The sequence below is a fragment of the Chanodichthys erythropterus genome, chromosome 2 (assembly GCF_024489055.1).
Source record: "Chanodichthys erythropterus isolate Z2021 chromosome 2, ASM2448905v1, whole genome shotgun sequence".
In the NCBI taxonomy this organism is placed as follows: Eukaryota; Metazoa; Chordata; class Actinopteri; order Cypriniformes; family Xenocyprididae; genus Chanodichthys; species Chanodichthys erythropterus.
The window spans coordinates 40,468,435-40,612,613 of NC_090222.1; the positions used below are offsets into that span (position 1 = coordinate 40,468,435).

The 144,179-nt window shown below is 39.6% G+C and overlaps 3 protein-coding genes across 3 annotated transcripts; all 3 read left to right on the forward strand.

Moving 5' to 3' along the window:
• Positions 1-15,260: 15,260 nt before the first annotated feature.
• On the forward strand, positions 15,261-20,984 carry eomesb (eomesodermin homolog b). Its single transcript, XM_067398106.1, has 7 exons — positions 15,261-15,584; positions 17,061-17,646; positions 18,547-18,701; positions 18,787-18,908; positions 19,306-19,464; positions 19,542-19,603; positions 19,676-20,984. The coding sequence occupies exons 2-7, from the start codon at positions 17,150-17,152 to the stop codon at positions 20,403-20,405; spliced, it is 1,725 nt and encodes a 574-aa protein (XP_067254207.1). The 5' UTR covers positions 15,261-15,584; positions 17,061-17,149; the 3' UTR covers positions 20,406-20,984.
• Positions 20,985-26,710: 5,726 nt separating this feature from the next.
• LOC137029677 (CD48 antigen-like) lies at positions 26,711-29,577 on the forward strand. Its single transcript, XM_067399327.1, has 5 exons — positions 26,711-26,720; positions 28,405-28,696; positions 28,950-29,272; positions 29,343-29,480; positions 29,567-29,577. The coding sequence occupies exons 1-5, from the start codon at positions 26,711-26,713 to the stop codon at positions 29,575-29,577; spliced, it is 774 nt and encodes a 257-aa protein (XP_067255428.1).
• A 29,859-nt stretch (positions 29,578-59,436) lies between these two features.
• LOC137029687 (uncharacterized) lies at positions 59,437-110,003 on the forward strand. Its single transcript, XM_067399339.1, has 9 exons — positions 59,437-59,897; positions 74,851-75,035; positions 76,006-76,317; positions 76,515-76,764; positions 99,732-99,751; positions 108,501-108,815; positions 108,979-109,260; positions 109,497-109,788; positions 109,853-110,003. Exons 1-9 carry the CDS (start codon positions 59,437-59,439, stop codon positions 110,001-110,003), a joined length of 2,268 nt encoding a protein of 755 aa, XP_067255440.1.
• Positions 110,004-144,179: the final 34,176 nt, after the last annotated feature.

Here is a 144,179-nt window from a genome sequence, read left to right on the forward strand (position 1 = left end):
GATACTCTTGAAATGTTACTTTTTAATGTTTTGAAACTAGTTACATTTAAAAAATGTTGCAAACATTGAATGTTACTTTTGAAATGTTTCTTTTTAATGTTTTGAAACAAGCAGTTATATCTAAAAATGTTGCAAACATTGAACATTACTTTTGAAATGTTACTTTTGAGCATTTGAAACGAGTAGTTACATTTAAAAATGTTGCAAACATTGAACATTACTTTTGAAATGTTACTTTTGAGCATTTGAAACGAGTAGTTACATTTAAAAATGTTGCAAACATTGAACATTACTCTTGAAATGTTACTTTTGAATGTTTTGAAACAAGTTGTTACATTTATCAATAGCAAAAAAGATGAGAATAAAAACAGTTTAAAAAAAACAACAAAAAACAGTAACACTTCGCAAGGTTCCATTTGTTAATCAACATTAATAAATACTGTAAGAAATGTATTGCTCATTATCAATGTTAGTTAAAGCATTATAACTAATGGGAATTTATTGAAAAGTGTTACCAAACAAACAGATATTATCAGTCTAAAATACCAGATGGAACTTGGTCAAATTATTCATATTCAGTCTTTTGAATATCAAATGCTAAAACCCAATAATGAGCATAAAACATACAAGTGTTTTAATAAAACATGTGCTTGGTTATGAACTTGTCTTGCTGAAACAGAAATGACAGTAATGTTAATATGACATCCATTTTCTCCGCAAAATGTCAAAAAGATACAAAGACTCCCGGGTTTGTGCTTGAGGCCACTCACCGAAATAATTATGAGCTCCATAAAAGCCCCTCCGTAAAAAAGTGGCAGAAGCCACCAGGAGAAAAGGATCGAACAAAATTACTTTCTCTGCCTGTGCTTTATGTGCTTTAATAAGAGCCGGCGTCAGATGGCCTTCTTCAGCAGGAGCCTGAGCTCGTCCATTCAGACGCTGTGTTTTCTGTATTCATTAAGAGAGAAAGATCTGCTCTCGGCCCCACATATCACAGTTCTCCTTCATTACATGCTGCAGCTCACATGTGTTAAAAAGACGAGGATGAGGAGCAGAGGTAGAGGAGGAAGGACGCCGGCTGCTTTGAATGGGATCGTGCACACGAGACAGACGCTCTCAGAATCCATTCTGCTCTGGGCTCTTATATAGTTCTTTATTTATTTCTCTCTTACATACACGTCCTGCGCTCTTCTCAGAGAGGTTAATTACTGCACGGAGAAGTTCGGACCTGCTGAGCAGAAACGCTTCGGTCCGACGGCTGCTGGCAGACAAAAGGCAGAATGCAAAGGTCTGAGGAGAACAAAAGACACATGGCTCTAATGAAGGCCGTGAGGTGGAAAAACCATTTGCTTTCATATTTTGGTCAAATGTGCTTGATGATGTTTAGATGACAGCTGAAAGACACATCAGCTAACAAAAATATGAAAACACCATTTCTGAATGTTCTCTGAAGGTGCAGGTTTTTTTAAAAAAAGGTTTGTTCTTGGTTATGTGAACGTTAGGGAAAACATTAAGGGAACATTCTGTTTTATCACTTCGCAAACATTGCTTTTTAAATAAAACATTTGAAACTAGTAAGTAGTAACTATTGAGTTAGTAACATCCAATCAAAATGTTTTGCAAACATTGACCATTACTTTTTAAAGTTTGAAACAAGTAGTTACATTTAAAAATGCCACAAACATTGAACGTTACTTTTGAAATGTTACTTTTGAACATTTTGAAACAAGTATTTACATTTAAAAATCTTGCAGACATTGAACGTTACTTTTGTAATGTTACTTTTGAACATTCTGAAACAAGTAGTTACATTTAAAAATGCCACAAACATTGAACGTCACTTTTGAAATGTTACTTTTGAACATTCTGAAACAAGTATTTACATTTAAAAATGTTGCAAACATTGAACGTTGCTTTTGAAATGTTACTTTTGAACATTCTGAAACAATTATTTACATTTAAAAATTTTGCAAACATTGAACGTTACTTTTGAAATGTTACTTTTGAACATTCTGAAACAAGTAGTTACATTTAAAAATGTTGCAAACATTGAACGTTACTTTTGAAATGTTACTTTTGAACATTCTGAAACAAGTAGTTACATTTAAAAATCTTGCAAACATTGAACGTTACTTTTGAAATGTTACTTTTGAACATTCTGAAACAAGTAGTTACATTTAAAATGCCACAAACATTGAATGTTACTTTTGAAATGTTACTTTTGAATATTCTGAAACAAGTAGTTACATTTAAAAATCTTGCAAACATTGAACGTTACTTTTGAAATGTTACTTTTGAACATTCTGAAACAAGTAGTTACATTTAAAATGCCACAAACATTGAATGTTACTTTTGAAATGTTACTTTTGAACATTCTGAAACAAGTAGTTACATTTAAAATGCCACAAACAATGAATGTTACTTTTGAAATGTTACTTTTGAACATTCTGAAACAAGTAGTTACATTTAAAAATGCCACAAACATTGAACATTACTTTTGAAATGTTACTTTTGAACATTCTGAAACAATTATTTACATTTAAAAAGCTTGCAAACATTGAACGTTACTTTTGAAATGTTACTTTTGAATATTCTGAAACAAGTAGTTACATGTAAAAATCTTGCAAACATTGAACGTTACTTTTGAAATGTTACTTTTGAACATTCTGAAACAAGTAGTTACATTTAAAAATCTTGCAAACATTGAACGTTACTTTTGAAATGTTACTTTTGAACATTCTGAAACAAGTAGTTACATTTAAAAATGCCACAAACATTGAATGTTACTTTTGAAATGTTACTTTTGAACATTCTGAAACAAGTAGTTACATTTAAAAATCTTGCAAACATTGAACGTTACTTTTGAAATGTTACTTTTGAACATTCTGAAACAAGTAGTTACATTTAAAAATCTTGCAAACATTGAACGTTACTTTTGAAATGTTACTTTTGAACATTCTGAAACAAGTAGTTACATTTAAAAATGCCACAAACATTGAATGTTACTTTTGAAATGTTACTTTTGAACATTCTGAAACAAGTAGTTACATTTAAAAATCTTGCAGACATTGAACGTTACTTTTGAAATGTTACTTTTGAACATTCTGAAACAAGTAGTTACATTTAAAAATCTTGCAAACATTGAATGTTACTTTTGAAATGTTACTTTTGAACATTCTGAAACAAGTAGTTACATTTAAAAATCTTGCAAACATTGAACGTTACTTTTGAAATGTTACTTTTGAACATTCTGAAACAAGTAGTTACATTTAAAAATGCCACAAACATTGAATGTTACTTTTGAAATGTTACTTTTGAACATTCTGAAACAAGTAGTTACATTTAAAAATCTTGCAGACATTGAACGTTACTTTTGAAATGTTACTTTTGAACATTCTGAAACAAGTAGTTACATTTAAAAATCTTGCAAACATTGAATGTTACTTTTGAAATGTTACTTTTGAACATTCTGAAACAAGTAGTTACATTTAAAAATGTCCAACTAAAACGTTTCATTAAACGTGTTTTTGTGCTAACATTTTGAGAACATTATTAAAGACCAGATAACTTTGAACGAACCTTCTATTAACGTTAATGGAAGAACGTTTGTTCATAACTTTGAGAGAGCGTTCTGAGAATGTTCCCTGAGCTGTGCGTTCATCTCTACGTGTGTTAATGATCACAACCCACAAAAACACACTACTTTTGCAGACCATTTCAGATCATTTTAACATCTGAAAAGGCTTAAAATAATCATTGCTGGGTAAGTTTCTCTAAAAAAGTAATTACTAGCTACTAATTACTATACTACATCTTCAACAGTGTAATTAGATTGCTGTAAAAAGAATTGCATTACTTATTACTAATTACTTTCCAAATCAACCTCAACCAATTGAACAACACAAGTTCATGTTGACACATTAACAAATGGAACCTTATTGTAAAGTGTAACCAGATAATAATCAATGTTCACCATCATGTCTTTCCAAACCTGTACAACTTACATTTTTATGGATAAATTTTCAAATCCACAGAAAAAAAATAACATCCAGGTTTGGACACACAATGGAATGAGAATATAATGTTGGTTTTTGGGTGAAATGTTCCTGTAAATCTCTGTTTTCCTCTTTAATCCCAGGCTTAAGGCAGGAAAACTGCACTTTTACCCTCAATTCTCTCTTTACTGTCACTTTGTATCGCGTAAGATATCGCACCAGGCAGTTAAATGTAATGAGGCGAGTCTCTCCAGAAGAACCCAGTGGTTTTGACAGACCTGAGCACATACAGAAACAGAAGCGAGTGGTTGAATCTGCCTCGAGGACGACGAGCAGCATGACCCTCCACATGTGAACGTGTTCACACATCTGCAAGAAAGCACAGAGAAGATGAAAAGTTTCACCATTCATTAGATTTTTATTGAAAAGTAAAAATAAAAACACTATTTTAACATAACATTGAATAACGAAACAGATCTGACAACTTTACGCAACACAAATCAATGCTTAACTGATTCACAGTGACTCCACACCTCACAGAGAACGTTCTGGCAAGGTTCTCCCAAAGTTAAGAACAAACGGTGGCAGTGATTTTGTAAAGCGATTAAACAAGCCTATAGTATAGTGGAAAAATGAAAGCTGATATCTAATCAAAAGTCAACGCAATGCGTTCTTCCATAACAGTATAAATCAAGGAAAAATAATAATGCATTCTGAAATGATTAGACAAGCAGTCGCAGACTATACAAATGATTGAACTTTTGATGAAGTGAAGATGATGCTGTCAGGGAAACTGATGTACTAGTCACGCTTGATATTTGATTCCTGATGCATTTCTGCGCTGCACCTACAGAAATCGGATTAATTACCTCTGGCTTAAGTTTGTGAAGATAAAGAGCTTACAAAATACCTCTGGGAAAGTGATTAACCTCAGAAACAATAAATCAATCAATGACTCAAATGAAGCTCAAATATTCACCAGTGGGAAGTGCGCTGGAATGATAATAAATCAACGAACTCGCGCTAAATTGTTTTTCACAAAGTGACACGAGATTCCCGCTGGAATTGCAGAAAATGCCCCGCCCCCTTTTTTCAGTGAGTTTGCTGATGTACTGAATACTGCACAATATAACCCATATGCTGTGTATTATATCTTTGGGAATTATATATGGCATATATTATGCAACTAGCATGCAATCCTATGTTACGCTACGCGTGTTTGTACCGAGCCACGCGTCTTTCAGTCCTGCATGCAGCATTGCACGTGCATGTCCGCGTGCACAATTAAATTTGAAACTCCGATAGGCCATAGGATGGGACAGTACCCATATACTATAGATATACTTTGATGTTACAAATGCATGTGAAAAAAAACTGCTGGGGGGAAATTGCCGACACTAAACGACCTACAAAGTGCTTCAAAATAACACAGGCTAGAAACCTGCAGTTTTAGGAGCTGTTTACATTTCAGAGTTTTCAACTGTTTTGGCCGTTCATTTACACGGCAAACTGAAAACGCAAACGGGTTTCAAAGTAAACATTTTTGAAAACGATAGCTATAGTCTCTGTGTAAACTACAAAACCACGAATCTGTGAAAACGGTGATGTCTTGCACACGCGTATTACGTGTTTAGTCTATCCGCCTTATTTTTCAAATGAGAAAATAAGGTGTTTTCTGTGAATGTGCGAGAATTCTGATTTATTAGCCGCTATAGGGGAATAAAGAGAAGAATATCAAAGTGCAGTAAACTGTGAAAATAATGTGATAGGCATGCGTAAGAGAATGCATATAGTCTTTCTTTACAAAGTGACATCGCCATCTACTTGTCTGGCATGAGTAATACAGCATTTTTAGTCGTTTGCACAGATCCGTTTTGATAACGTTGTCAACTGTACAAAGAATAAACTTTTCCATTTTTAGTAAATGGCTTGCCCTCCTGTCAGGTGGTCAGATTTGGGTACGTTTACACGACAATGATGTATTAAAAATGTAAATGTAAATTTTTTTTTTCATACAGACAACATAGTCAAAATGATCCCATTTACAAGGATCCACAAAAAAGATTAAAAACACTGTATTATGTATGCCAGACAAGCAGTTAGCGATGTCACTTTGTAAAGGAAACTAAGTGCCTATAGACTGAACATGTAATACACATGCGCATGACTTCACCGTTTTTACAAATTTAACTTTTTGTAGTTTGAAAGCCACATTTGCACGTTGAACCCGTTTTGAAACGTTTGCGTTTTCAGACCCCCAAAACGCTGTTGTCGTTTCAATGAACTGCCAAAACACATAAAAGGTTTTCAGGTTTTAGATTAAAATGGTGTCAAAAGGCCTTTCAAGTATTTAAAAAAAAATACTTTTTTTTTTTTTTGTTTGTTTTTTTTTTACGTATGCTATAGAAAGTATACTTGGAAAGTATACTTCATTTGACTCGTACACGTACACAGGCGTTCGACGCAGTCGCTCTCGCCATGAGTTACAACTCATGTAAACCTCTTTCATGCTAGAGTTGTATTTTCTAACCTCTTCACACAATCTCTCGTCTATATAGGCCTCCACTGTTGCTGTAGCTTGCATGTGTTCTGCTCCGTTCTGTTTGTGCAGTTTTTCTACGACTACCTTGTGAATCGACGCCCCCAGAGGCACGATTGCCACTTTGTGGATAAACTAATTACTGCAAAAAAATTACACGCGCAGGTATGCATGGTTACAAAACTCTGGTGGTGCACGTACTTTCTGATTCGCAATATATTTTATTAACAAAATATATTTTTATCCGTAACCGTGAATGTCCACTTCAGCTGCAAAAAACTCCGCTCAGTGCCGATGTAAAAAACATCTTTTGTCTCGTCACATTCATTTATGAATGAAATGTTAGCGTATTTTCAATTCAAAATGGAGAAATTCCATAAAAAAGTTGAGTAGTTTGCATCACTGTATGTTACCGTGACTCGTTAAACAGTTTTTAGCTACTTATATATCACCCCGCATGCACTCTTTCACTGTAAAAACTAAAAGCGTCGCGTTGGAATTCACACTCGTCTCCAGTGAAAAGTAAGCCCCGCCTTCTTTAATCTGATTGGCCATTATTTTGACATTGACGAGCGCTGTTAGACTGCTGCAAATGTAACTTTTTAGTCAGCGCCGATAGCCTAGTGGTCAGAGTTCAATTCCAGTCTCGAGGTCCTTTGCCCCCTCTCTACGCCCAATGCTCTCTACTGTCCTCTCCAAATAAAGGCACAAAAAGCCCATAAATATAACTAAAAAACTATTAATAAATAACTGTCTGTCATCATAACAACAATCAGAGCGGTGCGTAATGTAGAGTAGCATTGAAAAATATCAAATATTGGGACAATTTTTCCAATAATTGGTATGGAAATGCCCTCGTTTTTTGCTTGACATTTGCATAAAGTCGAGAACTTTCTCCGGTCTGCTGTCAATCCCACAATTCACCGCACAAGCGTGAAGCAAAAACCTTTTGCTCTGCTTCATTCCAGTGTACAAACAACGTAACGGTGGCAAATATTTGTGGACAAAATCCAGTCGTTCCAATAGGAATCCGTTCCGGAGTTTTACGTGAGTGCGAAAAAATTCGAAGCACAGATTTCGCTCAGATTCAAGTGGGTTATGTGAATTTGAAACAGAAAGCTGCTTGGTTTGAAAGCGTATTCATACACAAGCTTCTATACTAATGTGACCACACATTAAATCTTGACAGCAAGAGAGTCTCCGTTAAACGAGCTGGTCAGGAGGTATTTCATCCTCCAAGAGTCCTTATTTAATTAGACAAAGCATTTGGGAATACGCAGATAAAATGGGAAATGGTCCCTCTTACATAAGTCAATTAGTATCTTTAACAGCGTTGTTATATTCTTTACAAGTGGATGTATTCATTGGTTTGCTTTAGAGGGGCGTCATGTACAAAATGATGCTAACAGGATCTAATTAGCAGATGCAAATGAGGAAAGCCGGAATATTCGCAGAGAAGCAGAAGAGAGGCTCGGTGGGAAAGCTGGAACGCTTCGGCTTACCAACGGCCCCCACGCTGGGGACCAAATGTGATGGTCCGCTCCTGCTGTTGTTCTTTACATGAGACAGGAGCAGACCATAAATATAGACGTGGGGGGCGAAAAGGGAGGGTCAAAAAGGGGCTTGACCTTCTGGCGTCCAAATACTCACCCAATTTTCTATCCCTCAGTCTGTCGATTTCACATCGCAGTCTGGAAGCGTTCATCCCTGTATCGACGTCTGTAGGATTTCTTTCGGTTGCTGTTGGTTGGCGGGAAAATGATGCAAACAAACTGCTAAAGAGAAGGAAGAGCATAATCTGAATTGCATTTTGAGCATCATATTGCCGTGTATCTGGCAGCACTCGGCGCTCGGCCCTTCTGCTCGCGCAAAACCACCCTGCCAAGACATTGGTGCCGAGGTCACGGGCTCTTTCCCCCCGCCTGGAAACTACAGGGAAGAGTGGCATCATGACAGAAAGGACCCTTTAGACGTGTCAAAAAGAAAGCGCAGGGGAAGCGAGTATTTGAGCAAACTCCCCACTGTCTGCTGCCCTTAACGCTCTGGCAGCGAGTTCAGCCGTCCTGACGGGGCTCGCGGTTCGTGTCTGAAGCTGCTCACGCCGCATTCAAGATATACACTTGATCGGTTCAGCGTTCGCTGGGAATCGAACCCTCAAACTGTCGCGAGCACCACGCTCTGCCACGGGCAGTGTGCATGAAAAAGTGATGCTCCTCCTCAGTGCTTCTGTCTTGTTTTCCAGCACAAACATGAATGACTGAAGATATTACGTATTAAAATGATCTTGTTTTCCCTTTGGATTGAGTGTATTTCTCTGAGCCTGCAGATATTTGTTCTTGTTTTAGGCACAAACTCAACAACAACAACAAAAACAAGACTTTATTTTATAATTTTTCTTTGTGTCTTCATTTAATCCTCTGGTGCTGCTTTTGTGTCGGTCAAAAATGACAGAATTGGTTTTTTGTTTTTATTTCAATGAAATGATTGGACTGTATTTTAGTTCGATAATGATTTTTATTTAATAATTAGAATTTCTGGGGAATTTTATGGTGCTAAAATATATTTATGCTGTAGTTATAATCAATTTATTCACATTTTGAGCATGTTTTTAACAAACAAACATACACACACAGATACATACACACACACACACAATTATAAACACACACTTATAAACACACACTCTCTCACACACACACACACACACACTCACACACAAGCAAACAGCTCAGGTCACACACACTTACACACACACACACTTATAAACACACACTCTCACACACACACACACACACACACTTATACACACACTCACACACAAGCAAACAGCTTAGGTCACACACACTTACACACACACACACTTATAAACACACACTCTCACACACACACACACACACACACTTATACACACACTCACACACAAGCAAACAGCTTAGGTCACACACACTTACACACACACACACTTATAAACACACACTCTCACACACACACACACACACACACTTATACACACACTCACACACAAGCAAACAGCTTAGGTCACACACACTTACACACACACACACTTATAAACACACACTCTCACACACACACACACACACACACACACTTATACACACACTCTCTCTCACACACACACACTTATACACACACTCACACACAAGCAAACAGCTTAGGTCACACACACTTACACACACACACACACACTTATAAACACACACTCTCACACACATACACACACACACTTATAAACACACACTCTCTCTCTCTCACACACACACACACACACAAGCAAACAGCTCAGGACACACACACACTCACTCTCTCTCACACACACAAACACACACACACACATACAAGCACACACACACAAACAGCTCAGGTCACACACACACACTTATAAAAACACACTCTCTCTCTCACACACACACACAAACACACACACACAAACACACACGCTGTCTCTCTCTCACACACACAAAGCAAACACACAAATCCGTCTCCCATTCGTTTCCGATGAACAACACAAATAATCAAATGTGTGTGTGAACTGATCAAAACTGACGGAAGAGAATCTTCAGATGTTAAAGGAAGAAACAAATCCTGACGGATCAATCTGGAACTCTTCACACTCAGGTCTCCCCTGAACTAATAATGGACAGTATATTTTCACAGCATGTGTTAATGAACATGTCCACGTTCATGTTAGCTGACGGTGTGACTGCTGTATATAACAGACACATCTCCAGCACCAATGAGACGCCGCAGAGGAGACACCACAAACACACACAGGCCCGAGCGTTTCCCCTCTAAAGGGTAAATGATGAATGACGAAGTGTTGCTGGGGCAGATGATCACAGCTCACTCATATGAGTCTGTGTTTCTCATAGCAGGAGCGTCTGTGGGAGTGCGAAGGCTTTTCTCTGAGAATATATTGACAAGCACAAGCGAAACAACCGTTAACAAATCACAACAGGAGTGACGGGGCAGGATCGAATCTGAAAGCAGAGATGCTTTCTCAAGGGTTTGACACCTCCCACATCCATCTTCAGCAGAGATTTCCCCTGATCTGACTGACTGACTTCACTTCAGAACGAAGCTTTCGATCAGAGCCGACCCTGACGTCACAGCAGAGACTCGGACGTTTGGAAATGCCACTTCTGATGTGAATTTTCCAAATACAGCAGGGCTTCTTCTTCTCTCGACGCGAGCACAAGCTCCCGCTGAAGCCTTCATGGGAAACTAGAAGAGACGCGACAAACCTCACAAACGTGTAAGACGATCAGATTGAGGTTTGTGATCAGATGCCAGCTGGGTCTGAGCCCGACTCTCACAGATGTGTGTTCAAAGCCTTCTGAGAGCTTCAGTGGAAACGAACCCACAGACGCTGGTCAACACCTGAGGAGACACACGCCTGTGTCTGACTGCAGCAGGTGAGGTGACAGTCTGAGCTGAGCTGGTGGTCTAACACACACACACACACACACACACACACACTACACACACACACACATGCCAACACACAAACACACACACACACACACACACACTCTTATGCACACTTATACACACACATTCATAAACCTATATACACACACACACACACATGCCAACACACAAACACACACACACACACACATATAAACACACACCTATACACACATATGCAAACCCACACACTCTCACACACACACACACACACACACACACTCTCTCTCTCTTATACACTTATACACTCACACACACCCACTTATACACACACATTCAAACACACACACTTATACACACACACTCATGCAAACACACAAATATATACACAAATAAATATGCAAACACACTCTCACACGCAAACACATATATACATACACACACATGCCAACACAAAAATATACACAAACACACACATGTGCAAACCCACTCACACACACACACACACACACACTCTCTCTCACACACACACACACACACACACACTCTCTCTCACACACACACACACACACACTCTCTCTCACACACACACAAACACATTTATACACTCTCACACATTCTCTACCTCTCTCTCTCTCACACATACACACACACACACACACACACTTATACACACACACTTATACACAATCTCATGCAAACACACAAATATACACACACATATATACAAACACACACATTCTCTCTCTCTCTCTCTCTCACACACACACACACTCTTATACACACTTATACACACATACACACACACACACTTATACACAATCTCATGCAAACACACAAATATACACACACATATATACAAACACACACATTCTCTCTCTCTCTCTCTCTCTCACACATACACACACACACACACACTTATACACACACACTTATACACAATCTCATGCAAACACACAAATATACACACACATATATATACAAACACACACATTCTCTCTCTCTCTCTCTCACACACACACACACTTATACACACACACTTATACACACACACTTATACACAATCTCATGCAAACACACAAATATACACACACATATATATACAAACACACACATTCTCTCTCTCTCTCTCTCACACACACACACACTTATACACACACACTTATACACAATCTCATGCAAACACACAAATATACACACACACATATATACAAACACACACATTCTCTCTCTCTCTCTCTCTCACACACACACACACTCTTATACACACTTATACACACATACACACACACACACTTATACACAATCTCATGCAAACACACAAATATACACACACATATATACAAACACACACATTCTCTCTCTCTCTCTCTCTCTCACACATACACACACACACACACTTATACACACACACTTATACACAATCTCATGCAAACACACAAATATACACACACATATATGCAAACACACACATTCTCTCTCTCTCTCTCTCTCTCACACACACACACACACACTCTTATACACACTTATACACACATACACACACACACACTTATACACAATCTCATGCAAACACACAAATAAACACACACATATATACAAACACACTCTCACACACAAACACATATTTATAAACTCACACATTCTCACACACACACTTATACACATACACACTTATACACACAAACACATATATATATATATATATATACACACTCACACTCTCTCACACACACATAAACAGCTCAGGTCACACAGGCACACAAACACTGTAAAATATACATTTTTTCAAAGTTGTAAATAAAACAGATGTTTTTTTTTTTTCAAGAAAATATTACAGTATTTCTACTTTAAAATCTGCTTTCACACAAAATCCTCACTTGTCACTCAATTTCTGAAGCCTGAACTCGCACACCGAATCTGCAGATCCACACACTGATTCATGGCCTTCGACTCAATTTCCTCATTTCAATCTTGCTTTCGTGTTTACTGTGAATTTTTCAATTACTTTCAGAAATGTACAGAGGAGCTCATGAAAGAAGAGCGTTAGGTTTTGAATAACTGATATATCCAAAAATAGAATATTACAAAGGTGTTTGCAACATGAGACGAATGATTGCTTTTGAGACGCGTTTGTGATATTTCGAATGCAATGTTTCATTTGGCAAGAGATGTGAGGCGTTTTGCTTTTTGTGTGTGCAGTTCTTGGATTTGTGTGTAAAGTTTTGGAAAAAAGATGCAAATGTGTGCAATCCGTTGAAAAAGACTGTAATGTGTAGTTTTCTGTAAGAAGTGTTGAGTGTGTCTCTCAGCACATGTCAAGGTGTTCCGTCATTTTGACACATTGTTTCCAGCTCAGACTCTCATGTGGAGGCGTTTCACCGCAGAACTCAATAAACAACAGCAAATTCACTTCCATACACACTGAACAAACTTATTTGAAAGCAGGAGGTAAATCTCTGCATCTTACAAACTTGAAAAGTGTCTTTTTTATGTCCTGTTGGACACATAGTAAAAATTTTTAAGGATGGAGAACAGAACCAACCAACTACTTGAAATTTTAGAGCCACAGTTTGTGATTTTACTTGAAATCGATGAAAAGTAGATAATTTTAGATTTATGGACACAATCTGCATTTTTGCTGTCCGGTCAAATTATTCAAATATAACTTTTCGGATATAGACTACAGAAATAATGTCATGTCAACAGCCTGTATGTACAATCAAACACTGTGTTTATATTCAGTTGATGAACAGAATCACACATGTTCACTAAATCCTGCACTTCTTTTACAAGTTTGAATGGATTCAGGGTTAAAGGAGATTATTAGCAATCAAACGTGTGATAAATTGATGATGAAGAAGCCAAATCAGTCTGTCAGACCATAAACACAAGTTTCACAAAATTTCCTTCATATAAAATGTTGAAAATCATAACATTAATGGACTACTAAAAGACTAAAGATTTAATGATGGGAGGTCTCATGATGTGACACATGTTTTCATTCTGAATCACAGTGACTGTAATATTGGGCTTCTAAAGAACTTTAAATCATTATCTACTGCATCCAGTTCATTCACAATGAACTTTGGCACAAAAAGTGCTTTGCTTTTACTAATTGCATTTTTAGAAACTTGAGACTTGATTTTGTGTCACACTCCAGTGTGGTTGTCACCCGCACAAAACCAGATTCACCTCCAACTTTCTAGGCATAAATAGTGTCAGAAAAGTCATTATCTTTTTCATTATCTTTGTGAAGGCAGAAAAGAAACTACAGATGCATTTTGTGATTCTCATTTCTGGACTGTAAGTTAAACTGCGGCTTGGTTAACATAAGCAAACGCTTCAAATCTATCATCGTCTCTGACATCACGTACAGTACGGCTGAAATAAAGCTTCCACAAGGGTGTTTTCTCAGTGATGCCGCAGAAGATGTCACAATGAAAACCATTAAAAAGCCTATTATACATTGTAAAAAAAACAACCCAAGTTGGGTTGAAAATGGACAAACCCAGCAGTTGGGTTAAATGTTTGCACAACGCAGTTTTATTTCACCCAAATATTGTTTAAGAATTACTGTATGTCTGGCTTAAAATGAACCCAAAATAGGTTGGGAATTAAAAATCAGACACATAATTACTAGAGACAACCATAATAATGAAAAGGTGAAGCAATTTAATAAATGTTTAATTCATTATTAATTTAACTTATTAATAAATGTTAATTTATTAAACATATTGATAAATATTAATTTCCAACATACTTTGGGTTTATTTTAAACAAGCAATACAGTAATTTTTATACATAGTTGAGTTAAATAAAACTACCCAGCAGGCTGGGCAAACATTTACCCAACTGCTGGGTCAAAACTACCCAACCGTTGGGTTAAAACCACCCAATCGCTGGGTTTGTCCAACTTGGGTTGTTTTTAACTCAGAATTTTTTAGTGTGTAGACTTATATTTGGCAGAATTTAAACAGTAAAACAATTACGAAGCCCAAGCAAATTCACAAACCATCAAACATGTAAATGATCATACAAAATATCAGCACATATATGTTTCACCCAAGAGATTAGCAATTAATAAATTCAGTAAAATTACAACATGTAGCCACAACACATGTGACAACTTGCCCCCAAAATACTCTATTTTTGTTATACAATCATTCTTGTCTTAATGTATGTCGATGTGTTTTTGAGTTTGCTTGATCCTCTCAAAATATGGTGATATCAAAACGTTTTTGGAGTATAAAAACTACAAATATATATATATATATAATAATTTAAAGCAGCATTGGATGTTTGAAATCATAAAATGCTAGAGAAAATGGTTACTGAAACAGAGCTAGTAGAAGTGAATTAAACGGCATGAACTCTCAGTAGGGGGCGCTATGGAGCCGCATCAATAAATCCAGCAGCATCACAGGTGCCTTCAGTCAGTCGGTCAGTCGTTCATTCATTCAGTCAGTCGGTCGGTCGGGTTTTACCCTTCATTCCGCTTCAGACCCTCATGAGCCTCAATCATCCGGACCGGCCGAACTCTCTTTCTCTTTTTATCGCTTTCGGTCTCAATGAAAGAGCGTTTTCGACCTCAATCTGTGGAGAAAATGGAGATGAAACTGGTGAGTTATTGATTTTGTATTTAACGAGTGATGCTTGATGTTATTTCGGATATACGCAAGAAGCTTCGTTGTTGTTTTTTCTACCGTAACTCAATGTCAGTCAACTTTAACCTCTCTGAACGCAATAATGCATTGACCTCCAGATGAGTTTGTTAAATTTTAGAAAAATATTTAGTAACATATGATTAAATTGTTATAAATATTACCTACTGAACCCGGACAGTCATTGTTGAAGCCTCGTTGAACATTATATGAAAAATAAAACCTACAAAATTAGAAAACATTCACATTTTACACACACACACACACACACACACAAAATCTTTGCAAGGTTTTAGATGTTAGTTTAGACATGGTTAAATATACTAACTTAAGAATATTCTTAAAAATGACCCGCAAAAAACTTATTTTTCCTCTGATGCATAAAGAATCGCAAATGATATTAACGCGTCATTCAAAAATAGGCCTAAAAACAAAACAATACAAAATTGTCTTAACACAAATGTGTGCATTTTGCAGACTATTTATGTAATCATGTTTAATGTAAGACTTATTTTTTAAAGATATAAAACTATATAGCCCTTAACCGTTTTTGTTCAAAAAACAAATTAAGAATTAATGCTAAGAATCGAAAACATTAAGTTTATGTTCGCGTGACGCAAATAAAGTCTAGATTGTGTAGGCTAAACATGGACAATGAATTATAAAATGCCCAAGTTATGCGTTATGAAGGAACGTTTACATTTAATCATTGTTGTCCATCGTTTGTTGCTCTTTAAATATGTTATTATTGATATAAGGAGCTATGTGTCTGAAATAAAGTGGCTATAAACTAAAGAAAAGTCAAGTTTAAACATGTATATGATTAGAAACTCTTTATTATTTGTTATTTGATTAAATCCAACATAGGAGAAGATTTGAGCTGGAGAATAACATGAACAGAGCTGTAAATATAAAGCGATGACTAACAGTTGGTCTTAGATAATAATAGCGACGAGAACACAACATATTTAATTAAAATGCTGTTAAACTATTTATTTATAAATACAACTAAATGATATCTACACATATTAGAAAATAAAATAAGCCTAATGGAAAATATGAAATGTACTATAGCCTTTTACGAACGAATATAATATTGCAAATAAACTTCGCAAAGTAAATAGGCTAATACGTTTAATTTGTTCGCTAATATACGATGAAAACAAATAAGCGTCCATTTAAATAAAAACATTTTATTTTAGGGTATTAGCTAATTGCCATGGAGGATTGTTTACTTTTTAGATTCATAAAAGCAAAAACTTTCACTTTGTTTTTCATGTAGCGGTGACTGAAATGCTGTCAAAAACCGAATCATTTAAAACCAAAGCGATCAACTCTATAGAATCAATGTGTAGATGTACGTTTATAATAAGTTAACATATTATATTATTGTTAAATTTATTGACATATACACATTCATTCTGTCGTTCGCAGTGATGCTGAGGCACGTCAGTGCGCGACATTAACACCAGGCGATCGAATTATCAAACTTCAAGATTCGGATCAACGGAGTTTGTCCGAACATGCCCGGAGAAGGATCCGGTTCTGCGCTGGACGACGGGAAAGTTTCACCGATCATTTGTGAAGATGAACTCATGAGCAGCGGCCGCTACATACTCGACGGGCTCGGATCCAATCGATATTTCATGATGGGCTCAACGCAGCAAACGCAGGAAAGTTCGAGTCCGTGTTCCTTGTTTCCGTACACGGGCCAAACGGGAGGCGTGTACGCCGGTTCGGATGGATCGCGGTACGCAGCATCGCTGCACTACGGCTCTGTGCTGCCGTCCGCGGGCTTCTGTCAGTCACTGTGTGCAGGACGCGGCGAGTTCAGCACGAGCTATCAGTTTGGACACGGTTCTGGAAACGCCTACCACTCGTATCAAGGCTCCGGGTCCGGCATCGGCTCCATGGCTCTTCCCGGAGCGGGACTCCGAGCTCAGGTGTATCTCTGCAACCGGCCGCTTTGGCTCAAATTCCACCGGCACCAAACAGAAATGATCATCACCAAACAGGGCAGGTGAGGGTAACATTTAGTGTGGATTGGGGGCATTTTGAGACAATAGATGTTCTGTAATAATGGTCCGCTCTTTAAAAAAATTATAAAGGTTCTTATATTGGCATCGATGGGTCCACAAAACCTTATTAAAATGTTCTTCACAGTAAAGAAAAACATTGTTCTTTTATTATCTGATCACTGAAAGGTTCTTTGGGGAAACAGAAAAGGTTTTTCGGAACCTTTAATTTTAAGTATGAATTAAACAAATCGATCTAGCCTATTTAAAAATGTTTTATTTAAATAGTCTAATATGAACGCTTTAAAGTATAGGCAAAAATCACAACAACAGCTTTCAAATGAACAGATGTTTCAAATGTGTTTGCAGATAGTTTCAGTATTGGATCACACGTATTTTGAACTAACGAGATCGATCGCGATTAGCGAACAGTAGAATTGTCATAAAAATTATTTATCGATTTGTATATAGCTAATATATGGCAAAAAGTATGCTAGTTTTTTATTTAAAAAAAAATTTAGCTACCAGAAATAGGGGCTCCAAAAGACAATTCTGGTCGAATTAAACTTCTTTTTTGAAGTGTTCCTCAAATAGAAGTTGCAATACTTTTGCATTTATGCATTTATCGCTTTAAGCAACTTAAGAGGAACAAAGCAGAGCCAACAATCGTACTGCACAATAACAGGTTTATTAGACAACTAGATTGGGAAACCAGCTAGAGAAATTAAGAAATGCATTTATTTATTTTAAATTTAATGAGTGCATTGTCTTAAGAGTGTGATGTGGTTTAAGTTCTTTAAAAACGTTTAAAGCTGTAGCTATAAACCGCAATTTAATAAATAATTCAGAATATATCTGAAGAATAATTTGTGTTCGTTCTTTGATTTGTTTTAATTCCTGCACAGGCGGATGTTCCCATTTCTAAGTTTCAATATTACCGGCTTGAGCCTGACGACGCATTACAATGTGTTTGTGGAGATTGTTTTAGCGGATCCAAACCACTGGAGATTCCAGGGCGGGAAGTGGGTCACCTGCGGGAAAGCCGACAATAACATGCAAGGTATGGAAGAAACTAAAAATAATACGCACTATTATTATTATTATTAGGCATATTATTATGCTGTTCTTTTCTATTATTATTTTAGGGAATAAGATTTACATCCACCCCGAATCGCCGAATACAGGCGCTCATTGGATGAGACAAGAAATTTCTTTCGGTAAACTGAAGCTAACAAACAACAAGGGAGCAAATGCCAATACTGCACAGGTAAATAATGCACATATTTATTTATTTTAAGAGTAGAACAATTAGTTGTTTAGATTGTTTTTGGGGCCTGTTTTGTGTTAAAATTAAATAAAGGGATATATTGCTTTTATTTTTAACATCCTATCAACCAATCTGATTTGAGTGACAAGTGTATAGTTTATAGTATAGTCAAGTTTGGTGCTTTAGTGTTATTCACCTATCATTTCCCTCTGATTTTAGGGATAAGTTATAGAGTTCTGTTTAGGTGTAGGAATTGCTTTAGGGCTAAACATTTGGACAGAAATGTTGTTCCAGATTGAACGTCTTGGCAAAATCATGGTGATCCACCATTAAATATATAATTCATTTATGTGAAAATAACGTGGCGTTAATAGTCTGATTTGTATCTCCAAATCAGATGATTGTCCTTCAGTCTCTACACAAGTACCAGCCGAGGCTTCACATCGTTGAAGTTTCCGACGACGGGACTGAAAGCACAGGACGAGACTCTAAGACTCAGATCTTCACCTTCCCTGAGAACCAGTTCATTGCTGTTACAGCTTATCAAAACACTGATGTACAAGCCTTTCTTTTAGAGCATGAATAAAGATGTGTGGACTCAGTTATTGACCTTCACTTCTGTTGTTCTTCCAGATCACTCAACTCAAGATCGACCACAATCCTTTCGCAAAAGGCTTCAGAGATAACTATGATTCGTGAGTATGTGCATCACTGATGTTTCACCAAAAACTACTCGCACTTAATACTAACATGCATTGGAATTTCAGGATGTACACACTTCCGGAGCGTGAAAGACTGACGCCGTCGCCGGCGGACTCACCACGGACACAACAGATCGTACCGAGCGCACGCTACGCCATGCAGCCGTTTCTTCAGGATCAGTTTGTCAGCAATCGTCTGTACAGCAGCGAACGGACTGTGCCGCAGACCAACAGCATGCTTTCTCCTCCGGCGGACGATGCTGCCGCCACACAGCGCTGGCTGGTCACTTCAGTGCAGCAAACCAGCGGCAGCAAGCTGGAGCTGACGGCGTACGAGGGCGATTATTCCAGCTCCTTGTTACCTTACAGCTTCAAATCCTTACCTCTGCAGAGCGCACACTCGCTGGGCTACTATCCAGACGCCGCCTTCGCATCCGTGACTGCCGGATGGAGTTCAAGAGGCTCCTACCCGAGGAAAGTGACATCTGGCTTGCCGTGGTCACCCAGGCCGAGTCCCACGGACTTCACTGATGAACACCTGCCTGACAAGGACAAATCTCGGGAGGAAAGCACATTCAGTCAGAGCTGGATGGAGGGCACAGCATCTTTGAAGCCTTCGGACTCTACAGAACCGAGCATTTACTCGGTCGTGTGCAAAAGGAGGCGGATTTCCCACAGCGAGTCTGGGACAGAAAACTCTCCCACGGTCAAGTGTGAAGTGTCGGAAAACTTCAACAAGGACAGTTCCTCCAGCTCCAAGGCTATCGGCTGTTACGCGTTCTATGCCAGCAGCTAGAGAGTCTGTTTTAAAGCTCCTCTGATTTGGATCAGGAGCGTTCGAATTTATCAATTTGATCCTTTTGTAATTTATTAAAATCTCACCCTAAAGCAAATTGTTTCTGTGCACGTCCAAAGTCAGATATGTCATTTTGAAAATGCTGTTATGTGTATTAAACGACTGTTTTGGATTGGTATATTCTTAAAAAACATTTTCTTTTAAATGTACACTCTTAAAAATAAAGGTTCTTAACTGGTATTGATGGTTCCCTGAAGAACCAACATCCATGCAATCTTTCCATTGCACAAAAGAGGCTTTAGATTATTAAAATGTTCTTCACACTAAGAAAAAATGGTGCTTTTAAGAACTGATCACTGAAAGGTTCTTTTTGAGGAAATAAAAATGATTCTTCGATGGCATTACTGTGAAAACCCTCTTTCGTAACCTTTGTTTTTAGGAGTGTACAGAATTAATTGAATAATTCAGACATTATATGGGTGTGAAAAAGTATTCAAAAATTGAGCAGAGCTTTGAAAACTGGTGCATTTTTCACAGCTGTAAAACAAATTGAAAGAATAAATTGAAATGCAAAAATTATGCACAAATCAATAACTCAAACTAATCTGTAACTGAATAATCAGTAACATTTTTGAGTTTGGAACCTAATGAAGATCATGAAACATCTGATATGGTGATTATTACATGTCATTAACATGAGTCCAGGAATAAATTCCACATTAAAGTTCTACATGTAGTGAGTATATGAAGAACTGCAAAGAAAATATTGAGGACACTGACCTCTAGCGTCAGAACGAAGTAGTGAAGCCTGAAGAATATCTGATCGATTTGGTTTGTTGATAGTTTTGTAGAAAAATAACTGTCAGTAAACATAAGCTACTAGAAAAGGTAGCTGTTCAATGAAAATCTTAATCATTATTTTTTTTTAAATCTGCCAGATCATAAATTAATGAGATTCTGTTGCTCAGAAAAATTCATTAGATTCGGGAATTCCTCTATTGGATTAAAAAGAAAAGAAATGTCTAGTTTAAACTAGATTGGTAGATAAATTATCTTCGTGTTCTCAAGTCGATATCGGATGGTTTGGCAGATTTAAAGGATTAGTTAACTTTAAAATAAAAAAATACCTCATGATTTACTCACCCTACTATTAACACGTTATAAAGTAAAAAAAATAAAATAATAAAAAAAAAAGTTTCTGCCAGACCGCCTTCCATATTCAGCTTCGAAAAAAAGCGTAAGTGACGTCGCGTCTGTTACACCGTTGCTGCGTCCCAATTCGCCAACTTATACTACGCCCTAAAAGTATGTACTGTTTTTGTGAAGAAAAAGAACGTATTTTGAGTATATACAAGCTTTGGGACATAATATTCGTCATAATTGCACCTTTAACGGACGTTCTGTCGTTTCGTTATGCAACTGTAACTGTTTAAACTAACCTTTCAATCATCTTGTCACAATTAAACACTTGTAACACTTTTTAATCCTCATCCACAGCGCATATTAGCCGCTGATATTGCCATAGAAAATAGTGGACTGACAACTCGCTTTTAGCCTAAAATGGTGGAAACGCAGGGCTGCTGCTGCTGGGCGCCGGTGGTTCAATGGAACGTTCTATTGAGTGTCGCTTGTTGTTAGTGTATTCTATGCTGTAAGGCAAGCCTGCAACCTTTAGCCAAAAAAAACGTTATGCTAATGCTAACTGGCGGTACGGGTGGTACTCATTGGCGGCAGGGAGGAGTTTTGAATGGCGACATGCTAGGCTGAGAGCTGCCGCACGTGATTAAGTTAGCCGTTGCTTTCTCCAATGATAAGAGCCAAGGTACAGACCCTCCTCCCTAGACCTACAGGGTATGCATCGACATCACTTTCCCGCCGGAACGCGCTCCCTCAGCTGGGCTGAGTGGCAAAAGAACCTGCTGCATGACTGGATTTAATAGAGGAAATTAAAAAATATATATACAATAGATATTGACATGCAGCCACGAGTTTCCTGACATTTATGTGCCTGATTTCGACACGGGGGAAATACATAAAGCAAATCTGCCTGTGAATATTTTATGTAACTACAATATAGGTTTAAATCCGAGTAATCACTTATATCAATGTTATATATTGTCATATTGTCCAGCCCTAAAACGTGTATAGTCTTTGTCAGTGTTTATTTAAAAACACCCAGTCAGTCGCAAAGCTCTTTCCCGTTTTGGAAGTGTTTTCCGTGTTTTTCGCGGCATTCACGCTGAAAACCAATGCTGCCGCTCAGTCTTTTTGTCGCGTAACCGCAGTCATAACGGCCGACGGTGACGTCACGTGCATACCCTCTATAATAATACGATCTCTGACGGATCTGCACTTCGGATTCTAACCGGGAAAAGTAAACCATCCGGGTATCATTGGAATACTTATTATTTTAACATACTACGATTTGGGACACACACTAATTCTAATTTCGAATACTAAGGACGGATAGTATGCGAATTGAGACACAGCACATATCTACACCAGACGCGAGCGGCGCACTAAAAGACTATAGAAACCATTATAATCAAATGTACAGAGCTACCGCAAAAACGGAAGTCGAGAGACAATATTATTTGATGTCGGTGCGCTTGTTTCTCTGGCGCATAAGGTCGAACCCATTTTAATCAGTGATATTTGCTGCGTCCCAATTGACCCTTCACCAGGAGTTTGATTGACAGGCGATCTAACAATCATAACGCCGAATCTGCCATTTTGTCTGACAAAGCAGTCATGGGGGATATACTGCATTCACACCACTTCGTATTTACTGGAATCTTGAGATGACAACACATGACATTAAATTCGGAGCGGTTTATGTCCTTGGACTGGGAATTATGCGTTTCTATGGCACAACTATCAACACCTAAATGAATCTACAGCGGTCAGGTGGTACAGTGGTCATGTGGTACATGTGGGAGCTTTAACAGCCTGGAGCTGAACACACTCAAAACAGTGGAGATGATTGTGGACTTCAGGAGAAACACAGGCAAACATTATACATGTTATTATTTGGCTTTTGAGTCAAATGGGCGCTGCAGTGGTTTTTCCTTTTGTTTTATCCGTTCAAACATCAGTGTTTCTGGTTTGATCTGTCGGTGGATAAACAGCGTCTGCTGGATGTTTGTGGTTGATGCTCGTGTCAGCAGTTTGTGGCTGAAGCGTTTCTTCATTTTCTCTCCTGCTAATAAGATCACAATCTTCCACTCCACACAAAACATCTTTACACTGAAATAAAGTGAATCCATCAACAGTCAAATAAGAGTCACGGGTCAAATATGATTGAGGGCCATTTCTGTCCCCAGGACATTTTATATATAAATATGCATGAAAAGGAACTCTACAATATATTTTATTATTAAGCAAAGTGTCCTAAACATTAATCTAACTGCAAATTAAAAATATATGATTTAAAACATTATTAAAAACTACTGAGAATACTAAAAAATAGCATTTGTTACATGTCCCCGCTATCTAAACTTTATCATGAAATATAAGCATTAAAATCTTTCAGAAATCCTGTTATTTTTGCATTGTTGTGTTACTCCATATACAATCTAAGCAAAAATAAATTTCATAAGAAATCCATAATATGTTATATAAAATACACATTTTAGTTGTTTTCACTCAGCCCTGTTACCCTCAAACATTTCCCTCTCTAAAACACTTGGAACATCCCACAAGACACATTTTCAACAGGAAGTTGCATCATCTGGATCTTATGCAGGCCATAAGAAGACCAATAGTAAATCCTCTCATTTTAATTTCTGTACATTTGATCAAATTGTTACTATAAATGAGAGGGTAAATCTCAACGTACTGTCCTGTTACCTAAATTATTTCTTAGATGTTATTTGTTTATTTTAAAAATATTAACTTTAGGTAAGTCACTAGTATTTGCTCAGTGTCCTCATGCTATTAGCATGTACGCCATGTGGCCATATGTCATGTATTTGATAATTTTTTAAAAACTTAACTTAAAAACTCAATCCTATTACTTTCAGTCCTGTTACTCATATGAAAAATAACAGGAGTGAGTTAAGAGTAACAGGAGTGAGTAGAATCCTCTGTTTTGTTGATTTAATTGTGTGAATATTAGTTGATATAATATTATTCATCTGTATCATGAGTTTTACAGTTGGAATTACTTACAGTAAATTGTAGATTTTTAGGATTATTTTTAAAGTGTGAATGCCATACATTGCAGGGAGCCAGTCCACCACGACGTGACTTAATCTTTTTGTCTTTGTCTTTTTTATCTTTTGTAGAAGATGGAGAGAACTTATACTTTGCAGTTGCCAGAAACACACACCCATGGCATGCTGCAAGGAAAGGAGTGAAACACACCCACAACCCTCTCTTTTCCCCCTTTTTTGTCTTTCCTTCCCTCCCTCTCCCCCCTCTCTTTTCCTCGCTCTGCTTCTTTCTCTTTCCACCTCCTTCACTGTGAAGCACACAGAACATCCCTTCAGCACAGAAATCTCACACACACACGGCCATATACACACACATATGGACACTCAGTCCTGTTACCCAGGGTTCATTCCTATTACTAAATAAAGTTAAACCACTGTTTTTATCAGTTTTGTTTCATCCATCATTTATACAATTGTTAAATAATTTAAATTATTTTAAAATATATAAACTTGAGGCTTTTGTTTTCTTTTAAATGAGAAAAGTGTTTTGTGTTTTTTTATTTAAATACACCTTGCCTTAATATAAAGTGATTTTTTGTTTAATTATTTGAACACAGAACCAACCATTTCTTCAAAATAAACACTTTCTTGGGGTGAATAAAGGAATTAACTCACATGCTTTTAAACATGATTTTTAAATGGCACGTGAGTTTTGGTAACAGGACTGAGAAAACATGTATCCATCTTCTGCTTTGAACCTTGTAAAAAATGAAATAAAGTTGCCTGAGATTGACCAATACACATTTTGAACAGTTAAATGTGTGTAGTATTAAATTCAGTGTTGAAAAAAGATAAACAAATAAAGTGTAATTTTGAAGAGTTACAACAAGCAAATGTCATTCGGTGAAATGGCCCTTGACAGATCACAGCACTAAATAACACACCAGTAGATTCAGATTCATCTAGTCCAATATTTCACTCTTCTGCTGTTAGTTTCATTCAGGCCCAGAATTAATTTGAAAATGTAAAATCAGCAAAAGCTTGTTGATTTTCGTGATGTTAAAGCAGATGAACGTGTGAACGGAAACTGAGGATGGAGGAGGATTCAAACACACCCTGATAAATATCACAGTTCAGTGTGTTTCAGATCAATCTGAGGGTTTTCAGACATTTTAAGAGTTACTATCGTGGGCTTTTCAGTGAACCGATGAAGAAAATGTTCCTCAAGTTAGTTTTGCTCTGTTTGTGGCGTCTGGATGGTGAGTTTTAAATGTGTTTTTATGGCTTCAGTTGTTTCTGTTCTGGTACTATGTGATCAATTACTGGTTAAATTAGAGAAGATTAACATTCACTGTTAGTGTCAGCGACGGTGGCTGTAGTGAAGTGCACGACTCAGGAAATAACTCAAAGAACTTTACTCTAATTATCCACACAGGAGAAACAATATCCCACATAAGAGTATAGAGAAGAAAGACATAAATATGACAGCCACAGATGGGGAAAAAAATAAGATTTTGAACTAGCAAATATACGGACAGTCATAACATGCAGGAACAAAATAGTAGGCTAAAATGTGCGCACAATTTACTATTTCATTCCCTCGATTTATAAACCATGCGCATGATTTAATTTTTTTTTTCTTGCATGTCATGTGCAGGGCTCCGTACAAACAGGTTAAATTTGTTCTTTTCTCATTTTTGAGCGGAATAGTGAAGAGAGGAATAAAAATGAAGAAAATATCATGACACTGACTAATATTTTTTCTATCATAGCAGAAGCTGATGTAAAGAAAATGTTTCAAAAATGCACAATACACACAAGAGTCCTGGGCCAGATAATACACTGAATAACATTATAAATGCAACACTTTTGTTTTTGCCACCATTTTTCATGAGCTGAACTCAAAGATCGAAGACTTTTTCTATGTACACAAAGGCCTATTTCTCTCCTGAGAAGATTTCAGACAGTTTGTGCAGAAATTCTTTGGTTATGCAAACCGTTTGTTGCAGCAGCTGTCCGGGTGGCTGGTCTCAGACCATCTTGGAGGTGTAGATGCTGGATGTGGAGGTCCTGGGCTGGTGTGGTTACACGAGGTCTGTGGTTCTGAGGCCGGTTTAATGTACAGCCAAATTCTCTGAAACGCCTTTGGAGATGGCTTATGGTAGAGAAATGAACATTCAATTCACGGGCAACAGCTCTGGTGGACATTCCTGCAGTCAGCATGCCAATTGCACGACATCTGTGGCATTGTGCTGTGTGATAAAACTGACCATTTTAGAGTGGCCAGCCTAAGGCACACCTGTGCAATAATCATGCTCATGAAAAATGGAGGCAAAAACAAAAGCGTTGCGTTTATAATTTTGCTCAGTGTATTTGTGGTTATGTCTTAAAAACCTGTGCTGAGCAATTATCTACAGTTTTTGCTTTGTTGTCTAGTAACCAGGTAAGAAATTGAATAAAGAAAAAGTAATCAAAAAGTAAAATAACATTGGATAATCTTCATTGTAAAAATTAAATATAGATTAATCAATTAAAGTTACAGAAGTTAATCATTCAAGAGCAGTAAGTGATGTTTTCTTTGTCTTTTGTTGTTTGATTAACATTAACAACATAGAGAGCGGCACGTTTATTCGGCTACTGTCCCTTTAAGACATGACGAACGCACGCATTCTTCCTGAACTGTGTTTACTTTAATACTCACCAAGATGGGCATTGTTTCTGAGTGTATTTGACCATTAATAAACTGAGAAAAAGAGCTTGTTTTGAAAAAGAGCTTGTTTTGTAAAAGAGCGAAATCTGCGGGAATGAATAGAATTATCCCGCTCCGAAATTTAAACCCGGTCACACCAACACCTCTGGTGCTCTTCGGTCACTTTTGACCAAAAGATTTTCTCTTTTGAATTATTAAAAATCACAGCCACAATGCTGAAAAAAGTACACAGCAGTAAAGGGACACTCTAGTCTAAAACATCGAGAGTGTGATACAGACACACACACACACCTGTGAACCACTGTCTGAAACACAGAGCAAAGTTTTGAGAATATGTGAAATCCATTCAATAATTCAGTCATTATGCAGCAAAATCTCACAGCAGTGAAGGAGTGACACTCTAAAACATCAAGAGTGAAATAAACACCCATTCACACACACACACACACACACACACACACACACACACACACACACACATTATACACACACTTATGAACTGTGCATTTGAAAGTACAGGCTTGTTCCAATTCGCATCGTTCTGAGATTTTTTTTGCAGGAGATTTGTGTCAAAAGCATAAAAAGTAAAATAATAATAAATTTTAAAAAAGTCACCTGGCATTTTTAATGAATTCTAAATAAAAAAATGGGTAACAAAATGCTTCTTGCGTTCTCTTATTAACACAATGTTTAGGTTTGACTGTAATCATAATGCAAAAATGAACACTTAAAATCACTATTTCTTACAAAAACATATCTAAAACTTGATAAGAAATAGTGTTTGAGAATGTCTAAATATATATTCATATCTTCAACCTAAAAAAAAAATATGTAGTAAATATGCCCAAAAACAACTAGTGAATTCACAAGCCTCTCCAGAGAGCTGTACAAGTATCTAGTGGTTACACCATGATATTACACATTTTTCTTTCTATACTCTCACCAGATGGCGCTAATCTGACTTTAAAAAAAAATCATTTTAAAGGCCTAGACTCTATTTTAATCTGAAATACTGAATTAATTTGAAAAATAGAGAAACAATTACATTTTTTTTTGTATTATTTTCAGTGAAGCTTAATCAAACTAACATCAAGTGATTTTAAAGCTTTAATCTGTGAAAAACTCTGTTCTTCAGGAGTGTTTGGTGTTAAAGTGTCAGTGAAGGAGGGAGATTCAGTCACTCTAAACTCTTCTCTTACTGAAATGAAGGATGATGATGTGATTCAGTGGAGGTTAGGAGATTATAGAAGCATTTTAATAGCTGAAATCAATGTAACGGCCGACAGATTCACTGTATATGATGATGTTCTTGATGGGAGATTCAGAGACAGACTGAAGCTGGACAATCAAACTGGATCTCTGACCATCACAAACATCACAATGAAACACACTGGAAAATATAAATATTATATCATCGCCAGTGTTCAAATCAGTCGTTGTTTTATTCATCTCATTGTCTACGGTGAGTTAAATATCAGTTTCACGTGTTTTATTTATTACAGCTAGATCTAAAGAAGTATCTTATCATGACTAATGAGTTCAAATGACTAATTTTCTCACTTTCACATGAACAGCAGGTTTATATTTAACTTTCTATTCAATAGTTTTAAATGCTCTACTTTTGATCATCTTGGTTCCTCTGGATGTTTCTAGAATCTCTTCATTCATCCTCATTTCTCTTTATTCTCTCATGTTTTCAGCTCGTCTGCCTGTTCCTGTCATCAGCAGTAACTCTTCTCAATGTTCTTCATCATCATCATCATCATCATCATCATCATGTTCATTGGTGTGTTCAGTGGTGAATGTGAGTCATGTGACTCTCTCCTGGTACAAAGGAAGCAGTTCATTGTCCAGCATCAGTGCGTCTGATCTCAGCATCAGTCTCTCTCTACCTCTGGAGGTGGAATATCAGGATAAAAACACCTACAGCTGTGTGCTGAACAATCCCATCAGCCACCAGACTCAACATCTGAACATCACTCAACTCTGTCACACATGTTCAGGTACGGCAGCGCTGATGATATTAGCGTTTATTGACTGAGCTGATCTCACTTTGATGTTTTTATTCCTCAGTCCACTGTTGTGGTCCTACTGAAGCTGTGATCCGATTGGTCCTCTCTGCTCTGGTGGGCGTGGCTACTGTCATTCTTGTGCTTTATCACATCAGATCCAGAAGAGCTGAAGGAGATCAAGCACATATTCACACATCAGGTACATGATTGATGATGACTGATTCAGCATATATTAATATTGGTGAGATTGATTCATTTATGGCTTTACATGTTCATCTTTTTCAGGAAGTGCTTAAATCTGAAGCAGAACGCTGAACTTTAAAGGTTCTTCAAGTGTGTTTTTGTCATAATAAATACTGATGATTATTTGAGCTTCTCTTTCAGTGTCAGATTTGTAAAACTCTTATTTGTAAGGCTTTATTGTTTATATTTCTCTCAGAGACACACAGATCTCACTTTACTGCTACTGCTGTATATTTGTCACGTGTATTTTACACTGTTGTTGATGATCAAATTAAAATAGCATCTTTTTAATGTGTCTGACGGAGTTGACACAAATTAAGTTCTGAAGTACATTTTTAGAAGAAAACATTTTCAGAAAAACCTGTTCATTAGCTGAGACCTTTGTCTACAAATATATCAGTTTATAATAATGTGTTATGAAATAATAAAAACTAACATCTCAAACATGTTTTGTCTCTTCTCTCAAGAATCAGTGAGATTAAGTTCAGGCTTCTATTCTTGCCATAACTCTGATATCATTTCATGATCACTACATTCACTTGCGTCTTGTGTTTTGGTTCACTAACATCCTCCTGTCAGAGTCTCTGTAACAATTGTAGTCACACATTTATTTCAATAATAACTCCAGATTCTATAGAAATGCGCTCTGTTGCAGTTATTTGTGTGCAGGGTTGGGCAAATAAAATAAAATACCAAATACCTTAATTTTTAGTGTATCAAAATAAACTACAAAATCCAGCAGCCACACCATGTATCAAAATAAACTACTGTATTTTTGTATTTTAAAAATACCAAAAAATACTTTTACAAGGGAGCATGAAATTTCATTGCAAACCCTCCATCAATTGGCCTATTTGATCGATCCCTTCACCATTACACTGACTCAGTTGATTAAGTAAACAATGTTTGATAGCACCAGCTTTTGTCTGACAGAGTCATGCAATCCGTTTGTTAAGCCGTGATGTAAAGAACGCCGTTTCCGGGTCCAAGCCTCGACTTGTTTCACTTGAGAATGCCATCGACGGCCGTTTATGAGCGCTATTTATTCATATTAAACATCAATCATTTAAAAAAATTAAACATTTTAAATACTTACAGTCTACTCAACAGTTTCCGTGCTCACAGCATCACAGATATTAATATGTTGATGATTTACAAAAGATGAATCATTGTCTGGCCATCTGGAATTTTGATATGGAGATAAAGGTTGTAATTATATATTTTTTGTAGTATTACACCACATCGTGTATGTATATTAGCACCATTTGTTGTTTTCTTGTGGTATGAGATAGAGCGTTAGGACCCGGAAGCGCTGCCGCGTGACGTCAGACTTAACAACCGGATAAATCTGACATATGCAACTAGTTAAAGGTACAATATGTACAGTAGGATTTTTGGATTAAAATATCCCAAAACCACTAGAACAATGTTATATATTTTGTTGACTTGTGTACTTACATTATCCCAAATGTTTCCAAGAATGTTTAAATACAGAGAAATATGCAATTTAACCAGGACACAGGCTGTGTCCATGTGTCGCCTATCAATGACATCATACCTGCATTGCCCTCAGTTTCCGGTTTTATTTTGTAGAATGTATCTAATATGATAAACATCGGCGCATTACCCCACATATGCTAGAACAAAAAAAGCAGAAGTGGCGACTGCAGCATAATAAAAGCTCCACTGCTCTCGAGGCGTTCGTCTCTCATTAGCAGTCTCTTCAGCGGTCTCGTTCAGCTCTAACATCACTCGCTCTGCTCTGCTTCATACTACATTAACGTTAATAATCTCGTGATTACACATGATTTCTGCCCGAGTCCCGTCCCGATTCTTTTCCACTGTCTGTAGACGTGAAAACAACACATCCCATGTTTCCACAAATCAAGGATAAGCAACTGAACAACTCTATATTTACATATTGTGGATTTAACAGATCAAATATTCACACATCCCTGTGATCTCCCAGATGAAGGTTAGTTTTAAAGTAACCAACAGTTTGCTAATGACTTATAATTGTATCCTAATTTAGTTACTTGACGTTTGGTAACGAAGGGCCTACTTTGCCTCAGCAACACTGACTCAATGACAACAACTCATTTATAAGAAGACAACTGACGGCTCCTGTATTCATAGCAACTAGTTTATAACTAATTAATCAATTGATTGTTAATCATAAATATAGGGGGCTGCTGCTCGGTGTAATAGTTTTCAAGAACATTATGTAAATTGGTAAACTATTTAGCCTAGGCTACTAAAACGAACAACAAAACTTAACATCTGTTCTGAACTCAAAAAGTCTGGGCAAACTACTGAGTAAGCACCAATCAGAGGTTGCATTTTTATGATGTCATCATGTAGACTTCTTACAAAGTACAGTATTTTAAAAATACAAAAATACAAAACACTAAAGTATTTTGATACAAAATACAAAGGCATTTTCGTCAACCCTATCATATACAAATTACAAAGTACTATTTTGTATTTGAAATACGTATTTGAAATACATGTATCATAAATACTGCCCATCCCTGTTTGTGTGCATGTTTGTTCCAAATGTCATTTGTGCTCTAGTACCAGGCCTTAGTTTCTGTGTGGAAATTTCTTGATTTTCAGATTTCTAAAGTGTGACAAAATCTCATGAGAAGAACCATGTTTTTAATGAAGGAAAGTTGAAATGCAGCTCAAACAGACCCCAAATACTCAACTTACTTTTACTTTTTATTATGCATAAAACATTCTTTATGAACTCCTACATTATACTTTAAAGGATTAGTCCACTTTTAAATAAATATTTAAATATTTATTAGTAATTTTTCCATCACATCATGGACAACAATTATATAAATGGGTATTTCACCAAGAATTCAAACTGCCACTCATGCTTAAAGTCGGCATGAAATCAGTATTGACCCTATTTACTTTGTTAGCGCATATTACTAGCCTTGTGGTGAACAATTAATCCATGCAAGTTAATACACAGAAAAAAACTGTTTGTCATGGTAATCAGAATCTGAAAGGTTACTTCCAGTCTGGAATGGCGTTCCTTCTCTGATGACGTCAGTGTGACGGCTTGGGTTGTAACGCTTAAACCACTCCCCTCCAACCGTTAGTCTGCTATGAGCGAGAGAAGGAGAGGAGGAGCGCTAAAATAAAACCATGAAACAAAACATTTACACATTTATGTTTTGAAAACGTTTACATTTCTTTAAAAATTACAAAATTTGAAATTTGAGACTTTATTTTAACCTGCTCTGTCTTGTCTGTCGACATGCTGTCAGTGTCCTCTTTGCTCCGCGATGTATTTTTCACTGCGTGAGAACATGATGTGTGGCGAGAGATCGGCGTGGCTTGTCGGACATAGCAACAGTAACTAAAGGGGGCGGGTGTTTTGCGAACGGTCAATTCTTCCTAAATAGAGATGCCGCATTCCAGGAAACCCGTAACCCGTGTTTTTCCAACCTTCTACCCGTGAAAGTGCACTGGAACAGCAGTCAAACCTGTGACTTCCAACCCGTACTAGATCGATGTACTCCCAGTTACGGGTTCTGACGTCACATAGCCCACAAAACAACAATGGCAGCCCCTACGGATGCGGTATTTATGCAAGTGCACGGTAAAATAACGTACAATAAAAGGTATAACAGCTTCTCTTGCCTTATGCGCTGTTTTCCTCCTCTTTTTCCCTCAAATAAGCAAGGAGTAAGCACATTTGGGATAGAAATAATTGTTAATGAGCATAAGCCCTGCAAGGTCCGCCATGTTGGTTTGTTTACACTTTTTACGCAGTTTGGCGTGACTTTCCTGGAACGCTATAAACGGTGCGTTCCAAACAGGATATATCGCACTCCATTCGGAGTGAAAATAATCATGGCCACCATATTGAAGGGTCGTTCCAAACCGAAGTGCTCAAAACTGGTCACTTCAAAGGGCCCTTCGGAATGAAGGATTTAGAAGGGTACAACTGATGGACACTTCGGGCCCCCATGATCCTTTGCAAGTACTTTGACGTCACATAATGGTTACAGGAGGTTAGGAGTTCGATTTTACCTATAAATATATGTTTAGAATTTTTCTATACTACTGTAATATTTATACGAGTTTGATTTGGTACGTTATTATAGTCAAAACGACATTTTACTTCAACAAAAATACTTTACAGCTGTAAAAAAGGCCACCCTTCAGAAATGGACTCTCCCAAACTCCCCCGCCTCTGTTCGTGACTTGGACTGTTCCAAAACTTTCCGGGGAGTTGGAAAACAAGATGTTATGGAGAGAGACTGCGTAGATGTGCTTGTTTATTGTAAATAATAGTTAGATTCGTCAGAAGTGTTGCAATCCAAAGATTTTGAGGATTATGTGTGTGCGTGCAACTAATTGTAAGTACATTTGCATAGTTATAATACGTTCATGATAGAGATTAAAGATCGCCATCGCGGCATTCCGCCTAAATGTTTACATTGTTAAATATGTTTGCACTTTATATTGTCACGTAAATTTCATGAGCCTCCCGTGTTATTTATATGGACAGTGTTTAATGTTATATCTTTATTATATAGTGTTGGATTGAAACGCGTTTCAGGGAACATGTACAGGCATGTCTATTTAGTGAGTCAGACGCATGCGCTGTTAACACTACATGCGCTGGGCACGCAGTACAGTATTATAATCATTTGTATAGAGTTTGTATTTGTGTAATTATATAATTCACTTTGTCTAGTTTTCTAATACCCTTTACCATGCTGATTATCGTTATAACCAGTATTCAAGTACTCACTTATAGATCTAGTACTGTTTATAGATCTGTGATTGTTTGTTTGTTTATTTATATTTTGTATATTGTTTATATTTACAGAACCACACACACAATAAATCAACTACAAGTACCCCTGGTGTGAGACGTTATGTTCTAACCGGACATCCTGTGGTCGTTCAATTACTCCGAACCAAAAAAGAGTGAACAGTAGTTTTTTTCATGGTCCTTCGAGCCGGATGAGTGAACTGCTACAGCCATGTCTTACCCAGAAAGAGAACCTCCTGCTGTGCGACCAAGGAGACGAGTTAACCCCCCAGCTTACCTTGAAGACTACGAGCTCAGTGAACCTGGTCCTCAACGACAGCAGCCACGGTCGCCTAGCTACCAGGGTGCACTGGAGGATGAACCACCACGTCGTTCTATATCCACTTCACCAGTCAGTCAAGCATCAGAGCACTCAGAATGGATATTGAATGACCAATGGGACAGCACTTCTGAAAGGCTGAGAGAGGAGAATGCTGCACTGCAACAGCAAGTAAAACAGTTACCAGAGCTTACAGCCATGTTAGAGGAGATGAAGCGGGAGAACGCAGCCTTGCAACGACAAGCTAGCCAGCTCCCTGAGATCATCTCAGCAGTCCAAGAGATGCGTCAACAGAATGCTGCGCTTTATCATGAGCTTAAAAACCTGAAATCGGACCGAAGACTTCCACCTGAGTTATCCACTGCACCAATGCCATCACAGCTCTCTCACTCTCCAGCAGCTCACATTCAGACTCCACAGCCAAGCTACCATCCAATACCAGCCCCACGCTCCAGGCTGCCACCTACCGCTAAGAGACAAATGTGCTCAGCTGGGCCAGAGGAAAGCCCAGGGCTGATTGAACATCTGAGAAACATGAACATTTCTTCCTCCTCAGATGAGAGAGCCCCCTTTACAGCACAGTATCGTGATTCACCGCAATTCAGGTATCCAGACTCTCCCCCGTATTCCCAGTCACGTCAGCTGCCTGAGTTTATGTTCCCATCACAAGACCAGAAAAGACCAGTCCATGCTGAATACACTTCAGAGCATCTCTTACCTTCATCTACCCAAGAGAAAATCTACAGAGGTCCAGCCCCTACCATCCCTTACCTGACATCTCCTGACCCTAGGGAATTTTCAAGGCTGAGAATTGCATTAGAGAACATCCTGCCTGATGACGCCACAGAACACTTCAAGTTCCAAATCCTCACAGACCATCTGAAACTGGAGGAGGCTCTCCTGGTGGCGGACTCTTATAGCAATTCAAGGTCTCCCTTCACAAACACTATGAGAGCTCTGAATAAAATGTATGGTCAACCTCACCAACTAGCTCTGCAACGAATCGCTGAGCTGATGGATGGTGCTAACATACGCAGCGGAGATGTGAAGGCCTTCAGGATGTTTGGGCTGCAGGTGCGTTCACTTGTCAGTATGTTGCAGCAGCTGGGCCACAAAGGTAGTGTAGAGCTGGAATGTGGATCACATGTATCTCGACTCTTGAGTAAGCTGCCACATGATCTCAGATCTAGTTTTAAGAGATACACTCACCCACTACAAGTTGCTATTCCCACACTGCTGGACTTTGCGGATTGGCTGGAATATGAGCTTCAGGTACAGGAAGACAGTAGCCAGTATGGTTTGCCCTCAAAGCAAGACTACCCAGCACGCATCAGAGAGGTGAGAAGAGAACCTAAGCAGCCTCGCAGACCAACTACTATTTTCCTTGGGACTGAAAAGTCACCGTCCATGCTGACGTCTTCGGTCACGTCTAAACCAGTCAGCCTACCAGTCAAAACAGAGAAGGTAAAGGCCTTTTGTCCATACTGTGACAACAACAAGCATTACTTGAATGGCTGTGATAACTTCAAGCTTCTCAGCAAAGACATGAAGATAGACTGGATAAAGACAAAGAACCGATGCTGGCGTTGTGGTCGTGGACATCAAGCAGCTAACTGCACCCTTAAGACTCTCTGCCCAACCTGCAACAAGAAGCACCTTTTGGTACTGCATGACGTTAATGGTCAAGTCAAGTCACCTCAGGAGAGTACAGCTCCTTCTAGTGCAGTTTTGTATGTTGACCGCCCAACATCTGGCAGTAAAGTGCTGCTCAAAGTGATTAAGGTTCTAATCAAGAATGGTAACAGAGCGATGGAGGCTTATGCTGTGTTGGACGATGGATCAGAGCGAACCATCATTCTGCATGATGCAGTTGAGAAATTGGCAATTGAGGGGGAGCCCGAGGACCTTGTGCTTCGCACAGTGAGACAAGATACCCAGGTCATTCACGGGGCGGCAGTAACTTTTACTGTGTCCCCAATTGTTAACCCCAGTAAGGCCTACAAGATCCGTAACGCCTTCACAGCTAAAGTACTCGGCCTGGCAGAACATACTCACCCAGTCAGTATCCTGCAAAGGAAGTTCAAGCATCTTGCTGGGCTACCACTGCAACAGCTGAACAAGGTACATCCCGTGCTTCTCATTGGCTCTGATTGCCCCCACCTTATCACACCTATACAGCCAGTCAGACTGGGGCCCCCTGGTGGTCCGACAGCAGTAAGAACACGTCTGGGACACTGCAGGGTCCAACTCAAGAATTGAGCAGTCATCTTTTCCCTGATCAGTGCTTCTTCACCTCGCTGCGGCCTGTCAATGACCTTTATGCAAACGTAGAGAGACTGTGGCAAATGGATGTTCTACCCTACCAGAGTGAAAAGGTAATCACCAGATCACGCCTAGACAAGGAGTCCATACAGCTTCTGCAAGAAAACACTGTGAGAGTGGATATTGATGGTGTTCAGAGATATGCTACTCCTCTGCTACGTATCAAGAACATGCCCTGTCTCTATGCACCTAAAGAAGCTGTCTTACCCCAGTTAAGAGGAATTGAGAAACGGCTTGACAAAGACTCTGATCTGGCTGCAGCATACAAAGAGGAGTTGGCCAAGTTAGTGCAAGCTGGGTATGTTGTCAAACTTAGTCAGGAGCAGGTGGACAGAACAAAAGAAGCCTGGTACATCCCGCACCACATGGTGCAGCATAATGGGAAGAACAGGGTGGTCTTTAACTGTTCATTCTCATACCAAGGGCACAATCTGAATGAGCTCCTATTGCCTGGTCCAACACTTGGTCCGTCCCTCCTGGCAGTCCTTCTGCGCTTCCGGGAGCACTCTGTTGCCATCAGTAGTGACATCCGTGGCATGTTCCATCAGGTACGCCTCTTGCCAAAGGATAAACCACTGCTGAGATACATTTGGAGAGACATGCAAAGAGACAGAATCCCTGATGTCTATGAATGGCAAGTGCTGCCTTTCGGGACTACTTGCAGTCCATGTTGTGCTTCGTTTGCTTTACAGAAGCATGTTCTAGATCACAGCCAGCCTGGAGAGGACACATGTTTTTCTGTGGAGAAGTCATTCTATGTTGACAATTGCCTTCAGAGCTTTGCTTCTCCTAACACGGCCAAGAACCTAGTCGACAAACTCTACAGCCTCCTAGCATCTGGGGGCTTTGAGTTACGACAGTGGGCTAGTAATGACCCTTCAGTTATCAGCCATCTGCCAGCCGATATTCAGTCTCAGAGCAGCATTCTTTGGCTACGTGAAGGTCACCAAAATGCCCAGGAATCAACTCTTGGCCTTCATTGGAAATGCCAGTCAGACACTCTCTCCTACAAACGACGCAAACCTGACTGTCAAGTGCCCACAATGAGAAGCATCTACCAGATTCTTGCTAGCCAATATGATCCCCTTGGCTACATTGTACCATTCACCACTCGAGCTAAAGTGATAGTACAAAAGTTATGGGACAAAAGGAGAGAGTGGGATGACCCGCGGCTACCTGAGGACCTATTAGCCACTTGGAAACACTGGGAGAGCGAGTTGGAAGACCTGCAGCACATCACTTTGCCCAGATGTTATTGCAGCAAGGAACTGGACTGCTCTACCAGCATTAGGCAGCTTCACATCTTTTGTGATGCCTCAGAGAAGGCCTATGGCTCTGTGGCTTACTTAAGAACAGAGAGCTCTCAAGGTAAAGTGGAGGTGGCCTTTGTAACAGCTAGGTCCCGTGTCGCCCCCAAAAAACAACAGAGCATTCCTCGTCTTGAGTTGTGTGCAGCACTCACAGGGGCGCAACTGGCTAAAGTCCTGAAAGCAGAGCTAACATTACCACTCAGTAGCATCACTCTGTGGTCTGACTCCACTACAATACTGACCTGGCTTTTATCAGATTCTTGCCGCTTTAAGGTTTTTGTGGGGACTAGAGTAGCAGAAATCCAGGACTTAACTGAATCTGATACCTGGCGCTATGTACAGTCTAGCAACAACCCAGCGGATGCCATTACAAGAGGAAAGTCTCCCTCTGATCTCACCAAAGACAGCAAATGGAACCAAGGCCCAGCTTTCCTCAGACAGACACCAGCCAGCTGGCCAGAGATGCCACCATTAGCCCATGTAACCCAAGACAGTGAGTTGAAAAGGTCAACCTTCTGTGGACTGGTAACTTCTGCTCTGTCATTACCAGATCCTCATCAATTTAGCACCTTTTCAGACTACTTAAAGGCCCTCATACAATACTCAAACAAGAAATCACCCTCGAGTGCCACTGCAGAAGACTATAAAGAAGCTGAGCTCACAGCCCTCCGTCACATCCAGATGGAATCATTCCCAGACGAGATGTTGCACTTGAAATCTGGTAAACCCATACCTAGCAATAGTCGACTGCTGTGTCTAGCCCCTGAACTGGATAACAGCACCAATCTCATTCGCGTCGGTGGTCGTCTCAGACAGATCAGTCCATTAGACGAAGATAACATCCACCCCATTGTCCTCAACCCACATCACCCACTCACCAAGCTGATTATCAAAGAATATGATGATCGTCTGCATCACCCTGGACCAGAGAGGGTGTTTTCAGAACTCAGGAGGAAATACTGGGTATTAAAAGGACGAGCAGCAGTCAGACATCATCAACGCCAATGCACTGAATGCCAGAAATGGCGAGCCAAACCTAACCCCCCCAGAATGGCAGACCTTCCACAAGCAAGGTTGAGAATTCACCAGCCAGTTTTCTATTCAACGGGGATAGATTGCTTCGGTCCCTATCTCATAAAGGTGGGACGCAGAAATGAGAAACGTTGGGGGATCCTTTTCAAGTGTATGACCACCCGTGCAGTGCATATTGATCTCCTTACAAGTCTGGACAGTGATTCATTCCTTATGGCCCTTCGCCGTTTTATTGTTCGGCGAGGCAAACCCTTTGAGATCCTTTCAGATCAAGGAACGAATTTCAAAGGTGGGGAAAGGGAACTTCGGGATGCCTTTGTAGCTCTTCAGCCTGAGATCCAGGCTCAACTCGCAAGCCAACAGATTGGTTTCGTGTTCAATCCACCCAATGCACCACATTTCGGTGGATGCTGGGAGCGGGAAATTCGATCACTGAAAACAGCCCTGCAAGTAACTCTCGGAGCCCAAACAGTAACTGAAGAAGTATTACGAACTGTTCTCATTGAAATAGAGGGTATACTGAATGCCAAGCCCATCGGCTACACATCTTCAGACATAGCCGACCCCGATCCAGTTACACCCAACATCCTGTTAATGGGGCGGCGAGACGCATCACTTCCACAAGTGACGTACCAAGATTCCGAACTCCTGAGCAGACGGAGATGGAGGCATAGTCAGCTGCTAGCTGATCACTTTTGGAAGCGATTCATCTGTAACTACCTACCTAGCCTTCAAACCAGACAGAAATGGATGTCAGAGAAGGACAATCTACGAGTAGGTGAAACTGTTATGATTGTAGACCAGCAGCTACCTCGTGCACTTTGGCCAGTTGGAAGGATTGTGCAGGTTTTCCCGGGGAAGGATAACCGGGTCAGATCAGCTGAAATTAAAGTGAAGGACAGAACTTACCTAAGGCCAGTGACCAAAATCATCAGCCTACCTCCACTGCCTGAGTGATATACCAATAACTTAACTCTTAGTAAGGCCTTTTTAATTGTTCAAATTCACATTGTGAATTTGGGGGCGGCTGTAAAAAAGGCCACCCTTCAGAAATGGACTCTCCCAAACTCCCCCGCCTCTGTTCGTGACTTGGACTGTTCCAAAACTTTCCGGGGAGTTGGAAAACAAGATGTTATGGAGAGAGACTGCGTAGATGTGCTTGTTTATTGTAAATAATAGTTAGATTCGTCAGAAGTGTTGCAATCCAAAGATTTTGAGGATTATGTGTGTGCGTGCAACTAATTGTAAGTACATTTGCATAGTTATAATACGTTCATGATAGAGATTAAAGATCACCATCGCGGCATTCCGCCTAAATGTTTACATTGTTAAATATGTTTGCACTTTATATTGTCACGTAAATTTCATGAGCCTCCCGTGTTATTTATATGGACAGTTATTAATGTTATATCTTTATTATATAGTGTTGGATTGAAACGCGTTTCAGGGAACATGTACAGGCATGTCTATTTAGTGAGTCAGACGCATGCGCTGTTAACACTACATGCGCTGGGCACGCAGTACAGTATTATAATCATTTGTATAGAGTTTGTATTTGTGTAATTATATAATTCACTTTGTCTAGTTTTCTAATACCCTTTACCATGCTGATTATCGTTATAACCAGTATTCAAGTACTCACTTATAGATCTAGTACTGTTTATAGATCTGTGATTGTTTGTTTGTTTATTTATATTTTGTATATTGTTTATATTTACAGAACCACACACACAATAAATCAACTACAAGTACCCCTGGTGTGAGACGTTATGTTCTAACCGGACATCCTGTGGTCGTTCAATTACTCCGAACCAAAAAAGAGTGAACAGTAGTTTTTTTCAACAGCTCCCTTTATCAGTCCATTCAAATGTTTCAAATACATAGACAAGACACAATATACAATATGGTGCGATAAACCAAATATAAATAAATAAACTAACGTTAAATAAAGGGCGCAGCTTGCACAATCTACTCTTCCTTGATTGTCTCGTTAAGATGACTCTGAAGTGCGTTCCAAAAAATTAGTTTTTTTGACTCCTACACCCTTCATCCCTTCGAAGCTCTCACTCCGGAGGGTAAACTCTTTGAAGGGATTAGGGCATAGGGATGAGCCCTTCCGAATGGAGCAGGGAGTGTCGTGAGTCGTGATTTGAAGTCGTGACTTACGGGCTCTGGAACGCAGCAAGAGTAAGCATCAACGTCACTTTCCCGCCGGAACGCGCTCCCTCAGCTGGACTGAGTGGCAAAACGCGAGTAAAACAAACGATTACACTAAAGGTTGGACTGGAAAGTGTTCCTTACAACTTGTCAAATAAACCTAATCTATGGATATTGACATGCAGCTAGGAATCGTGTTTCCTGACATTTATATGTGCCTGATTTCGACGCGGGGGAAACACATAAAGCAAATCTGTCTGTGAATATTTTATATAACTACAATATAGGTAGGTTTAAATCCGAGTAATCACTTATATCAATGTTATATATCGTCATATCGTCCAGCCCTAAAACTTGTATAGTTTTTTGTCAGTGTTTATTTAAAAAGACCCAGTTATGCAGAATATAAGATGGTAAATATTTGACTGATCAGTTGTCAACACAATAGATACTTTATTTATCCCGTTGGGAAATTCACAATTTCCAGCAGTATACAACTGATATAACATACAGTAATACTAGAATATAACAATAATAAATATAATTTAAAATAAAATCCTGTGCAAATAAGATTTTATACTACCTCATGTACAATGTATAATCCAGTTCAAATCAATGACAAATGTCCATCTTAAGTGGAGTTAAAAAGCCGCATGGCATGAGGAATAAACGACCTTCTCAGTCTGTCTGTGGAGCAGGGTAATGACAGCAGCCTGTCACTAAAGCTGCTCCTCTGCCTTAATATGATCGTGTGCAATGGATGCCATGGATTGTCCATGATTGTCTGCGGTTACGCCCACTGAGTGGCAAAAAGAGTGAGTGGCAGCCCATTGGTGTTCAGCGTGAATGCCTCGAAAAAAAAAAAAAACATAACACAGCCAAAACAGAAAAGAGCTTTGCTTATCAGGTCATTTAAAGCCATTAACTCTCACTCTGACTGATTCCCTTACCAGTGCGCTGACTACTGAACTAGGGAGCTGATTGAGACGCACCCAGAGATTTAGTTTAGATTTATTTCTCTTTCTGTTAACTATTCTCATCTTATTATTCAAACACACAGGAAAAACTGAGACACTGTTGTAAATAGTCTCACACTATTATAAAGATGGTGTTAATGATACTGTAGACTGAAGACATTAGTTGTTGTTCCTGTTATTGTCCTCTAGATGGCAGTAGTACCAAATATACAAGTGGATGATAGCCAACGTTACAGGGGTAGAATAAAAGAGTATTAGAGAAGCTAAGCACGTTAAATTAGAGAGCTTTAGAAATAAAGAAGCTACACGCCAGTTCATACTTAAGTTCAGTAGTTTATTTAACAAACACCACAAACATGAAGAAACATTCAGAGTGAAGCATGAAGATACTGAGGAACAAACAGGCTGGTTTCATTCTCAAAGCTGAACTCATTCATTTGATCCGTAACATTAAATCCAATATCTACTTCTGAACTGAAACAAGGAAAACCATTCATACCTGATTAGCAGTAAATATTCGATGACTCAAATCATAAGTAAGTCAGAATCTCTGGACCTCTCACACGTCTGGGGTGCTTCTCAATATCCCTCCTCGTTTCCTCGCTCCTCCGTCCTCCATCCTATGACCCGGAAGCCCATCAAGCTCAGTCATCTTGTTGAAGGACATCGCAGTTCTCTAACTGCACCGCAAGGAGGCGAGGAACGAGGAGTGAGGAAGCTTCCTGAGGAGTCATGAGCGAGGAGACACAAGTGCATCCTGAACTGAAGTGCAAGGTCTTTCTCGTCTACAAACCTGACGCACGTATATTCTCCTCCTGTCACAATAATTTAAATGTATGCTTTACTTTTACAGTTTAAATGAACTTTATAGCTCATATATTTAAACGGGGCATCTTGCTTTATTAGTATTTATTATAATTTTTTTAAATAACCAAACTTTAACAACATATGGGTAGATCCCTCGAGTGCAGCTGTTGACGCTTTGAAGTGACGCTAAAGGGAGCGAGGATATCATTTCACTTGATTCAATTCCTCCATCCTCGCATCTTATCCTTGCGTCCTTCTCTCGCATCCTGAAGGAGTGAAGCTAAGACGCGAGGAAAGGAAACGAGGATAAGAATTGAATAGCACTGGTCACGATACAGAGCTCTGAACACCAGAACACAGGCACAGGAACAGTTTCTTTCCTCAGGCAATCTCTCTCATGAACAGTTAAAGCCCCCGCTGGCAATAAACATGAGCAATACAAAACGCTATTTATCAATATATTTATTTATGTAAAGCTGCTGTCCATAACTTTTTTTGTGTTCAAAATATACAAAAAACTATATAATGAGAATGTACAACATGAATCCATTTTTCATTATGGTACAGTTATAATAAGTGTTTTATATTTTGACTATTTTAGACCGGCTGGTAGGAACCGCTGCTGAGTTTCACAGTCACTGCGTGACTCGTCATAGAAACAGAGAGAAGTAGCTCCGGCTACAATGTTCTTCCGCAAGACACATGCAGTTCTGTTTATTAACCGCTAGAGCGCCAAAAGTTATGGATTGCAGCTTTAAAGAGGATGTCTAATGCTATTTCATGTATTCTGACTTATTAACACAGTTAGAGTTGGATTCTCATGCTAAATACACTCCTTCATGGTTCATATAAGTTTGGGAAAGTTTTTCGAGCATTGCTCTGAATGACATCATAAAGGGCAGAATTCTTCTCCCGGACGTGAGCGCGCACACATCAGCCAGAGAGAGAGCAAGAGCCGCTCATCAGCACGCTTCAGTCCATTGAGAGCAGGGGCGGTTTCTTCATTAGGGCGACGCACCACCAGAGTGTGAAAGGGACAGATTTTTTTCAATCACATTCAACCAAGGTTATGCTAGCTGTCACTGCTAGGTTGTTTGTTCTGCCTCTTTCTTCTGCTATAGTCCAATCAGTGTCAAGTGGAGTACCGCCTCTATTAGTTATGGATTTTAATTAAGAAAGATAAAATAAGAGAATTAAGAAATTATTATATTAATATATTACTTGAATGTTGTCTATATAGTCAATATAAAAATATATAGCCCATTGCGCGGGTTGTTGCCACTATAGCATTCAAATGAAGTTTGTTATTATAAATTTGATAACTTCATTTAATGATAAAAAAATAGGTAAGAACATTAAATATTAAAGGCCTAGAAGAAAACATTTATCCATCCGATCTCACAGCCTTTTGAACTGATCGTGTCTTTATTAATAATAATAATATGCCTATAAATCTAAATAAAATGATGAACAAAATTAAGTTTTTGTCTAGGTTATATCATTGAATGGATTCTTGTAAATATTCTTGTAACATAACCAATTAATAATAAATAAATTATTCACGGGCACGAGGGGCTACAAATGATAACAGATCCTAATTTAGCCTATTTTCACGGAATCTAGTCCTCAAGGTTATGATTATCGACACAATCCTCGACAGAAAGGCAAAGGGGGAGGTGTTGCTGTAATTTATAGTAATATATTCAGAACAATTCAAAAGAATTTCAAATATAATTCCTTTGAAGTGATGGTGCTTTATGTAACATTATGTAAGTTGACATTTGTGTTGGCTACTGTATACAGGCCACCAGGGCACCATACTGACTTTATCAAAGAATTTGCTGAGTTTCTATCAGAGTTAGTACTGGCTGCGGATAAAGTCCTTGTTGTTGGTGATTTTAATATCCATGTAGATAATAATAAAGACGCATTTGGATTGGCATTTGCAGACATTTTAAACTCTATTGGAGTTAGACAACACGTGTCAGGACCCACTCATTGTCGTAATCATACCCTAGATCTAATACTGTCGCATGGAATAGATATTGATGCTGTTGAAATTCTACAGCAGAGCAATGATATATCAGATCATTATTTAGTCTTGTGTATAATACAATTAGCAAAGGCTACAAAACCACCACCCAGCCATAAATATGGTAAAACCATCACATCTACCACTAAAGATTGCTTTATAAATAATCTCCCCGAGCAGTTTCATCGCCTTAGTATACCTGACAACTTAGAAGAACTCGATGCTGCAACAGAAACTATTGGCTCTCTCTTTTCCAGCACATTAGATGCAGTCGCTCCTTTACGCCTAAAGAAGATTAAGGAAACTAATCCAACACCGTGGTATGATGAGCACACTCGGGCTCTAAAACGAGCTGTTAGAAAAGCTGAACGTAGTTGGAAGAAAACAAAACTAGAAGTTTTTCGCCTTTCGTGGAAAGAAAAAATTATTGAGTACAGAACGGCTATAAGAAATGCTAGATCTACTTATTTTTTAAAATCTCTTAATAGAAAACAAACATAATCCTAGGTATTTATTTGACACAGTGGCTAAATTAACTAGAAACAGAGATTCAACTGCTGATGTTTCCATAGAGCACAGCAGTAATGACTTTATGAACTTCTTTACTTGCAAGATTGATAATATTAGAGAGAAAATTAAAAACATGCAACCGTCTACAGTTTCGCTTCAGACCGTGCTTTAGTGTCCCTGAGGTAAAACTAGAATCATTCGCCGCTATAGGAGAGGAAGAATTATCTAAACTTATCAAATCATCAAAATCAACGACATGTATGTTAGACCCAATGCCGACTAAACTACTGAAAGAAATGCTTCCAGAGGTCGTAGGTCCACTTCTTGATATAATTAATTCATCTTTAACACTAGGATACGTGCCTTTAAGCAGGCTATTATTAAACCTCTTATTAAAAAACCTCAACTAGATCCGAGAGATTTAGTAAATTACAGGCCAATCTCGAATCTACCTTTTCTGTCAAAGATACTAGAAAAGGCAGTTTCAACACAACTGTGCTACTTTTTAGCAAGAAATGGAATCTGTGAGGATTTCCAGTCAGGATTTAGACCATACCATAGCACTGAGACTGCTCTCGTTAGAGTTACAAACGATCTACTCCTATCATCCGATCGTGGCTGTATTTCTCTATTAGTGTTATTAGATCTCAGTGCTGCTTTTGACACTATCGATCATAACATTCTTTTAAAAAGACTTGAAAACTATATTGGCATTAGTGGAATTGCTTTGGCATGGTTCAAATCTTACTTATCTGACCGTTATCAGTCTGTAGTAGTTAATGAAGAGATGTCGTATCGATCACAGGTTCAATATGGAGTACCACAAGGCTCAGTACTAGGACCGTTGCTTTTCACTCTGTACATGCTGCCCTTAGGAGAGATAATTAGGAAGCATGGTGCACTCTTAGCCCGGATTTTATATTTACTTAAAAATATAATTACAATATACTTAAAATATTTAAATTTGGTTGCATTACTTATAAAATATAAGTATATTCTACTAATTTGTGGGTGTATTTGAATGTGTTAATAAATGTAAGTTAAATGCACTTAAAATTATGAAGTTTTTCTCCTGGCCACGCCTCCTACACACTGGTTTGCGGCAGGTAATGATGCCATTTTGTCGTGGTGTGTGTGAATTCAAGGAGCTGTTGATGAGCAGTTGGAACATTTGTTTTGGCTGTTCTACAGACATTTTTTTCATTTACCTTATAGTTTTTCACCAAAGGAGAAAATCACAATTTTTAAGTTACCATCATCGAGGGTCAGGGTTTGTTTTATTTGAGCTCTTGACCCTTGACTTTTTAATATTACATTTTGTTTGGGCAGTTTTAACTGCATTAAAACCAACCAGACAAGCAAAGATGATCAGGTGATGTTGGTTATGTTTTCACATAATCATTATTCGATCTGAATCACTGAACTCATTTAGAGCCCAATCTCTGAGTTAGATTTACATTATTGATTACAGCAGCACTGTGATTCTACAGCGGAGGATCAACTTCTACAAACCATTTTTTTTTTTTTTTAAAGTTGTCCTTATCACAAAAAAAAACAATATATATATCTATATAATATAGAAAAATTTAAATAGTGAGAATAAAGAAAATTAAGACAATTCAGCTCATAATTTATTCATGCAGCAATGCATGATGGGAGGCATGGATGAATTTTGATTGGTGGCAAGTTAACTTGCTTAGTACATTGAACTTAAATATACTAGTTGTAATAACTACAAAGTAATTAATATTACAAAACATTTTAAGTTAAATGAACTCGAATTATGAAGTTCACATTACTTAATCATTACTTAATTTTTTTAGGGCAACCAGTTTCCTCAAATTTTTTAAGTAAATTCAACTTATCCTGGCTAACAGTGTGTTAGTTTTCACTGCTACGCTGACGATACTCAGCTCTATATTTACGGCATATGCTCTCAATGACAAATGCGGAACAGTTGGTTCATGCATTCATGACCTCAAGACTAGATTATTGTAACGCTCTACTGGGTGGTTGTTCTGCTCGGCTTTTAAACAGACTACAGTTGGTCCAAAATGCGGCAGCTAGAGTTCTTACTAGAACCAGAAAGTATGACCATATTAGCCCAGTTCTGTCAACATTACATTGGCTCCCTATTAAACATCGTATAGATTTTAAAATCTTGCTACTTGCTTATAAAGCTCTAAATGGTTTAGCTCCCCAGTACCTAAGTGAGCTCTTAATGCATTATAGTCCTTCACGTTTATTGCGATCTCAGAATTCAGGCCAGCTGATAATACCCAGAATATCAAAATCAACTGAAGGCGGCAGATCCTTTTCCTATTTAGCACCTAAACTCTGGAACAATCTTCCTAGCATTGTTCGGGAAGCAGACACACTCTGTCAGTTTAAATCTAGACTAAAAACACATCTCTTTGCTCTTGCATACACATAACACATTATCAATACATTAACATTTTTCAAATCCGTTAAAGGATTGTTACGCTGCAATAATTAGGTCGGCCGGAACCGAGAACATTTCCTATAACACTAGATATACCTGTACATCAGAATAAGAATGGCATCTACGCTAATATCTGTCTCTCTGCTTATCCTGAGGTTTGCCGGGTGCTGGATCCAGGCCGTATCCAGATCAGATGGAGAACCTGTGTCTGGACCTGACTACAACGTAGCCCAGGAGACAATGGGCCTAAAGATCCAATTCTGGCTGCATCTATAATTCAGATTTTTAATCCCCGTATCCGCTTACATATATTTATATATAATCTATTTTTAATCTCTATAATAAAAATGTGTAATTCGGATTTTGATCTCCATATCCATTTACATATATTATATATATCTTCCAAGGGGTTTTTTCCCTCCTAGGACTTTTTTCCCAGTGTTAGCACGCTGGGTTTTTCTCCTAGGGGGTTTTTTCCACCCCTGGAAGTCAGCCGACATTGGCTTAATGTAGCACCATCTTGTATATGTTACATATTACCACGCTTGTTTGTACAGCTTATTTTTAACCACTTCCCTTTTTTCTGTGCTTCTAATATGTAAAGCTGCTTTGAAACAATTACCAATTGTAAAAGCGCTATATAAATAAATTTGACTTGACTTGACTTCTCTGCCCACCCTCTACACCAACAACTGCTACGAACGGCTGTGAGAAGTCAGGAAATGCGAGAACAGGCGGCTCACAGTCTATCAGTCCCTCCAGTATCTCTTGGTGCTTGTCCGTCCACACGATTGGCATCTGAGAAGGCACTCCCCTTTTCTTTCCTTTCCACTGTCAGTTCTTTGTCTCTTTGCACTGCTCTTCGTTTGTCTCAGTTTGTTTCAGCAGGTCTTACAAGGGTCCCGCGATTCTGGAGAAATCTTTTATATACTGTCGATAGTAGCTCAACAGGCCATGACTGCTCTCAGTTGCCCAACTGTACTAGGTCTCTTCACTTTCAGGTCTGTCACAGCAGCTGTAATGGCCGGATCCTTCTTACTCCCTTCTGCAGACACAATCCTCCCAAGGTACCGCACTTCATGCTTAATTAATTTACATTTAACTTTATTCCATACTGCCTCAAGCTTTGCAAGACTTTTCTCACATCCTCTACATGATTTTGAAAGGTGTTGCTGAAAACTAATGTGTCATCCAGATAGGCAACGCAGATGTTATCCCTTAGCTCATCCAGGCACTCCTCCATGCAGCGCTGAAAAGCCAAAGGAGCATTCATCAGGCCGAAAGGTATCCGGATCCACTCAGACAAGCCCCACGTTGTTACAAAGGCTGTTAATGGTCGAGTCTCCTTGGCCATGAAGCCCTGATGACACAATTTTCCTTGGTCAAGAAGTGAAAACCAGGAGTTCCCTCCCAAACTGTCCATTATGTCTTGTACACGGGGGATGGGTTGTCGATCAGGATGAGTTTTATGGTTTAACTGTCTGTAATCGATACACAGACGTAAGATGCCATCTTTTTTCGGACGCATACAACAGGTGAGGCATATGGTGAGTTTGATTTCTGCACCCATCCTTGTGCAATGAGATCATGCAGGTAGTTTTTCATTTCTTGGTAGAGGGGTTTAGGCACTGACTGGTAAGTGTGTGCAACGGGAGTCACACTTACAAATGTCTTTCACATTAGCAATCAGTAATCAACATATATACCCAGTCAGCATGAGTGAAAGCATATATATATATATATATATATATATATATATATATATATATATATATATATATATATATATATAGACACAGTTGACTCACACATATGCCTCGACAGGTTTACAGCATCCCTCCATCACCCCGTCTCCTCACACTTCCCTGGTTACTTTCCTAACCAGAATATGGGTTCAGGCCAAATACCGAGCTCGGAGACCTCTCTTCGGACAGCACGCCAAATACGCATACTATTTACTGTCTGATTATTTGTAAGTGTGAACTCGTGAAATGCGGATAGCGGGTGAACACAGACTGAATTTTAGGCGGGAGCGGGAGCGGGTGCGTCCGGAATAATATTTTGAAAAAAAAACAGTCCTGCGCAGACCTCTAATCTGGCCGTCTGGTGCAGTTATAACAACCTGGAGCTGAACTCACTCAAAACAGTGCAGATGATAGTGGACTTCAGGAGAAACACTCCAGCATTATTCCCACTCTTCATCATGGACAGCACTGGAGTTATTCAGGTTCCTGGGCTCCACCATCTCTCAGGACCTGAAGTGGGAGTTACACATAGACTCCAGCTGAAAAAGTCCCAGCAGAGACTGTACTTCCTTCTCCAGCTGAGGAAGTTCAACCTGAAACAGTTCTACTCTGCAGTGTCGACAGAACCGGCTAATATGGGCACACTTCCTGGATCTAGTAAGAACTCAACACAGACAAACATTATACATGTGATTTACTGGCTTTGGAGTCAAAATGGACTCTGCAGTGGTTTTTCCTTTTATTTTATCTGTTCAAACATCAGAGTGACTCGTTTGATCTGTCGGTGGATAAACAGCGTCTGCTGGATGTTTGTGGTTGATGCTCGTGTCAGCAGTTTGTGGCTGAAGCATTACTTCATTATCTCTCCTGCTAATAAGATCACAATCTTCACTCCACACAAAACATCTTTACACTGAAATAAAGTGAATCCATCAACAGTCAAATAAGAGTCACAGATCAAATATGATTGACAGATCACAGCACTAAATAACACACCAGTAGATTCAGATATCTAGTCCAATATTTCACTCTTCTGCCAGAATTCATTTGAAAATGTAAAATCAGCAGAAGCTTGTTGATTTTCGTGATGTTAAAGGAGACGGATGAGTGAGCGGAAACTAACTGAGGATGGAGGAGGATTCACACACAACCAGATAAATATCACAGTTCAGTGTGTTTCAGATCAATCTGAGGGTTTTCAGACATTTAAAGAGTTACTATTGTGGGCTTTTCAGTGAACCGATGAAGAAAATGTTTCTCAAGTTAGTTTTGCTCTGTTTGTGGCGTCTGGATGGTGAGTTTCAAATGTGTTTTTATGGCTTCAGTTTAGGGATGCACGATTATGACAAATAACTGTCGATTATTCCCTTGAAACTGCGTAATTGCGATTATTAATTAAGATTATCACAGTTTACATTGAATGATATTTTGAATAGCTCTATTGTTTGAAGCAATAATCATGTTTTGATTGGTCTGCTCAAAGTTGCGCTGGATTTTCTCCTCAGCGTAAGGTCGAGAGGTCCATCTATCCCTCTTTTCCCTTTATCCCTATGTTTGTAGAGTTAGTTCGTGGAGTAAATATATAGGATGTGGTGTTGTCATGGTACTGCAATTTCTAACTTCAATATGATATCTTGAAAAGAACCGATATTCGATACCATTTTCAATACCATGGGGAAAAAAACAATGTATATACTGTCATATAGATATTTTTAATATATATATTTTTTTGTCCATCTATTGAAAGTCTAGGCAATCAAAAGTTTCTTCTGAAGATATTTATATGAGATTTTTATGCTTAATATGATAAAACTTAAGCTTTTTTCATATATATACGTTGATCAGATACCATTACAATTATCTCAAATATTTGCTGTTTTTACAATGGGGTAATTTTGTTACACACAGCACAAGGAAGCTTGATTTCAAATGGTAAATTGAATTTAAAAAAGACAAGTAAACAGTAACAAAATAAGAACAAATCAAATTACTAACAATAGCACAAATAAATACAATAGAATAAAGATAGAAATTAAATAGACTGCTTTCTTTTTTCAGGTAGGTCTAACAGTAGTAATCAGGTAAGAAATTGAATAAATAAAAAAAGTTGCGTAGCGTCTGGATATGCACATATGGTCTTATTATGGGCTTAACCCCAAAGTATACTTCGGGCATCTGAAGCACCATCCGCATTACGAAATGTTCGTCATTAGGAGGGTTTGCGGACTCCCCGTCCACGTGCAGCCCAATTGTTGTGATGGCACGAACAGTGTGTGTGCTGAAAACAGCTTATGCGAGAGTGAACTGAGTGCTTGAAAACAAAAGTCCACTAGTGCGCAGTGTATGAGGTGTCGTTTCTCTATTTACGATGCTAACTAAGCAATCAGTCGTGTCCATCGTTGCTTACCTTGCCGTGACAAATGACGTGTGATAAGAAGCGTGACACTTTCGTCGCCCCTCTTCTCGTGTGAGAAGCTACGTGACGTCTGCGCCGTGACGTCTGAAGTAAGTTTTGCCAGTTGTTATTTTGTAAATTGTCTGAAGTTCTGTAAATTAGTGTTTTTGCTTTGTTCTGAGCAAAAAGAAAACACATTTAATGCACCTCAAAATCGCTGAATATTTCTCCATTCCTAATTTTGTTTAAATATGTTGACGAAAACATGACCTTACGTACACTATTAGCCAATCAACTGACATTAAAATATGTGCTATTGCTTAACTTGAAAAAGCCTGGGCTTAATGTCCTAAAATGACAACCAGAGACAACTAATCAGGAGTGTGGAGAACAGGAGGATCATGGGATTTGGAGTCCGGGAGACAAGGGATCCGTGACAATTGTAAGCTATATACCGGAAGAAAGAAATGCACATGCAGAACAAACTGTCATAGGCTATTAGTTAAGACAGCATATAAAAATAATTATTCTTGGGATAAGCATTTCTCATATGTCAATGTACAGTAAAATTATATTGTCAGAACATGGTTAAAGAAATTTAATGGTTATAGTTCAAAAGTATAAGTATGGAAACAGATAAGCTTAAAAATAAGGAAAATAAGCTTAATATATTCCTTATCCTGTGGCTCTCTCTATTGGACAACATTTTCAGGCGAACCTCTTTCAGATGAAATGCTGATCGTTAAGAAATTGCTGTTAGCTTCCCGAGCATCAGTAACTGTATTTGGCTTCGATGAGTCTGAGACTCCCGGCCTGAGATTGTGTCCCAGACGGCAATACATTTTCGTGAATTTGTAAATATTCATGGCTTAAACAGCTGGAAAATTGACTGTACTGCAGTTGTGGATGTTTTTCCCAGGCAGGGTTATTATAGTTAACTAAGAAAAAATAAAACTAGCTATTAAACATTTATGCTAATCGAAATAAACCTGAATATAAGAAAAAAAATATTCGTTAAAAAAAACTTAAACTAAACGAAAACTAAATGTTGCCTTTGCCATTTCGTTTCCTCCCCTGACTTTCAACCGACGAGATCATTATCTTTTCATTAACCGACAAGGTAAAATAAAATTAGAATTAAACGAAATTACAATGAATACTGTGTCTGTGACCCATTAATAAAATCCCAGGGGTTTAATTAGTTTTAGCCTACATGAACAAATAGCAGAATAAACAACAGAACATGAGGATTCATCATCATCATTGGGCAGCAGCGCTTCTGAATGGAGAAATCCTATAAAAGGAATAAATATGCGCGAAATTTATTTCACCTAAATAATAAACATATTAACAAAATGAAAGGAACAATCTGTGACAAGTAAGTTATTTGAGTTTCGGTTCATTTTTGAGAAGTCCACATAAAGGAAATTCTTTTTGCTTTCTTTATTTTACAGGCATTTTTTTCTTGTAAAATAATAGGCCTATTTAACCCTTCACAGATTCGAAATGTTACATAAATGTGACCATAAATGTCTGAGTATTTTATTTTTTTCTCGCTTTTATAAGAAAATGTAAGTGATCGCGTCGGCGCCTCACGCACACACAACATTATTTATTTTTTTATGACTGAGCACTGTTCTTTATTCACTTACCCAGCAACATCACCTAAAATATAACTAAAGCTTAAATATAATAATTCAATTTATTGCATTAGACAAATCGAATGCAAGCACATGAGAACAAATAAATAAGTCTAGGCCTACTAATAATAATTAATGCAACACATCTAAAACGAGCGTGTATAACCATGCAATATATTTGTTTATTTCGTTGTGCTAACCTTAATGTTTTTTATGCTATTGCAGCACTTTTACTGTCACGAATACAGCTCCTCCGGTGCATCCTCCGGGCCACCGGAGGGAGCCCTCCCCGGAATACTGATTCACACCCATCTGGACTCCATTTCCCATAGGCCCGCATTCCTGGGACTGATTACATCACACCTGCACCATATCACACCACACTATTTAAGATGCACACACACACACAGCTACGTGAAGTCTTGATTTGCTTTTAGTAGTCATTTCTGAGCGTTTTCTTGTGGACTGATTTCTTGCTACGACTTGGATTGTTTATCTCTGCTGAACCCTCGCTGCCTACCCCGAACTCTGCCTGTTTACCGACTCTGAACTTTCTCGCCGCCTGCCTCGATCCCTGCCTGTGACACGACCCTGCATCTAGCCGCCAGCCCCGACCTTCTGCCTATCCCTGGTTACGAGATTGTCTTGCCCTTATCTGTTTACTTCTGCCTTTTAAATAAAACTGCAAATGGATCCGCACTCTCAAGACTCATTACAGAAGACTTCGCCGTCAAGCGATCCAGCAGCACTGGCCCAGATATCCACTGTGTTAACCGCTCAAGCCAGCCAGCTCGCCATGCACCATCACCAGCTCTCACGCCTTACTTCACTCACTGAGGAACTGGTGAAGACGCTTCAAGGCCTCCGGCTCAATCCGCCGGAATCCCCAGGAACGCCGGCCGCTGCAGCCACTGCAACGCCTCAGTCCCCGCCAGCCGCCCCGAATCCTCAACTGGCCCTCCCCGAGAAGTTCGACGGGACACCAAATAAATGTAAGGGGTTCCTGTTACAATGCTCTCTATACGTGAATCAACAGCCATCCATGTACCCCACAGATATAAGTCGCATTTCGTTTGTTTGCTCTCTGCTGACGGGGAAGGCTCTGGATTGGGCCACCGCCATTTGGCGAGATGACGGCCTGGCATTTCCCTCATTTGCAAATTTTCTACTACGATTCAGAGAGGTGTTTGAACACACAGAGGGGGGCCAAAGACCGGGCGATCAACTGCTTTCACTGTCTCAGGGCAAAGATACCGCGGCCGAATACACCCTGAAATTCCGCACGCTAGCCGCACAGACCAATTGGGTAGAGGACACCCTGAAACTGTTATTTCGCCGGGGCTTAACAATGGAATTACAAGCAGAATTGGCATGCCGAGATGAGGGCAGCAATCTGAACTCTTTCATAGACCTGGCGTTACACATCGACAATCTGCTGCGCACTCGTCGGCCTGGTCGCAGTCCTGGGCCCAGCAACGCAGCCCCTGAACCTATGCAGCTCCTATCCAACCCAAGGAAAGAGAAAGAAGACGCCAGCTGCACTTGTGCTTCTACTGCGGTCAATCTGGGCACATCAAGAGTAACTGTCCGGTCCGTCCACCACTTCCTAGCTCCAGAGCGGTGAGTTCTCTTCCACTCTCCAACTATTCTTGCAACTGTTTAAAAATCCCCGCTCAACTTTTTATTAAAGACCAAAGTATCACCACTCATGCTCTACTGGACTCTGGAGCGGCAGGAAATTTCATGTCTGCCACTTTTGCTAAAGAACACAACATCCCACTAACCGCCTGTCATTCCTTGTTAACAGTGGAAGCGCTAGATGGGAAGCCCATCGGAGAGGGGAGAATCACCAACATCACCCTTGAACTCAAGTTACAAATCGGTGCCCTTCATCAGGAAACCATCTGCTTCTACGTAATTCATGCACCTCAGATTTCCATCATTCTTGGTCTTCCCTGGCTTCGCTCACACAATCCACACTTGTCATGGAGAGAGGGAGAAATACTACACTGGGGTGAACACTGCCACACACGCTGTCTCCAATCAGTCTGTCTGATGCCCCTACGGTCCATGGAGATCAACACGGAGAAACCGAACATTCCCGCTGAATACTCCGACCTCGCAGTGGCTTTTAGCAAGGAAAGATCCACTGAACTACCTCCTCACAGGCCCGGTGACTGCGCCATCGATCTTCTTCCTGGTACAACACCCCCCAAAGGTCGAATCTTTCCCCTCTCTCAACCGGAAACCACAGCTATGAAAACCTACATTGAAGAAGAGCTAGCCAAGGGATTCATCCGACCATCTACGTCACCAGCGTCCGCTGGGTTCTTCTTTGTTAAAAAAAAGGACGGGGGTCTGAGGCCGTGCATCGACTACAGGGGGCTGAATGATATCACGGTAAAATTTCGCTATCCGCTTCCTCTGGTACCAGCAGCACTTGAACAGTTGAGGCAGGCCAGGTACTTCACCAAGCTAGATCTCCGGTGCGCTTATAATCTCATCCACATCCGGGAGGGGGATGAGTGGAAAACGGCCTTTTCAACAACCACTGGCCACTATGAGACCCTCGTGATGCCGTTCGGTCTGTCCAATAGTCCAGCTGTGTTCCAGTCCTATATCAACGACGTATTTAGGGATATGCTAAACCGATGGGTCGTCGTATATATTGATGACATCTTGATATACTCTAGCTCCCTTGAAGACCACATCCAGCATGTGAGAACTGTGTTACAGAGACTGATCGAGCACCAATTGTATGCCAAGGCCAAAAAATGCGAATTTCATCAGACGTCCACTGCGTTCCTGGGGTATATCATCAGCAGAGATGGGGTAGCTATGGACGACTGCAAAGTAAGGGCGGTGCTGGATTGGCCAAAACCACATACACTCAAAGAGTTGCAACGATTCCTGGGCTTTGCTAATTTCTACAAGCGATTCATCAGAAACTTCAGCTGTGTAGCTTCACCACTAACATCCATGACTAAACGCTCATCCACTTGCCTACACTGGTCCCCTGAAGCAAACAGAGCTTTTCAAGAGCTGAAAGACCGATTCACCTCTGCGCCCATCCTTCGTCACCCCGACCCAGAGCGGCCGTTCATTGTGGAGGTGGACGCCTCCAACACAGGTATTGGCGCTATTCTATCCCAACGCCAGGGCGACCCCGAGAAAATGTACCCATGCGCCTTCTTCTCTCGCAAACTATCGTCTGCTGAACAAAATTACGATGTAGGAGATCGGGAACTGCTGGCCATGAAGGCCGCCCTCGAAGAGTGGCGGCATTAGTTGGAGGGAGCGCAACACCCGTTCACCGTGTTCACGGACCATAAAAATCTGGAATACCTACGATCAGCCAAACGACTAAATCCACACCAAGCTCGTTGGGCTATGTTCTTCACTCGATTTGATTTCAAAGTCACATACCAACCCGGGTCCAAAAACACCAAAGCGGATGCATTGTCTCGTCAGAATGAGGGTCCCGAACCGAATAAAAGCGAAGAACACATCATCCCTGAATCACTCCTTCTTGCCCCCGTCCAATGGGACATCATGACAGAACTGACCCAGGCCAATGAACAGACACCTCCACCACCTGCCTGCCCGCTCAACCGCACTTACGTTCCAGTTCACCTCCGGGACAGGGTGTTACATCAGGTGCATGACTCACCCAGTTCGGGGCATCCCGGCATCACAGCCACGCTCAACCTCTTGCAGAATCGTTTCTGGTGGGAGACCATGTCCCGGGACGTCACTCAGTTCATCCATCATTGCACCGCCTGTCAAACCTCCAAGCCGACCCATCAATTACCCGCTGGACTACTTCAGCCATTACCTATCCCTCAGCGGCCCTGGTCACACATCGCCATAGACTTTATCACTGATCTCCCTTCCTCGCAGGGTAATACCACTATTCTGACAGTAATTGACCGGTTCTCCAAGGCGTGCCGACTGATACCACTCCCCAAACTGCCCACAGCTTTTGAAACTGCTGAGGTACTCTGTAATTATGTGTTCCGTCTGTTTGGCTTACCCGATGACATTGTGTCCGACAGAGGGCCCCAGTTCACCTCCCGGGTATGGGCCGCTTTCTTCAAGCAGTTAAATGTCAATATCAGTCTTACGTCAGGCTACCATCCAGAATCCAACGGCCAGACCGAACGAATGAATCAGAAACTCACTCGATTCCTTCGCACCTACTGTCATCACCAACAAACAGACTGGAGCCGTTACCTCATGTGGGCTGAATACGCGCAGAATTCCTTGCAAAAACCTTCCACTGGCATCACTCCGTTCCAATGTGTCCTGGGATACCAACCACCCTTGTTTCCATGGTCAGGCGAACCCGCAGTCAGCGCGTGGATGCAGAGAAGTGAGGAAACTTGGGACGCGGCACACCAACATCTCCAACGTGCCGTTAGGAGGCATGAAATCCAAGCCAACCGACGACGACGACCCCAACCTCGGTACGCTGAGGGTCAGTGGGTATGGCTATCCACCCAAGATCTCCGGTTGAGACTTCCATGCAGAAAACTCAGTCCCAGGTATGTCGGGCCTTTCCAAATTGTGAAACATCTCTCCAGTATCCTTTCGTTTAAACTTATCTGCTAATTACCGTGTTTCTCCCACTTTTCATGTTTCGCTGCTGAAACCCTCCGGGGACCCGCAAGGAAATCCGGAGGAGCCTCAGGAACCACAACCCCCACCGCTGCTGATAGAGGGCGAGGAGGCCTATCGTGTTCGAGAGCTGCTCGATTCAAGGCGCCGGGGCCCGAGGCTTCAATACCTGGTTGACTGGGAGGGGTACGGTCCAGAGGAGCGATCCTGGGTCAACGCGAATGATATTCTAGACCCCAACCTCTTGGAAGAGTTCCATCGGACTCATCCGGAGAGACCGGCCCCACGACCTCATGGTAGACCCCGGCGTCCGCCTCCTCACGTCTGGAGCCGCTCGCAGGGTGGGGGCTCTGTCACGAATACAGCTCCTCCGGTGCATCCTCCGGGCCACCGGAGGGAGCCCTCCCCGGAATACGGATTCACACCCATCTGGACTCCATTTCCCATAGGCCCACATTCCTGGGACTGATTACATCACACCTGCACCATATCACACCACACTATTTAAGATGCACACACACACACAGCTACGCAAAGTCTTGATTTGCTTTTAGTAGTCATTTCTGAGCGTTTTCTTGTGGACTGATTTCTTGCTACGACTTGGATTGTTTATCTCTGCTGAACCCTCGCTGCCTACCCCGAACTCTGCCTGTTTACCGACTCTGAACTTTCTCGCCGCCTGCCTCGATCCCTGCCTGTGACACGACCCTGCATCTAGCCGCCAGCCCCGACCTTCTGCCTATCCCTGGTTACGAGATTGTCTTGCCCTTATCTGTTTACTTCTGCCTTTTAAATAAAACTGCAAATGGATCCGCACTCTCAAGACTCATTACAGAAGACTTCGCCGTCAAGCGATCCAGCAGCACTGGCCCAGATATCCACTGTGTTAACCGCTCAAGCCAGCCAGCTCGCCATGCACCATCACCAGCTCTCACGCCTTACTTCACTCACTGAGGAACTGGTGAAGACGCTTCAAGGCCTCCGGCTCAATCCGCCGGAATCCCCAGGAACGCCGGCCGCTGCAGCCACTGCAACGCCTCAGTCCCCGCCAGCCGCCCCGAATCCTCGACTGGCCCTCCCCGAGAAGTTCGACGGGACACCAAATAAATGTAAGGGGTTCCTGTTACAATGCTCTCTATACGTGAATCAACAGCCATCCATGTACCCCATAGATATAAGTCGCATTTCGTTTGTTTGCTCTCTGCTGACGGGGAAGGCTCTGGATTGGGCCACCGCCATTTGGCGAGATGACGGCTGGAATGGCCGGTGTGTCCTTTAAACGGAGAAAAGTGTCCGGAGGAATGGCCAAGCTTCATTCAGAGAGACAGATTTGTAATGCTTCCTACATTTATGAACATTTACACCTTAATGAAAGCTTCCTTTGGACAAAATGAGAATAAAGCTAAAATATTATTATCAATGTTATCCACATTATCCAGACGCTAGTCCACACGTACGTTATCCAGACGCAAAGTAAAAAATATACTTTCTCAACTACCAGAGGTGTCAAATAACGAAGTAGAAATACTTCAAAACGACATTGTACTTCAACAAAAATACTTAATAATAATGTACTAAATCTAACTTGTATAGCCTAAATATTACAGTAATATAGAAAAATACTATACATACATTTATAAGTAAAATCAAACTCCGAGCCTCCTGTACCTATTCTGTGACGACAAACAACTTCACTGTGCAAAGGATCATGGGGGTCCGAAGTGTCCATCAGTTATACCCTTTGAAATCCTTCATTCCGAAGGGCCCTTTAAAGTGGCCAGTTTTGAACACTTTGGTTTGGAACGACCCTTCAGTATGGCGGCCATGATTGTTTTCACTCCGAATTGCCCGGAAAAACGCGCGCTTTTTGTTATCATAACAAAAATGGGCGTAGAATACGTGGATTTTGAGTCAGACAAAACGCTCGTTATGAACGTTTAAACAGGTAAACCAAACAGGCAGTGCAAACGTGTGTTTGAAGTGTCCATCAGGCGAAGAGAACTCTTTCCTTAAAGTTCTCAAAAGTGCATGTCGAAAGCGTGTGCTCACTCTTTAGGGCTTTGAGTCTGTTATGTTTTTGTCCGCTATAGGTTTAGGACAGTTATCATTAAACTCAACCAAAACAACATGGAATTATCGAGGATAAATTTGGCAGATGATTAATGGTAATGAATAATGGTTGATTTATAATACAGTATAATTAATATGAAATATGCATATGAAAACGTAAAACTATTATTTAAAATAGCCGTGGGGGATGACAGTGGATATACCTTTTGTAAGGAGCCAAAAAAATACTACACCACATGTATGATCATCTTGGCTATATATTACGGTGGTGTATTGCCTCATACATAATATTTTTTCCCCTCAATTATGTCGTTAAAATGACATTTTGTTGGCATATATGACGTGATTGTATAGGCTATCTTTATCTGATCAATAATAGAGAATTTATCATGCCTTTATCACTCTTCCGCACTCGAAAAAACAGAAGCAAATATAGTGTAAAATACCATTCGATGCCTGTATCGATGGCAGTGCCCACAGAGTAATGAACACAATATTGTTTTATAGGCGTAGCCTATGCAGTTTCTAATAGCCTAATAAAGCACAATTTTATTATTTAGCATTACTTAAATTCTAGAAAATAACTCGCACTTGATTATGCCACATGCACCAAGTCAGAATTAAGTTTTTGAGAGAAAAATATTATCATTGCTGTTTCAGTCGCATTTTCTTATAGGCCTATTCCAAAATAATTTAGCTAAAATACCAAATACCGGTAAACAGGCCTGGCGCTACGGATACAACAATAATGCTATATTGTCATAGACCTATTTATCAAAATAAAACTGATGAATGAAAGTGGAGACAATAGCCTACCTCAAAAAAGGTCAACATTACTTTTCCAACATTTGTGTCATTATTCTTAAAAGTAGCATAATGGAAATTATGTTTGCAGCTGTAGGTTTATTGGCCTCGATGATTCTGAGACTCCCGGTCAGAGATTGTGTCTTAGACAGGATTAAATAATTCGTGAATATTTGGAAATATTCGTGGCTTAAACAGCTGGAAAAATTCTGGTATACTGCAGTTCTGTGGATGTTTTTCCTAGACAAGGTTATTAGCCTATAGTTAACTAAAAAAACTATTCAAAACATTTATGCTAATCGAAATAAACCTGAAATATAAGAAAATATAGCCTAAATATTAAGTCAAGTCAAGTCAAATTTATTTATATAGCGCTTTTACAATTGGTAATTGTTTCAAAGCAGCTTTACATATTAGAAGCACAGAAAAAAAGGGAAGTGGTTAAAACTGTACAAACAAGCGTGGTAATATGTAACATATACAAGATGGTGCTACATTAAGCCAATGTCGGCTGACTTCCAGGGGTGGAAAAAACCCCCTAGGAGAAAAACCCAGCGTGCTAGCACTGGGAAAAAAGTCCTAGGAGGGAAAAAAACCCTTGGAAGATATATATATGTAAATGTATATGGAGATCAAAATCTGAATTGTACATTTTTATTATAGAGATTAAAAATCGATTATATATAAATATATGTAAGCGGATACGGGGATCCTGGGCTACGTTGTAGTCAGGTCCAGACGCAGGTTCTCCATCTGACCTGGATACGGCCTGGATCCAGCACCCGGCAAACCTCAGGATAAGCAGAGAGACAGATATTAGCGTAGATGCCATTCTTATTCTGATGTACAGGTATATCTAGTGTTATAGGAAATGTTCTCGGTTCCGGCCGACCTAATTATTGCAGCGTAACAATCCTTTAACGGATTTGAAAAATGTTAATGTATTGATAATGTGTTATGTGTATGCAAGAGCAAAGAGATGTGTTTTTAGTCTAGATTTAAACTGACAGAGTGTGTCTGCTTCCCGAACAATGCTAGGAAGATTGTTCCAGAGTTTAGGTGCTAAATAGGAAAAGGATCTGCCGCCTTCAGTTGATTTTGATATTCTGGGTATTATCAACTGGCCTAAATTCTGAGATCGCAATAAACGTGAAGGACTATAATGCATTAAGAGCTCACTTAGGTACTGGGGAGCTAAACCATTTAGAGCTTTATAAGTAAGTAGCAAGATTTTAAAATCTATACGATGTTTAATAGGGAGCCAATGTAATGTTGACAGAACTGGGCTAATATGGTCATACTTTCTGGTTCTAGTAAGAACTCTAGCTGCCGCATTTTGGACCAACTGTAGTTTGTTTAAAAGCCGAGCAGAACAACCACCCAGTAGAGCGTTACAGTAATCTAGTCTTGAGGTCATGAATGCATGAACCAACTGTTCCGCATTTGTCATTGAGAGCATATGTCGTAATTTAGATATATTTTTTAGATGGAAGAAGGCGGTTTTACAGATACTAGAAACATGACTTTCAAATGAAAGATTGGTATCAAAGAGCACACCCAGGTTCCTAACTGAGGACGAAGGTTTAATGGAGCACCCGTCAAGTGTTAGAGAGTATTCAAGGTTTTTTCGTGAGGAAGTTTTTGGTCCAAAGATTAGGAAATCATTTTTTTCTGAATTTAATAATAAGAAATTTCTTGTCATCCAGTTTTTAATGTCAGCTATGCATTCTGTTAGTTTTGTGAATTTGTAGGTTTCGTCAGGGCGCGAGGAAATATAGAGCTGAGTATCGTCAGCGTAGCAGTGAAAACTAACACCATGCTTCCTAATTATCTCTCCTAAGGGCAGCATGTACAGAGTGAAAAGCAACGGTCCTAATACTGAGCCTTGTGGTACCCCATATTTAACCTGTGATCGATACGACATCTCTTCATTAACTACTACAGACTGATAACGGTCAGATAGGTATGATTTGAACCATGCCAAAGCAATTCCACTAATGCCAATATAGTTTTCAAGTCTTTTTAAAAGAATGTTATGATCGATAGTGTCAAAAGCAGCACTGAGATCTAATAACACTAATAGGGAAATACAGCCACGATCGGATGATAGGAGTAGATCGTTTGTAACTCTAACGAGAGCAGTCTCAGTACTATGGTATGGTCTAAATCCTGACTGGAAATCCTCACAGATTCCATTTCTTTCTAAAAAGGAACACAGTTGTGTTGAAACTGCCTTTTCTAGTATCTTTGACAGAAAAGGTAGATTCGAGATTGGCCTGTAATTTACTAAATCTCTCGGATCTAGTTGAGGTTTTTTAATAAGAGGTTTGATAATAGCCTGCTTAAAGGTTTTTGGCACGTGTCCTAGTGTTAATGATGAATTAATTATATCAAGAAGTGGACCTACGACCTCTGGAAGCATTTCTTTCAGTAGTTTAGTCGGCATTGGGTCTAACATACATGTCGTTGATTTTGATGATTTGATAAGTTTAGATAATTCTTCCTCTCCTATAGCGGCGAATGATTCTAGTTTTACCTCAGGGACACTACAGTGCACGGTCTGAAGAGAAACTGTAGACGGTTGCATGTTTATAATTTTCTCTCTAATATTATCAATCTTGCAAGTAAAGAAGTTCATAAAGTCATTACTGCTGTGCTCTATGGAAACATCAGCAGTTGAATCTCTGTTTCTAGTTAATTTAGCCACTGTGTCAAATAAATACCTAGGATTATGTTTGTTTTCTATTAAGAGATTTGAAAAATAAGTAGATCTAGCATTTCTTATAGCCGTTCTGTACTCAATCATTTTTTCTTTCCACGAAAGGCGAAAAACTTCTAGTTTTGTTTTCTTCCAACTACGTTCAGCTTTTCTAACAGCTCGTTTTAGAGCCCGAGTGTGCTCATCATACCACGGCGTTGGATTAGTTTACTTAATCTTCTTTAGACGTAAAGGAGCGACCGCATCTAATGTGCTGGAAAAGAGAGAGCCAATAGTTTCTGTTGCAGCATCGAGTTCTTCTAAGTTGTCAGGTATACTAAGGCGATGAAACTGCTCGGGGAGATTATTTATAAAGCAATCTTTAGTGGCAGACGTGATTGTTCTACAATATTTATGGCTGGGTGGTGGTTTTGTAGCCTTGGCTAATTGTATTATACACGAGACTAAATAATGATCTGATATATCATCGCTCTGCTGTAGAATTTCAACAGCATCAATATCTATTCCATGCGACAGTATTAGATCTAGGGTATGATTGCGACAATGAGTGGGTCCTGACACGTGTTGTCTAACTCCAATAGAGTTTAAAATATCTGCAAATGCCAATCCAAATGAGTCTTTATTATTATCTACATGGATATTAAAATCACCAACAACAAGGACTTTATTCGCAGCCAGTACTGACTCTGATAGAAACTCAGCAAATTCTTTGATAAAGTCAGTATGGTGCCCTGGTGGCCTGTATACAGTAGCCAGCACAAATGTCAACTTACATAATGTTACATAAAGCACCATCACTTCAAAGGAATTATATTTGAAATTCTTTTGAATGATTCTGAATATATTACTATAAATTACAGCAACACATAACCTTCATAACCTTGAGGACTAGACTCATTTAAAATAATGTAATCGTCTGGTTTTAGCCAGGTTTCTGTCAAACACAGCAAGTCTAGTTTATTGTCTGTGATAATTTCATTTACAATAAGTGCTTTTGAAGAAATAGATCTAATATTCAGTAACCCAAGCTTTATCATTTGTTTATCTGATTTATCTGTGATTTTCATTTTTTGAACATCAATTAAATTTTTACCCTTAAAAGGTTTCGGAAGTTTTTTGTATTTACTAGTTCGAGGTACAGACACAGTCTCTATGTGATAATATCTAGGTGAAAGTGTTTCTATGTGCTGTGAATTATCTGAGTTCTGTGACGTGAGGCAGCTAGCAGACGGTCGGTTTAGCCAGTTTGTCTGCGTCCTGATCTGGGCCCTGGTTTGTCATGTTTCAGCTCTAAGACTATTTGCCAAATTTCTAGATAGAAGAGCAGCACCATCCCGGGAGGGATGAATACCATCTCTTTTCAACAGATCAGGTCTGCCCCAAAAGCTTTTCCAATTGTCTATGAAACCTATATTATTCTGCGGACACCACTTAGACAGCCAGCCATTGAGTGATGATAACCTGCTAACTATCTCATCACTCCGACGAACAGGAAGAGGGCCAGAACAAATTACTTCTGCTGACATTGAATTTGTGAGTTCACACACCTCTTTAATGTTAATTTTAGTGATCTCCGACTGGCGAAGTCGAACATCATTTGTGCCGACGTGGATAATGATTTTAGAATATTTACGTTTAGCATTAGCCAGCACTTTTAAATTTGCTTTGATGTCAGGTGCTCTGGCCCCCGGCAAACATGTGACTATGGTGGCTGGTGTCTCTATTTTCACGTTCCGTGTAATAGAATCGCCAATTACTAGGGCACTTTCAACAGGATTCTCAGTGGGTGCGTCACTGAGTGGGGAGAACCTGTTTGATGTTCTAATCGGAACGGAAGAGTGGTGTTTGTTCTTGCCACTATGCCGCCTCACAGTCACCCAGTTAGCCTGCTGCGTGGCTTCTACAACCGGAACCGAATGTGTAGTGTTTACTAGGCTAGTCGCATCCAAAGCAGTATCTAAGGCCCTTTCATTCTCACTATCCTCAATTAAAGTTTGGATGCGTGTCTCTAATTCTGAGATTCTCTCTGTCAGCCTGACAATATCCCTGCATTTATCACATGTGTAAGTCTCACTGCTGACAGAAAGAGCTAAGCTGTACATGTTGCATTTACTACACATGATAATCGTCGGACATGACTGACCGTGTGTTTGATGAACGCCGTCCGAAAAACTGCAACGCACACGGGACTCGCTGGCTGGATGTCTCGGTCGCTTGCCGGTGCCTGGGGCGAGGGTGATGTGCGGGACGCTGTACCTCGCGGTGGATCGATGAATGCCGGGCAGCAACGTCTCCACAGCTTCCCGATCTGGCGAGGACAGATCAGAATAACATACATCGGATAAATCCGCCATTCAATCGACAAGGAAGGTTGGTTTAGAGGAAAAAAAGAAAGTAGACGGTAGCTAGCAGGCTATGGCTAACACTAGGTGATTACGCTGGTGGATTGCTAGTAATAAATCGTTCCGTTTAGTAATACTATGCAATAGGTTAAGTAATCTAGTGAAAAATAAGAAAGTTATATTATGTGAATAGGAATAAAGAGAAGGATTTAGGATAATCTCCACGAAGCTCCGAGCGTAGGTCAGACAGCAGGCAGCAGCGTTGAGCAGCGTTAGTTGAAAATTATATTTTCAATATAATTTCCTTTCCCCAACGACCTTCAAACGACGCGATCCTTTCATTATCCGACAAGATTATGTTAAATTAGAATGAAACGAAATTAGAATGAGGATAAAAAAATCCCAGGGCTTTAGTTTTAGCCTAGGCTATATAGGAGAAACAACAAAAACATGAGGATTCATTGCATCATGCAGCGCTTCTGTGAACGGGGAAAAACAAGATTAAATCTTATAAAAGGAATAAACAGCCTATTCCTATAGCTAGGCATACATGAAATATATTAAACCTAAATAATTAATATATTAAGAAAATGAAAGAAAAAAACTGCGACAGGTAGACCATCTATATGATGAGTTTCGATTCATTTTTGAGAAGTTCACGGAAAGGCATTGCTTTTATTTTTCAAGCAATGTTTTATTGTGTGAGTACAAATAATAGTTACAATAATAGTTATACCTACACAGATTTGGATGGTGTTACTCTTATGACCATAAATGTCTGGGCTGGGTTTCCCGATAACGTTGTCTCTTAGTGCGCTACGAAGACTCTAAAGGTAGACCTTAACTGAAGATGTACCGTTTCTAGGCGTGTTCCCCGAACTATCCCTTAGGAGGTTGCTTAAGGTATATCTTCTTAAGTGCCACGTTACCAGGTGCTGTCCATGGTGGCGGTGCTGAATTGGTTGACATCGATGGCTCGAGAATCGATAATTCACTCTATACAGTCTCTGCTTCACTGCGTTATGTGAGAAATCAGTGTTCTTTATAAAAATAAGCACTTCAGAAGTAGAAATTGCATTTATCAGGACTCATGGTATAAAAGTAATCTAAATTGCAAACTAAATCTATATTGTAATTTATCTATATTCTGGGGGCGCGGAGCTCCCATCAGCGTGAGTTTAAGGCGATCTTTATTTAGAATAACGTTTTAATTCCTTGGAGACGCGTCATGCAGCTGACAGACATGTAGGTATCTCGTTTATATCGTTTTTTGTTTTTTTTTTTAATATTCACAAACTTGTTAACTATATCATGAATTTACGATTGTAAAATATGTGGAAGTGAATGTGTTTTGTCACGCGATGAGTTTGCACGGCAGTTAGAGCTGTCGGATAGCCTATACGAAATCTTCCCCGAAATACATAAAAGTATGTGGCCGGTGAACTGGGAGAAGAATGGAGTAAACTTTATTGTTTCATAAACAATGTGTATCTGATATGAATAAAACATATCAAATATAAAAAAAGGGTTATTGTTGCAGCTTCCGTAGACATCAGTGTAATTTGAATTTAACAGACTATAAATGTCTTTTTTATGCAGTAGCCTACTTAATTCAAATGTGTATTTAAATGTCTGAAACCTAAAATAAAGCGCGATGAGGTTAAAAACACTGAATAGTTGTGATAAAGTTACATGACTGACAAGCGCGGAGCGCGCGTCTGTCTCTGGATCAGCGCTAAAGCACATTTGAATTTAGCAGTGAATTTTTTTGCATTTTATTCTTTGCCATAATCCTAATCGAACACTGGGTGTATTACAGCTTCAGAATTATATTCGTATTGACTATAAACAGTGATAAGGTATAGCTAAGAGTGGTCCAGACCAACCTTACGAAAGTGACTTACAGAAGGTATAGGCTACTTAACTAAGAACGTTTCGGGAAACACGTATTAACGTTAAGGTACAGCTTAAGGTATAATTAAAGAACGACGTAGAGTTAAGAAGGTTTCGGGAAACCCAGCCCTGAGTATTTTAAGTTGTTTACGCTTTTATAAGAAAATTCAAATGAACGCGCGTGCGCCATATCAGTTTTACCAACTTGACATCGCAGCCTGTTTATTCTCAAAATAAAATACAGTCAACCAAATACAGAAAAAGTTCCACTGCTCATTTTAAATAGTCTGTGTACAATCAGGGCAAACATTCTTAACTACGTCATTCTTAAGTTATACCTTAAGCTGTACCTTAATGTTAATATGTGTTTCCCGAAACGTTCTTATACCTTCTGTAAGTCATACTTTCGTAAGGTCGGTCTGGGCTGGGTTTCCCAATAACGATGTATCTTAGCTCTTAAGAGCGCTTTCTAAGTGCGAGGTTACGAACGCTCGCTGCAATTCCACGTGCGTTTCCCAAAAATGCCCTTAACATGAACGCGCGAGAACGCGCTCTACGTGCTACTTAAGAGTCGCTGTCCGTTTCTCAAGTGCTGAATATTACCTTATAAAATCGTATCCTTTAACGTTTAACCTAATAATCGTCACCTGATGTGGTTTAAAATAAATAAATAAAGGTACCTTTCAAAAAGATTAAATTAATGTTCTTCTGGAGGAGGTAGAGCTAAACAAAGATGTAATTGTCAGACGATTTCTTTAAGCTATATATATATATATATATATATATATATATATATATATATATATATATATATATGAAGACTTCAGATGCAAAAGCCTATAAGTGCCGTCTGAAATGTTCTTCTAAAATTAGCATTTTTATCAAGCTTGTATGTTTAGGTTCAGTAATTTCACTTTAATGGCAATTAATAGGTCATTTTCTTTTCCATTAATGTGAAATAACTGAACATAAACATAGGCCTACAAGCTTGATAAAACTGTTCATTTTATAAGAAAATTTCAGATGGCACTTAGAGGCTTTTGCATCTGAAGTCTTCATATATATACACACACAGTCAAACCACAATTTATTCAGACACCTTGAACATTTCATTCATTATTACAAATTATTCACTATAGTTTTTTTTTTTTTAATGGTAGTAAAATATGACAAGATCTCAAATAACACTTTAGCAAAACATGGTCAGGTCAAAGTGTCTGAATAATTTTGGTTCCAAATTTGTATCAATTTTACTGGTAGTCCACTGTATGAAGAATTTTTGGGCATAATATGTCACAGTTTACTTTATTTTGTCATTCTCACTTACATAAATTAACCATAGTGTCTATATTTAACTTAAATTAATTATAGTTTATATATATATATATATATATATATATATATATATATATATATATATATATATATATATATATATATATATATATGTGTATGTATGTGTGTGTGTTTGTGTGTGAAATCAATCAAACTGTGATTCAGTGTTTTTGAAGTTAATATCTAAACTTGTTTATGTTTTAAAATTTAGTTTATAGTTATAGTTATAGTAAAGTCAGTCACTTCAGAAACACTTGGAAGAACTCCTATAGTATTTCATAGAGCTTTAGGCCATGGGTGGTAGGCCTATATAAAGCCTATATAAAGGGTATATAGGGTGACAGTAGTACAAATTATGTACTTCATCTAGCCAATTTCTACAGGTGTACAGACAATTTTTTTATTGCAGACATGTTTTATCAGCACTATTTATGACATCATGTGTATTTTTATTTTTTTATTTTCTTCCGTTTTCTTTTCATATTAAACAACAAAGAGGATTTAAGAGGAATACAGTCAAAACCTTAGTTATGTTATACACATTGCACTTGAATAAAGGTGTAATCTGCCGGTTGTCCTGTAGGTGACCTCATAACTCTGTCTTCTTACGATGCACTTAGGGCTTAACGATTACTCCTGAGCACTCGTAGATCTACGATCATTTTCAAGTGCAACTTAAGTTACGATGCTTTTGGGAAACAGACCTTAATATTAAGATCACTCGTACGATCGTTTTTACGATCAACTTAGGCTTACGATGCTTTTGGGAAACGCAGCCCTGGACCACTCTTAACTATACCTTATCACTGCTGACAGTCTATACGAATATAATTCTGAAGTTGTAATGCACCCAGTGTTCAATTAGGATAATGACAAAGAATAAAATGCAAAGATTCACTTCAAATGTGCTTTAGCTCTGATCCAGAGACAGACGCGCTCAGCTCTTGTCATATATCACAACTATATTTAGTGTTTTCAACCCCACATCAGGTTTATTTAGATTTCAGTCATTTAAATACACATATGAATGAGGCACTAGGCTATATAAAAATACTTATAGTTTGTTAAATTCAAATTCAATACACCGATGTCTATAGAAGCTGCAATAATAACCCTTTCAATTATATAATTTGACGAAGTTTTTTATTAATATCAGATACACATTGTGTATGAAACATAAGTTTACTCTATTCTTCTCCCAGTTCACCAGCCACATACTTTAAGGTATTTCGGGGAAAATTAATTAAATCCGACAGCTCTGAATTGCGGTGCAAACTCGTCGCGCGACAAAAATTCACTTCCACATATTTTACAATGGGAATATATCATAAAATGCTTGGTGTAGTTAACAAGTTTGGGAATATTTTGAATAACAAAGGAAAAACGATATAAACGAGCTACATACATATCTGCCAGCTGCATGACGTGTCTCCAAGGAATCAATACATTCTAAAATTATGTTCTAAATAACTGTCGCCTTAAACTCGCGCTGATGGGAGCTCCGCACCCCCAGAATATAAATTACAATATAGATTTAGTTTGCAATTTGGATTATTTTTATAAAATCCAATGAGTCCTGATAAATGCATTTTTTACTTCTGAAGTGCTTATTTTTATTAAGAACACTGATTTCTCACATAACATATTCAAGCAGCCCCTGTATAGAGTGAATTATCGATTCTCGAGCCATCGATGTCAACCAATTCAGCTTCAGTGCCATGGGCAGCACCTGGTAACGTCGCACTTAAGAAGGTATATCTTAAGCAACCTCCTAAGGTATAGTTCGGGGAACATGCCTGAAAAAAGTATACATTCACTTAAGGTATACTTTAGGGTCTTCGTAGCGCGCTGAGAGACAACGTTATCGGGAAATCCAGCCCAGGGCTCCGTTTCCCAAAAGCATCGTAAGCTTAAGTTGATCGTAGCTCTATTGAAACCAATGGAGCTTGGAGCTACAATCAACTTAGGCTTACGATGCTTTTGGGAAACGCTACCCAGAGCGTTTAAATAATAAATAGGCTATAGGATCCAAATAGTGCATATGGAAACACTTGGATTTATGCCAAATGGCTTTCTATTTCAGTTTAGCTTTAAATTAATTTGGTTTGGGGTTGATGTTTATATATTATATTTGTCATTATTGTTCTGTTTTTCTGAATACCATTCAATTTAAAAGATTTGTAGCGCAAGGGGAACTAAAAAAGCCTATGCAGTGGTGGGATTAAATACCCCTATGCCAACCTGAAGCCGGGCTAGCCGGTAAAAACTATTCTAAACATGTATTTTAGGCTATTTCCACAACAAATCCTTTAAATTGTTCTATACAAAATATAAGTATTAAATAAACAAATTATATTGGCATTCATTACCTACAAACAATATATTAAAGCCTAAACTACTAAATTTTGTTATACATTCAAATTAATTTTACTGCACAGAAATAGAGTTTAAAAACAATAGTGTTCAAAAGATTACATGTATTGGAAAAATATTAAAAAGAAAATGTTAGCCACATATTTCCAATCTAGACAAATACAGCCAAAAATAGCCTAAAGTTTGTCGATATTAATACATAATACATGTTAAAAGCTTAATGCTTGTATAATGTGTGACATAAAAGACCAAACTCAGTAAACACCATACTAAACCATACTATGTACAGCAAAGCAGATGAGCCCAGAATATGAACGCAGTTCGTTTAATTAGCCTAAGTGTTTTTCTCTTATAGAAAACCGTTATAAAGAAAAAGCTCAAGGTCGCTTAATGTAGCCTACTAAGTGATAGGCTATTAAAAGATCAAATTCTGCACGAATACATTTTTCTTTGTAGTACCTATGCTTTCTTAGTAGGCTACAACGTTTAATATATAGGCTAGGCCTACACATTTTTCTGGACATCGCTCATTGTTTCTACCTTAAAGGTACAATTTGTGATATTTTTTTCCGCTAGAGGTCGCTAGAAGCCTATTCAAAACAAAGGCGTAGTATGATGACGCCAAGTTTTAGAGCAGAAACTTGGGACATGTGGTCTCTAACTCAACGGACGGTGCAAAAGAATAGGGATTAGAGTCTGGAAGAACTCATGTTCGTGGATGCGATTATTAACGTTACTGTAGTATGAAGCAGAGCAGGACCGAGTGTTGCGGGAGCTGAACGAGGAGCTGGAGCGATTGATCAACACACGCCTCACGAGCAGCGGGACTTTTATTATGACACAGTCACCGGCGCCGCTTCCGCTTTTCCGGTCATGCGTTTACGGGAGCTGTCCTTGTCGACAGAACCAGCGGCAGATGGTAAACAGTAATTATGTTCCATAAATAAGTAACACAATCCACCATAAAACGTGCAAGAAGTAAATAAGGAACTGCTTGAAGCAAGCTAGTGGTTTGCTGGACGCTAGACTCTACTTCCGCATTTGTCCACGACACTGTTGTCATGTGGTTTCTACGTCAGTAAAGGCGGTAACAAAGGTAAATGACGTCATTGACAGGCGACTGCACTGTCCCGTGTCACTGTTTAGAATGGGGATTTTCTCATGATTTACAAGTAGTTGAAAACATTAGAGATACTGTTTGTAATCAGCTGGACAAAACTAGCCTTGTGGTTTTTGGATATTTTACTGCAAAAAATTTACATATTGTACCTTTAATACATTGTTTAAATTAATATGTTAGCTAACTACATATAGCCTATGTAGGCTATATATGTCTGAAATTAGGCCATAACTTGTACAGTAACCTTTGATAACAGATTAGGTACTCCAAATTGTAATGTTAAAGCATTTCCTATAAAGCTGCTTTAAAACTATAGGCCTAAGTATTGTGTAAAGTGCTAAAAAAATAAATGTAAATTGAACCAATATAGGCTATATGACCTCTATAGATCAGATAAAGGTATAAAGGTATTTTTCGTACACGTCACGTACAAAATATGTGATTTGAACGACATAACATCTCGTTATTACGAGAAAAGATGTCTTAATGACATAATTGAGGGGAAAAAAATATTATTTATGAGGCAATGCGCCACCGTAATATATAGCCAAGATGATCATACATGTCGTTATTGGCTCCTTACAAACTTACAAAGTTTTTGCCTTGATCGAAGGTATATCCACTGTCATCCCCCCACTGCTATTTTAAATAATAGTTTTACGTTTTCATATGCATATTTCATATTAATTATTATGGATTATAACTCATCAACCATTATAATCATCTGCCAAATTTATCCTCGACAATTCCATGTTGTTTTGGTTGAGTTTAATGATAACTGTCCTAAACCTATAGCAGACAAAAAGTCAGAATGATGGAGGAACGCATATACTGTAGTGCTTTTGTTGTAATTCCTAGAAATGTTTTTTTTGTCTGCATATTGATGTGACAATTTTTTACAAGTAATCAAAATGTAAAAAAAAAAAAGTAAAATGTTGTTTGATTAACATTACAGTTTTTCTCAGTCGCTTTGGTGCATTTCTCACATCACTATTTACATTTGCACAACAGTTAATGCAGTTCTCAAAACAATTAGTACAAACTGCAAAACCTAGTTGATAACCTGCGAAAGCGTGTCACTTGCTCAAAATGGATAGGTCATTCCTCAAAAGCAAGTATTCGTGTCAATGAAAGTGTCAGTGTCATCAAGATAAAGTCCTGACACCATTGTTTATGAACAAGATAGTCAAATGGCTTTTTCATGTTTTCATTATGACAGTTTACTCTGTCAATGTTTTCCAATGCAAAAAAGTCAGATCTTGGTGACACTACCTGAAAATGCTCAAGACGGCACTATATACTATTTGCACAGCCATTTGAAAATTACAGTACATATGGCAAATCTTTACTGTAACACTACTCTACACTACAATGCACTAAATGTGTGATGCAGTAAAGCTGTACGTCTAAATGTAAATTGTACAGTGACAAGTTCTTGTCCCACTGCAAGCTTCATGTATGACACAATGACAGTAGTGCAGTGCAGATTGTTTAGTGCTGAATTACTGTCCATTTATGCACACCTGTTCTCCCAACGAAATGTTTGAATAATTGAATTTACAGTGGTTCTCCCAACATTTGGCTGCACCCATCGACCAGCCTCAGCCATTGTGAGGCCGTGATTGATAACATGATCCACAACTGTAGCCCTGATTTCATCAGGGATCTGCCTATTGGCCTCTTCTTCCTCTTCCTCCCCGCACCCTCACCCCTCTTTCACGAGGCTGACCTTCCATTTCTGTGTCACAGTATTGTAGAAATGGTCCTGCTTGGTTCATATATGCTTGTAAAGTGGGAGTTTATGGGATTCAGCTCTGACAGTGATTGTAGAGAAGTGGCGTATCATTGGTTGCAACTAATGCTTCACACACCCCTTCTCATCAGTGAAAGTTGAGATTCACTTGAGAGAAATTGATCAATTTAGGAGACATTTTCAGGAAAAAAAAAGATTTTAAAAAATGTGTAAAATTTGCTTGACAGATTTTGACAACTAGTTCAACATTTTTGTATGTAATGACTCAAGCAATGAAATGAGGACTATTAGTTTTATATGGAATGACTATTCAGCATTCACAAGTATAGTTAATTTTGACTGACATGACATAAGCAAATGATAGTGTTATAAAACAGCAGAGAGTCGTATGAAAGCAATTGATGCATGTCCAAAAGCATTTGCAATTTGTTCGAAGGAATGAGAAACTATGATGTGCACAAATGACTAAATGTTGTGGAGGTTGAACTAACTGTTGTGCAAATGTAAATAGTGATGTGAGAAATGCACCAAAGAGACTGAGAAAAACTGTAACAACAGAGAGAGCGGCACGTTTATTCGGCTACTGTCCCTTTAAGACATGACGAACACACGCACACATTCTTCCTGAACTGTGTTTACTTTAATACTCACCAAGATGGGCATTGTGACATTTCTGAGTGTATTTGACCTTTATTATGGATTGATTAAAGAAAATAATATAAATATGAAGCTCAGATACTCAACAGCATTAGTTTTAGTGTGACATTAAACATTAAAGTGTCTTTTTTAGTTATTGATCCATATATAAATCTATTTCTCTTTTCATTCATCATATTTTGTCTTTGTGCTGCTGCAGAATATTATTCACGTCACATTTACATGATTAAACGTATTTCAGTGAAGCTTCATCAAAACAACATCAAGTGATTTTAAAGCTTTAATCTGTGAAAAACTCTGTTCTTCAGGAGTGTTTGGTGAAAGAAAGAGAGTGTCAGTGACGGAGGGAGATTCAGTCACTTTAAACTCTGATCTTACTGAAATGAAGGATGATGCTGTGATTCAGTGGAGGTTTGAAAACACTGTAATAGCTGAAATCAATGTAACGGCCGACAGATTCACTGTATATGATGATGTTCTTGATGGAAGATTCAGAGACAGACTGAAGCTGGACAATCAAACTGGATCTCTGACCATCACAAACACCACAATGAAACACTCTGGAGATTATGAACTACACACCAAATATAAGAGGGATCATTTCAATCTCATTGTCATTGGTGAGTTAAATATTATTTTCACATTTTATATTTTAATCATCACAAAGATTCAATTATTAATCCAAACTAAATTTTGCTGCTGTTGTTTAATGATGACATTCATTTTATAAATTTCCAGCTATTTACTTTCATAAATGAGTGTCTTAATCTGTGTTGAACCTGTTTCTGTTTGTTCTCCATGTGTGTGTTTGATTCAGTGTCAGTGAAGGAGGGAGATTCAGTCACTTTAAACTCTGATCTTACTGAAATGAAGGATGATGTGATTCGTTGGTGGTTTAGATGGACTGTAATAGCTGAAATCAATGTAACGGCCGACAGATTCACTGATGATGTTCTTGATGGGATATTTAGAGACAGACTGAAGCTGGACAATCAAACTGGATCTCTGACCATCACAAACATCACAATGAAACACGCTGGACGTTATGAACTATGGATCAACTCTAAGTGGTATTATTTCTATCTTGTTGTTATTGGTGAGTTTTTTTTTTTTGTTTGTTTGTTTTTTTTAATGACAAAGTTAAAATGAATTCATGCATCATTTTATTTCTTTTTGCTGTTTTATGATATTGTTTATTTCAAATTTAAATGTTAAACTATTTAATTTAATAAACCATTATAATCTGTTTATCTGTGACAAACCCTGTTTCAGTGTCAGTGACGGAGGGAGATTCAGTCACTCTAAACTTTGGTCCTACTGGAATGGAGGGTGATGATCTACAGACTCAGTGGAGGTTTGGAGATACTGCAATAGCTGATATCCTTAACTGGGGCGACAGATTCACTTTAAAAAAAAATGATGATGATCTTGATGAGAGATTCAGAGACAGACTGAAGCTGGACAATCAAACTGGATCTCTGACCATCACAAACATCACAATGAAACACTCTGGAGAATATCGACTATTGACTTTGAGAACTCGTTCTTCTATTCATCTCATTGTCTACGGTGATTTAAATATCAGTTTCACGTGTTTTATTTATTACAGCTAGATCTAAAGAAGTATCTTATCATGACTAATGAGTTCAAATGACTAATTCTCTCACTTTCACATGAACAGCAGGTTTATATTTAACTTTCTATTCAATAGTTTTAAATGCTCTACTTTTGATCATCTTGGTTCCTCTGGATGTTTCTAGAATCTCTTCATTCATCCTCATTTCTCTTTATTCTCTCATGTTTTCAGCTCGTCTGCCTGTTCCTGTCATCAGCAGTAACTCTTCTCAATGTTCTTCATCATCATCATCGTCATGTTCATTGGTGTGTTCAGTGGTGAATGTGAGTCATGTGACTCTCTCCTGGTACAAAGGAAGCAGTTCATTGTCCAGCATCAGTGTGTCTGATCTCAGCATCAGTCTCTCTCTACCTCTGGAGGTGGAATATCAGGATAAAAACACCTACAGCTGTGTGCTGAACAATCCCATCAGCCACCAGACTCAACATCTGGACATCACTCAACTCTGTCACACATGTTCAGGTACGGCAGCGCTGATGATATTAGCGTTTATTGACTGAGCTGATCTCACTTTGATGTTTTTATTCCTCAGTCCACTGTTGTGGTCCTACTGAAGCTGTGATCCGATTGGTCCTCTCTGCTCTGGTGGGCGTGGCTACTGTCATTCTTGTGCTTTATCACATCAGATCCAGAAGAGCTGAAGGAGATCAAGCACATATTCACACATCAGGTACATGATTGATGATGACTGATTCAGCATATATTAATATTGGTGAGATTGATTCATTTATGGCTTTACATGTTCATCTTTTTCAGGAAGTGCTTAAATCTGAAGCAGAACGCTGAACTTTAAAGGTTCTTCAAGTGTGTTTTTGTCATAATAAATACTGATGATTATTTGAGCTTCTCTTTCAGTGTCAGATTTGTAAAACTCTTATTTGTAAGGCTTTATTGTTTATATTTCTCTCAGAGACACACAGATCTCACTTTACTGCTACTGCTGTATATTTGTCATGTGTATTTTACACTGTTGTTGATGATCAAATTAAAATAGCATCTTTTTAATGTGTCTGACGGAGTTGACACAAATTAAGTTCTGAAGTACATTTTTAGAAGAAAACATTTTCAGAAAAACCTGTTCATTAGCTGAGACCTTTGTCTACAAATATATGAGTTTATAATAATGTGTTATGAAATAATAAAAACTAACATCTCAAACATGTTTTGTCTCTTCTCTCAAGAATCAGTGAGATTAAGTTCAGGCTTCTATTCTTGCCATAACTCTGATATCATTTCATGATCACTACATTCTCTTGCGTCTTGTGTTTTGGTTCACTAACATCCTCCTGTCAGAGTCTCTGTAACAATTGTAGTCACACATTTATTACGGTCTTCCATTAAGCCGCTGGTGTCGGTGGCAGAAGTAAACACGTTAATCACGTGTGCTCATGAAGTCCATACACGCAGATGGTAAAATGCAAACTGTCTCTTTATTTTGTTCCAGTCAATAAACACTGCTTCCAATCAGTTTCCTGTGAGCTCTCGTTCTTATACTGTTCTTAAGCATAAAGTTCATACCTTGCGGACAGAACACTTTATCCATAATCCAGGTCAACACGTAAGCAATCATCTGTGCAGTAAAACAATGTATGGTTTAGCACGGTCAGCCACCAAACACACCTGTTATCTCATTAACCCCGTGCTCTAAATATACAGCCACATTACAGTGACACCCAGTGGACAAGACATGAATTACATTAAAATGGCTCCTACACACCGGCCCCTTAATTGCTTATGGCAGGCAGACATAATTACACAAAATACATAAAGGAGCCATATTACAAACATTTGATAATAAATTGTGACAATGTTACAACCACAAACTCTTATTCCCCTTAATCATTTGTAGCAAAGCTTTTAACAAGTCTAAAACACTACCGTTAGTTTTAATCTTTACTGCATGTACTAGACCCTTCGAAAAGTCTTGAGTCTGGTCCTCATCCTTGACATTACTTTGACATTCCTGGCTTGCTTGTGTATTTTCCTTTAACAAAGCAAAGTTCACCTTTGGTTGGTCGAAACAGTTTCTTAAAAGAGCATAAAATGCCGCCTTAAAATCAATCAAACGATTCTCCTTCCTTCTCATCTACACTTGGGACGCATTGACTCCAACAAGCAAATCAACATTAGTCTCAATGTGTGGGATTTTTACTCTGTCCAAATATGGCCATTTGGATATTTCCTCCTGTGTTACAATATTGTCTGAGTTGACAGGCATTCTCTTCTGAGTATAGACTTCAGGAAGGGAAAAGAAACGAGTTAATTCCACCAACCTCTAAGCCAGTAAACAGCATTATAAGATACAGACTGTTCTTGTCCCATGGTTACGCAGACAAATGTTGACATCTGATGTTCAGTTCATTCATCAATTGTTCTGAGCAAAAAGTAACTGAACTCCCAGGATCCAGAAAGGTATATGTTAGGCGACATGCCGAGTGAGTTGGAGTTGGAGTTTTGAGTTTTGAGTTTCAAGAATCTCGAGAGGCTAAACCAGAACGGTTCAACAGTCGAATTCGCAATAAGATGTTTTATGCAGGGGGTGTGCACGTTTGAACGTTGAAATACCGACAGCGACAGCGAAAAGTGGAATGTAAAACTACAGCACTTAATGTTGGATTCCCCTCGTCATGCCGCTTGCTGGCTAGTATTGGACATTTACTGGACGTTTTGTTCAACTACCATTAAATAAGACCTAAATGCATCGCAGAGACTGAAAATTTGTTTTCGTTTCATTGGTGACACTGATATTCATATGGACCGGAGATAGCGGTAAGTCGTAAACTAACGTGTGTTAGCTGCAGCACAAGCTAGCCATCAGCGTACTGTGGTTGCTGTTTTTGGGTACTATTTTTATCGTGATGGCACCGAAGAAAAATCCAGCCGTGGAGGAGACGGAGGACATAAGAAAGGCACTTGATTTTCTTTCCCAGGATATAGGAACTATTAAGGCTAAACAGGATAAAATTCTCAAATTGGTGGAGGAAGTCACACAGTTACGAATTCAGATCGAGGAAAGGGACAAGAAAATAGCGGAGCTGGAGAGGAAAGTGGAGGACTTGGAGCAATACTCCTGGATCAATGACGGTATTGTGACTGGGCTCAAGATAAAACCCCGCTCATATGCTCATGCGGTGACTGCTGGCAGTGAGGACGAGCCCGGAGACCTGGAGGTGAGCTCCGCGGAGCAACAGGTGGCGGCCTTTCTTGCGTCCAGGGACATACACCTGGATGTGGGCTCAATCGAGGCTTGTCACCCTCTCCCCAGGAAGAAGGACAATTATACACCAGCTGTGATTCTGAGGTTTGTCAATCGGAAAAATAAGATCGCATTGATGAAACAAGGAAAACAGCTGAAAGGTACCAATGTATACTTGAACGATCACTTAACCAAGAGAAATGCAGTTCCCATTCAGTCGGTCACGTTCGACGTACGTCGGACAGACCGACGAATAGGAATCTCGCTAGAGAGGCCAATCTACTTCGAGTGTAACTAAACGAGCCAATGCACATTGGCATGCAATCATATGCATCAGCTGCTTGCCTCGCAGCGCGGGTATATAATGAGCAGCAGGTGCGTTGCATCTTCAGCTTTTCGCTTCGGAGCCAAACCTTCTCAACACTGAAGAAGATAGCTACTGAAACCACGAGTGTGAACGAGTCTGCTCTTCGAGACGTCTCTTGGTTGCGGTGCAGGCGGACAGTGCAGCAGCGGGGCCGATTTCTCCTTTGTTTTTCTTTGCCTTTTTTATTTGAGCAAAAGCTGTAATCAGCGTGAAGGCCGTTCTCACGGCTGGTGAAACGGTGCGCCTAGAGCGCTAAAAAGCTGTTATTACAGCTGGTAAGAGAGCGCCTTCAAGGAGAGTGCACACGACAGGCTGCACATTTCCCTGTCTGTGCTGCAGCGGCTTTTCCCCTGCGTGCTTCAGCACCTAAAAGAGTCAGTCCTTGAAAGAGCTTACACGAGTAGTTCGCGTCTTTTTAAAGATGTCGTTCTACTTGTGTGTTTCTGGATGCGGTCGTTACCTGGCGCCTCGGGATGGTCACCAGCGCTGTATCGCGTGCTTGGGCTTAAGGCACGCTGAGGCGGCGTTTGTGGACGAGTCATGTACCCATTGTGGGAAGATGACCGTCGCGGAGCTGCGGTCGAGACTCCACTTTCTGCAAAGGGGTGGAGTCCCGGTCCCGACGCCTCGTTCCAATCCTCCTCAGAGGGTTGCTTCGGGCGGCGGGGCTGGTGACTTGAGGATCACGGTGAGCGCGTTTCCTTCGGGGAACCAACCCCCTAGGAACCCTCACCCCTCTTGCGCTCCGCAGCCAGTAGAGCTGCCGGGGGAACGCGGTGGACCACCCCAGAGGTGTGTACCATCCGTATCCTTCGGAGCTCCCCAAGACGACCGGATGTCGATCGCTGCATCGGAGGGTGAGCCTGACGCTTCTGGGGATGACGATTCGGCGCAGCTGCCTCCCTCGGGAGTGACGACTGTGCCTGATTCAGACCCGGAAATGATGGCTATGCTTTCCCGGGCCGCCAACAGGGTCGGGCTCGTGTGGAACCCTCCACCGTGTCCCGAGCCCTCGAGGTTGGATGATTGGTATCTCGGGGTGGCAAGGGCTGGTTCTCAGCCCCCCACCCCAGTGCCTTTCTTCCCGGAGGTGCATGAAGAGCTCACTGGCACGTGGACGGCACCTTTTACTGCCCGAAGCCGTGTCGGTGGGTCCTCCTCCCTCACCACCCTTGATGGTGGAGCGGCTAAGGGTTATACGCGCATACCCCCTGTGGAACGGGCCGTTGCTATGCAACTGTGCCCTAACTCCACCTGGCGGGGGAGCCGTCTCTCCCTTCCCGGGCCTGTAAGTACTCGTCGGATCTTACCGGCAAGGCTTATCAGGCCTGTGGGGAAGCCGCTTCCGCCTTACACGCTATGGCGTTGTTGCAGGTCCATCAGGCCAAGGCACTGAAGGACCTGCACGAGGGTGGTCACGATCCGCAAGTTCTACAAGAACTTCGTGCCGCGACGGACCTCGCGCTCCGAGCGACGAAGGTTACGGCGCGGTCAGTGGGTCGTGCGATGTCCACCATGGTGGTCCAGGAACGCCATCTCTGGCTGTGTCTTGCGGACATGAGGGATACCGACAAAGTCAGGTTTCTTAATTCCCCCGTGTCCCAGACCGGCTTCTTCGGCGACGCGGTCGAGAACTTTGCCCAACAGTTCTCGGCTGTACAAAAGCAGTCAGAGGCGATCAGTCACATCCTGCCGAGGCGGTCAGCTGCTGCACCTCCACCGCCGGCGGCACCTCAGACTGCCCGTCGCCGAGGGCGCCCCCCTGCAGCCGCCCCCGCTCCGACGCCCCAGCAGCAGCAGCCTCCATCCAAGCGGCGTCGTGGAGCCGGTCGCGGGCGGGGTGCCCAGCCCGTCCAGCCACCCCCTAAGAAGAAGGGTGGCAAGGCCAAGTCCAAGCGGCCCTAGGACGGGCGACCCGTAGATGGACGGGACTGCTCTTCATTAGGTGGTGACCTTTTGTTTCCCCTTTTTGTTCCGCCGCTGGCTCAACGGCCAGCGGTACCCAAATTTTCAATAAAAGAGCAGTTTCCTCTATCTCCGGGTCCGAAGAGGGCTCGGAGAGCAGTGGGAGGGCTAGAACCTCACCACTCTCATCCACCTCTTCTGTCGCCAGCGGACAGCAGCGAGCAGCAGGTAGGCAAAACCTCGACTGCTCCCTCTGTCCACCCGTGGAAGCAGGTAAGTGTTGCACAGCACACTGTGACCCCGCTTCGGGCCGCCTCACACAGAGAGCCTCCCGGGCCGCGTCCCTGCGTTCCACCTCGCTGCCCCGCGGCGGGTACGCCGGTGGTCCCCTTGGTGCCGCTTGCGCGGTCTCTGGGAGCCTGGCTAGCGCTCCCCAGTCCGTCTCGCTGGCTCCTTCAGACCATCAGGCTCGGCTATGCGATTCAGTTCGCCCGGTGCCCCCCCAAGTTCAGGGGCATCCTCTTCACTACAGTGAAAGATGCCGATGCCCCTGTTCTGCGTGCGGAGATCGCAGTCCTACTGGCGAAGGACGCGATAGAGCCGGTCCCTCCAGCCGATTTGAGGTCGGGGTTCTACAGCCCCTACTTCATTGTACCCAAGAGAAGCGGCGGGTTACGACCGATCTTGGACCTGCGAGTTTTGAATCGGAGCCTTCACAAGCTACCGTTCAAAATGCTCACGCAGAAACGCATTTTCGAGTGCATCCATCCCCGAGATTGGTTTGCAGCGATCGACCTGAAGGACGCGTACTTCCATGTTTCGATTCTTCCGCGACACAGGCCATTCCTGAGATTCGCGTTCGAAGGTCGAGCATATCAGTACAGAGTCCTACCCTTCGGGCTGGCCCTGTCTCCCCGCGTCTTCACGAAAGTCGTGGAGGGAGCCCTTGTTCCCATGAGAGAACAGGGTGTTCGCATTCTCAACTATCTAGACGACTGGCTTATCCTAGCACAGTCTCGGGATCAGTTGTGCGAACACAGGGATTTGGTGCTCAGTCACCTCAGCCAGTTGGGGCTTCGGGTCAACTGGGAAAAGAGCAAACTCGCCCCAGTGCAGAGGATCTCTTTTCTCGGTATGGAGTTGGATTCGGTCGAACAGATAGCACGCCTCACGGAGGAACGTGCTCGGTCGGTGTTGAACTGCCTGAATACGTTCAATGGCAGGACAGCGGTCCCACTGAAGTTCTTTCAGAGGCTCCTGGGGCATATGGCGGCTGCAGCGGCTGTAACACCGCTCGGTCTGCTTCATATGAGACCGCTTCAGCACTGGCTTCACGGCCGAGTCCCGAGATGGGCGTGGCAACGCGGCACGTTCCGGGTGCCAATCACTCAGGAGTGCCGCCGAACCTTCAGTCCGTGGTCGGACCCTTTGTTTCTTCGGGCAGGAGTGCCCCTAGAACAAGTGTCCCGGCATGCTGTGGTTTTCACAGATGCTTCTGCCACCGGCTGGGGTGCCACGTACAACGGGCATGCAGTCTCAGGGGTTTGGACGGGACCCCATCTGCATTGGCACATCAATTGCCTCGAGTTGCTGGCAGTACGCCTTGCTCTGAGCCGCCTCAAAGGCCTGCTTCAGGGCAAGCATGTACTGGTCCATACGGACAACACTGCGACCGTTGCGTACATCAACCGTCAAGGTGGTCTACGCTCCCGTCGCATGTCGCAACTCGCCCGCCATCTCCTCCTGTGTAGTCGGAAACATCTGAGGCTTCGCGCCATTCATGTCCCCGGTGTGCTCAACCGTGTGGCCGACGAGCTATCACGAGCTGCGCTGCCCGGAGAGTGGCGACTCCACCCCCAGGTGGTTCAGCTGATCTGGAGAGAGTTCGGAGAGGCTCAGGTAGACCTGTTTGCCTCACCAGAAACCTCCCACTGCCAGTTGTTTTACTCTCTGACCGAGGGAACACTCGGGACAGATGCACTGGCTCACAGCTGGCCCCGGGGCCTGCGCAAATATGCGTTTCCCCCAGTGAGCCTACTTGCACAGACCCTGTGCAAAGTCAGGGAGGACGAGGAGCAGGTCTTGTTAGTTGCGCCTTACTGGCCCAACCGGACCTGGTTCCCAGAACTCTCACTCCTCGCGACAGCCCCTCCCTGGCCCATCCCTCTGAGGAAGGACCTCCTCTCTCAGAGACGGGGCACTCTTTGGCACCCGCGTCCAGACCTCTGGAAACTCCATGTCTGGTCCCTGGACGGGACGCGGAGGTTCTAGGTGACTTACCCCCTGAGGTACTTAACACCATCACTTCGGCACGTGCACTGTCTACGAGACGTGCTTACGCCTCGAAGTGGAACCTGTTCGTCGAGTGGTGTTCTTCTCGTCGAGAAGACCCCCGAAGATGCTCGATCGGAGTCGTGCTTTCCTTCTTGCAGCAAGGGTTGGAGCGTAGGCTGTCCCCCTCCACCCTCAAAGTCCATACTGCTGCCATATCCGCTTACCACGACCACTTAGATGGCAAATCTGTTGGTCAGCACGACCTGGTCATCAGGTTCCTTAGGGGGCGAGACGGTTAAATCCTCCTCGTCCCCCTCCATACCCTCTTGGGACCTTACTCTGGTGCTCAGAGCACTCCAGATTGCTCCCTTTGAGCCTTTGCTGTCAGCAGACTTAAAGATTCTCTCTATGAAGACTTTGCTGCTGGTGGCATTGGCCTCCATCAAGAGGGTAGGGGACCTGCAGTCATTTTCGGTCGACGAATCGTGCCTAGAGTTCGGGCCGGGTGACAGCCACGTGGTACTGAGACCCCGGCCTGGCTACGTGCCCAAGGTTCCTACCACTCCCTTCAGGGACCAGGTAGTGAGCCTGCAAGCGCTGCCCTCGGAGGAGGCAGACCCAGCCCTGGCTTTGCTCTGTCCAGTTCGCGCCTTGCGACTGTACTTAGACAGAACTCGAAGCTTCAGGACCTCAGACCAGCTCTTTGTCTGTTACGGAGGCCAGCAGAAGGGAAAGGCTGTCTCCAAGCAGAGGATGGCCCACTGGATAGTGGATGCCATCGCCCTGGCTTACCAAGCTCAGGGCGTGCCCTGCCCGCTCAGGTTGCATGCCCACTCCACGAGAGGTGTGGCATCCTCCTGGGCGCTGGCTCGCGGCGCCTCGCTAACAGACATTTGTAGAGCTGCGGGCTGGGCGACACCTAACACGTTCGCTAGATACTATAGCCTTCGTGTCGAGCCGGTCTCCTCCCGTGTTCTCGCCTCAGGTCAGAGGCACGGAGAGGCCCCGGCTTAGTGTCGGCTTGCTGCGCTACATGCGCATTCTATTCTCCAGAGAGTCCCTACGGGCAGACCCTGTTGAGTCCTCCGGTTACCCTTCGGCAGCCGACGTGGCGGAGCGTCTGGCGCCAGGCCTATACTCCGTTGTATCCTTGAGAACCGGATTTAGGCTGGGTTCCATATGTGTGACCCTACGGGGATCCAATATGGCTTTTTCCACGGCTGCTCCTAAACGAAGCCCGTGTCTTTCCCTCTGGGAGAACCCATCTCTCATCGAGTGGAGTCACCCCAGTTCTTCCATATGTTGTACAACCTACAAGGTTAGTCCATATGTACTTATCCATATAACTCCTTCGGGGAAGGATATGGCTTCCGCAGCGTTCCTTATCGCATGTAAGGCTACGCTTTCCCAGCGTTATCCAATTGTCGCACTGAGTGGGTTTTGGGAACAACAGTGATCGACCCTCTCTGCGTGAGCCTGGTCCCACCGTCCTTAGGCAAGGGGGTTCAGGTGGCTCACGTCAGAGCGCTGGAAGAGGGCAGCTCCTGTGGCGCTTTGGTAGGGATTCCTATTCGTCGGTCTGTCCGACGTACGTCGAACGTGACCGACTGAATGGGAACGTCTCGGTTACATAGGTAACCCTCGTTCCCTGAAGGAGGGAACGGAGACGTACGTCCCGTCGCCACAGGCGTTGTCCTGCTGATGCTGCCGCCTGCTCGGTTCGGCTCCTCAGCGAAAACCTGAAGATGCAACGCACCTGCTGCTCATTATATACCCGCGCTGCGAGGCAAGCAGCTGATGCATATGATTGCATGCCAATGTGCATTGGCTCGTTTAGTTACACTCGAAGTAGATTGGCCTCTCTAGCGAGATTCCTATTCGTCGGTCTGTCCGACGTACGTCTCCGTTCCCTCCTTCAGGGAACGAGGGTTACCTATGTAACCGAGACGATATTGCTAAAAAAGCCAGATACTTAAGGAAACAGAATAAAATTCAAAATACTTGGGTTATGAACTGTAAAATATACATCAGACTGAATGGTTCACCTGAAGAGGCTAAAGTATTGGTAGTTAAAGACATAGAGGACTTGAAAAAATATGATTAAAGATAGAGAGAACATGGAAAAATATGAATAAAGACAAGTTTTGTTTAATGAGGGGAAATAAATGCTTCTGTGTATACTCATACAATGACATTCAATTATAATTCATCTACTATAAATGATAAGGACATAGGGTTACAGCAAAGGATTTTAGACTATGAGCACTTGGAACCGAAATCAATTGAATACACTGAACTAAAATAAAACACTAGACTTGGAAGATCAATTAGACCCTGATAATTTGTTTCTATTGTCTAACAATATTAATTGCAACTGCTACCTTGAAGATGACTACAATAACATTAAGTCTGAAGGTAAATTTTCAATTATTCACTTCAATAGTAGAAGCATGTATGCAAACTTCAATGCTATCAAAGAATATTTACAACATTTTGTACATCCATTTAGTATTATTGCGCTTTCAGAAACTTTTTCAGAAAGATTTTGAGTTAAAGGATTATAATCTAAATTATGTGAACAGAACAAACAAATCAGGAGGAGGAGCTGCGTTATATGTTCATAAAAGATTCAAATTTAAAGTAATTGAAAATATGACAATAGCAATAAATTATATACTTGAATGTGTATCAATAGAAATTATCAACGAGAAAAAGAAAAATTTTATATTAAGTTGTGTATACAGATCACCAGGCTCAAGTTTGGAAATATTTGGAAAACATTCTCTGTAATAAGTAATAGTCAAAGTCAAGTCAAATTTATTTATATAGCGCTTTTACAATTGGTAATTGTTTCAAAGCAGCTTTACATATTAGAAGCACAGAAAAAAGGGAAGTGGTTAAAAATAAACTGTACAAACAAGCGTGGTAATATGTAACATGTACAAGATGGTGCTACATTAAGCCAATGTCGGCTGACTCCCAGGGGTGGAAAAAACCCCCTAGGAGAAAAACCCAGCGTGCTAGCACTGGAAAAAAAGTCCTAGGAGGGAAAAAAACCCTTGGAAGATATATATAATATATGTAAATGGATATAGAGATCAAAATCTGAATTATACATTTTATTATAGAGATTAAAAATAGATTATATATAAATATATGTAAGCGGATACGGGGATTAAAAATCTGAATTATAGATGCAGCCAGAACTGGATCTGTAGGCCCATTGTCTCCTGGGCTACATTGTAGGCAGGTCCAGACACAGGTTCTCCATCTGATCTGGATACGGCCTGGATCCAGCACCCGGCAAACCTCAGGATAAGCAGAGAGACAGATATTAGCGTAGATGCCATTCTTATTCTGATGTACAGGTATATCTAGTGTTATAGGAAATGTTCTCGGTTCCGGCCGACCTAATTATTGCAGCATAACAATCCTTTAACGGATTTGAAAAATGTTAATGTATTGATAATGTGTTATGTGTATGCAAGAGCAAAGAGATGTGTTTTTAGTCTAGATTTAAACTGACAGAGTGTGTCTGCTTCCCGAACAATGCTAGGAAGATTGTTCCAGAGTTTAGGTGCTAAATAGGAAAAGGATCTGCCGCCTTCAGTTGATTTTGATATTCTGGGTATTATCAACTGGCCTGAATTCTGAGATCGCAATAAACGTGAAGGACTATAATGCATTAAGAGCTCACTTAGATACTGGGGAGCTAAACCATTTAAAGCTTTATAAGTAAGTAGCAAGATTTTAAAATCTATACGATGTTTAATAGGGAGCCAATGTAATGTTGACAGAACTGGGCTAATATGGTCATACTTTCTGGTTCTAGTAAGAACTCTAGCTGCCGCATTTTGAACCAACTGTAGTTTGTTTAAAAGCCGAGCAGAACAACCACCCAGTAGAGCGTTACAATAATCTAGTCTTGAGGTCATGAATGCATGAACCAACTGTTCCGCATTTGTCATTGAGAGCATATGTCGTAATTTAGATATATTTTTTAGATGGAAGAAGGCGGTTTTACAGATACTAGAAACATGACTTTCAAATGAAAGATTGGTATCAAAGAGCACACCCAGGTTCCTAACTGAGGACGAAGGTTTAATGGAGCACCCGCCAAGTGTTAGAGAGTATTCAAGGTTTTTTCGTGAGGAAGTTTTTGGTCCAAAGATTAGGATATCAGTTTTTTCTGAATTTAATAATAAGAAATTTCTTGTCATCCAGTTTTTAATGTCAGCTATGCATTCTGTTAGTTTTGTGAATTTGTAGGTTTCGTCAGGGCGCGAGGAAATATAGAGCTGAGTATCGTCAGCGTAGCAGTGAAAACTAACACCATGCTTCCTAATTATCTCTCCTAAGGGCAGCATGTACAGAGTGAAAAGCAACGGTCCTAGTACTGAGCCTTGTGGTACTCCATATTGAACCTGTGATCGATACGACATCTCTTCATTTACTACTACAGACTGATAACGGTCAGATAAGTACGATTTGAACCATGCCAAAGCAATTCCACTAATGCCAATATAGTTTTCAAGTCTTTTTAAAAGAATGTTGTGATCGATAGTGTCAAAAGCAGCACTGAGATCTAATAACACTAATAGAGAAATACAGCCACGATCGGATGATAGGAGTAGATCGTTTGTAACTCTAACGAGAGCAGTCTCAGTGCTATGGTATGGTCTAAATCCTGACTGGAAATCCTCACAGATTCCATTTCTTTCTAAAAAGGAGCACAGTTGTGTTGAAACTGCCTTTTCTAGTATCTTTGACAGAAAAGGTAGATTCGAGATTGGCCTGTAATTTACTAAATCTCTCGGATCTAGTTGAGGTTTTTTAATAAGAGGTTTAATAATAGCCTGCTTAAAAGTTTTTGGCACGTATCCTAGTGTTAAAGATGAATTAATTATATCAAGAAGTGGACCTACGACCTCTGGAAGCATTTCTTTCAGTAGTTTAGTCGGCATTGGGTCTAACATACATGTTGTTGATTTTGATGATTTGATAAGTTTAGATAATTCTTCCTCTCCTATAGCGGCGAATGATTCTAGTTTTACCTCAGGGACACTACAGTGCACTGTCTGAAGCGAAACTGTAGACGGTTGCATGTTTATAATTTTCTCTCTAATATTGTCAATCTTGCAAGTAAAGAAGTTCATAAAGTCATTACTGCTGTGCTCTATGGAAACGTCAGCAGTTGAATCTCTGTTTCTAGTTAATTTAGCCACTGTGTCAAATAAATACCTAGGATTATGTTTGTTTTCTATTAAGAGATTTGAAAAATAAGTAGATCTAGCATTTCTTATAGCCGTTCTGTACTCAATCATTTTTTCTTTCCACGAAAGGCGAAAAACTTCTAGTTTTGTTTTCTTCCAACTACGTTCAGCTTTTCTCACAGCTCGTTTTAGAGCCCGAGTGTGCTCATCATACCACGGCGTTGGATTAGTTTCCTTAATCTTCTTTAGACGTAAAGGAGCGACCGCATCTAATGTGCTGGAAAAGAGAGAGCCAATAGTTTCTGTTGCAGCATCGAGTTCTTCTAAGTTGTCAGGTATACTAAGGCGATGAAACTGCTCGGGGAGATTATTTATAAAGCAATCTTTAGTGGCAGACGTGATTGTTCTACAATATTTATGGCTGGGTGGTGGTTTTGTAGCCTTGGCTAACTGTATTATACACGAGACTAAATAATGATCTGATATATCATCGCTCTGCTGTAGAATTTCAACAGCATCAATATCTATTCCATGCGACAGTATTAGATCTAGGGTATGATTACGACAATGAGTGGGTCCTGACACGTGTTGTCTAACTCCAATAGAGTTTAAAATATCTGCAAATGCCAATCCAAATGCGTCTTTATTATTATCTACATGGATATTAAAATCACCAACAACAAGGACTTTATCCGCAGCCAGTACTAACTCTGATAGAAACTCAGCAAATTCTTTGATAAAGTCAGTATGGTGCCCTGGTGGCCTGTATACAGTAGCCAGCACAAATGTCAACTTACATAATGTTACATAAAGCACCATCACTTCAAAGGAATTATATTTGAAATTCTTTTGAATGATTCTGAATATATTACTATAAATTACAGCAACACCTCCCCCTTTGCCTTTCTGTCGAGGATTGTGTCGATAGTCATAACCTTGAGGACTAGACTCATTTAAAATAATGTAATCGTCTGGTTTTAGCCAGGTTTCTGTCAAACACAGCAAGTCTAGTTTATTGTCTGTGATAATTTCATTTACAATAAGTGCTTTTGAAGAAATAGATCTAATATTCAGTAACCCAAGCTTTATCATTTGTTTATCTGATTTATCTGTGATTTTCATTTTTTGAACATCAATTAAATTTTTACCCTTAAAAGGTTTCGGAAGTTTTTTGTATTTACTAGTTCGAGGTACAGACACAGTCTCTATGTGATAATATCTAGGTGAAAGAGTTTCTATGTGCTGTGAATTATCTGAGTTCTGTGACGTGAGGCGGCTAGCAGACGGTCGGTTTAGCCAGTTTGTCTGCGTCCTGATCTGGGCCCTGGTTTGTCATGTTTCAGCTCTAAGACTATTTGCCAAATTTCTAGATAGAAGAGCAGCACCATCCCGGGAGGGATGAATACCATCTCTTTTCAACAGATCAGGTCTGCCCCAAAAGCTTTTCCAATTGTCTATGAAACCTATATTATTCTGCGGACACCACTTAGACAGCCAGCCATTGAGTGATGATAACCTGCTAACTATCTCATCACTCCGACGAACAGGAAGAGGGCCAGAACAAATTACTTCTGCTGACATTGAATTTGTGAGTTCACACACCTCTTGAATGTTAATTTTAGTGATCTCCGACTGGCGAAGTTGAACATCATTTGTGCCGACGTGGATAATGATTTTAGAATATTTACGTTTAGCATTAGCCAGCACTTTTAAATTTGCTTTGATGTCAGGTGCTCTGGCCCCCGGCAAACATGTGACTATGGTGGCTGGTGTCTCTATTTTCACGTTCCGTGTAATAGAATCGCCAATTACTAGGGCACTTTCAACAGGATTCTCAGTGGGTGCGTCACTGAGTGGGGAGAACCTGTTTGATGTTCTAATCGGAACGGAAGAGTGGTGTTTGTTCTTGCCATTATGCCGCCTCACAGTCACTCAGTTAGCCTGCTGCGTGGCTTCTACAACCAGAACCGAATGTGCAGTGTTTACTAGGCTAGTCGCATCCAAAGCAGTATCTAAGGCCCTTTCATTCTCACTATCCTCAATTAAAGTTTGGATGCGTGTCTCTAATTCTGAGATTCTCTCTGTCAGCCTGACAATATCCCTGCATTTATCACATGTGTAAGTCTCACTGCTGACAGAAAGACCTAAGCTGTACATGTTGCATTTAATACACATGATAATCATCGGACATGACTGACCGTGTTTTTGTAGAGTAGTCTGACTCCCCACAGTTGTTTGATGAACTTGATCGCTAACGCCGTCCGAAAAACTGCATCGCACACGGGACTCGCTAGCTGGATGTCTCGGTTGCTTGCCGGTGCCTGGGGCGAGGGTGATGTGCGGGACGCTGTACCTCACGGTGGATCTATGAATGCCGGGCAGCAAAGTTTCCACAGCTTCCCGATCTGGCGAGGACAGATCAGAATAACATACATCGGATAAATCCGCCATTTAGATCGACAAGGAAGGTTAGTTTAGAGGAAAAAATAGACGGTAGCTAGCGGGCTATGGCTAACACTAGGTGATTACGCTGGTAGATTACTAGTAATAAATTGTTCCGTTTAGTAATACTATGCAATAGGTTAAGTAATCTAGTGAAAAACAAGAAAGTTATATTATGTGAATAGGAATAAAGAGAAGGATTTAGGATAAACTCCACGAAGCTCCGAGCATAGGTCAGACAGCAGGCAGCAGCGTTGAGCAGCGTTGCAAAATGCACATTCAAACCGGTTTTCCTGTGAAGGTGTTCAAAGCGGTGACTAGTAGTTTTCAGTTTGTGAAGTGCAGGAGTAAATCAGGGAGATGTATGTGTAGAAGGTACAAGTTTACATTTAAGAGGAGCGTGTATAGACCAATTTGGTGTTTGCAAACAGCGATGACGTTTTTTGTGGGCGGAGCCTAGCTGGTTGCAGGACATGACAGTTGAGCAGTAGAAGTCTATGGAAGCCACGAAATAAAAGAATAAAAAAAGTTAATTTCGAGTTTATATCTCACAATTCTGACTTTTATTTCTCGCAAATCTGAGTTTACATCTCACATTTCTTACAAAGAAAAACAGAATTGTGAGATATACTCGTTATTCTGTCTTTTCTGAATTGCAATTTATCCCACAATTCTGTTTTTTTTCCCCCTCAGAATTGTGAAATAAACTCACAATTGCGAGTTATAAAGTCCGAACTGGGAGTAATAAACACGCAAATGCAACAAAAATCAAGACAGAATTGTGAAATAAAAATTATGTTTAAAAGTTATCTTTGTAAAATATTATAGGTTTAAATTATTTTAATTATAATTATTTCATGCTGTAACTGCTATGTATGTATGTCCTCTGAACTGCATATGTGAATATTATGTAGACTTACTGTTTACATCAAATTCCTGCTTTATTAGTAGACTAATCCTTGCAGGTGTAGTCAGTCCAGTCTGTGAAACGTCTCCGTTTAGCTTCAAAGGACGTTTTCAACGATGGTTTTCTTTAAAAATGAAGACTATATTTTCGCATTCCGATTTCAACATCCAGAGGCACAACAAAACATTTTTCTCTTTGTTAGGTTTTTGCTCCTAATTCGTGCCTCATCCCAGACCTCTTATTTGGCAATTGAATGAGCAATCACTCAGCGCTGAGGGAGAATATAGTCTCATTTTATTGATAAGAAAAGAGAGAATATATAGAAAGAGTACAAGGGGTGTAGTATAGTTTCAGCCAATGAGAAAGAGAATACATCATATAGATCATGGTATAGGAATGTGATACATATAGAAAAACAAGTTTAAATATGGTCATCTACTGGTCAGGTACCCATGAGGTCCCTTAAAATTCCAAGGACCTTCTCCTATTCTGGTAATAAAGAAAGCAGAGACCATTCCCTGTCTCACATTCACTCATAGTAGAGCCTTATATGGAAATGGTTCTGGTACATAGAAAACCATATGTTTAGAGCATAGTATACAGTTTTGACAGAGGAAAAAGGGAGCCTCAGTCCACATACTTTCAATGCTGAGAACAACATAAAATCTATCAATTGCCCCTTTTGGCAATAAAATTGCCACACCCAAGTCTCAGCATTACTTTTCTCATATCCAAATACAATCATTTTCTTTACCTTCAAAATCATAACATTCTTCAGCAAACATTTCCTTCATTTTTCTTCAAAATTATTAACATTTAACAGTTCTATTCATCAAAGCATATTGAGAGGATACAAAGTTGTTCATGGCACGATTAATCAAAGCTCTAATAAATGGAATAATACAACAGATAATAAATGCCATAATTAATAGGATCACACCTATAGGGATCAAAGCAGATACAAGCATTTGTTGCCAACCTGTGAGCCATGCTAAGAACCCACTTTGATTATCAGTAACTTCTCATTCTTGTAATTCTTGAGCAATTCTAGTCATATTTTTTAAACCCTCTGAAATTAAATGACCATCTGCATCATTTTCAGGGATATAAGTACAACAAGAGGTACCAACAATAACACAAACTCCTCCTCCTGCAGCGGTTAATTGATCTAAAACTAGCCTGTTTTGCAGGGCAGTTAAACGGAGCCCTCGGAGTTCCTGTTGAACACCAGCCAATGTGTCTCTTGTAGTATTGATAAATGAAATTAGCTCATATCTTGTAACTTCAACTTCAATTTGAAGACTAGAGACACCTATTCCTGGAAACACTGCTTCAAAGAATCTTTCAGTACCAGTCCAGAGTCGATGTTGCATTGGTACTGGATTATCTCTACTCAAACTACTAGTTGAACTGCGACCAGAGAGGGAGCGTTTCTTTTTCTGTTTTTGTTTTGTCATAACGTGAGGTTTGTGTGGTCTAATAACCATGGAATATTCTTCCAAAGTTACTAGAGCACATCTTCCACTCCAATTTTCTGGAAGAGCAGTGTAAACTCTATGTCCACACAGCCAAAACCAATCTTTGACAGCTCTAGTTCCCCGTGAAGAAGGAGCATATCTGTAGCAATTTTGACCTGGCACAAGTGCACAATCTTTAGAGCACACATCGTGAATAAAAGGATTAGCCCATCCATAAGCAATCATAGTAGATATAGGATGTGGTGTTCTTTTAGAACACTCAGTCATATTAGCTTTTGGATAATGCAAAATACAACTCATACAACAAGACATATTTTCTATCTCACAATGATGGTATGTTCGATTACATTTACTTTTAGGAATTACCCCCAGTCTCACTGTTCCAGTTTCTCTTTCCATACATAACAGTGAGTCTGGAATAGAGCCAATTGTTGTCACTTTAGCATGTACTTGTGCTGCAAGCATCATTATTTTACTTTTCCCACAACTCCATATCGCAGTTCTATTTGGAGCCATCATTCCAGTAATGCTGACGAAAAGAGGGCATTCTAATTCTTCTTCTGTCCTTGGTGATTTAACCTCTACATGTGGTCCAGAAGCACTATGTGGCATTTTGGTGCAAACATAACAGTCACCTGTTTTTCCTTCAGATTTGGCAGTGTAGTTGGCTAATCTCCACCACATGTTAGCTGCAAGGGCATGTGGTTCTTCTTCATAATGTACCCAAGTTTCATTACCAGTGCTAACAGCAGCTTGTATGTGAATAAACACATTTGTCAGCACAACCAGGTAAAATATCAATTTAGCAATCATGGCTAGAGAGCTTCAATGATAATTATTGCTGGTTTTAGATCTCTAGCAATCTCTTTCTTCTTCTCCTCGTTGAACGTCTTGGTTCACCTTCCTTCGGATCTTTCCTTGGCTCACTGGCTTCCTTCTCCTCATTGACCAGAACGTTCCCCTGGGATGGAGCTGCTTTCAGTCGACTGGCATGGATCCACTGTGGCTGGAAGTCAGTCAGCACTCCTGTTCTCGTCACAGCAATCACCGTGGCGGGCCCCAGATATTTCGGCTCACCCAGTTTTGTGGGCTTCAGACACTTTATCAGCACCTGTTGTCCTGGAACGAAAGGATGAGTGGGTTTTTCTGCAGGAAGAGGGAGAGAGAGAGACACATCACCATTGATGCTATTCAAAGTCTTAATTAGGGAATCCACATAATCCGTGATGATCACCTCTGTGTCACCTGTGGAAAAATTGCCAGCGCGACCTCTGACCCATGGGGTCGGGAAAGGTCTACCCATAAGGATTTCAAACGGAGACATCTTTGTTGTTGCTGATGGTGACATTCTAATTTCTGTTAATACGGCAGGCAGCAGATCATCCCAATTTCTGCCTGTATCAAGACACGCTTTATTAAGCCGATCTTTGATAACCCTATTCATGTTCTCAACTTGTCCACTAGATGGAGCATGAAACGGTATATGTAACGACCAGGTAATATTAAGCTCTTTGGCTAACAATTGTGTGACTTTGGAAGTAAACGGTGTTCCATTATCACTATCGATAACCATTGGTATACCAAAACGCGGTATAATGTCCTTAGCCAGAACTTTAACTACCGTCTGTGCATTTTCTTTTCCACACGGAAAAGCTTCAGGCCATTTAGAAAATCTGTCAACAATCACAAGCAAATATTTATTATTTCCGCAAGGAGGCATATGCGTAAAATCAATTTGCAAGTGTTGGAATGGTAGCTCAGGATGTGGTAAAGCGTCATGTTTAGTTGCCTTGTGCTTGTTGGTTTGAACACACACCAGACAAGCATCCAATATCAACAGAGTATTTCTTTGAATATTTGCTATGCAATAAGATCGATTCAACATTTGTATCACTTTCTTTTTTGACACATGTGATACACCATGATAATGTCTACATAGCATAACAATCGCAGATGCAGGTAGTGCAAGTCTACCTTGTTTGTCTCTCAAGATTCCAGCTTGATCTGGTTTTACTTCATTGTCTGACCAGTAAGTCAAATCAGCTTGCGTAGGGTTAGCTTGTAATATTTTAATGTCCAAATCATTAATCAATAATGAATTCATCATAGGCACATCTGTGCCCCTTTCGCTTACATGTGGACTTAACATTACTTCTTTAGCAGCCCATTTTGCTACTTCATCTACAAATCTATTTCCTTTGGCTTCATCTGTTTCTCCTGACGTATGTCCTGCTACTTTAATAACAGCGAGTTTTGATGGTTGTTGTGCTGCATTAATGAGCTCCGCTACAATACTATGGTGAGCAATTGGCTTTCCATCTGAGGTTTTAAAATTTCTTTCTTCCCACAATTTAGCAAAATCATGTACTTGTCACAGACACGTCAGGTTCCACCTCACTGCAGTACCCACGCACTCAATCACCAGCCTTCTAATCACCGCCACCTGCACGTCATTACTCTGCAATCACCAGCACCATAAAGCCACCACACTCACACACACTCACTGTCCGGTCTCGTTCGCACTACATGATATGTATGCTAACCTTAAGGACTCCCAAACGACTTACCTACCTGCTCCAGCGATCTCCTTCATCTCCTTCGTCTCCTGGTCTCCCCGTGTGCAAACCTACCTGTGTGTGTGAGTGTCTCCATCGTCTCCCTCAACTGCATCTCTCATCCAGCATCTGCAAGTTGAAAAGGACAGTATTATTTCCCATTCATCTCTCATCACGCCATATCTGCCTGTTATCATTCTGTGCTCTACTGTTTATAAATAAATACTTAACTGGATTGCTTCTACTTCAGTCTCCGTGTCTCTGTTGTAACAGTACTATGCTATACGCATATTTAGAGTCAGTGTATATATTAACACACTGATCTTTTGCCAATTGACAAGCTCTCGTTAAAGCAATTAATTCTGCAACTTGCGCTGACTTGTATGGCAAAGAGTATGCCTCAATTACACGATCAGGTAATTCAACAATAGCATACCCACACAAGTATACATTATCATTTGGCTTGAAACAGGATCCATCAATATACCAATTCTTCCCCTCCTCCAGGACAGATGTAGACACATCTGGCCTGCAGGCAGTCGAAATTTGGATTCTGTCCAGGCACTCGTGGTCATCACTCTCAAATTCACCTTGCGTCAGCAACCTGTGCAAATGTACAGTAGGGCCATGAATAACAGAAGTTGGTTTCAAAATCAAATCAGCAGTAGCTAATAATATAGCCTCATAGCCAGAGCGGCGTTGAGCAGTCATATGTTGAGTAGAAATATTACTCATAATGACTCCTACCTGATGAGAGGTATGCACTATCAATTTATGTGATAACACAATTTTTTCAGCATCTTGAACCATGATCGCTGTGGCAGCCACTGCACGAAAACAAGCAGGAAGTCCCCTGGCTACTGAATCAAGAGTTTTAGACAAATAAGCTATGGGACGAAAAGTACCCCCATGTTCCTGGGCCAGGATTGCGGCGGCTGTACCCCCACTTTCATGCACGTATAAGTGAAAGTCTTGAGAGTAATTTGGGAGGCCAAGGGCAGGAGGTTTCATAAGGGAGGATTTCAAATGTCTGAATGCTTGATCCATCTCAGCTGTCCATGTAATGTCCTCTGTGTCCCCCAGAGTAGCAGTTCGTAGGATTTTATCATACATGGAACAGTTGGGCACCCATATTCGGCAATAATTAACCAGTCCCAGGAAGCTTTGCATCTGCTTCCGTGTCGATGGGTGCTTGAAAGTAGCAATAGCTTTCACTCTGTCAGCAGACAATTGCACTTTGCCCTGTGACAGTGCATGTCCAAGGTACTCGACCCTCCTCTGTACCCACTGTAGTTTCTCTCTTGATGCCTTGAAACCAGCCTCTGCCAAAATATTGCAGACAATTTTAGAGGCAGCAGCACACATGTCTTCAGTTGCTCCTGTGATGAGGATGTCATCTGCGTATTGAAGCAGACAGGTGTTTGGAGGAAGTTTGGCATTTTTCAGCTTTGCGTGCACTACAGCAGAGAAAACAGCCGGAGAATCCCTGAACCCTTGTGGGAGTCTTGTCCACGTTAATTGTGAATTTTTCAAGGTAAAAGCAAACAATGGCTGTGTTTGGCGATCAACAGGAATGCTGAAGAAGGCACTGGAAATATCCAGAACTGTAAAAAATGAATGTTCAGAAGGAATAGAATTAATTATAGTTTGCACATCAGGTACAATAGGAGACAATGGTGTTACCAACTCATTAACTTTTCTCAAATCTTGAGTTAAACGCCAAGAACCATTTGCTTTCTTAATTGGATTAATTGGTGTATTATAAGGTGAATGAGTGTGCACCAGGATGCCTTGAGCCAGTAATTTATCAATAACAGGAAGAATACCCTCCACCTTTTCTTTTGAGAGGGGGTACTGTTTCTGATACACAGGCTTGTCTGTTATTAGTTTAGCAACATAGGGCTGGACATCAATGAATCCTGCGTCATCCTTATGGGCTGCCCACAACTTGGGGTTGACGCCCTCAATTTCCTGTTTGAGCTCAGTTGCAGAATCATCCTCAAGGAGAGCATTTCCTGTATCAACAGTGAGAGAAAAGGCTGCAGGAAAAATAAGTTGTAGAGAGTCAGCATTAAAATTAAGTTGAATACCTAATTTATGTAAGAGATCGCGTCCCAGAAGAGAAAATGGGGAATTCGGTATTATCGAAAAAGCATGCATTTTAAACAATGATGGGATATCATTAGAAGTAACTGGAAATGCTGGTGTCATTTCACATCTCACAGGTACACCATTGATTCCCACAGAGTTTACATGTTTTCCTGTAATCGCACCCTCATAAACAAGAGAAGATAACAATGACATAGTTGCCCCCGTATCAATGAGAAAAACATAGGGTTTATGGTCAACATTTAATTCAATAAATGGCAAAACAGTTGACACATTCGGATAACTCAAAGAAATCAATGAAAAATTATCAGAAGAGGGCTCAGTCGAACTCAGTCATTGTTGCCAGGAAATGGGATACACTGGATTTTGTCTGTCAGTCTTTGCAGAAGGGAGCACAAGTGGGGGCTTTTGCTTCAAGCCACCACCAGAGCCCTTCTTCTTCTGCTTGTCTGACCTCCGCCTCAAATCCCAAGCCTTTTTCCTACAGTCACGTTCCAGATGTCCTGGCTTGCCACAATAAAAACAGCGTCTCACATTTCCAAATTGTTGTGGACGAGGATTCACAGCAGCATTCACTTGAAGCATTGCAGGAGCTTTGCCCCTGGAGACATCAAAAGCTCCAGCAGAGGAAAGCTCACGCAAGCGTCGTCCCAATTCATCAACAGAAATGGTAGTAATATTCAGAGTTGTTATACGAATTAACTGCGCAGTGTCTTTGTTCATATTATTTAGGAACGTATTTAAGAACAATGGACAATTTTGTTCAATAGGAATCGCAGATTCCTCAACCCATGCATGTTTAAATCTGTTAAAGAATGCAACAGGGCTTTCACCAGTTCTCTGTTTGGTATTGGCTGCATGCGAGATGTCTTGTTTAGCAGAAGACACTTTTAACAAAAAAGCAGTCAATTGTTTGAAAAAATCTTTAAGTTTACCTGAGCTGGCCCAAATCCAATCACCTGTTTCGTCCTCATCGTCAGAATCAGTAATTAGAAGCACTCGTGAAGGTTTAGACAAATCAAGGGGCTTCGAATCTCCAGCTTTCTGAGATACAACACGACGAACAGGCGGTGTATCGTAGATGGGGTTTAAGTAATCAACTTCTTCAATCATTTCCTCCTCTGTGATTTCCGCAGGCAGTGTTTTAGTCAAAATAAAACGATAATCTCGTCCCGTCAATTGACTGTAGGCAGTTAACCGTTGCAGTACTGCCACAAATTGATGTGGTGACCTAGCCGGATCAGGCAGATCTTTGCAAATAGCCACTGCCTCCGTAACACTCAGAGGAGTAATTTTGTAACCATCTGGAAGCTGTACAAACGGAAAAACTTCAGTTGTGGACGGCAACTGCGGATACAATCGATTGGTCAAGGGCTTTGGAATTTCAGCAGAAACAACACATTCATATGGGGGAAGAGACGCATCAGGTTTCAGCTGAGACTGAGAGAGAGAGCTATCTTGTTTTTTCAACTCTGGACCCTTATCCCAATAAGTTTTCATCTTCATCCAAACTTTATACGCATCTTTCATATAATCAATGGACCATCCTGGGTCACCCCAAGAACCAAAGATCATATCTTTTGCAGCACGCATATCTTCATCTTTAAAAGAACCATCGCGGGGAAACGGATCTAATTGTATTTTCCCTTCTGACCATCCCGCGAGATTAGAGAGATAGGGTTCAGTAAAAAACGCTTTATTATTACGATTCATAAAATCCCTCGGGGTTTCCCCCATCAACGGTCGACTAATCGTTTCAACCATTTAAAACAGCCAACAAAGATCTCTCCTTTGCTTAAAGAAAAGCCTTACAATTTCAGAGAATGGCCAAACAAAACACAAATTAAAGTCTGCAGCTTTATATTAACTTTTAGTATTTTCGGCAAAAAGAAAAATTTTAAATTCAGTATTATTCATTCAACTGCCAACAAGGACCTGAGGATATCACCATGAAATGGACTAAGAGAGAGAGAAAATCTTCAACTCAAACTCATCTATTCCCTTCCCACGCATAAAATCCGTGAGGATAACACCAAAAAATGAAAGGGTGATCAATCCTCTTTCACTCTTCCCGCATTTATCAAAATACGAGGATATCCACTTTTAACAAATATGAAAAAAGTGCGGCACAAAAATACAAGGATCAATTTCTCAACAGACAGTAAGATGCACTTAAGCATTTTATTTCTTACCTGTCTGGAGAAATCCCGGACGAGCCCCCAAATTGTTAGGTTTTTGCTCCTAATTCGTGCCTCATCCCAGACCTCTTATTTGGCAATTGAATGAGCAATCACTCAGCGCTGAGGGAGAATATAGTCTCATTTTATTGATAAGAAAAGAGAGAATATATAGAAAGAGTACAAGGGGTGTAGTATAGTTTCAGCCAATGAGAAAGAGAATACATCATATAGATCATGGTATAGGAATGTGATACATATAGAAAAACAAGTTTAAATATGGTCATCTACTGGTCAGGTACCCATGAGGTCCCTTAAAATTCCAAGGACCTTCTCCTATTCTGGTAATAAAGAAAGCAGAGACCATTCCCTGTCTCACATTCACTCATAGTAGAGCCTTATATGGAAATGGTTCTGGTACATAGAAAACCATATGTTTAGAGCATAGTATACAGTTTTGACAGAGGAAAAAGGGAGCCTCAGTCCACATACTTTCAATGCTGAGAACAACATAAAATCTATCACTCTTATTCTGTGGATTTTGCACATTTTCCTTCAATTGCTACCGCTATTTTTCTGCAACCAGTATGCGCGCAGCTGCAAGTGACGTAATTGTGACGTCTGCTCCAAAGTGGTCTATATCAAGGGCATTGGAAATGAAGGCATTATATTAGGCAAGGATTTCAGGGGCGCTAGTGTGTACAGTAATATTGGACAGATGTGTTTGTACAGATTCAGAAAACTGTAATGGATTGATAGAATTGTGGTTACGGTAGGTTATGGTGGATTTTACCCTAAGGCGGGGAAGAGGCATTACACAGTTTAGTTCAATGAAGTGGTGATCAGAAAGTCCAATTGGAGAGCCAAACATTACGTAAACCAGCAGTACAGACTAAATCCAGTGTATGACCTTTTGAGTGTGTAGGAAAATCAACATGCTGTACGAGATTGAAACATTCAAACACTGATATGAGTTCACGGGAATCTGCACAATCACTATCAATGTGTATAACAGTTCATGCAGTTCACTGAAAAAATTGGACATTGATTTGGGTGGACGATACAGGAGAATTACAAGCTATGGAGAAGTACCAGATATTTTGAGAACTAGATATTCAAAAGTTTGTCACATGAAGATCAATTGTGTTAAGTGGGATATTGCTGCGGTAGACAGCAGCCAGACCATCACCTCTAGATGTTAAACCAGGTTTGGCCAGGTAGCTGTGTCCAGACGGAGTGAGGAGATTTAGGTGGAAATAGTCGTTAGGAACTTGCCATGTTTCAGTGAGCAGCAGGAAGTCAAGTTTTTTTTTCCATTAGTAACGCGGAAAGCGCAGTGGCCTTATCCGTGAGAGAACGACAGTTAAACAACGCAAATGCAGGATGAAACGCGCACACATTGCGTGTATGTAAATCAGTCAGAGATGGATCACAGGATACAGTAATTAATGACGTTAGATTTCTTCCACAGCAGCATAGAATAGCGAGTATCCGAGCGGTTAGACCAGATGAAATAGACGAGGATGACAGGCAGCGCGGTGAGAAATATTGACGACAGGATCGATGAACATAACGCGGATGTCGAGCAATCCCAAGCTCCTACAGAGCCTGTATGTAGTCGAGTCGAGACGGGGATGCGATTTCAGGCTACAGCTGAGATAGTGAACAGTTGAGCATCATGTTTGCAACACAGCTGAATAATAGGCCCAGAGTTAAAACTCCAAGTTGCGAGCAATGATAGTCATGGTTAAATCACTGACAGGCAGTAACAACACAACATCACCGGTGATTGAAGAACACACTTCTCTTGCAGTAAAACGCAAGACAGCTGCAGTATTCTCGTCGCTAATTGAGCACGATCAGCGCAGTATGGGGACCTTTCAGTCAGATTGAATGGCCAACCATCCAAAATACTGTCCACGATAGATAAACGAGGGAGTGGAGACTCACCCGCCAGCTATGTAGAAGGTCCGATTCAATAGTGTAAAGACGAAGATCGGCAAACGACAGCAGAGTGGTGTGAGTTGGATGAGTAGAAGTTACCTGTGTCAGTTATAATCCATAATGACAATAGTGAAGTCCGGTTATAATCCAAAAAAGACGAAGTAAAAGATCCAGTAGCGCAGGAGAGGAGATGACATGATAAACACAAGTCACAACACAGCAACAAACAAACAAACGAACGAAGAATTCCAGTGAGAAGCGGAAGACGCGCACAGCGTACTCTCACCGGAAACGGAAGTCGATGGCGCAGGTGATCATTTCTATCACTTAATTATGCAACATTAACAAAACAAGGATGTTACAGTAACAGTTCACAAAAAAAAAAAAAAAAAAAAAAAAAAACATGACCATAATAAATATATGAACGTACTTGATTAGCAGTTAATATTCGATGACTCAAATCATGATTAAGTCAGAATCCCTCTGGACCTCTCACACGTCTGCTCACGATACAGAGCTCTGAACACCTGAACACAGGCACAGGAACAGTTTCTTTCCTCAGGCAATCTCTCTCATGAACAGTTAAAGCCCCCGCTGGCAATAAACATACATGTGCAATACACAATGCTGTTTACCAATATATTTATTTATTTAAAGCTGCTGTCCGTAACTTTTTTGTGTACAAAATTTACATAAAGTATATAATGAGAATGTACAACATGAATCCATTTTCCAAACCGTGTTTTTGTCTTACCCTGAATCATTATGGTACACTTATAATAAGAGTTTATATTCTGACTATTTTAGACCGGTTTGGTAGGAACCACAGAGTTTCACAGTAACTGCGTGACTCGTCATAGAAACAGAGAGAAGTAGCTCCGGCTACAATGTTCTTCCGCAAGACACATGCAGTTCTGTTTATTAACCGCTAGAGCGCCAAAAGTTACAGATTGCAGCTTTAAAGAGGGTGTCTAATGCTATTTCATGTATTCTGACTTATTAACACAGTTAAAGAGTTGGATTCTCATGCTAAACATGGCCAAAGTTTGGGAAAAGTTTGTTCATATAAGTTTGGGAAAGTTTTTCGAGTATGGCTCTGTATGACATCATAAAGGGTGGAAGAGCGCGCACACATCAGCCAGAGCGAGAGCAAGAGCCGCCCATCAGCACGCTTCGTTCCATTGAGAAACTGGTGCTGGCCTACCTGATGGACATTGCAGGACGAGTCTGCTTACAGACAGGAGGTTAAAGAGCTGGCCGTCTGGTGCAGTCATAACAACCTGGAGCTGAACACACTCAAAACGATGAGAGTGGACTTCAGGAGAAACACTCCAGCATTATTTACTCAACACAGGCAAACATTATATATGTGACTTACTGGCTTTTGAGTCAAAATGGGCGCTGCAGTGTTTTTTTCTATTCATTTTATCTGTTCAAACATCAGTGTGTCTGGTTTGATCAGTCTGGTTAATAAACAGCGTCTGCTGGATGTTTGTGGTTGATGCTCGTGTCAGCAGTTTGTGGCTGAAGCATTACTTCATTATCTCTCCTGCTAATAAGATCACAATCTTCACTCCACACAAAACATCTTTACACTGAAATAAAGTGAATCCATCAACAGTCAAATAAGAGTCACAGATCAAATATGATTGACAGATCACAGCACTAAATAACACACCAGTAGATTCAGATATCTAGTCCAATATTTCACTCTTCTGCTGTTAGTTTCATTCAGGCCCAGAATTCATTTGAAAATGTAAGATCAGCAAAAGCTTGTTGATTTTCGTGATGTTAAAGCAGATGAACGTGTGAACGGAAACTGAGGATGGGGGAGGATTCACACACAACCAGATAAATATCACAGTTCAGTGTGTTTCAGATCAATCTGAGGGTTTTCAGACATTTTAAGAGTTACTATCGTGGGCTTTTCAGTGAACCGATGAAGAAAATGTTTCTCAAGTTAGTTTTGCTCTGTTTGTGGCGTCTGGATGGTGAGTTTCAAATGTGTTTTTATGGCTTCAGTTTAGGGATGCACGATTATGACAAATAACTGTCGATTATTCCCTTGAAATTGCGTAATTGCGATTATTAATTAAGATTATCACAGTTTACATTGAATGATATTTTGAATAGCTTTATACCATTGTTTGAAGCAATAATCATGTTTTGATTGGTCTGCTCAAAGTTGGGCTGGATTTTCTCCTCAGCGTAAGGTCGAGAGGTCCATCTATCCCTCTTTTCCCTTTATCCCTATGTTTGTAGAGTTAGTTCATGGAGTAAATATATAGGCTGTGGTGTTGTCATGGTACTGCAATTTCTAACTTCAATACAATATCTTGAAAAGAACTGATATTCGATACCATTTTCAATACCATGGGGAAAATATATATATTTTTTGTCCATCTATTGAAAGTCTAGGCAATCAAAAGTTTCTTCTGAAGAGATTTATATGAGATTTTATGCTTTATATGATAAAACTTTTAAGCTTTTTTCATATATATACGTTGATCAGTTACCATTACAATTATCTCAAATATTTGCTAACTCAGAGTATTTGTTTTTACAATGGGGTAATTTTGTTACACACAGCACAAGGAAGCTTGATTTCAAATGATAAATTGAATTTAAAAAAGACAAGTAAACAGTAATAAAATAAGAACAAATTAACAAATTACTAACAATAGCACAAATAAATACAATAGAATAAAGATATAAATTAAATAGACTGCTTTCTTTTTTCAGGTAGGTCTAACAGTAGTAATCAGGTAAGAAATTGAATAAAGAAACAAAGTCAGTAGCGTCTGGATATGCACGTACATATGGGCCCGGGCGGATTGGGGGCCGCTATTACGGGCTTAACCCCAAAGTATACTTCGGGCATCTGTAGCACCATCCGCATCACGAAATTTTCGTCATTAGGAGGGTTTGCGGACGTCCACGTGCAGCTCAATTGTTGTGATGGCACGAACAGTGTGTGTGCTGAAAACAGCTTATGCGAGAGTGAACTGAGTGCTTGAAAACAAAAGTCCACTAGTGCGCAGTGCACATGCCGAACGCGTCTTTCTGCAGCCAAATGCTTTCAGAGGCTCGCATGCGCGTCTGTGCGCGAGACAGAACCTGTGTAGATATGTTCAAAAAATTAAGTATAATAGAAATAATGTTGTCAATAACTTGCTATAGCCCATCTATGCTAAATGTACTGAAAATCCTTAAAGGGATAGTTCACCCAAAAATGAAAATTTGATGTTTATCTGCTTACCCCCAGCGCATCCAAGATGTAGGTGACTGTGTTTCTTCAGTAGAACACAAATGATGACAAAATGTGAATAAATGTAACCCGTACTCACTGGGGCGTATACTCTTTATTCAATGAATTAAAATGCACATAAAAACTGATGGAAAAATATGTAGAGAAGGAATAGTTATCAGGAATAAAACATGTCCATTAAAAAAGTCTGTGAAAGAATAATTATTCAAAACTGGAATAATCTTCGGACTCATCACATCTGAAACGAGGCTATGCTCATTCTGAAATTACAGAGCCAGAGTCGAATCAGTCGAATTCAAAAGAGTTGAAAATCCGTTTTTTGACATTTTTGAAATAGAGCCGCAATGCAAAGTCAGAATGATGGAGGAACGCAAATACTGTAGTGCTTTTGTTGTCATTCCTAGAAATGTTTTTTTTTTGTCTGCATATTGATGTGACAATTTTTTACAAGTAATCAAAATGTAAAATAACATTGGATAATCTTCACTGAAAAAAGTAAATACAGATTAATCCATTAAAGTTACAGAAGTTAATCAGTCAAGAGCAGTAAGTGATGTTTTCTTTGTCTTTTGTTGTTTGATTAACATTAACAACAGAGAGCGGCACGTTTATTCGGCTACTGTCCCTTTAAGACATGACGAACGCACGCACACATTCTTCCTGAACTGTGTTTACTTTAATACTCACCAAGATGGGCATTGTGACATTGTTTCTGAGTGTATTAGACCTTTAATAAACTTAGAAAAAGAGCTTATTTTGGCTCTTGTATTTCAAAGGTGGCTTTATTATTGTCTGCGCTTTTGTGATTTCAACGGAACGAATAGAGTCTCCGGCCGCAGCAGCGTTAAGCCGAAGGTGGTGGGGACGTCCCACCCGCAAAAAAATCGTAATACAAATAAATATGTACATGTGTAGTTTTGTGCAGTTTGTATTTATTCCCAGTTCATAAGGCGCTTACTTCAGCTGACCATTCTATGATAATCTTCGTTTATTTTGATAATATCCCTATTAGCCTATTTTACTGTCAGATCAAGTTTGAATTCAGCTCTAAACTCAGTTATTATGGATTGATTAAATAAAATAATATAAATATGAAGCTCAGATACTCAACAGCATTAGTTTTAGTGTGACATTAAACATTAAAGTGTCTTTTTTAGTTATTGATCCATATATAAATCTATTTCTCTTTTCATTCATCATCTTTTGTCTTTGTGCTGCTGCAGAATATTATTCACGTCACATTTACATGATTAAACGTATTTCAGTGAAGCTTCATCAAAACAACATCAAGTGATTTTAAAGCTTTAATCTGTGAAAAACTCTGTTCTTCAGGAGTGTTTGGTGAAAGAAAGAGAGTGTCAGTGAAGGAGGGAGATTCAGTCACTCTAAACTCTGATCTTACTGAAATGAAAGATGATGATGTGATTCAGTGGTGGTTTAGAAGGATTTTAATAGCTGAAATCAATGTAACGGCCGACAGATTCACTGTATATGATGATGTTCTTGATGGGAGATTCAGAGACAGACTGAAGCTGGACAAACAAACTGGATCTCTGACCATCACAAACATCACAATGAAACATGCTGCACGTTATGGATTACAGACCAACTCTAAGTGGTATTATTTTTTATATCTTGATGTTATTGGTGAGTTGTTTTTTTTTTTTTATGAAAAAGTTAAAATGGATTCATACATCATTTTATTTCTTTTTGCTGTTTTATGATATTGTTTATTTCAAATATAAATGTTAAACTATTTAATTTAAAAAAAACATTATAATCTGTTTATCTGTGACAAACCCTGTTTCAGTGTCAGTGACGGAGGGAGATTCAGTCACTCTAAACTCTGGAATAAAGCAAGAAAGTATTAAGATTCAGTGGAGATTTGAAAACACTTTCACAGCTGAAATCAATGAGTGGTACAACATATGCACTGTATATGATGATGTTCTTGATGGGAGATTCAGAGACAGACTGAAGCTGGACAATCAAACTGGATCTCTGACCATCACAAACACCACAATGAAACATGCTGGAGTTTATCGACTATTGAATTTCTTCTATTCTTCTTATATTCATCTCATTGTCTACGGTGAGTTAAATATCAGTTTCACGTGTTTTATTTATTACAGCTAGATCTAAAGAAGTATCTTATCATGACTAATGAGTTCAAATGACTAATTCTCACTTTCACATGAACAGCAGGTTTATATTTAACTTTCTATTCAATAGTTTTAAATGCTCTACTTTTGATCATCTTGGTTCCTCTGGATGTTTCTTGAATCTCTTCATTCATCCTCATTTCTCTTTATTCTCTCATGTTTTCAGCTCGTCTGCCTGTTCCTGTCATCAGCAGTAACTCTTCTCAATGTTCTTCATCATCATCATCAAATTGTTCATTGGTGTGTTCAGTGGTGAATGTGGGTCATGTGACTCTCTCCTGGTACAAAGGAAGCAGTTCATTGTCCAGCATCAGTGCGTCTGATCTCAGCATCAGTCTCTCTCTACCTCTGGAGGTGGAATATCAGGATAAAAACACCTACAGCTGTGTGCTGAACAATCCCATCAGCCACCAGACTCAACATCTGGACATCACTCAACTCTGTCACACATGTTCAGGTACGGCAGCGCTGATGATATTAGCGTTTATTGACTGAGCTGATCTCACTTTGATGTTTTTATTCCTCAGTCCACTGTTGTGGTCCTACTGAAGCTGTGATCCGATTGGTCCTCTCTGCTCTGGTGGGCGTGGCTACTGTCATTCTTGTGCTTTATCACATCAGATCCAGAAGAGCTGAAGGAGATCAAGCACATATTCACACATCAGGTACATGATTGATGATGACTGATTCAGCATATATTAATATTGGTGAGATTGATTCATTTATGGCTTTACATGTTCATGTTTTTCAGGAAGTGCTTAAATCTGAAGCAGAACGCTGAACTTTAAAGGTTCTTCAAGTGTGTTTTTGTCATAATAAATACTGATGATTATTTGAGCTTCTCTTTCAGTGTCAGATTTGTAAAACTCTTATTTGTAAGGCTTTATTGTTTATATTTCTCTCAGAGACACACAGATCTCACTTTACTACTACTGCTGTATATTTGTCATGTGTATTTTACACTGTTGTTGATGATCAAATTAAAATAGCATCTTTTTAATGTGTCTGACGGAGTTGACACAAATTAAGTTCTGAAGTACATTTTTAGAAGAAAACATTTTCAGAAAAACCTGTTCATTAGCTGAGACCTTTGTCTACAAATATATCAGTTTATAATAATGTGTTATGAAATAATAAAAACTAACATCTCAAACATGTTTTGTCTCTTCTCTCAAGAATCAGTGAGATTAAGTTCAGGCTTCTATTCTTGCCATAACTCTGATATCATTTCATGATCACTACATTCACTTGCGTCTTGTGTTTTGGTTCACTAACATCCTCCTGTCAGAGTCTCTGTAACAATTGTAGTCACACATTTATTTCAATAATAATTCCAGATTCTATAGAAATGCGCTCTGTTGCAGTTATTTGTGTGCAGGGTTGGGCAAATAAAATAAAATAAAATACCAAATACCTTAATTTTTAGTGTATCAAAACAAACTACAAAATCCAACAGCCACACCATGTATCAAAATAAACTACTGTATTTTTGTATTTTAAAAATAAAACTATTGAATAGAAAGTTAAATATAAACCTGCTGTTCATGTGAAAGTGAGAATTAGTCATTTGAACTCAGTCATGATAAGGTACTTCTTTAGATCTAGCTGTAATAAATAAAATGTAAATCAGTGGCGTGCAGTGGTGTTCTGAAATGAGGCACTTTTTTTTATGAATCTATGTAAACTCATGTGCATTATTCTTAAAGTTGACACATCTTCCTTGTTAAATGAACATTACTTTACAGTACATCAAAAAAGAAAAAAAAAAGAAACCAAATACAATTTTATTTTTTTATATATAATTTTACATTACATTGTTAATGTTCTATTTATCAAAACCAAGTCAATCTCATCAAGTTAGTGTTTTAAGTATTTCTACATTCATTCCAAAATAATATCTAAATGCAATAATCATTTAAACAATATATTTTATTTGTGTATTGCGGCTTTTCTTTTTAACTGTCAACCTAGGATATTTTGGATAATCAGTCATGCTCCATTAACACAGTCTGTCACAGACACGAATAGTATTTTTAATTTCACCAAGCTGATTGCAGTAAAAAAAAAACCGCAGTCATTATGCTTTCAGTAACGTTACATTTCAAGTTTGATTTTGACGTGACATAAAGCGGTAATATCTAACTGGGTGATCTGTTTACATACTTTTCAATTAGTCTTCCGATTGACGCCATCATTTGTTCAGTCAAACCTTATGCTGCGTTCCAATTCGCCTAGTTATACTACGCCCTAAAAGTATGTACTCTTTCTGTGAACAAAAAGTACTTACTATTGAGTGTGTAGCAAAAGAGTAGACAAGCTTTGGGACATACTAACACGTCATACAATCGCGTCAATTATCTCTGTCGCATCCAGTCACCGTAAACTGCCCTGTCAATCATCTTACATCCTCCACATTTCATTTAGTTAATTTCCTACCGTATCGGAGAGAAATGCAGCACGTTGATCTGCAGTCGCGGGTCTTTCATGAGGAGAACTCTCCTCATATTAATGCATAATGATGCATTTAAAAGTTAATGGCCATTCGGATCTTTATAAAAGTCCACATTGGTATTTGCAGATGAAAAATAACACGGGTAACATTAAATATATATTTTCTATCAGGTTAAACTGATTATTAGTCACTCAAATCTCTCAGCGTCGATCGCGCGTATCCGCCATGTTTTGTAGTTTAACACTTTTTACTCGTGTTTGTAGTTCTGAACTGAATCCTCGTCCAATGCGCAATGGGTTGTGGGCAATATTAGCCTTTATAGTGTGCACGGATCCACACTTCAAAAATCTACCGGAAATAGACCATCCGGGGACTTTTGGCATACTATTTTCAACATACTATGCTTTGGGACACACTTATTTTAATCTCGCATACTATTTAGGATGGATAGTATGGACATTGGAACGCAGGGATAGACATCATATATAGGTAGACGCCCTATTGGCCGCTGGGCGCTGAGATTTGCGGCCGCCATCTTATACCGGTCGTAATCAGTGCCCAAGGAAGTCGACCGGAAGTTGAAGTCGGCCGCGTGCTGCCATCTTGTGGCAGAACTTCACTTGCGTTAGCATCCCATTGACTCCCATTCATTTTGGCGTCACTTTGACAGTGAATAACGTTTAAGGCGTTAATCTGAGGCGTTTAAAGACTCCATTTGTCCATTATTTATTTCTAAAGATACACGACAATGTATAAAGGGCTCCATTACCTTCTATGTTACATTATGGCCCCGTAGAAACAGTTTTTGTAAAAATAAGCTAACGATTACGTCATAACCACTCGACTCTCTGTCGCACAGTAGAGAAATTACCGTATCATAGACATGAGGAGAAGCTCGCAGACAATCGGGGAGATTATCTTAATATGGCGTACTGGCATTACATTTTAAAATACTATACAAACTAATTAATCAGAATACTTACTCCTGCTCACTCACGCCAAAGAAGTCCCCGCTCAAGCTCGCCGTCTCTGCAAGAATAACGATGGCAGTTTGCACGCAAAGCTACTAGAAGATTTACATCTGTCAGACAGGTTGCTGACGTCATCAAGCTTAGTGTGAAGGCGTTTCTCAATGTCAAGGATACTTCCTTGGCAGGACTGGTCCTTCCAAGTCACTTCCTTCAGAGTCTAGGGCTGCGTTCCACTCCAGTTTTAGACACGCACTCGCGAACTTCCCTACACACTTCCCCTCGGGGGAATCCCTGCCGCCATTTTGAAGTGCGTTCCACTTCGTGAAGTGGACGAGGGAAGTTTAAATGGACAGACCCTCGCTCCCTCGATTTTAACCGAGGGAGCGAGTCTACTTCACATGTACACTTCAGGCAGCTCCATAACCCACAATGCAACACGATTATGGCGTCACCGCATATCGCATTTAATTTACCATACCACAAACAATTCTATGATATATTAATAATTTTTTTAAACATTTAAAACTCACATATATACATATAGAATGCTGTATTAAACACATTTGTAAGGGGAAAAAAATAAATAATAAATCAGCTCCATTGCGGATTCCAAGTGATCAAGGGCTTAGGATGTTCCAGTTCAGCCCATTGCAAAGGTTCCGCCAGAAGTGGGCACTCGTGCAACGTAAGCAATGACGTACATCCGAGTCAACGAGACCGAGGGAAGTTAGCGAGGGAAGGGCATTTAAAAACCGAACTGGAACGCAGCCTAGGAGAGGCTCCTCTTTAGCATTCAGAGAACACGTAAATGGAACAGACTAGCAAGTGCACGTCATTGCGTCATTACCCCCCCGGTAAACAGCTGCTTGTTTTCTACCTTTACAGTCTATGTTTTCTACACGGAGACGTATGAACACCTCCGTTTGTTCCTTGGTCCCTGTTAAAAAATACGAGAAAGCTATGAATAACGCTGTGAATGGTATAAATGGTATAATATTAACGTTAAATTACTTTAGACAACTTAACTAGTTATTTATAAAGGATGCCGGTGATGGCAAACAAGCTAACAACGGTCCGGTTCAGTTAGCCATCAATAACGTAATTTGTATTTGTAAAATTTATAATATCAATACGGTAGTAATTTGTACTGGCATTTAAACGTTAAACTTTATTTATCTGACATATTTACTACTGTTATAACAAATGTTTGATAACGTAAATATACTTACATTTGAAAGCATATTGCCCGCTAACGTCCAACATTTTTTAAAAACATTTTTGAACAAGATTGCAAAGCTGCACGCATAGGATTGTGGGTGATTTGAGAGCGCGAAGAGCGCGAAGGCTACACATATGCATCCTTTCCTGTGTATGGGATATTTTTCGAACGAAAGACTCAGTCCTTGTTTGAAATTCTGAGGATCCTCGACATTGGAACAGTCCTTTGACGGATGTCGATGACGTAGCATCCTCGAAATTCTGGCTTCCGAGGATCCTTCCTTGACATTGAGAAACGCCTTGAGTCTGCGCGTCAGAAACGGAAGTACTAAAAATCGCTAAAAATGGGCTTCACTTGTCTCAATTGAGTTCCAATGGGGTCGCTGTGTCCATTTCTTTTACTGTCTATGGTTTTTTTTTTTTTTTTTTTTTTTTTTAATTATCCAATTAGTAATGTACAAACAACATGGCATTATTAAAACATTGTTGCATTTCAAATTACAGAACAGGTGCATGAGAGAATACAATATAACATAAGCAAAATATATAAAATAAATAATAATTAAATAACATCTAATAAAGGGGGCTAGGGTTTTTCTATTAAATCATATTCTTCTATAATGGAGAAAAGCTTCATTGCATTTTTCTTTGTCATCACTTGTATAAGAAACAAACTCATTATGAAATGCATAAAACATTGGTTTCACCTTCAAGTACTCGGATTTGTGTATATAAAATGTTCCCAGCATAATAATGTTGTTAATCAGGAAGTCATCTTTGTTATTGTTCATTATAAGTCCATAAGTGATGTCCTTCAGAGTGAAGTTTCCAAGGTGAGGCACCTTTGGATAAAGCCAGTCATGAATATCAGACCATAAAGCCTCCACATACATACAATGAAAAAATAGATGATCTGTGGTTTCTATATCATCACAGAATATACATTTGTTAGAATCAAACCCAAATCTAAGTCGTAGGAATTCACCGGATGGATATATCCCATTTTAAATTTTAAAATGATTTTCTTTCATTTTGGGAGGTAAAGGAAATTTTAAATATTTTGTTCTAAGTTTGTGAATAATATCTTTGGAGAAATTAAGTGAAATTGAATTTCTATAAGCTACTATGGGATAAGAAATGTTGTTAAACCTATTTCTGATCATTTTATTGGAAAGTTTACCTCCTTTAAAATCACAACCTTCAATTAAAATTATGGGAAGAAGCGGGGTCTTGGAAATAGAATATGATAAATTTTTTTAATTAGAGAAATAACATTGTTAGGGATAGCTTTAGTAATACAGTTAAATTTGGCCTTAATGCAAAGTAAATTATACTTAACACAGAAATTCTCATAGGATATAATTCCATCATTACCATAAATTAAATGGGACACTGACCAAATACCTTTCTCCATCCAGTCTTTGTCATAAAGAGACTTCTTTCTTATTGTAATATATCTATTATTCCATAGTGGTGTATTGTGTGGTGTGAAATTATGGTTGTATAGAATCTTCCAATATAACAAGACCTGTTGGTGAAACTGGGACAATTTAATTGGAAGACGTTGTATGGTGAAATCACAACTTAATAGAAATTCTATTCCTCCTCATTTTTTAAACAATTCTCTGGGGAGATGAAACCAAAAATTGTTGTGGTTCAGGAAGGATCTTAGCCAATTAATTTTCAGGGTCCCATTTATAAAATCAAAATCGATGGCTTGCAAACCTCCATCTTTAACATTTTTTGTCATCTCAACTCTTTTCATGTAATGGGTTTTCTTTCTCCAGATGTAATCAAAGTTAACCTGATTGATTTTTTTAATGGCTCTATTAGAAATGGCTATTGTATATGCAGGATAAATTAATCTTGAAATGCTTTCCATCTTAGTTAAAAATATTCTACCTAGCAAGCTTATATCTCGCAATAACCAAGAGTTAAGTTTAATCCGACACTTATCTAATACTTTCCAAACATTAATAATTCATTTTCAACGGAATCTTTTGAAATAAGCATTCCTAAATATTTAACTTGGGATTTTATAGGAATGTTGTAAACCTCTGATAAATGACATTGATGAATTGGCATTAATTCACATTTGTTCAGATTAATTTTTAAACCAGAGGCTTTGGAAAAGGCGTGAATTAGTTGTAGTATTTTAGGCACCTCTGATGACCGTTTCATAAAAATAGTAGTATCATCTGCAAACTGACTGATGATTATTGGCTGGCCAAGAACATCTAATGGGGCTATATTCGAGTTTTTGATAAAGATAGAAAGCACTTCTGTGGTTAAAATAAAAAGAAAAGGGGAAATAGGACAACCCTGTTTTATGCCACGATTGATGGGAAATCTTGTAGACGTACCACTTAATAAAGAAACTGAACTATTGGAATTTTTATAGAGGGATTTTATAATGTTTCGAAATTTATCTCCAAAGCCAAACAATTTTAAACAGTCGAAAATAAAGAGGTGTTCAATTGAATCAAATGCCTTGTTAAAGTCAATAAAGAGAATAAAGCCTTCATCTTCTATTAGATGCCTGTAATCCTGATGTTTGTACAACATCAGGAAGATTAGACCCTTCCTATCTGAACATTCCACACAAATTCTTGTCCAAGCTCTTGTTCTATCCAGACTGGACTACTGTAATGCTCTCTTGGCTGGCCTTCCAGCATGCACTATCAAGCCTCTACAACTGATCCAAAATGCTGCAGCAAGACTGGTCTTCAACGAACCGAAGAGAGCGCACGTCACTCCTCTCTTCATCCATCTGCACTGGCTGCCAGTAGCTGCTCGCATCCAATTCAAGGCTCTGATGTTTGCTTACAGAACGACAGCTGGCTCTGCACCGCTATACCTTAACTCACTACTTCAGACTTACGCGCCCTCCAGAAACCTGCGTTCTGCAAGTGAACGGCGCCTTGTGGTGCCATCACATAGGGGCACAAAATCACTCTCACGGACCTTCTCCGGGACTGTTCCTGGCTGGTGGAATGACCTACCACGCTCTATCCGAGCAGCCGAGTCTCTAGCCATTTTCAAAAAAATGCTAAAGACGTATCTTTTTCGTCAGCACTTGACCCAGTAGTAGTAGCACTTACCTTGACTAATATTCTTCTCCTGTCTGTGTATTTATTTATTTAAAAAAAAAAAAAAATTCGCTATGAGCACTTTACTGACATAACTGTGACTTCACTCAGCACTTACATACTGTTGTTCTCGTGTTGATTTAATTGATTCTACTACTCTCATTTGTAAGTCGCTTTGGATAAAAGCGTCTGCTAAATGACTAAATGTAAATGTAATGTAAAAATGTAATCTAAAAGATCCATCACTAGACGAATATTGTTGTGAATAGATCTCCCTTTCATAAAACCTGATTGGGAATCGCTTATAATTTTGTGTAAAAATATTTTTAATCTATTTGCATATATTAGGGTATTTAATAATGTAATTGGTCTAAAGTTATCTAAAATTTTTGGGTCTTTATCAGGTTTGGGTTATTAAGGTTATTATACCTTGTTTCATAGTGGAAGGGAAGGTCATACTCTCTGTTGCTTCTTTTACCATGAGCAAAAAGGGGTCTTTTAGTAGAATCCAAAAATGTTTATATAAGTTAGCAGTAAGACCGTCACACCCTGGAGATTTGTCTAAAGACAGACTGCCTACTGCTTTATCCAACTCCTCAGAAGTAATATCAGCATCACACAGCATTACACAATAATCATCTATTTGAGGAATAAGATGTTTAATATGGTTGAAAAAGGAAGCTGCATCATCTAAGGAAACAGATGAAGAATACAAGTTACTATAAAAGGAGACAACTTCCTTTGTAATTGAAGCTTGATCGGTTGTTACCTGGCCCTGAATTGATAGGGCTTTGATTGAAAGTCTTTCTTGCCTTCTTTTTTCTAACCGACAGAAATATGAGGTACTTCTTTCCCCATCCTCAATTCATTTTGCCCTAGACCTGATAAAAGCCCCTTCAGCTTTACGAAGATATATTTCGTCAAGTTTGTTTAGGAGATTTTGTAGTTTCTTTTTATCATTATCAGTAGGTGATGTTTTATTATGATATATATTTATTTCTTTAATAATATTACTTTCATATAATCTATTACTTTTATTGAGTGTTTTCCCAAATTGAATTGAATATTCTCTGATTTTAAATTTAAGGAATTCCCATTTGGAAGTGTAGGATATTATCGATTCATCAGACATCACATTAGAGACTATGGCTTTAATACCTTCATTGAATGATTGGAATTTTAATAAACTAGAATTGAATTTCCAGTACCCTTTATTCCGTGAACCAGCATTAGGGGGATTGAAAATCAGTTTAATAACAGAGTGATCTGAAAGGGGGGCTGCTGACATACAGCATTCGGTGATAAAGTTTACAACAGAAACTGAAATTAACCAAAAATCTATTCTCGATTTAGCTGTGTCGTTTGGTTTAAACCAAGAATATTGCTTAATGTTAGGGTATTTGAAGCGCCAGGGATCCAATAAATCATGAGTGCGGCAAAAGTCAGTTAAAACAGGGTTACAGGAGCTGAGATGACCTCTGGAAGGATGTCTATCAAGCCATTCATTATTAACCATATTAAAGTCACCCCCCATTTTTATGATGGCAGTTGGATAAATGAGTTTAAGGTTTACAATGACATTTGAAAATTCTGAAGCCAATTGTTTGTTTTGAAGTACACTATTAAAACTATAAATATTGATCAGAATAAAGAAGCAATCATCCATATTCAGAACACAAATTAGCCAGTGACCGTTATTGCTAAATCTAGAGGTCACTACTTTTCCAGGTGAATTACAAAACAAAATAGCTACACCTGCTGATATTGTGGACCCATGATCACCTGCGTGAAGTTGGCCCCCCACCCAACGCAAAACGTCGGCAAAATAGTCTCAATCGTTTGTGCTCTGTTTGTGCTGGTTTGTGCCGTAAAAATTGTTTGTGCTGCTTTGGTTTTTTAGATATTAAAAGAATATTTATGGGTCATTCTGAGGTCACCCAGCCCCCCCACATGTTCCAAATTCACCGAAAATAGTCTCAAACGTTTGTGCTTCGTTTGTGCTTCGTTTGTGCTGGGTTGTGCCGGCAAAAGTTTCGTTTGTGCTGCTTTCGATTTTAAAATATTAGACTTTGAATTATAGTCGATGACGTCACCAGCCCCCCAACATGCTCCAAATTCGCCCAAAATAGTCTCGTTTGTTTGTGCTTCGTTTGTACTGGTGAAATTTTCGTTTGGACTGCTTCGGTTTTTAATATATTAAAAGAATTGGCTATTCATTCTCAGGTCACTCAGTCCCCCATATGCTCCAAATTTGCCCAAAATAGTCTCAAACGTTTGTGCTTCGTTTGTGCTGCTTCCGTTTTTTATTTTAGATATGTTTATTAAAATAATATTTATAAAATCTCAGGTCACTCGGCCCCCACATGCTCCAAATTCACCACAAACAGTCGCAATCGTTTGTGCCGATAAAAGTTTCATTTGTGCTCCCTCGCTTTATAAATATTAGACATTGATTGCATTGAAATGAATGACACTGAACGGCTGCAAATGCAAATCGCTTAAGAGCATATTATAGTGACTGGGCTATATACCAAAGCATATACTTTACAGAAATAGGAGCAATGTGATTTCAAATTAAGTCTCTGTTTGCTTTCTTTCTTTTCAGTGACAAGCGCGTGTCAGAAACGGAAAGTTGTTGCATCAAAAAAGCTGCATCAGTCCGTGTAATTCCTTCAATTAATTACCCTATGTCGAGAAAAAACGACTTATTTAACTGTCTAACTAAACCAAATCGAAAAAAACAAATAAAGACATTCGTTTAATTTGATTTTACTTGAAAATAAACAAAGACAAATAAAGACTTTAAGAGTTTTTTTGTTGTTGTATCTTTGGTGTATGGGTTAAAAAATTAGTTTATGCTTTAAAATTCGTTTCGAATGTGTGGGTGGCCCCTAAAATACTAATTTTGGCTTTATGTGGTCTAAAACAACATTGAGGAAATTATTTATTTGTATTTATTTTATTCTTAAAAGGCCTAAGTAAAACCTAATGATGCAACTCGTTATGATGTTTCACTCGTTATTACAAGCATTTTTTTTTATTTATTTATTTATTTATTTTTTATAAATAATACCATAATTTGTGTTTCATTAGTAAAACCTAAAATATCAGAAAACAATGGAAGGGATAGCGCAGGCGCCTCCGCGGACAAGAGAAGTATTGTGCTCTCTGATGAGTGATTGATTCCTAGATGTGTATGTGTTTTATGTTTTGTATGCTTTATATTAATTGTGCCTTGTATTTTCTCCATTTTAATGTACAGCCCTTTGGACAACTTCGGTTGTATTGAAACGTGCTTTAATAATAAATACAAATACAAGTAGGCCTACAACGTTGTTGAAAGGTTTATATAATATTGTGTTTCCTGAAGGATAATTGATCATGATTACATAATTAATTGAAGATAATTCTATATTTGTTTTTTTGTTTTTTTCGTTTTGGTTTTGTAAAGAAATAATGAAATAACAATATTGGATGTTTAATTAGGGTCCGGGTCCGTCATCCGTGCGCCATAGGCTGATTTAGAAATAAGAAAGAGTTTGATTTTGTGTGTGTGTGTTTGTGTGTGTAAAAAAACTGAAAAATGAAAAATAAAGCTGGATTTTTCGTAATTTTATTCATGGGTAAAAATGTGATTATTCTTTAATATTTGTTTCGCATGAGTGGCGCCCTGAAACGCCAACGCCATTCAACTTTCCGTTTCTGACACGCGCTTGTCACTGAAAAGAAAGAAAGCAAACAGAGACTTAATTTGAAATCACATTGCTCCTATTTCTGTAAAGTATATGCTTTGGTATATAGCCCAGTCACTATAATATGCTCTTAAGCGATTTGCATTTGCAGCCGTTCAGTGTCATTCAATTCAATGCAATCAATGTCTAATATTTATAAAGCGAGGCAGCACAAATGAAACTTTTATCGGCACAAACGACTGCGACTGTTTGTGGTGAATTTGGAGCATGTGGGGGCTGAGTGACCTGAGATTTTATAAATATTATTTTAATAAACATATCTAAAATAAAAAATGGAAGCAGCACAAACGTTTGAGACTATTTTGGGCAAATTTGGAGCATATGGGGGCTGAGTGAGAATGAATTTTAAAATCGAAAGCAGCACAAACGAAACTTTTGCCGGCACAAACCAGCACAAACGAAGCACAAATGATTGAAACTATTTGGGGTGAATTTGGAGCTTGTTGGGGGGCTGGTGACGTCGTCGCCTATAATTCAAAGTCTAATATTTTAAAATCGAAAGCAGCACAAACGAAACTTTTGCCGGCACAAACCAGCACAAACGAAGCACAAACGTTTGAGACTATTTTCGGTGAATTTGGAACATGTGGGGGGGCTGGGTGACCTCAGAATGACCTATAAATATTCTTTTAATATCTAAAAAACCAAAGCAGCACAAACAAAAAATTTTACGGCACAAACAGAGCACAAACGATTGAGACTATTTTGCCGACGTTTTGCGTTGGGTGGGGGGCCAACTTCACGCAGGTCCCATACCCAAATATAATTTTGTCTCCCCATTGGTTTATCCAAAAATTCTCATCCTCCGGTTTTGAATGGGTTTCTTGCAAAAAAATAAAATGTGCTTTTTCTCCCTTACAAAACAAAAATGTTGATTTTCTCTTAGCGTTCTCTCTTAAGCCCCTAGCATTAAGTGAAATACAAGAAAAAAAAATATTCATAAACAACTAGCAACCGCCAGTAAATAATGTACAACAAACTTAGTTTTGAAGATAATCAACAAAGAAAGCCCAAACAGGCATGGTCCCTATCATAAGCAACAAATGCAGATAAACCATCCAAACATATCTTGGACTTCAAAATTCGAGTCAAAAGGTCTTTTCAAACCTAAAACGAAGGCCCTTAATCGTGTACCTTGTGTGCTCTCAAGTAATTCTCTGTCCATTAATGAATCCAGCACCACCTCTGTAATATGCACGCTTTCCAGCATCTCTTGCTTCTTTTATCTTTGGCCACAGCGGCTCGGGTTTCTCTGTCAGCTTTGCAGAGGTCTTCGATGAAGCTGATACGTAACTCTTTGCAAATCGCGTGATCCTTGGTCATTTTCCACAGCGCGTCTCGGTGTAATCTCTGAGTAAACTGAATGATGACGTGCCTTGTTTTGTTGTCTTCGCGTCTCCCTATTCGATGAACTGAGTCCACAATGTGGTTGATGTTCGAGGACCACGAAGGGGAGATTTTAACCAGTAAATCAGCGACCGCATCACGTATATCTTCACCTTCCTTTTCTTTTAGTCCACGAATCCGAAGATTCCACCGACGTTTGTATCGTTCAAGCTCTAAGACACGTTCCATCAGCTCGGCGTTATTATTTTTCAAATCCGACACTTCACGAACACAAGACTGCAAGTGCAACTGAGTTTTGCAGTCTTTAATTTCTGCCGCGTTAAATTCGACTGCCTTAGCAATGCTAGTCAGCATGAGGGAATTCAGCTGGGTGCCTAGTGTATCCACCTTATCAGTTAACTGCTTTATCGCTTCCAGGATCACTTTCATACCTTCTTCGTTCCCTTCTATTCCCGTATCCTTTCTTTTAGCTGTTGGTGCACTCTTTAACGGCGAGAAAGGGCCTTTTCTTTTCGTTTTCTCTGTGGGATCGACCTCCATCTTTGAAGCATACTCATGGCCTTCGATTGCGTCGTTAGTTCGTGAAAAGCAAGATTCTTTTTTGTCGTCATGGTGCAGATTTAAGTGTTTTAAAGTTCCATACTATTAGTCAATTTAAATTTATCAAATTAGGAAAATTGGATGGCGAAATATTTATAGAATCTGGGACAGGCCTAGAGAGCTCAAGACATACAACGCACCCGGTCCGCCATCTTGCCCGGAAGTCCCTTTTACTGTCTATGTTGCCAATAGGCAGTAGCGTTCGATAGGGCGTCTACCTATCCGGTTGTTAAGTCTGACGTCACGCGGCAGCGCTTCCGGGTCCTAATGCTCTATCACATACCACAAAAAAAACAACAAATGGTGCTAATATACATACACGAATACTACAAAAAATATATAATTACAACCTTTATCTCCATATCAAAATTCCAGATAGCAATGATTCATCTTTTATAAATCATTAAAATATTAATATCTGTGATGCTGTGAGCACGGAGACTGTTGTGTAGACTGTAAGTATTTAAAATGTTTAACTTTTTTAAATGATTGATGTTTAATATGAATAAATAGCGCTCATAAACGGCCGTCGATGGCATTCTCAAGTGAAACGAGTCGAGGCTTGGACCCGGAAACGGCGTTCTTTACATCACGGATATGATGTCTGTGAGTCAAACTGACGCGCGGAACGCGCACGTCAACGAGAGGCGGGATTTATCGCACAAACCAATCATATCCAATCATAACCAACAACCAATCATAGCGCGATGAAGACATTGCCTCCTCTCACGTGTCTTTCCCCCATTCATTCTCAATTACCCCCCACAAAACCCACCGCACGCCGGGGGTCTGATGATTTTATATGGTTTCCTATGAGAGGAAAGGGAGGCATGACTCAATAGACTGTAAAGCATGACTCCTCTGTGTAACTTTACCTGCGGGTGTCGCTGTTGGGCAGTGTTTCAGTTGTTTTCTTTTAAAAATACTTTGTCAGTGAATTGTATTTACACTGCAATAAATAAGTGCCTATAAATAATAGCCTATAAACTTCCTAAACGATATGTTCACTTTATCAGCAAAACTGCATAAATTTGCATAAATACTATCTGGCCAGTGGAAATGAATGAATCCTCTCTATTCTAAAACCTTTTTCTGAAGTATTTTATACAATTTTGTTTTATGGATATTTTGATATATTTATTCTAAAACAAAGAGGATATTGGATTATCTTTATCAACATAATTTGTGGCACAAATGGCATTTATAGTCCATATCTAATATTTTCCAATGTCTTGTACCTTTGACGGTGTCAACCGTGGATGTCACGTGGATGAGAACATGTATGGAAATGATATGCAGATGAGGTTATGCATAGTAAAACTAGGCGTCGTAAGCTCCATATATGGTGATGTCGGGGAGGAGACGGGGTGGAGATGCACGTACACACAATCTTCCGCTGACTAGGATTTATAAAGGGATTTGTGCGCAGGATCTGGCGTACGCATGGTTTTATAATTCAGATTTTTTTTGTGCGTACGCAGAATCTAGCTTTTGAGCGTACGTACACTTTTAGGATGAAATCTACGCAAAGTTTTATAAATGAGGCCCCAGGGCTTTATTTTTATGTGCCCCCCAGGAAGAGTCTGGATAACCACTGATTGCACCGCAGAAAGAGAAGCACCAGTGTCAAAAGCTCATCCATAAAGATTAACCTTTACTCTGAATGGAATGTTCCAATAAGACATGGAAGTAACATCCTCTACATGACACAGTGTAGGTTGATCACTCATGGAAGCATCAGGTAAACGAGGCACATTTATCTTCTGGAGGGAGGATTGCCCCGTTTAAACGTCCTCCCTCCCCTGAAGTTTCCCTTCTGGGCAAAGTCTGAGGTCTTTCCCCAATGGCCTGGTTAGAGCCATCCATCCATCCATCCTGCGTCCGGCGGTCTATTGACAGTGTCACCGGTCACTCTTGGTGGCTCTGTTGGAGGCGAACGCGGCTTTATTCCTGGACTACAGTTTGGGCATGTACGAGTGGTGAATCCAGGCAAGGCGCATTTAAAACAGTGAACATCCCTCATGGGCATACTGCTAGCCCGTGTCTGAGGCGGACACCCAACACTTGGACCAAGGACTGCATGAAGCTCATGAGCCCGCAAAAGGAGGTCCATGACGGTATAGGTGTGCCATAAAGAGCGACTCTGTATTTCTCCAGCACATGCTTCCGTATCAAATCTATTTGCTCTTGTTGGGGCGGAGGGGTCTTTAGCTTACGAAACTCACCCAACATGTGAGCAACAAAAGTTGGCAGCGGCTCGTCAGGCATTTGCACGCGGTCCAAAATGCCCCTCAGGATACTTTCCTGATTATCTGGAGGCAGAAAGACGGTCCTAAAAAACTCACAGAACTGAGCCCAAGTGGTCACATATGTGCTAAGGATAGTAAACCATTTTCTTGGCTCTTTTGACAGGAAACGTGGGAGCTCAAGGAGAATTTGAGTATCTGTGAGATCCAAGGAGGTTCTGTATACATTAAGTGACTGAAGCCATTCTTCAGGATTCAGGGAACCATCTGCAGAGAACACGGGTTGCTCGAGCCGTGATTGGTGAAGCACAGAAGTAAGCGCTTTTGTTGTGGTATTCATATCCACAGTGAGTGGCTGAGCAAATATGGGTGCAGTACTATGTGTTGCATTGACTGGCACTGACCTTGAGGCCTTTGATGGAGCGTGCGCCAAGCTGTAAGGCGTAGAGCTGGCCAACGGAGCTGGTTGTGGTATGGTACTCTGTTGATCCGCCAAGCGATCCAGCATGTCTTTTTGTAGGTTAACTGAGTCACGAAGGCACCGCTGCAGCATTGCAACCTCTGCATGTAACAGCTGAACTGAGCTGGGGTCGACTTCTATCTTTTCAAAACTGCGGGGGTCCTGACCCCCCCTGTCCCCCGTGCCAACGGCGCCCCTGAATATTCAGACGATCCAGGAAAACAGTATAAGCAATCAGTCAAAAAACACTTTAACAGTACCTGAAAATCAGTCCCGCACAGACCGCATGGTCCCCATAGCTAGCAAGATAGTCAGCCAGGCCCGATTGCAGCAGCGCGATGAAAAACTCCAGCAACGAAATATCTTCCAAAAAGATAAACAAATACGAACACCCGTGTCGAAAGCGAAAGATGACAGGTATGGATCCAGTTGTTTGGGCGCCAATTTGTAACGTCTACCAGAGGGTTTGGAGTCTGCCCAGATGAAAATTAGAAAACAGGAGGCGAGAAGAAAAACCCGGGGCAAATGCACTGGTAGTCCCACGAGTCTCTATAGATGGTTCGCACAGCACACTCCTCACATACATGCAAAAGAGCGAGGGTAAACAGGAAAAAGAAAGCACTCTGATAAACGCTACGAATCAAAGTGGAAAAGTAACATTATTTAACTGCAATATCAATCAGCAGTAGAGCAGTCATCTCTCTCGTTACACGAGCATTTCTCTATCAACTCTGAGCGTGCGCGCTCACATGAGAACAGCGTGCACACTACAACGTACGCCATAGAAGAAGTTATCTTAAAGGCACATCAACATTAATGTCTTGAACAGTATTCAACGTAATTTAGGTGGCCGTTACAACCTTCATGCACAAATGCTGTCGTACAAGTCATTCTCTTATAAGATAGTGAGGCAGCAAGACAGCTACCTAGGTTTTCGGACGCAGCACAAGTGCTTCCTTGTTTCCTTTCCTTGCTTCCTCCTCGCGTCTAAGCTCCACCCCTTCAGGATGCGAGGGAAGGACGCAAGGAAAAGATGCGAGGATGGAGGAATTGAATCAAGTGAAATGATAAATCCTCGCTCCCCTCATCACTTCAAAGCGTCATCAGCTGCACTCAAGGGAAACCCACATGTTGTTAAAGTTTGTTTAAAAAAATATATATTATAGATATTAATAAAGCAAGATGCCCCATTGACATATGTGAGATTTAAAGTGTATTTAAACTGCATACATCAAAGCATGCATTTAAATTATTGTGACAGATATGAAGGTTGAGGAGAATTTTTGCATGCGTCTCACTGAGAAAGACTTCTGCAAAGATGCACTTGTGTATCCTCGCTCATGACTCCTCAGGAAGCTTCCTCACTCCTTGTACCTTGCCTCCTTGCGGTGCAGTTAGAGAACTGAGATGTCGTTCAAGATGGCTGAGCTCGATCGGTTTTCGGGTCATAGGATGGAGGACGGAGGAGCGAGGAAACGAGGAGGGATATTGAGAAGCACCCTTAGACTCCAGCTGAAAAAGTCCCAGCAGAGACTGTACTTCCTTCTCCAGCTGAGGAAGTTCAACCTGAAACAGTTCTACTCTGCAGTGTCGACAGAACCGGCTAATATGGGCACACTTCCTGGATCTAGTAAGAACTCAACACAGGCAAACATTATACATGTGATTTACTGGCTTTGGAGTCAAAATGGACTCTGCAACAGTTTTTCCTTTTATTTTATCTGTTCAAACATCAGAGTGACTCGTTTGATCTGTCGGTGGATAAACAGCGTCTGCTGGATGTTTGTGGTTGATGCTCGTGTCAGCAGTTTGTGGCTGAAGCATTACTTCATTATCTCTCCTGCTAATAAGATCACAATCTTCACTCCACACAAAACATCTTTACACTGAAATAAAGTGAATCCATCAACAGTCAAATAAGAGTCACAGATCAAATATGATTGACAGATCACAGCACTGAATAACACACCAGTAGATTCAGATATCTAGTCCAATATTTCACTCTTCTGCTGTTAGTTTCATTCAGGCCCAGAATTCATTTGAAAATGTAAAATCAGCAGAAGCTTGTTGATTTTTGTGATGTTAAAGCAGACGGATGTGTGAACGGAAACTGAGGATGGAGGAGGATTCACACACAACCAGATAAATATCACAGTTCAGTGTGTTTCAGATCAATCTGAGGGTTTTCAGACATTTTAAGAGTTACTATCGTGGGCTTTTCAGTGAACCGATGAAGAAAATGTTCCTCAAGTTAGTTTTGCTCTGTTTGTGGCGTCTGGATGGTGAGTTTCAAATGTGTTTTTTGGCTTCAGTTGTTTCTGTTCTGGTACCATGTGATCAATTACTGGTGAAATTAGTTTTTTCTTAAAATCAGGGGAAAAATCCTTTATACCACAGGCTGTGAAGTGTTTAAATGAAAGATAGTGAAAGAGTTTTCAGAGAGAAACCTAAACAGAACAAACACATTACAGTTCGTCTCATATAGAAATAACTGAACTGTGATTTTACTGTCAGATCAAGTTTGAATTCAGCTCTAAACTCAGGTTATGGATTGATTAAATAAAATAATATAAATATGAAGCTCAGATACTCAACAGCATTAGTTTTAGTGTGACATTAAACATTAAAGTGTCTTTTTTAGTTATTGATCCATATATAAATCTATTTCTCTTTTCATTCATCATCTTTTGTCTTTGTGCTGCTGCAGAATATTATTCACGTCACATTTACATGATTAAACGTATTTCAGTGAAGCTTCATCAAAACAACATCAAGTGATTTTAAAGCTTTAATCTGTGAAAAACTGTTCTTCAGGAGTGTTTGGTGCTGAAGTGTCAGTGACGGAGGGAGATTCAGTCACTTTAAACTCTGATCTTACTGAAATTACGGATGGTGATGTGATTCAGTGGTGGTTTGCAGGCATTGTAATAGCTGAAATCAATAAACGGGCAGGCAGAATCACTGTGCGTGATGATGTTCTTGATGGGAGATTCAGAGACAGACTGAAGCTGGACAATCAAACTGGATCTCTGACCATCACAGACACCACAATGAAAAACGCTGGACGTTATGACATAAAGACCAACTATAAGAGTGATTATTTCTATCTCACTGTCACTGGTGAGTTAAATATTATTTTCATATTTTATATTTTAATGATCACAAATATTAAATTATTAATGCAAACACAATTTTGCTGACGCCAGCGTGTCTATTTCGGGCTCGAACATGCTGACGTAGACCGTTTCGAGCGATTCTCGACATATATTCGTGACTTAAGCTCATTTAATCCAATCACTGCCCTGTAGTATGCATAGGATTATAATTGCGGTATTATGCATACGAGGAAGTATCACTTCTCTCGCCTCAGTCTCTTGTCATTCAGAGATGGTCTGTGTACGTTTTGGGTCCGTGTATCTTTTGGTCATTCGTTTTTTGATTTAATAATGAAATCGGAAAATGAAAAACGGCACCTTTTTCGTTTTTCATTTTTTTCAAACAAAACGAAAAACAATAATTCGGCTTGATTTTTCGTTTTTCGTTCAGGGGTAGAAAATGAATAAACAACTTGAATATTTGATCTCAACATGTGGGCGGGAATGAAACGCTGATTGGTCAACCAAACATTAAACTGTGCCGTCATCAGTTCTTCCGCTGTTCAGAGCAGCAGAATAATAGTCCTTCGCTGCGATGGATTTAACGCGTTTATTGCAACTATATAATCACTTTTAGATGTAGCCTACATTTAATCTTAATCTCTATCTCTTGATCTCTATCTCTCAAACAGCCAGACTAACGAATGACCTGAGACACAAATCGAGGCAGAGCCTGTAGAGGCTTTCTTCTGTGTGTCCACAAAAACGCGTGTTTAGCTCAGAAATATTATTATCTCAGATATAATAATTTACTTCGCACCTGTACTCACAACTACCAACACCTTTGACACACTGCCTGTTTTATTATTGCTGACCACCATAGTTATAATGTTCACAGCACATATAGTTCTATTATGATTTTTATTCAGTCAACAGATGGATATCATAATGCCATTATCTAATGTTTCAGTGACTGACTTTAGTGAAATATGAATTTGACATAACGATTTTACGGTGAACTTGTTTGAATAAAACCCTGAAATAAGACTTTGTACAATAAACCAGAGATGAAGGGTTTTCATATTTAATGCCATCTGCCAGTGTCAGAAATTAACTTTCCCATATGAGACAAATGATTTTCAGGGTATTTTTTACCTTTATATTTTTTACCGTTTTTTAACCACGTCAAGAAAAACAAAAAACGAACGGTTGTTGTATTTTTAAATGCTATGGTGAATACCAAAATTTAAATTAAAACCGAATACACAAATTTCATGTGCACAAAATAAATATTGACTTATTTTCAGATTTTTGTTTATTACGTTTTGCATCTTTATACACCAAAATTAAAAAAGGACAGATTAAAGTCGAAAAAATGTCAATTTACAAGTGTTCTTTTGTAAAATTGTTGTTTCCCCCACACTTTCGAGAGCCATGTGAAACATGATAATACATGACTTAGGGTGACCACCTGGCTATTGATCTGTGGCAGGACAGTAGATGTGATTTTGCGGGACACGTGGAAGTTAAACAGATCAATTTACAACTATTACTATGTAAATATTGATTTAGATTTGTTGGCAAACTTGGCATATACGCCGATTAATGTTTCTGCCGATGGGTGCCCATAATGTTGCGCTTATGGCAACATTAAATCCTGGAGAGAAGATAGATTCACGGCTGCATGCATGAGGACAAAGTCTGAGCATGCAGATGTAATATCTCAGCGAGAGCGCGCGCGCGTCCAGTTTTGTGCAAGAGAATCCGCCAGTAAGTGGAGAGATTCCTGCTCGCGCATTTGATGAGCTCTTGTGATACAATAATGCGCTCTCGACATGTTTGATTATAATAACGCCATAAAACCCGCATTAAATGAACTATTAACGTGTGAAGAAAGTCGTGTCTGAATTTCGCAATTTTGTATTGGTTAAAACAAATGGAGAATATCTCGTTTTTCTGTAGGTGCTCGACCATTTCCGTGTGTGGCGCTTGATCGCCGCCGTTCGTTGGAAATATTTAACATGATTGGATGATTACATGCTTTAAATCATCGTTTTGGGCAGCTTTGAGCAGCTCTTGAGGTTCTTATCCAGTATGGAAGATGAAATCCTTGCTGGTGTAGTTGTGTTACCGACTTTGATGAGGCCTGCTCTTTACGCTGTCCACTCAGTTGTCATCAGAGGGAAAACCTCTATGATTGCGCTGGTTGGTTATTTTCACAGCTAGAATATGACGGCTGCTCAAATAGATTTTTAAATGCTCCTAGTTTTTATTATATTTGTTACTGTGGTATTGTAATTTCAGGGATGAAAAAAATTACAGACATAAATGAAATGCGGGACACTACTTAAGTCTTGCCGGACGCAGGACAAAGCTCCCAATTTCGGGACTGTCCCGCAAAATGCGAGACGGGTGGTCACCCTATCTTGACTTGATTTCCACACGCTTCTCACTCACGAGGGGTCCGATACTGCCGCATGTCCAAGAGATACTGGCAGCAAACGCGTCCAGCGAAGCGGGACATTCTAAGTGCTTAACGTGAAAAATCCTTAATGTGGCTTAATGTAGGTGATATTGGAGGACCAAATTCACTACACCTTATAAGCAGCCCACTATGAACACAATTAATAACACGTTAAGCATTTTCCTAGAAAATAAGTTATGAAGAAAACGCTAATGCATTAAGACACTGATATTAAATTACCAGATATGCAGACAAGCAGGTCAGATCGAGGGCAACGCGCTTTCAACGTTCAGCGTTTTCCACTTGTAGAAACCATTATAAACGCATAACTTTATATTTTCCTTCCATTTCGTTTACGTTGCAGTTATAGCAGATGCTAGTGATGACAAGAAAAGAAAATGTTTCTCCCTGGATGTTTTTAGGATTAAGCCACATAAAGAATTAATATCCCAGCGACTCGGGCGCAACGCCTTGCTTTCAATGAGAATTAAGAAATATTTCATGTCAAACCTCCACTGAGGCAAAGGGCATGGGAATTTTGTCTTCACGAAATCACATATTGGGGTATAATTTTGTCATCATAACAAATGTTGGTATATTTTCATATACAGCATAAGAGCATAGCTATAAAGTGACGATCCTAATCCCAAACATTTTTTCAATATAAAACAATATAAAACACCTAACAGAGCCAGATGAAAAAGTCACAGTAATTTAGATGTCGTTTTGGCCTTTATTCACATAAAAATGACGGGATTGAGACCACAAGCGGGAACTCGATCAAAGAGCGCTAAACAAGAGGCTATAAGGTTTAGAAATGTAATTTTTAGGTTAAAATATAAATGTACAAATAATTATAATAATAGTAATTTAATGAATGAAAATTAATCAATGTCATTTAGGCAGGCTCTTGAAGCGAGTCATTCTATTGACGGCAGAGGAAAAGGCACTAGAGGGCGCTTTAGCATCTGTGTGTATGACGCAAAACACTGGAAATTAAATTTAGGATTTTTTTACATATTAAATAACAACTTGTATATCATTTATGTTATTTTTAATAAAATATGAATCTTGCATTAAGAAAATTGGCTTGTATCTGCTAATTATATTCATCAATGTTAAAATAAAAAACAAAGAAACTGCATTTTCCATATTTCATTTCTGTTTTAAAAAAGGAAAAACGAATGGACAAAAGTACATGGACCACCATATAGCAGCAGAGGACTGGGGCACGTTCAATTTCAAACTGGTGTGCAACGTTTTGCTACGTTTCCGGGTTGAACGACATGTTTCCTGGAAACGGTGTGCAACGGGTTTGAGATACGTTTTCTCTTGTTTGGTGGGTGTGACAAAAATGTCAGCCCAATCAGCGGCAAGATGTATATAAACCACGCGGTATTAAAGAGACAGCTTGCACAATACTATACTTATATATTTTGCTATTGTATTGTGAAGTGACACTAAACTTTTCTATACTCCTCTGATTATATAATGGTAAATATTACGATATCATAGCACAACAACAGATCAGCAATAATGATAAGCCTAATACTCACAATAAAAATAATATAGATCAACACAGTCTCGGAGATAAGAAGTGGATTATTATGGAGTCAAATTAATGCCTTAAAGTTTTGCACAAAAATAAAGTTTTGCAAAACACAAAAAAGAATTGAGCTGTAAAAAAATGTTTTGCAAACACAAATAAAGAATTGCAAAGGAAAATAAAATATTGAGCGGAAAAAAAATAAGTTTTGCAAACAAAAATAATAAATTGCAAAATAAAATAAAGTAGTGCAAAAATAAAAATATAATCAATTACAAAAATCAATGACAGCTGTAATCCTATTTTATCTTTGCCACATATTTTTCATGCTCAAACCTACAAAATCATTTGTAACGCTCATTTTATTCTGCGTTTCAGTCAAGCGTGCGATCACGATACCGGTTTTCTTTTGCGCTGCACTTTTCTGTGCGGATCTCTTTATGGCACTGGTTTGACGTGGGGGTGGAGTCAAGAAACGGGGGCACGCCCCCGCGAAATACATTGGAGGGGAACGTAATCGGCGACAGGTGAAATAATTCTTTGACATGGTGAAAAATAATGCATGGTTTGTTTTTGTTGGTTTGTTTAGCATATGCTGTCACCGATTACGACCCCCTCCGATGCATTTCTTATAGTAATATGACCCGTTGCGCTCTGTCTCACTGCCTGTATCCACTTTTGTGTCCTTAAACATTCGTTTTTTGGGGTCGACTGCTTATAAAAACGTATTTCTGTTTTTTTTAGCTTGTTAGCTGTACACCTTGTCACACAGCAGCTTTTAGGCATTGTTCTGATTATTGTAATGAGTCAGAAAAGACAAGAAGGCAGCCTCACGCAATACAAAGTCAATGGAGACGGTTGGATTGTTTTTCCCCGGTGGGCGTGGTTTTCAGATTATAATAAATGCGCTCTGTCTCTATGCTTGATCTGATCTGGGTAGCGTTTCCCAAAAGCATCGTAAGCCTAAGTTGATTGTAGCTCCATTGGTTTCCAAAAGCTTATGATGCTTTTGGGAAACGCTGCCCTGTTCTGTTGCGATCTGCGTCTCCTGCCGATGACGTGTTTCGCGGGGGCGTGCCCCCGTTTCTTGACTCCACCCCCACGTCAAACCAGTGCCATAAAGAGATCCGCACAGAAAAGTGCAGCGCAAAAGAAAACCGGTATCGTGAGCGCACACTTGACTGAAACGCAGAATAAAATGAGCGTTACAAATGATTTAGTAGGTTTGAGCATGAAAAATATGTGGCAAAGATAAAATAGGATTACAGCTGTCATTGATTTTTGTAATTGATTATATTTTTATTTTTGCACTACTTTATTTTATTTTGCAATTTATTATTTTTGTTTGCAAAACTTATTTTTTTTCCGCTCAATATTTTATTTTCCTTTGCAATTCTTTATTTGTGTTTGCAAAACATTTTTTTACAGCTCAATTCTTTTTTGTGTTTTGCAAAACTTTATTTTTGTGCAAAACTTTAAGGCATTAATTTGACTCCATAGAAATCCCTTCACTCGATTGGGATGTTTTCTTTTATTCAGGACGACAGGAGCAGTGACTGTAATATTGCGCGTATTTTGTAGTATTAAACACAGACTTCATCAGGCTTCGAAAATTCTTCAAAAAGAACACAAAGAATGTCCTTCTCAGCTGCCGAAGTTGCAACTCTTGCTTCATCAGAACAGGATGTTCAACGCACCACCGTTTCCGTTTAAAAAACGTTTTGCAACGTTTTGTCGGGGCTGAACGCAGCCCAGGTATTTTGTTGAACGAACGGAAGACGACGTCACTGGCTCAGATTTGATTGACCAATCGGCTGAAAGGGGCGTGTAATGACCGCCCACATGTGGAAAACGAGTTTTGAAGTCCTGTTTCCATTTTCTATCCATGACCCGAAAAAATGAAAATCGAGTCAAAATCTCGTTTTTCCGTTTTTTTAAACAAAGGAAAAAACGGGAAACGACCGTTTTCTCGTTTCTGCGTATTTCATTTCAAATTGGAAAACAAACAATCAAAACATACAAGGACCCTACACGGACCAGACCTTATATAAATATTCATTATGCTGTTTAATAAGAATGTTGTATGTCTGTGCTTCATTGGCTGCTCTCTCCCCTTTTCTCCCCCTCTACACTCCCACTTTTCCAGAGCTTTACACGCCCATTTTAACAGACTTTTCTTAACTTTGAAGTGTGAACAACCAGGGTAAAACAGGGGTGTCATGACCCTTTAATGATAACTTACGTTTTATAAATTTCAAACTATTTACTTTCATAAATGAGTGTCTTAATCTGTGTTGAACCTGTTTCTATTTGTTCTCCATATGTGTGTTTGATTTAGTGCCCGTGACGGAGGGAGATTCAGTCATTCTAGACACTGGTCTTACTGAAATGAAGGATGTGATTCAGTGGGTGTTTGGAGAGACTTTAATAGCTCATATCAGTAAACGGGAGAACAGCTTCACTGATGATGATGTTCTTGATGGGAGATTCAGAGACAGACTGAAGTTGGACAATCATACTGGATCTCTGACCATCACAAACATCACAATGAAACATGCTGGAGATTATCAATATTACTTCGGCATTTTTGTACCACCCCGTTACAGTCTTTCTTATATTCGTCTCATTGTCTACGGTGAGTAAAATATAATTTTCACCAAGGGCGTTTCCTCCGAGTAGGCAAGGGAGGCAGTGCCTCCTCAAAAAAAAAAAAAAAAAAAAAAGGATGAGAAAATAATCCATATTACATATAAAACAACACAAATATTACAAATTATGACATTAAAAAGAGCGCAAGACTCGCGTATTTCTTAAGGAACACTGCCAAACAGCGACTCCCGCAGGTAAAGTTCACAGAGGAGTCATGCTTTACAGTCTATTGAGTCATGCCTCCCTTTCCTCTCATAGGAAACCATATAAAATCATCAGACCCCCGGCGTGCGGTGGGTTTTGTGGGGAGTAATTGAGAATGAATATGGAAGGCCGTTTCAGCATAAAAATGTTCCAGCGTTACTCGTCGTAATTATATTTTTACTAGTAACAATTAAATTAAAGAGCTCTATAATTTAATTTGTACTAGTAACAATTACAATTACAGAGCTCTATAATTCAATTTTTACTAGTAACAATTATGATTGTAGAGCTCTCTAATTGAATTCTTACTAGTAACAATTACAATTACAGAGCTCTATAATTCAATTTTTACTAGTAACAATTATGATTATAGAGCTCTATAATTAAATTTTTACTAGTAACAATTATGATTATAGAGCTCTCTAATTGAATTGTTACTAGTAAGAATTAAGTTACAGAGCTCTATAATTCAGTTCTTACTAGTAACAATTAGAATTAGAGAGCTCTGTAATTGCAATCTTACTAGTAACAATTGCATTACAGAGCTCTGTATTCGGCGACATATCATTATGCTAATCGTGCCTTATGCATATTCAACTGGGGTCAGTGGCGTAACTTTGTTTTACAAAGTGGGTGGGACAAGAATGTGTATGGGGGGGTGTATGTTGTATTATTATTACAATAATAATATGATATTAAAATTATAAATGTGTTCAAATATTATAGTTTTCCTACATCTGCTATAATACAATATCGTTAGTCTCGAGAGTATGTACATTAGTTAATAAATACGACGATCCGCGTTTTGCAATTGAATGTCCTGATGGGCTAGTGGCAGTTTCTCCGTTTAGGGTGCAAGAAGTTCCTGGTTCTAATCCAACCATGTGTAAAAAAAATTTTCTCATTAAAACCAAAGATTTTCATCAGTGATTGTATATCAAGAGCAGGGATACGTTTATATGTATTTTGTTTTTTATGATTTCAACGTATCGAGTAGAGAGTCTCCGCAACAGCGATAGATTGAACTGCTAATCCCTGTGCACGAGCGCTGTGAACCCTGTTGCACGCGCCTCTGATAACAGTGACAACGAGCACTCAACAACATAATTTCAAAAACAACACATCCCAGCGCCAAATCGCCTATTATTAACACAAATTGATAATCAACTAGAGGTGTTTATTTTGTATTAGATATCCGCGATAATCATTCTATTATTGCATAACAATACTAAATATAGGGCATTTCACCCTATATTATGTCCAGTGATATGGAGTGTTCTTGGCTCTTAGCTTTACCAATATACAAAGGTGAATGAATATAACGACTAAATATAGGCTTTCATCTCAGGCATCATCTTAATTTTGCTTTAATGTGAACATGATTAATATGTTACCTAAGTCTGTAAAATATTTCAGGATACTTCAGAACCACGCTACAGGGCTTTTATTTTGAAACGCACCTTTGTAGGCGGGAAATCTGCAATCTGTTTTGCATCTCATGAATAGGAGTTTTTACTAGTAATAATACAATTATAGAGCTCTGTAATTAGAATTGTTACTAGTAAGAATTGAATTAAAGAGCTCTCTAATTCAGTTTTTACTAGTAACAATTACAATTAGAGAGCTCTATAATTCAGTTTTTACTAGTAACAATTGAATTAGAGAGCTCTCTAGTGGAATTGTAGAGCTCTGCAATTGGATTATTACTAGTAACAATTGAATTACAGAGCTCTGCAATTGAATTCTTACTAGTAATACATGAATTGTAGAGCTCTCTAATGGGAATTGTTACTAGTAAAAACTGAATTATAGAGCTCTACAATTCAGTTGTTACTAGTAAGAATACAATTGCAGAGCTCTATAATTCAATTAGAGAGCTCTACAATCATAATTGTTACTAGTAAAAATTGAATTATAGAGCTCTATAACTGTAATTGTTACTAGTACAAATTAAATTATAGAGCTCTTTAATTTAATTGTTACTAGTAAAAATATAATTACGACGAGTAATGCTGGAACGTTTTTATGCTGAAACGGCCTTCCATAGAATGAATGGGGGAAAGACACATGAGAGGAGGCAATGTCTCCATCGCGCTATGATTGGTTGTTGGTTATGATTGGATATGATTGGTTTGTGCGATAAATCCCGCCTCTCGTTGAGTGCGCGTTCCGCGCGTCAGTTTGACTCACAGACATCATATCCGTGATGTAAAGAACGCCGTTTCCGGGTCCAAGCCTCGACTCGTTTCACTTGAGAATGCCATCGACGGCCGTTTATGAGCGCTATTTATTCATATTAAACATCAATCATTTAAGTTAAACATTTTAAATACTTACAGTCTACACAACAGTCTCCGTGCTCACAGCATCACAGATATTAATATTTTAATGATTTATAAAAGATGAATCATTGCCATCTGGAATTTTGATATGGAGATAAAAGTTGTAATTATATATTTTTTGTAGTATTCGTGTATGTATATTAGCACCATTTGTTGTTTTTTTGTGGTATGTGATAGAGCGTTAGGTCCCGGAAGCGCTGCCGCGTGACGTCAGACTTAACAACCGGATAGGTAGACGCCCTATCGAACGCTACTGCCTATTGGCAACATAGACAGTAAAAGAAATGGACACAGCGACCCCATTGGAACTCAATTGAGACAAGTGAAGCCCATTTTTAGCGATTTTTAGCACTTCCGTTTCTGACGCGCAGACTCACACTAAGCTTGATGACGTCAGCAACCTGTCTGACAGATGTAAATCTTCTAGTAGCTTTGCGTGCAAACTGCCATCGTTATTCTTGCAGAGACGGCGAGCTTGAGCGGGGACTTCTTTGGCGTGAGTGAGCAGGAGTAAGTATTCTGATTAATTAGTTTGTATAGTATTTTAAAATGTAATGCCAGTACTCCTTTTATTAAGATAATCTCCCTGATTGTCTGCGAGCTTCTCCTCCTGTCTATATGGTAATTTCTCTACTGTGCGACAGAGAGTCGAGTGGTTATGACATAATCGTTAGCTTATTTTTACAAAAACTGTTTCTACGGGGCCATAATGTAACGGTAATGGAGCCCTTTATACATTGTCGTGTATCTTTGGAAATAAATAATGGACAAATGGAGTCTTTAAACGCCTCAGATGTAAAGTTATTCACTGTCAAAGTGACGCCAAAATGAATGGGAGTCAATGGGATGCTAACGCAAGTGAAGTTCTGCCACAAGATGGCAGCACGCGGCCGACTTCAACTTCCGGTCGACTTCCTTGGGCACTGATTACGACCGGTATAAGATGGCGGCCGCAAATCTCAGCGCCCAGCGGCCAATAGGGCGTCTACCTATATATGATGTCTATGGTTTGACTGAACAAATGATGGCGTCAATCGGAAGACTAATTGAAAAGTATGTAAACAGATCACCCAGTTAGATATTATCGCTTTATGTCACGTCAAAATCAAACTTGAAATGTAACGTTACTGAAAGCATAATGACTGCGGGGTTTTTTTTACTGCAATCAGCTTGGTGAAATTAAAAATACTATTCGTGTCTGTGACAGACGGTGTTAATGGAGCATGACTGATTATCCAAAATATCCTAGGTTGACAGTTAAAAAGAAAAGCCGCAATACACAAATAAAATATATTGTTTAAATGATTATTGCATTTAGATATTATTTTGGAATGAATGTAGAAATACTTAAAACACTAACTTGATGAGATTGACTTGGTTTTGATAAATAGAACATCACATTGTTAATGTGAAATTATATAAAAAAATAAAATTGTATTTGGTTTCTTTTTTTTCTTTTTTGATGTACTGTAAAGTAATGTTCATTTAACAAGGAAGATGTGTCAACTTTAAGAATAATGCACATGAGTTTACATAGATTCATAAAAAAAAGTGCCTCATTTCAGAACACCACTGCACGCCACTGATTTACATTTTATTTATTACAGCTAGATCTAAAGAAGTATCTTATCATGACTAATGAGTTCAAATGACTAATTTTCTCACTTTCACATGAACAGCAGGTTTATATTTAACTTTCTATTCAATAGTTTTAAATGCTCTACTTTTGATCATCTTGGTTCCTCTGGATGTTTCTTGAATCTCTTCATTCATCCTCATTTCTCTTTATTCTCTCATGTTTTCAGCTCGTCTGCCTGTTCCTGTCATCAGCAGTAACTCTTCTCAATGTTCTTCATCATCATCATCATCATGTTCATTGGTGTGTTCAGTGGTGAATGTGAGTCATGTGACTCTCTCCTGGTACAAAGGAAGCAGTTCATTGTCCAGCATCAGTGCGTCTGATCTCAGCATCAGTCTCTCTCTACCTCTGGAGGTGGAATATCAGGATAAAAACACCTACAGCTGTGTGCTGAACAATCCCATCAGCCACCAGACTCAACATCTGAACATCACTCAACTCTGTCACACATGTTCAGGTACGGCAGCGCTGATGATATTAGCGTTTATTGACTGAGCTGATCTCACTTTGATGTTTTTATTCCTCAGTCCACTGTTGTGGTCCTACTGAAGCTGTGATCCGATTGGTCCTCTCTGCTCTGGTGGGCGTGGCTACTGTCATTCTTGTGCTTTATCACATCAGATCCAGCTGAAGGAGATCAAGCACATATTCACACATCAGGTACATGATTGATGACTGATTCAGCATATATTAATATTGGTGAGATTGATTCATTTATGGCTTTACATGTTCATCTTTTTCAGGAAGTGCTTAAATCTGAAGCAGAACGCTGAACTTTAAAGGTTCTTCAAGTGTGTTTTTGTCATAATAAATACTGATGATTATTTGAGCTTCTCTTTCAGTGTCAGATTTGTAAAACTCTTATTTGTAAGGCTTTATTGTTCATATTTCTCTCAGAGACACACAGATCTCACTTTACTACTACTGCTGTATATTTGTCATGTGTATTTTACACTGTTGTTGATGATCAAATTAAAATAGCATCTTTTTAATGTGTCTGACGGAGTTGACACAAATTAAGTTCTGAAGTACATTTTTAGAAGAAAACATTTTCAGAAAAACCTGTTCATTAGCTGAGACCTTTGTCTACAAATATATGAGTTTATAATAATGTGTTATGAAATAATAAAAACTAACATCTCAAACATGTTTTGTCTCTTCTCTCAAGAATCAGTGAGATTAAGTTCAGGCTTCTATTCTTGCCATAACTCTGATATCATTTCATGATCACTACATTCACTTGCGTCTTGTGTTTTGGTTCACTAACATCCTCCTGTCAGAGTCTCTGTAACAATTGTAGTCACACATTTATTTCAATAATAATTCCAGATTCTATAGAAATGCGCTCTGTTGCAGTTATTTGTGTGCATGTTTGTTCCAAATGTCATTTGTGCTCTAGTACCAGGCCTTAGTTTCTGTGTACTTCTACTTTTTATTATGTATAAAACATTCTTTATGAACTCCTACACTATACTTTAATACTTTTAATGCCCTTTTATTCGGGTGGTTGTTACAATACTATTTTTGCATTTTGTATTGGGATATAAATGCTTTCTGCACCCAAGATGTAGTCTCATGCTCTTTTATTAGTAATTTTTCCATCACATGATGGACAACAATTATTTAAATGGGTATTTCACCAAGAATTCAAACTGCCACACGCGCTTAAAGTCGGCATGAAATCAAAATCAACCCTATTAACTTTGTTAGCGCATATTACTAGTCTTGTGGTGAACAAATTAATCCGTGCAAGTTAATACACAGAAAAATTTGTTTGTCGTGGTAATCTTTAATCAAAATCTGAAAAGTTACTTCCGGTCTGGAATGGCGTTCCTTCTCTGATGACGTCAGTGTGACGGCTTGGGTTGTAACGCTTAAACCACTCCCCTCCAACCGTTAGTCTGCTATGAGCGAGAGAAGGAGAGGAGGAGCGCTAAAATAAAACCATGAAACAAAACGGTTTTTAGTGTTTACATTTCTATAAAAATGACAAGATTTGAAATGTGAGACTTTGTTTTAACCTGCTCCGTCTTGTCAGGTTCTTTTTCCACTCAGTCCAGCTGAGGGAGCACGTTCTGGCGGGAAAGTGACGGCACCCTCTAGTATTCGAAAACAGAATTAGTATTGTTATGTTTTTTATATATTTTAGAATGAGACGACACGGACACGAGATGACTACAGCAACGGGGTCTCTTTACTGAAAACGACTGCTGATGACGTCACACAGGTACGGGTAGTGCAGTCATACAAAATACATGACATCCCCCTTCTTAAGTTCAACTGTCCAACTTTTAATCATTATTGCTTAACTAATGTATCTTGACACCAATCTGCAAAACAGTCTTATTTATTTAAAGTCAGTCTCAAAAGGTGATTTAGTAAGCACTTGTAAATATAAACTCTTTATAACATATTTTGATTAAACAGTTATAAATTTATGAGCAAACTTATGAACATTGAACTTTTTTTTTTTTTTAACTGCACAAATTATGCAAAACAAACTTAGGTTACCACTGAATACACATTTAGTGTATACCACTGTTCAGTCCTTGTACCTTGAAGGCATTTTCACTTCTCTACCTGACCTGGTAATGTATCCCTGTGTTTGAGACTCAGGTAATTCAGTGTTTTGTGTGTCCTTGTTAGTTGTAGATGATTGGGTGTCAGTGACATGCGAGTCCATCTCACTATTGGTGTCATTGACTGTCATTGACCATCCATAGTCATTTTGCACAGTAGTTGCAGTACTTGATCAGCAGCTGTTGCACTGCGGAAAACACGCAGCTTTTCTTCAGACACAGACAATATGTCGTTATCCAGCACAGCTCTAACTCTTGACCAAGTAAGTCTTCTGTATGCTCATTCAGATATGCACGACTTAGTGCATCAGCGATATGCATCTCTTTACCTGGTTTGTAGGTTACCTTTAGGTTGTATCTTTGAAGTCTGAGAAGCATGCGCTGTAATCTGGGTGGAGCTTGGTGCAGTGATTTCTTGAAAATACTTTCCAGTGGTTTGTGATCACTTTCAACTTCCACTTCCTTGCCATAGATGTATTGATGAAATTTCTCGCATCCATAGACTATTGCAAGTAATTCTTTTTCAATCTGTGCATTTTTTTTTTTGAGCATCAGTTAAGGCACGTGATCCATAAGCAACTGTTTTTTTATCTTGCCCCGATGCCTTCTGAGCTGGCATCAACAGAGCGTTAGTGGTTTCTGTACATCAAAGAACTTCAATGTTGGAGCATTCGTCAGCAAAGTCTTCATTTTTGTGAAGCTTTCTTGTTGCTCTTCCTCCCAGTGCCACTGAATATCATCTTCTAGCAGCTTTCGGAGAGGAGCACTGACATCCGATAAGTTTGGAATGAATTTGGATAGGTATTGCACCATACCCATGAATCTCATAAGTGCTTGTTTGTTTTCAGGTGGTGGCATCTGCACTGTTGCTCTCACCTTTTCGTCATCTGGCTTAAGACCTTCCTCTGAAATTATGTGTCCAAGATATTTTATTTTTGACGTTCTTATCGGGCACTTGCTCTTGTTTAGTTTTAGGTTCCATTCTCTTGCTCTTTCCAGCAGCTTGATGAGTCTGTTATCGTGCTCTTCTGTTGTCTCTCCCCATGCTGGGATGTCATCAATGACATTGACCACACCTTCAAGACCTTTTAGCATCTGCGTGACCGCACGCTGGAAGACTTCACTGGCTGAAGACCCACCAAATGGTAAGCGAAGAAATGTATACCTCCCTATTGGCGTGTTGAACGTGCAGAGTTTCGAACTCTCATCATCCAGTTTTATTTGCCAGAATCCTTGATTAGCGTCCAGGACTGAAAATATCTTTGCATTTGGCATGCTGGATACCACTTCTTCCACTGTCAATAGAGGATAATGTTCACGCTTTATTGCTTTATTTAGGTCCTGTGGATCCATGCATATACGTATCTTGTTTGGTTTCACCACTGTTACCATGCTGTTCACCCAATCTGTCTGCTTTATGATTACACCCATGCTTTCCATCTTGTGTAGCTCTTCAACTATTTTGTCCTTGAGTGCTACAGGAACCTTTCTTGGTGAATGGATCACTGGTGATACATCGGGGTCTGTTTTGATGTGATGCTCAATTGGCAAGCAACCAAGGCCAGAAAAGAGGTCATCAAAGTCTTTTGAGCTGAACTTGTCCCAAAGGTGATATCTTGTGGCCAGAATATGTAATTAAGTGACAGGTAGATTTTTTTAGTTTTATTTGGGTTTCCAATGATTTGAACAAATTGTTTGGTATTACATTGCATGCAGCTCCTGTGTCTAATTTAAATGTAAGCATTTTCAGGCTTTCAGTCCATTTGTCATTTTCATTTTTTGTTTCAGTGATGACTGTGTGCACATTTTCCATTGTGTGCGTTATCTGCACATCCATGGTCCCAACAAAGAAATCATCTTGTTCATCACTTTGTTCATCTTGTTCTATTGCCTGTATTTTCTTGGTGGAGGCTTGCGTTCTGCACATTTTCGCAAAGTGGTTTCTTTTGTTGCATGCTTTGCAAGTTTGTCCATAAGCTGGGCACTTTTTGTATTCATGCTGATAACCACACCTTGAACATTTCACGTTTGATTTGTGGTGACTCTCCATTGCATGCTGTTTACTTTTTTGGTCATGTTGCATTATTGTGCCTCCTCTTGTCTTTTTGTTTTTGACACTACTTATTTTGTTCACGTCTATTTCTTCAGCTAGCACTTGACGTCAACTCGTTGGCCCGACAGATGTCGATTGCTTTT

Excerpts from the sequence above, each read along its gene's own strand:
- eomesb (XM_067398106.1), top strand. The coding sequence starts at position 17,150 with ATGCCCGGAGAAGGATCCGGTTCTGCGCTGGACGACGGGAAAGTTTCA. Across the intron at positions 18,702-18,786 it reads AGCCGACAATAACATGCAAG|GGAATAAGATTTACATCCAC; the intron begins GTATGGAAGAAA and ends TTATTATTTTAG. Across the intron at positions 19,465-19,541 it reads CAGCTTATCAAAACACTGAT|ATCACTCAACTCAAGATCGA; the intron begins GTACAAGCCTTT and ends TTGTTCTTCCAG.
- LOC137029677 (XM_067399327.1), top strand. Across the intron at positions 28,697-28,949 it reads TATATCATCGCCAGTGTTCA|TTATTCTCTCATGTTTTCAG; the intron begins AATCAGTCGTTG and ends CCTCATTTCTCT. Across the intron at positions 29,273-29,342 it reads ACTCTGTCACACATGTTCAG|TCCACTGTTGTGGTCCTACT; the intron begins GTACGGCAGCGC and ends TTTATTCCTCAG.
- LOC137029687 (XM_067399339.1), top strand. The coding sequence starts at position 59,437 with ATGGATCCGCACTCTCAAGACTCATTACAGAAGACTTCGCCGTCAAGC. Across the intron at positions 108,816-108,978 it reads TTTATATCTTGATGTTATTG|TGTCAGTGACGGAGGGAGAT; the intron begins GTGAGTTGTTTT and ends ACCCTGTTTCAG. Across the intron at positions 109,261-109,496 it reads TATTCATCTCATTGTCTACG|CTCGTCTGCCTGTTCCTGTC; the intron begins GTGAGTTAAATA and ends TCATGTTTTCAG.